The sequence below is a fragment of the Cheilinus undulatus genome, linkage group 21, assembly GCF_018320785.1.
Source record: "Cheilinus undulatus linkage group 21, ASM1832078v1, whole genome shotgun sequence".
Classification (NCBI taxonomy): Eukaryota; Metazoa; Chordata; class Actinopteri; order Labriformes; family Labridae; genus Cheilinus; species Cheilinus undulatus.
The window spans coordinates 2,378,747-2,500,642 of NC_054885.1; the positions used below are offsets into that span (position 1 = coordinate 2,378,747).

Here is a 121,896-nt window from a genome sequence, read left to right on the forward strand (position 1 = left end):
TCCTCTGTTAATCTGCTTGTCATGGTAATGATGTTTAAAAGGTGGGATAATTCAGAGGATGGGGGAGCAGAGGGTTTTAGTAGCTGTTTAGTGCTGGTTTTACCAACAAAGCTGAAACTCATGCACTTTTACATTTCTCTTTTATTTACAGCAGAGCTCATCAAGTACATCTGCACAAGAGCCAGATTCAGTCTTGACAGAAACTCTGAGGGCCGGACTTTCTCATAAACAAAAATTAAGTAAATATTTTGGTCTGATTTAAATGTTATTGCTGAAGTATTTGGATCAGGACATTTTTAGTCTTTACCAGTGAGATCTATGCCGATTATGTATAATGCAGCAAGCCTGACAACAGAACTGGCTGGGCCCTCCCCAAATGTGATTTAGCACCAATATTAACTCTTTTTTTACACTGTTAACCCCTTTTTGATACTTTTTACCCCTTTAACCAATTTGTTGCCATTCTTTAACCCTTTTTAACCACTTTTCCTGCATGTTTAACCCCCTTTGTGTCACCCTTTTTTCATTTTTTTCCACTTTTCTTCTATTATTGCCACTTTTTAAACCCATTTCATTACTTTTTTTGCAGCACTGTTGCCAATTTTCACCCATTTTACCACTCTTCCACCCCTTTTTGCGTCATTCCTGTCAGTTATTGCCCCTTTGTGCCACTCTTTAACACCTTTTCACTTCTTATTTTAGCTATATTTTTTGCCATCTTTAACCAATTTTTGATACTTTTTCCTACTTTTGCTCTTTGTTAACCCCTTTTAAACCACTTTTCCTGTACGTTTTGTCCCTTTTGTGGCATGCTTTAATGAATTCTTGCAACTTTTTGACCACTTTTTATGACTTTTTGCATAGTTTTTGATATTTTTGTTTTGCTCTTTGCCCTTTTTTCCTCTTTTACCAATTTTTGGCACATTCCTGCACATTTTCCTGCAAATTTCAGTCTGTTTATGTCACTACACAACCCATTTTGCCACTTAGAACCCATTTTTGATACTGTCCAACCCCTTTTCTGTAGTGATTTGTATAATCGGTGGTTGTATGAGGACCCAGGAGCAGAGCCGGAGGCAATTGAAGCAGTTTTAAAAGGTTTATTGAAGGAAACATGGGAGTGAGGGAGGGGGAAATCCTGGTCCAGGGAGTGAGCGAGGTTTCCAGGGAGACGTGGGGCTTGAGGAGTGAGGTGAGCGAGTGAGTCTTGTGATTGAGATCGGTGCGAGAGTGTGGCAGCATGGCAGAGGCTGGGTGAAGCATTGAGGGCACGTGGAGGCACTGGAAAAGGCGAGGAGAAGGCAAATTAGTCAAAGCACAATCACACATGAAAAAACTGGCAAAGATAAATCTTTGATGTCGTGTGAGAGTCTTGAGAAGGCCTTGATACCACTAGAGAGTGGGAATCATCTGGCGCCTGAGTCTTCTCTGTGAGGAGCTTAAGAGAGTGTGGTGATTGCGGTGATGACGTGCAGGTGCGGAGGTGCCAGTGCTAATCAGTGCAGGTGTGCGCCCAACCTCTGCAAAAAGAACAAAAAGAACTCGCTCACAGGAACTTTTCAAAACAAAACATGAGAAATGTGCAATCATCACACTTTTCATCATTTAATCTGGCCATTTTGGCAACATTTCTGCAAAACTTAATCCCCCTTTTTTAATATTTACTAAAAATGGCTTTAATATTTACCATAAAAACAAATCAGATATTAAGTCAGTCCAAAACTGTTTCAATATTAGTCATTTTTGAATGGATTTAACAGCTGCAGACATTAAACACCAAAGGATACTCTTAAACCCACAACATCTTCTTTTCCTCCTTTTCTAAATTTATTGATCTTTTGGGGGCCAGACAGGAAGCTTTGGGGGGCCTGATATGGCCCCCGGGCCACCAGTTGATGATCAGTGATTAATAGTTTAATAGTATTATAGTGTTTGGAGCCAATGCAAACTGGAAAGTTCATTGAATGTGCAGCTATGGAGTATTTTTTGAATGACCATAAACTTCCTGACCATGTTTGCAGGGTCAGGAAGGGATTTCTGCAGAGAGGCATGATCAAAGTGCCAGATTTTGCTGTACGGCTGTGGCAACGGCATGAGAGTGATTGGCCAGCTGGCTACCAGCTGATGAGGGCTTCATTAGATCAGCTGACCGGGGCAAAGCTCGACTCCTTGGCCTCTCTGTACTTTTGCTACATTTTAATTGCTGACAAAGCTAATAGACGATAATTTCCAGGTTTTGGGGGGTGCTAATCAGACTTCAGGGGGTCCTATCTGGCTGCACCCCTGGAATGTTATTGGTTCTTCTATTTGCTGCTGAAACCCATCAGGGAGTTAGGAAACCGGGCCTAAACTGGCCTGCAGTCCACACCTGTCCTCAGCTGGAAGGATTTCCATTCCCAGTACTTCAGTTATTAATCTTCAGCCTCCAGACCCTTAGAGAGTTTTGTTTGAAGAAAAGCTGACAGAACCCAGTGGGAAATATGCTCCTGTCCCAACTTTTTTGAAACATATTGCATGAATTAAATTCAGAGTGTGTCCATACTTCCAGATTTTGATCTGGTTCCATTCACATTTTTATCCATACCGTCCCAACTTTTCTGGTATTGTGGTAATTGTTTGTTCCCTGCTAACACTCCTTAAATAAAGCTTCCCATCATGGATGCAATCACCTGGAGTGGCGGATCTAAATCCATCTGCTGGTCCCCTGGTCGACCCCGACCCCCTCCTCACTCTCAGCCGCCGCCACAGAAATGAATAAAAAATAAAAATGAGCTGCAGTTTGCAGTGAGAATAACCCGAGAATCAATTCCACGCTCAGCAGATTCCTCCTGGTTGTGTTTTTCCAATTAAGAGTCTGGATTCTGCTGAAGAGGGTGGGGTGTATCGGGGGGGTCTAAGGGGGGCTAAGTTGTTTATTTTGGACGGTAAATAACATTTATGCAAATTCCCCCAGGATGGCGTGCTGACGGAGGTGTGTGGCGAGTTAAATGCAGACGTTTTTACAATCAGATTAGCGCTATGGATGGTGTTATGGCTCTGGGATTAAGTGGAGTCTGAGTCTTTAACCTCCTGACCCTTAGGAGCTGAACGGACCGCCGAGGAGAGCTGGGAGTTTTTAAATCAGCCCGAGACGTTTAGAAGGAGCCAAGCACCTGCAGGTTCAATAATGGACAGCCACGATGACGTAAGCAGGTAGACTGTTGAACGCTGCTTTAACGCCTCGAGACTGGCGTTTCTGCTGCCGCCATCTTGGAGGTGATTCCTCTGGGTAATTTAAAAATGGTGATTCCTCCAGAATAGAATTTCAAAAATGGGGTTTAAGATGCAAAAAGTCAAAGAGGGTGAAAGCTGGCAATGCTAGTTAAACGTGGCAAAAGAACAAAAATGGGCAGTAAGAAGCAAAAATGGGTAAAAGTGGCAAAGAGAAGTGGCAAGAATGGGTTAAAAATAAGTTGAAGGTGGCAAAAAAAGACAATGAGCAGCAAAAACTTGGTTAAAATAACAGAAAAATGGTTCAAATGGGTGGCAAATGCATGCAAAAACATTGGTTACAAGTGGTGAAAGCTAGCTAAACATGGTGAAAAGAAGTGGCAAAAAATGAGTGAGAAGTAACAAAATTAGTGAAAAGTGGTGAAAAATTGGTTGAAAATGCCAAATAAAGGTTCAAAAGCTGCAAAGAACAGGAAAAAAGTGGAATAATAAAGGGTGAAATGTGGGAAAATTGGTTACAAGTGACAAATGATGTGGCAAAAATGTGGTAATGAATGACAGACAAATACAAAAGGTGAAAGGTGGCAAAATGGGAGGAAAAAAGGATTGAAAATAGCAACAAAACAGGGTTTAAAGTGAAAAAACTGGTAACAATTGGCAAATACTAAAGGAATGTGGCAAAAAGAACTGGCAAAAATGGGTAAAAGTGGCAAAAATGTGAAAAATGAAGTTTCAAAAATGGGTAAAAGTGGCAAAAACGTGAAAAATGAAGGGTGAAAAGTTGGAAAAATAGGTTTAAAATGGCAAAAGAGGCTAAAAAGCTGCAAAGATAGGATAAAATGGGCAGAAATGGGAAAATGGGTTTCAAGTGGCAAAAAATGGGTTGAAGGAGGCAAAAAAAAAGACAACAAGCAGCAGAAATGGGTTAAAATGGCACAGAGAAATGGTACAAATGGGTTAAAAATGGAAACACTGGTTACAAGTGGTAAAGGCTCGCTAAACATGGCAAAGAGAACTGGCAAAAAACGAGTGACAAGAAGCAAAATGAGTTAAAATTGGTGAAAATTGGGCTGAAAATGCCAAATAAAGGTTCAAATTTATAAAGAGAGGGAAAAGATTGGCATAAAAAAAGGGTGAAATGTGGGAAAATCGGTTACAAGTGGCTGAAAAATAAAAATGGTTTGAAAGTAGCAAAAAAAAGGGTGAAAGGTTAAAAAATGGGTACAAGTGGCAAATACTAGATAAATGTGGAAAAAAAGGTCGTTAAAATTGCAGTAAGTAGGGAAGTTGGGTAAAACTGACAAAGAGAAGCGGCACAAATGGATTAAAAGTGCTGAGAAGCATCCCCACAGCATGATGCTGCTGAGAAGCATCCCCACAGCATGATGCTGCTGAGAAGCATCCCTACAGCATGATGCTGCTGAGAAGCATCCCCACAGCATGATGCTGCTGAGAAGCATCCCTACAGCATGATGCTGCTGAGAAGCATCCCTACAGCATGATGCTGCTGAGAAGCATCCCCACAGCATGATGCTGCCACCACCATGCTCCACAGAGGGGACGGTGTGTTTGTGGCGATGTCAGTGATGGTGTTTGGTTTGGAGTAGTCATGGGTGTCTTGTGGCCTCTCTCACTGATCTAGGCAGATTTACATGTGTCATGTTCCTTCATGTCTTGGTGGTTTAACTGAACTCTGGGGGATGCTCAGAGCCTTAGAAATACTGCTATAGTATAAAGAACTGAACCGGACCAGTTGGTGGAAATGCAGCCAAGGTTGTGTAAAAGCATCGTCTATAGACTCAGCTCGTTCCTCTGCCATCTAGCGACAGCAGAAACTGTTGATGCAGCTCTAAGCTTTCAGACACATGTGGGAAGTTTTTTCTAGATAGTGAACCTGAATGTTTTTAAAACAGAACAGGATTTAAAGAGAAACAGAGCGGTGGCAGTCAGTGGGCTTGTTAATCCTCTCTGTGACCAGCCACTGACTTCAATAAGCTGCAGAGGAGCTGTGTGCATGCATGAATATCAGTCCATCTGCGTGTCTGTGAGCCACACTAGAACGGCTCCTCGTGCGTCTGTGCGAGTGTGCAGCCAACACCCTGGCTCATCCCCTTTTTCCCTGATTTCCCCTCGGTAAAGAACTGTGGCTGTGTGCTGACCTGCAGCTCATTATACCCTCTGCTGAAGCTCGTCTTCATGCTCCTGTCTCCTAATCTAACGGGACTTTCTCTCTCTGTATCTGTCTCCAGCAGCCAGCCCTATCACCGTTCCACCAGAATGACTTCCTGAAGGCCAGCGCCAGTATTTCCATTATCTCACACCATTATCTTCCACTGGTTTTATGCCAAATGTTCCCCTTAAATTACAAATATGTTTCCCTGAGAATATTTATTTCTGTTCCAGGTGGAGAAGGCCTCTGAATCTGGGTTTAAATATTTTCATATTTATCTGTTTAACTCGGGGGCTTGGGCATGGATATTTAGGGCAGGGGGAGGGAGCTAAATGGAACCAGTTTGACATAAACAAACATTAAGAATCAGAATAAACACTGACCGCTGTGGGTCTGTGATAAACATTCAAAAACAGACGGATAGATGGGAATGTTTGACTGAAGTAGCTAAAAGTCTGAGCTGATAAAGTTTAATTTAGGTCTAATTCATCTTTGTCTCTGTCGAGGACCAATCAGAGAGCTTTCAGCTCTTTTACATGGGAAAGAGCCGCTGACAGGAGATTTTTGTTGTGCACATGCCTAGAACCTAATAACACGTGTGATCAAAGAGTCTGTTTTTCAGATGCATGTCTCAGATCTATCATTTGGTTAAAATCTTCATGCATCTGTTGCGTTTTCTATCCAGAATGAAAATTAGCAGACAAAACCGTTTAAAGGTGCAAAGAAAGAACAGTAGAGATGATTTTGTGGCTTTTTTACTCCATTAAAAAGAAAAATAAGAACACTGGGTCCATCCAGAGATCTCCATTCATCTTGGTGATTTGCAAAGCTTGTGCACACCAGCGCCAAGGCTGCCCACAGAGATCACAAAAATCATGGTTCATGTTAAGTTAGGCTTTTGTCTGCCTGAATAATAACCTCTCTTATCAAGCAGCATTCCTTTATGCTGCAGTGTATAGCCTTCTAAAAATGTAAACCACTTAAACAGAATTAAAACTGGTTTAACAAGGCAAAAATGGACACATACAGAAAAACTGCCATTAAATCAGCATACATCGATATTTTTTTCTACTTTTTTTTTCATAAATCTCTTTAACAACTTAAGACCTGGTCAAAACTAGCAAACATTCAATAATTTTCAAGATTTTAACCCTTTAAATGCCTGTTTGATTATTTGAAATATTTCGTTTTTTACTCAAAAACACAAAAAGTGAATTATTTTCCATGTAATAAATAGTAGAAAGATGGGGCTTTGGTGCTAATAAGAGTCTTGGATGGGTCAAAGATCAGCAACAAAACTGATTTGATTGCATTAATATTTTTTACGTAATGTCAGAAATACTTCTGATGACAGCACCGCCTCTACAAACATCGTCTGATCCATGTGTTTGTAGTTCGATTTTAAACCCAAAAAAGCATGTACTTGTGGGCCCAAAATGGGCTATATGTGGGCTATAATATGGGTCCTGTGTGGGTTTGTCCATGGTGGTCCCACCTGTGAACTGCAAGTGTGGATCAGCCCATATGAGTCCCATGTAGGCCCCATTTATAGAGAGCTGAGATAGAGCATACTTGTAGTAAACAAGGGCAGTTGCAGGGATCTCTAGATGGGGCCTCTATGGGCCTCTTATGGGCTGATCCACACTTGCAGTTCACATGGGGCAACCACAGGTGGGGCCACCATGGACAAACCCACATAGGACCATATGGTAGCCCAAATTTAGGTCTCATTTGGAGCTACACGACACCCACTTTTATTCATTTATGTATTTAAGATCCTTGGAGTCCAGTTTGTATTGTTTTTCTTGGGTTTTTTTTGCATTTGATTGTAATTGCTGCCGTTTGTGTCTTCTGTGTTTGCACACAGCCCTGCAGTCTCATGCCCTTATATGGGGTTAAGAAGGCCGCACAAATAAAGAGATGTTGGTGAATGTGAGCCGTTATCAGTTGTTGCTTTTTGGGTTAACAATCATTCCTCTGACTTTTTAGATTCTTATCTTCTGTGGCCAGCAGGGGGAGGCATACCATTGATAGATTATTAAGCATCTTTTAGATTTTTCTTCCTCTTCTTGGGCGTTGTTGACGTCGTGGTTAGCCCCGAACCTCTCAGCAGGATAAGTGTGTAACCAAACAGATCAGATCACTTTTTCTAGACGATGCTATCTCTGTTAAAAAACACGATCGGTTCTGAATTTCTGCCGCCAGCCGTGCCACGTCAAGTCTCTCGCTTTAACCTGTCACATAGTCAGATGATTGTGTAGTGATGAAACCGCCGCGCTGTCTGTGCAACTCCAGCAATCAATCCGACCACGCAGACTCCCCCCTCGCAGAGCCGAGCGGCACGACAGGCCCGCGCTTGTACTCCACTCCACCAAAGTCATAATTTCATTTCACACCTGCTCCTGCTTTCATGGGATACAGATGAGCTTTCTCCCAGGTGGAACGGGGACTTCAACGGCTCCAACACCTGCTGCTCCGTCTCGTCTCGACTCGCTCAGACGCGACTCATCTATTCAGCCCCACAATGAGGTCTCTGAAGGAGCGCTGCGGCTCAGGATGGACAGAAAGCTTTAAAAAAGCTTCAGTATGAGTCTGTTTTAAATAACAGCAACAGGTTTCTTCATGCTTGGATTAGATATTTACATTCACTGAACTTTTATCAACCAGCTCACTGAAATTTCTCCCCCTTCTTCCATGCAAACGTGCACAACATGAAATATCAACATGAAGGTTTCGGATCTGTTTAAATCTGGGTGATACAGGCCGAGTCCAGAGCTCGGACATCAAGGCTGAAGTTGTACATCTGCAGTCTCCACTCGAAGCACACGGGTCGGCCATTACAGTGGAGTCAGCGGTGATTGATGGCTGCAGCTGCAGGGAGGAAAAGAGACAGACGAGGGAGCGACAGCAGGAAGTAAAGGAGGCAGAAAGATCGTCCTTCTGCTGTCTGCGCTCCCAGAGAGAGCGCTGCAGAGGAAGACGCTCAACCAGACGCTCTCACCTTCATCAGCGACGTCAGGGTTTGTCAAACTAGTGATTTTGCAGCAGAAACTTCAGTGAAATGGTTAAATTGTTCTGTAGATTGTTTGCTCTTGTCTGAATCATGGATCAACTTGTTCCTTAGCTGCATAATTACCTCAGACTTGGTCTGCAGACCAAAACCTGTGATGCAAACAAACCGCATTAGTATGCAAAAAGAGGTCTGAACCTGTCGGTTTGACTTAAAGCTTTCACACCTGCACAAATAAGCAGCATCAGAACATTTCTACATCATAGCCAAAGGATGTTCTGATAACTGCAGCGTGCAGTGGTGTCCAATCTTTTTCCTCTGAGGGCCACAACCAGAATTCGTTTCTGTGTGGACGGGACCTTGATGACTAAAGTGGCCCCGACATCCTTGTATATTTCTGGACGTGGCCCTCAGAGGAAAAAGATTGGACCCTCCCGATGTACAGTGCTATCTAAAAATGCATCCATAAATTCTTGTTGTCAAAATGTTTGTTTACAGCAGGGGTTCTCAACGTTGGGGTCGGGACCCCATTTGGGGTTGTGAGACACTGAGAGGGGGTCTCCAGATGGCTTAAAAAAACTAAGAACATTTTTAAATTACACTGTTGCCACTTACACCAATTTTGCTAAATTTTAACCCGTTTCATCACTTTTACCCACCAATTTTATAAATTTTAACACATTGTTGCAACTTAAAACCCATTTTTTGCCCTTTTTAAATCTTTTCCACCACTATTTTTCTGCCTGTTTTTGCCACTTTGAACCCAAATCTCTCCACTCTCTGCCTATCGTTGGCTCTGTTGACACATTATTGCCACTATTAACCCCTTTTACCACTTTTTAAGCCACATTTCACAATTTGATATGCCCATTTTTGCCAGTTTCTGACTTTTTCTGCATTAGCTAACCCTTTTTTGCCAGTTTATATCCTTTTTCATCCCATTTTACCAAATTTCCACCGTTTCTTGCTATTATTAGCCCATTTTAGCTATTTTCATGCATTTTAATTCTGTTTTCGACAAAAGGATTTACATTTTAAAAAGAGGGCTACTTACTACACAAATGAATTCATGTGTTTTTTTTGATAAGAGTGGTCATTATTCAGGTTAAATACAAAATACCGAAGCCTAACTTTACAGTGGACCATGATTTTGCTGACCCCAAGTTTGGCTGGGCCCCAGAAATCTCTCCCATTTCCCCACTAATTCTTGAGTGTGCATGGCTGTTCGACCACCTTCAGGTCCAGTGGGGGTCCCTGGTCTCTGGCACCTTTATTTTTGGGGGTCCCGGGCTGAAAAGGTTGAGAACCCCTGGTTTACAGAACCAGCATGGTAGCAGTGTCTTCTGCTGAAACTATGAAGTACCGTCAGGCTCCATGTTCAAATGTGGGTCATCCTTCGTTTCATTTCTAGAATTTGCGGCGGGTCAAACCCTGACGCGACCTCGAGCTTTAACAGACCAACTTTACTACATCATCACTGCTTCATAACTGCTGTTCTTCACTTCCTGCATGCACCATGTGACTGCAAACCCTGCACTCCAACAAACCTCTAACCCTAAAAAGGTCCATGCTCTTCATCTCCTTGTAACATAAAACCTCTTCTTCCTCTTGGACTGACATTTTTTTACAGAATCAAAACTTTCCTCACAAAGTTTCAAACTTTGAAAGAGGTTCACAATGCCTCTTTTTCTTGTAGTTTTCAGCCTTCAGTCAAACAGAATAGAGGTCTGTAAAGCTGGTTTCACTCCGCTCAGGAGTTTCTAAAGTCTGCACCTTTACATGCCAGATAACACAATTGTACTTTCCTCCTAAAACTCTGCTTTCTCATGTTAATACTCCAGCCTGATTCCAAAAGTCTCTTTCCTCTAAAACGTCTCCTAATGCTCTCCCTCAGATTGTGAATTCAGTGTATTTGGGCTGAATTGTGTCCTTTTTAAAGTGTTTGAAGCTCCAGCGGAGCCCTGGAGGATTCTCAGAGTCTCTGCAGCACCATGAAAACCTCTCTAAAAAAGTCCCAGCTCATTCCTAATCCTTTGAGCTTTGATTGAAATTCTCAGGGACCATTAACGCCCGGGGGTCAGGTCCAATTCAAGACCAAACGGCCCCCGTCGGGGACCCCGGCATGACGCCGGAGCCATCCTTCTTTTCTGAGAGCCCCTCCGTCATGTGTCAGGATTAGTCAGGCGTCCAGGTGGACCTTGTTATTGAAAAGCTCACCTGTCTCGCTCGCCTCGCTCCTTCCTGCAGACGGAAATGTCCAATTTCAGTGATATTTTACTTTGTAATGAAAGTGTCAAAGGGATGTGGAGAAGGAGGAGATGCTCCATAAATCCCCTCCCTGGGAAAACAGCGTCTGATCCGGTCCGACTGCTCGCTGAGTCCATGTTTTATTCAGTCTGTCTGCGTTCAGCGCTCGGCTGTTTGACGTAGACGAGGGCGCTCCTTCAGCTGACACGCCATCACTCTTTCTCCCTTCTTTGGCTTCAGTTTCTGATCAGAGAGGGATTCGAAACCCTCTCAGCTCAAATATGAGGAGGAACCACGATGAAACGATCATTAGTGGTTTTAAAGAAAAGACTTGGTGTTATTTCTTAGTTTGTCAGATTTATTTACACATTTCTTTCTTCTAAAGTGCAGCAGGGGACAAATGTCATTCTCTTTCATGCAGTTAGGTCGCATCCCCTATACTTGATCTGCCCAAGGTTCGAATCCGGCCTGTAGCTCCAGCTCTGCATACTGGGAACCCAGGATCCAGCAAGCTGGACCAGCACTGGAGGCAGCCGCAGGAGTCAGCTGGGAGGATACCTGGAGACATGGGCGCGGGCCTGATCAGGCCTGGAGGAAGACCATCAGGAGGCCAGAGCAGAGCAGGACCATGGTGTAGGTACCGGATCTCTCCAGGCTGATGGAGCTGTCCCGGGGCGGTCCCCTTCTGGTGACGTCTTTATGAAAAAAGTTTAAAATCCCTGCCCTGACAGTAAAGAAGTAATAAGGATTAAAAAATTATCAACATTCAAATGTCTGTCTTTAACTGAACGATTAAAATATCTACCAGCTTGGCTGCAGTGTGGTTTGTCCATGTGGGGTTGCCGTAGTCCAAGTTTGTGACTTCAAACTCCAGAAGCTGGAGATCTGGTACCTGCACCAGCATGTGCTCCCGTAATCTGATGTACTGGAATGAAAATCTCACCAGATAATCCCTCAAGCTTTTCCAAAGAACACTGTTGATGAGAATCTCCCAGACCTGGGTTCTGATGTTTGAATTATTTATCAGGGCCACTTTTTAACACATTTTCATCACAGTTTCCACCATTTTTGCAGTATTTATTTGCACATTAAACCCAACTTTTGCTTTTTTACTTACTTTTTCTTCTTTTGAACCTCTTCTCATGACTGTAGCGGGCCATTTTTGCTCCTTTTAGCCTCTTCTAGCCCATTTTTGACTCTTTTTGACCGCTTTGCACCACCTTTAACAGCCAATTTTACCACTTTTGCCTTTCTTAAACCATATCTCCTGCACTACTCCATTTTTGTTTCTTTAAACCCCATTCTTGCCACTCTTTAACCACGTTTATTCCAATTTTACACCAGTTTTAGTCACTTTGAAATCTTTTTTCCACTTTTTGACCCATTTTTAACACTGTAACACCACTTTTCATGCAACTTTACACCAGTTTTTGCCATTTTTTTAAAACCGCTTCTCACATCTTTTTACAGATAATTTTAAATCTATTTCTTTTCTTAACCCATATTTGCTTTTCTATCTAATTTTTGCTTCTTTAAATGCATCTTCTGCCACTCTTTAGCCACTTTTCAATCCAAAATTACACCAATAGACCACATTTTGCCACTTTAACAGCTTTTCACCACTTTTTACATCCAGTTTTGCCATTTTTCTTCTATTTTAATCCAATTCTTGCCACTCTTTAATTCCAATTTTACACGTTTTTTCCACTTTTGAACCCATATTTGCAACTTTAAACCCATTTTTGACACTGTAGCACCAATTTTCATGCAATTTTACATCAGTTTTCACCATTTTTATTCTGCTTTTCAAGACTTTTTACAGATAATTTTACGTCTATTTCTTCCTATTCATAGTTGCTGCTCTATTGAATTTTTGCCACTTTTAACCCATTTTCTGCCACTCTTTAGCCACTTTTCATCTACTATTACACCAATAGACCAAATTTTGCCACTTTTTAACACTTTCTTGCCACTTTAACCGCTTTTCACCACTTTTTACATCCAATTTTGCTTCTATTTCTGTTCTTGGTCCATGTTTGCTGCTCTGTTCCATTTTTGTTTCTCTATTTTCATCCAATTTTACACCAGTTTTCACCACTTTTTTACCTTTTTTTGCCACTTTTTTATCTACTGTTCATCATTTTTACAGCAAATTTAAACCCATTATTGCCACTCTCTAATCCCCCACCCCCCAATTTCCACCCATTTTCCGCCACTTTTAACCCATTTTGGCCAATTTTGCTGTTTTTGTTATAATTTAATAATTGTCCCTTCAGTTATTACTGCTCCTTCTACTTTATTCTCTGGTATTCTCACATTTGTATAAATCGTGGCTTTGCTCTGGAGTCTGATGTTACTTTCCAAATGTTTTAGTCAATATGCCAATACACATTATTACATTATCAAAAACAGGAACTTCTGTTTTAAGAAAAAAGGTTTACATTTTAAAAATGTTCCACTGTACAATAGCATGAACAAATAAAACAGACTTTTTGTTGCTTTGATAGGAGCGGTTATTATGGCTGGTTAGTATGGCTGTTACAGATCAGCTTTACAGTAGATCAGGGTTTTATATTATGAATATTCAAAAGCGTGACTGAGGTAATGTCTCCTACAGCTGGTGTTTGGATGGATGATGGTGGTATGGAGAGTGTCTCCTAAACTTTGGATGCTCACTGTGTCCTCTGTCTCCTCTGGCTGTAACAAAGACATTTTAAACTGTTTTCATCAAACTCTAGTCCAAAAACAACATCTGACGGTCCGTGTCCATGTCTTTGAAAGTTATATTTGAGTCAAACACAAACCAAGAACATTACAAAGACAGGAACAACACCAAACCTCCTTACTTCCTCCCTCCTGTGTGTGAACACTTGAGTTTCCATCAGCAGCAGGTCTCTGCTCTATAATCACACTGTCTGAGCTGTTTTGCCGTGTTTTAACCAGGCATTCGGCCCATTGGTCAATTTCAATTACAGCCTTTTCCTATCAGCCTTCAGGGATCTCTGCTGCTGATTGGATGGACGTGGATTCATTAGCTGGAGGGCCTCTCTTTCTACCGTCTTTATCTACGTTTTCTGCTCTCTAGCCTCGACGTGTCGGCGTGAAACGAGGCCGAAAACACGGAAAAGAGTGAGTGAAAGGAAACACGTTTTTGCATGAGGGATCAATATCTAATCCTGAGTTTAATCTGAAGTCTCCGGTTCCCTCCTGTCTGTTTACTCCACCCTCATGAAGACAAAAACATGTTTGTGTTGGTCTAAAAGCTCGGCGGTTTAAGGGCTGATGGATCCAGCAGGAGAGAGTAAAGCACAGACGGACGGCTGAAATCAGAGAATTAAACATAAAACCATGAAGAGCTGACACGGAGAGAGAGGAGAAATCATCCTTAATCTGGTTAAAACAACAACATGCCGTTTCCACCTTAAACTAGACGTCCTGTGAGATCATTGCAAATTACCAGAAGGTTCTGAGGTGATACTCGTACAGTAGTGGAACCATTTCCTGCCATCATCAGGAGTTCTTCGCCATGACGTAGAGCAGAGGTGTCCAAACTATGTCCCACATTTGAGCTTGAAGCTTTTGCTACCGTGCTAATTCTGTAAACAAACATTTTGACAAGAAGAATTTATTGACTTTAAACTGAGACAGGGTAAAAGTATTGGCATTCAAAACAATAATATCTTGTTTCTAACTCCCTGATGAGTTTCAGCAGCAAATGGCAGAACCAATAATATTCCAGGGGCGGAGCCAGTGGCAGTTAGGGCCCCCTGAAATCTGATTGGCATCCCAAAAAACCTGGAAATGATTGTTTATTTCCCTCGATTGTCTCCCCCTATCAGCTGATCTCATGAAGCCCTTTACCAGCTGACGGCCATCTGATTCGCTCTAAGCACACTATTGGCCAATTACGCTCTGCTACCCTCTCTGCAAGCTGCTCTTGCAACCCTCCTCCACCCCAGCTCCTCCTCTATCCTGCTTCTGACTTAAACAATGTCATATATTCATATTGTGGATATTAAAGTGGCCCAGACATCCTTAGATATGTCTGCATGTGGCTCTGAGGAAAAAGATTGGACACCCCTGACGCAGAGTCTTTCAGCAGGCGAATGGCATCGATCCCATTTCCACAGAGAGCCAGCCACCTGCTTTTGGCACTGTGCAACTTTACAATAAATCTGTATTTAGGTTTGATCTATGACAGGTCAGTGTGTTTTGAACCCCCAGGTCAAATATCAGTGAAATCAAACATCTTTAAGTTTATAAAGGAAGCTTTAAAATCATGAAATGAGGCAGTAAAATCTGCTCCAGGATGGTGTGGGCGTGTCTGTTGATTGAGCTGAAGCCACGCCCACTCAAAAGAAGCCAGTTAGCTTGTCTCAGCACTGATGGACGGGGATGGCGACTAAAGCTACGAAAAAAAAAAAAAAAGAGGAGTCTGACAGCAGAGAGCATCCCTGCAGATCTAATAACTGATGGTGACGTAACATTTAACTTTGTCTGCAGAATTTCTGCACTTCTGCCTCGACTCACAGATTTTGCATCTTGTTTTGTCTTGAGAACTTTCAGGAATCTAAGAATGTCTGTGTTCGGATGAATTTATCTACCTTCTCCCTCATCTCTGGAGGACTCCAGAGTCCCTCCAACATTAAACCAGTCCATCTCTGTCTGCGTCTGAAGAAGTCCTCCTCTCCCCGGCCGCCTCTCTAATCGATGCTTTGACTGATATTACCGCGGGCCGGTGGCTGAGTTATGCCCGGGCTGGAGATGGGCTGAAGGAGGCTGATGGAGGAGGGGGATGAGTCCGGGCAGTGGAGCGCCGACTCTGGATTGGATCTCAGCGGACTGAGGGAAAACATGAGAGGATCCGTGTTTATATTCTGAAAAGCCTCTAGGTTTCTGCAGCTCATTCCTCTGTTTCCCAGTTTTCTGCTGAGTTAAAATCAAGAATATTTAAAGTTGCTCCAGTGTTTGTCAGGTTTTGCTGCATTTGTGGTGCGTAGGAGTCAGTAGCTGGGTTTCCATTACAGTTTTTCGCAAAATAAAAGCGATATTTCTTAAATTTCGATCAAGTACAATTGCGCTTTGAATGCGTTTCCATAGGCCTTGTAATTCTCGTGAAATCTCATCCTGTGTGAGAAGGGAAGCTTGATGTTCAAAACCTGTTGCGTGTTGGTACGGTTTTGGTTACATCTGCGGCGGCTGCCTTGATAATTTTGAACAAAAGACGAAGGCGACGGATGATAGTTCAGAGGTAAAGTCTGTTTTTATGGCAAAAGCCATATATAAGAAAAGTCTCATCTCCTCTTCAGTCCACACGCACCGCGCCATGTTGTCTTGGAGTGACTGGTCATGTGACCGTGTGTCACGTACTGTGACTTGTACAAAGTGTTTCCATTACACTTTTGCGATTATTTCTATATCAAAACACCTGAAAAACCTCCTTAGGGGAGCGTTAAAACTTTTCTGCGATATTTTAGAGGTTATTTGAAATTCAGGTGTTTCCATTACCATTTTTAATTGCGTTACTTAGATTTTGCGCATTTCTAAGGGTAATGGTCACCCAGCTGGTGTCTCGTTGCAGAGAAAACTGTTGAGCTCTGGTCAGATCTCAGCCATGCTAACATCTCTGTCTTACCCTAAAACCCGTTCTACTTACTCTTAAAACATTTCTAACCTGATTGATCGAGTTCATCATGACCACACGGCTCCTGATTGAAAGTCAACGTCTGCTGCATGAAACCTCTCTGGATGTCAGCGTGAGAACAGATCAACGGAGGCCGCCGTTCTTCTCCGTCCTTCACGTTCCTTCATCTCAGCCGGCGAGGGTCAAAATGATCAGAGTGACACGCCACATTAGGAGGCCGGTTGATTGTGTTCAGCTGACGGTCATCTTTCATAGCGTCCTTCAGAAAAACAGAGTTTCCCTCCACCTCCGTTCTCCTCGTTTGGGTTCGACCTTCAGGGCAGCAAATTTAATCAAATTAGGGCTGAGATGTCCGACAGACCGCCGACCTCCAACACAGATGTAAACGGCGTACGCATAAACACACGGTGTGTTTTCTCAGCTCCGCTGTCAACATGAGCTCAGATGATGAAGAGCGAGCTGCTCTCAGTTTCTCTCTGCAGGTTCATACAAGGACGTTACATTTCCTACAGCACAGTCATTATTTCTACGGTTAGAATTTACTTTAAAAATGTCCAGAAACTCCACTGACATTTCAGTAATTTCCCTCAAATTTTCAGGAATTTTCAATGGTATTTTGGGGAATTTACTTAATTTTTTTGTCTGTTTTATCATGAAAATTTATGGGTTAGGATTGTGTATTCTGGAGAGAATGTGTATTGGGATTGCTTTGTTATTTTAGGGAATTTCCATTAGTATTTTGGAAATTTAGATGTTTTGGAGGACTTTTTTTTTGTCTTTTACATTTTTAGGCATTAAATGTTAATTTGGGATATCTTTTTGTAATTTTAAGGAATTTGATTTGAATTTTCTAATAAATTTGGTCCCAGATTTTAAGCAAACTTTCACTGAAATTTTCTGAAATTTACTGTTAAATATTTGAGACTATGCTTGGGAATTTTGGGCAGGGGTTTTCTTTGAAATTTTCAGTCATTTTCATGAAAATTTCAGGTGATTTGTTTGGATGTTTGAGACTGATCAACTTCATTTCATATAATTTGATTAATTTTTTTGTAAAGTTTTTGTAAATTGAGAAAAAGTTTAGGGGGGAATTTGCTATAGAATCTTGAGGAATTTTCATGGAGATTTGGGAAATTATTTTGGTATTTTTCAGGCATTTTCATGATAATTTAGGTCATGTATTTGTGATTTTATTTTTCTGACAGAACTTGCTTTGAAATTTTTTGGTGTTTTCACAGAAATTTGGGAAATTGTCTTGTAAATTTTTGATTGATTGAGATTTTGGTACATTTTTAATAACAGTGGTTAATATCTAAACATGATGACAGAGATATTCTGTTTCATAAAGAAGTGATTTCACTTTTTGTTGCAGTTGAAATAAAAACATAATTCACTCGTATTTATCCAGACTGACTCTCACCTGAACACAGAGATTGTTGAGTGTCAGGACCAGACTGATGGACCGTCTGCAGGGACTGGAGCTGCAGGTGATGGACTCTTCGTCTTCACCCACCCTGAGGTGTAGGGGCCCAGCGGGGGGTCCCAGCAGGAGCAGGTCTAGCCCCTTCCTCCAACTGTTAGCTGACTGACGTGAATCAGAGCCTGGGTGATGATGAGGGATTCCCTCTCACAGCACGACACAAAAACAACACCAACATCCAGACACGCTTAAACCAACAGACTAGGAAATGAAACAGTGGGGGGCTTTATTTCCATAAGAACAAAGGTCACAGACACTCAGATCATGTTAGCGCCTGGAGGAAAGCATCAGAAGAAGCAGACGGTTTAACATTTAAAAGGTCAAACGCTCAGGACTGTGTCTAGAAGGGAACTGATTTAAAAAGAGATTTACTAAACATGTCGGGTTTACGTCACATTTTGCTCTTGTAGGGTTGAAATTTGTGCTTCCAGGGCAACAAAAAACAGCGAGAAAAGCTGAGGTCAGCTTTTTAGAGCGACATTTATTCAACACTTTTTATCAATCCTTTTCATATCCTTCCAGACAGATAGGGTTGAGCCTTGCGGACATTTTCGTCTGAAGTCTAGCGCCTCTATTTCTGAGACCTTTTGATCTGACCTCTGATGCCTTTTTTTTTCTTAACAACTTTTTGGCTAAAGCCTTTTTTCTCCAGAACTTCGTCTGAAGTCTGATGCCTATTTCCCTGAAACTTTTTTGGCTGAAATCTGATGCCTTTTTTCCTGAAGCTTTTTTTGGGTGAGATCTGTATGGCTAAAATACAATGCCTTTTTTCCTGAGTCCTTTTTTCCTGAGACATTTTGGCAGAAGTCTGATACCTTTTTCCTGAGTCCTTTTTTCCTGAGACTTTTTGGCTGAAGTCTGATGCCTTTTTCCTGAAGCTTTTTTTGGGTGAGACCTGTATGGCTAAAATACAATGCCTTTTTTCCTGAGTCCTTTTTTCCTGAGACTTTTTGGCTGAAGTCTGATGCCTTTTTCCTGAGACCTTTTTTTGGCTGAAGTCTGATGCCTTTTTCCTGAGACCTTTTTTTGGCTGAAGTCTGATGCCTTTTTCCTGAGACCTTTTTTTGGCTGAAGTCTGATGCTATTAAATTTCAGACCTGAAACCTAATTCTAAGCCCTGAGGCTCCTGAAACTGTCACCATAACTGAGGCCTCTTGTTTGCATTTCCAGAGGCTTTGCTGAAGCCAGTGTCTCTGAACTCTGTGGACATCTCCATGTTCAGTTTCCAGATACTTCCACGTTTCCACTTTTACTTTAATTAGTAATGTTAGGACTGTTTGGACTATGAATCTGCCAGCTGATGGCCCAATAAAAACTACCGGATGGTGACCCTAAGTTTAGGAAAGACTGCTGTATAGTAAGGTGCTTATGTCACTGTCAGAGGCAACCAATCAGATATTAGATGAGGGGGGATGAAGAAAATCATTCCTCATTCCTAGAGTTCCAGTGTTAAAACAAAAACAAAAGGAAAAGTATAATGATATTATCCCGGCCCTAATGCTCACCATACCTGACGTCTAAGCGTGTTCAGTGATTATTTGTACTTGTGTATTAAAAGCACGACTGTTGTTGGCTTCTCCTGCAGAGACAGCAGCAGGCCACCTAGAGGAGGACGGTTATTTTTAATCTGTGGCTCTGTTCACCTCTCACTGAAGATTTAATTGTTGTTTTTTCCACTCTGACGGTGATCCAGTGATATTGTGTTCACCTTCCTTCATGTTTTCCAGCCCAGTGTGTTATTTGATCCGATCATCATGGAGCCATGAAATCTTTCCACATTAATGAATCACCTCCTACTGTCCCACACCTGTACGCCTCGTAGAGACCATGATAAAGGGAGAGGATCTGTGACACAGACTCAGAGAGGCTCCTGCAGCAGGAAGCATCTGGTCTCAGCGATGGCACAGGTGGTGGAGTGTGACTCGGACCACCTGGCCCTCTTTAAGGATCCTTTTATAGATGAAGTGAGTGGCATTACTGCCGACCGTGTGCTCTCATCAAAGCCTTCTCCCTGTGGAGGCTCTTTATTAAAACACCTGGTGGGTTTCCTGTCTAAGATCTCACCTGTCCATCATCAACCACAACGAGCGCAGCTGCAGGCGATGACACATTTTCACCGAGGGTGGTGAGAGGGTTTCTTCACACTTTGGTCTAGTCCACCAAAAGAGACTGGAAACAGGTTTTCCTCCTCTGTTTACAAAATAATCCCATCAACACACGCTATGAAAATAAATCAGTGCAGTTTAAACACATACTCATCCTCTCTTCCTGTGAAGCCAAGCTGTTGGGTAGAATTTTTTTGTTTTAAAGGGGCATTAAATGAAAAAAAGCAAAAAGAAGCAAAAATGGGTAAAAATGGGAAAAAAGAAGGAGCAAAATGGCTAAAAATTGTTGAAAGGGTTCAAAAGTAGCTTTCTTCCCTGGGTTCTTCAGGGGCCAGTCTCTGGGTTTATCAGGGTCCATTCTCTGGGTTTATCAGGGTCCATTCTCTGGGTTTATCAGGGCCCATTCTCTGGGTTTATCAGGGGCCATTCTCTGGGTTTATCAGGGTCCATTCTCTGGGTTTATCAGGGTCCATTCTCTGGGTTTATCAGGGGCCATTCTCTGGGTTTATCAGGGTCCATTCTCTGGGTTTATCAGGGTCCATTCTCTGGGTTTATCAGGGGCCATTCTCTGGGTTTATCAGGGTCCATTCTCTGGGTTTATCAGGGTCCATTCTCTGGGTTTATCAGGGTCCATTCTCTGGGTTTATCAGGGGCCATTCTCTGGGTTTATCAGGGTCCATTCTCTGGGTTTATCAGGGGCCATTCTCTGGGTTTATCAGGGGCCATTCTCTGGGTTTATCAGGGTCCATTCTCTGGGTTTATCAGGGTCCATTCTCTGGGTTTATCAGGGTCCATTCTCTGGGTTTATCAGGGTCCATTCTCTGGGTTTATCAGGGTCCATTCTCTGGGATTATCAGGGGCCATTCTCTGGGATTATCAGGGCCCATTCTCTGGGTTTATCAGGGCCCATTCTCTGGGTTTATCAGGGGCCATTCTCTGGGATTATCAGGGGCCATTCTCTGGGTTTATCAGGGGCCATTCTCTGGGTTTATCAGGGTCCAGTCTCTGGGTTTATCAGGGTCCATTCTCTGGGTTTATCAGGGGCCATTCTCTGGGTTTATCAGGGGCCATTCTCTGGGTTTATCAGGGGCCATTCTCTGGGTTTATCAGGGGCCATTCTCTGGGTTTATTAGGGGTCATTGTCTTGGATTATCAGGGGTCCAGTAGATTCTTTTTGCAGGCCTATGTGTACTATTTACTTTTTCCAGCCATGTGTTGTTCCATCCCTACTTTTTTGAGACATGTTGCTGCCATCAAAGTTAAAATGAGCTAATATTTTTCATGAAAAGTATTTCGGGTTCTAGAGCTGATATGTTGTTTAGGTTTTTGAGATTTGACATCATTGACTTTTGTTTTTATTTACATCTTATACGGCGCCCCAACTTTTTTGGAATTGCTGTTGTTTTTGTGCATCCCTGGTATAAAGCTGTGATATTTATACTCCTGTGATGTGTCTCCTATGATCGTTGCAGGGTAACGTGATTCCTCTGAGCAGAGAGAGACTTTAAAACCAATCGCGGCCTTTCAAAATCAAAGTTTTACATTTTCTTTATTTCAGGAACAGGAGCCGCTTCTACCCTCATCTGATGACACTCAGCATTTTAACCACATGCTCCTAAAAGGAGAAGCTCTTCATCAGCATATCACAGAGTTTTAGAGACACCCGCGGGTGCTGGTCTTCAGCAGGATAAATGGATTATAGTTTGGAGAGCTGGAGCGTCCAGATTGAGCCTGAACTGCAGAGAGAAGCCACACAGTTTAAGTTTAATTATGAAAAAGATGGACCAAAGACAAACACCTGCTCCAGTAGACCTCCAAACCCAAAAGTGAACAAATTAAAGCGCAGGGAGGCAGAGAGAGGATGAATTTATGGTAACAAAGGGGATAAATCAGAGTCAGAGTCTCATATTAAAGAGGAAAAACCTCCAGATCTGACTGAGTCTGGAGCAGGACCATGGAACTCATTTACAAGAATTTACACACCCTGACATCCAGACAGGCCTTTGTACGGGCTCCTGTCCCACAGTCTGTGAGGCCCCACATGGCTCCACGTCCGGGGCCAACACTCTCACACTCACATACGGATAACCACTGGGTCCAGCCTCCACCGTCTGCTCTGCCTCCGTGACCGGCCTAACAATGAGAACGTTTACATCAACTCCAGGATCCTGGTTAGGAGCTTAGCCTGGTTTGGTCCCAGTCTGGATGGGCTGTTTGCATGCACACAGAAATAATCAATATAATAGTTTATCATTAATGCATCTTCATGTGCAGGTGCCAGTGATGTTCATTTTTTACAAACTGCAGGATTTCAAATCCACCATTTCCTCCTGCTCAGCCAAGGTCAGGTCATGGTTGAAGCAGGCTGACCCAGACATTCCTCTCCTCAGTAACACTTTCAGACTCCTCCTAGAGAAACCTGAGGCCACAAGTAATATATGGCTGTTCCAGGAGGTTCTGCTGCATACAGTCTTTAAACTGTAGCGACATGAGACCTTATTTTTTTGCTCTGATGGTTGGCCAAAAGGAACTCAGCTCATCCTGCAGTACCTGTTTGGAAACTGACATCCTGCCGCCCCCCATACATCATGTTCGTCCTTCTGATACTTCACTAGACTAAAGCTGCACCTGCCCAGGTAGCTGGTAAAACAGGTGAGCTGTACACCTGACACAGAATACTTAGAGCTTCTTGGTGTTTTCCAGGGGGAAAAATCCACTCCATCCAATAATCCATTATCTATTAAAGCTTCTCCAACCGGGGTTCAGAAGGGGGCGGAGCTAATCTTGTTACAAGTTAAGCCCGGGTATACAAATGAAGACAGGATCTGCTAGCTCTAACATTAAAAAAAAGATGATCAGTTGAAGGACAGGACCGGTTTTAATGGCAGGAGAAAAATGGGTCAGCTTACCTGGTTCACTCTAGAAGGCGCTGTGGTTCGCTCGAGCTTTGTTGTAGTTCAGTTTTTCGGTTTTATAATGACTACTTTCATTCAAGAGGTTATGCATCAGCTGTCGAGTCCAGCAGGAAGTGGTGTCTTCTCACCCTCTCAGTTGCAGCCATCTTCCCCTTCATGCATTGTTTGCATAGTGCATTTAAGATTATCGGACAATCCAACGACATTTCAAATGATCCTAACAAGCCCAGCTGTCACTGGACGAGAGGCGGGGAACATTCTGGACTGGTGTCAGCTGATACAGGTGCTAAACCGATGTATCTGCATCCTTATTTGTTACTGATCCTTGGATTCAGCTGAGAGTAGACTCTGGATGTTGGTGGCTGAATCTGTCAGAGTGTGGTCGCTGCGTTGGTCACACTTAAAAACAAAGCTGTTAAATCTGCCATTATTCGTGTTCACGTGCGGTCGCTCACATTTAAAGGCTGCTGAAGATTTAAAATCTTCTCTGTGTTCCAGGTTTATCAGGTGTGAAGAACAGCTCTGCTCTAGTTAAGGTGTGTGTAGAGGTAGAGGTGGTGGCGTTGGCGTAGTGGGGGAGTGTGTGTGTGTGTGGGGGGGGGGGTTACATCTGTCCCGGTTGGCATCAGATGACAGCAGAGCATCCTCTGTGACCAACTGTTAGGAAACCATGAACTCTGCCTGGTGTTCTCACAAACACCCTGACTTCAAAGAAACTCAGACTTCATTCATAAAATCAGCGCTCTATAAATCTGGAGTTAAAAAGTCCTAAGTGGTTTTTATTCCGGAGAAATTCACCTCATAAAAAAATGTGATAGAGTTCTAGCAGTGTTGATGATTCTACCCGCCATCATTTGCTTTCCCTTCTACTTTAACTGTGTAAATACTCATTTTAGTGGGTTGTTCTGAGCTTCCTGGGACTTTATGGAGCATTTTAAACTGAAGTCAACCAAAGAAACCAACAATGATTGTTGCACCAAACACTTAACTTTATCAACTTGGCTGCAAAGCTAGTAGACTTAAAACTGAGTTATATCCTCTGCGTGCACACACGAGGACACTGTAACATTTTGGCTTTCCTACAACATGGTTATAAATTCTGCTGTAAGATTTGTATAAATAATAGACCAGAATCTTAATTAAAGTTGTAGTCGTTTGATTGGGATGTCTTTCAGGAGTTTCAGGAATTTGATTGGAAATTTGGGAAGGGAATTTCCTTCAAATTTCCTGAATTTTCATGCAATTCTAGAGATTTTGTTTGGATGCTGCGAGGGTTTTGGGGGGAAAATTTTCCACAGATTTAGGATGAAATTTATTTGCATTTTTTGGAGAATTTTATTAGAAATGTTAAGTGATATTTGTTTTGAAATTTAGGGGGATTTTCCTGAAATATTTTTAGGGATTTCATGGAATTTTTGCTGAAAATTTTATATTTAACCCAAGTCTTTTTCCAGAAAGATTACATAAAATGTTTGGGGAATATCTGAGGACATTTGGGGTATTTTACCAGTGGTTTTACAGGGAGCGTATGTTTTTTAAGTTTTGGAACTGATTGGAAACTTGGGAAGGGAACTTCCTTCAAAATGTTCCTGAATTTTCATGGAATTTAAGGGACTTTGTTTGAATGTTTTCTGTTTTTTTCCCAGGAATTTTTTTCATGGAATTCAGGTGCAATGTACGTGTAAATACGGGGGAATTTAGTCAGAAATTTGAAGAGAAATTTGCTGTGAAATTCCGGGTGATTTGCTTAAAACTTTGCAGGAATTTTCCTGAAACATTTTTGGTGAAATTTTCATGGGATTTTTGTAACTTGACATGAATTTCTGGTAATGTCTTGAAAAAATATATCCATGTCATATTTTAGTCAAAACTATGTCCTGTTTAAAGACAGTACTTAGGTTTTTGTTCTTCTTATCAGGTCCTGCTGATCCTAAATAAGGGAGAAAAACCACTCTTGCTTTGCAAAAGAAAGCTCGGGTCTCAGGAGGATATGGGGGTTGACAATTTTGGAGCAAGCCTTAAATGGTCATTTAAGTATCTATAATTTTTTTGCACCTCCTCCTGGTTTTCATCTTTTTCAGCTGCTTGAAAACTGCATGCACAGGAAAAACTTCAGAGGACCTTGAACAGAACCTTGGGGAACACCAGACCTTCTAGCTGCTTATCAGGAGGGATCATTTCCAAATTAAATTATTCTTAAGAGTCAGAATGAAAACTAAAATGATGTTATAGAATACTGTCATTTGATACTGATACCTAAATTATAAATCTTTGCCCTCTCTTCTAAAATATTCCATATTTCTTCGTTATTATTGCTGTTTTTCTTCTCTAATTCACTTTTTTAAAACCATTTTTAAACTGTTATCTCCAGTTATTAGTTAAATCTCCTCTTTGTGCTGAAAAAGAGACAAAAAAGTGATTTTAACACTGAACAGAGGAAGTATGAAGGTGTAGCAGCAATGTTGCATCAGGGGAAATTATCTAAAAGTAGTGAAAGTTAAAAAAACAAAAAAAGGACCAGCATCCTCTGCAATCGTAATATTTCAGATGGTTAAAACACAAGGAGCTTTATTGATTACAAACTGGGATTTATGTTGCTCCCAGTTCAGCCAATTTAACACTTGAAGGACTCGGCGGCTTCTGTTCAGACTTATTGGACTCGGGTAAATCCGGCCTGCTGAGACGCTCCAAACAAAGCGGGGCAGGATCCCGGACAGAAACCTCCCCCAGGAGTCAGGCCTTTAAAATGAACGAAGGTGAGAATCTGCACAGTAAAACCCCAGATCTCTACTTCCTGACATGTTGTTGTTGTTTACACTGTTAGAGGCCATGTTTTCCTCCACAGCGGCGGCATTATTTACTTTCTCCTGTGTATCCCGGCAGAGGAATATCAGGACGGCCTTAAATCAACAACAGTGAATCCCTGGCAGGTCAATTACCGTCCGACCTTGTGAGTTCAAAGTTAAACACGGAGTGAATCACAGGACCAAGTGCTGACAGCTGACACTACACGCTCAATGTCCCAGCTGTGATTTATTCAGCTCCAATAATAACTGATGGCCCCGTCATCTGAAAAGTGCTGCTGCCTCATGAAGGGCTGTCTTTGACCAGAAGTGAAAGCAGATGACTGTAAAGCTCAGACCAGACCTGGAACATGGAGCATGTTTAAAATATGCATATAGAGACAGAAACCTAGACTTACTCACACTCACACACGGCCAATCCAGAGTCACCAGTTAACCTGACGAACATGTTTTTAGTGGTGGGAGGAAGCTGGAGTACTCACAGAGAACCCACGCATGCACGCAGAGAACATGCAAACTGTTCAGACTGGGATCCAAACCAGGAACCGTCATAAGAGGCAGCAGCACTAACCCCTGTGCAGCCCAACCCAACTTTATTTATTTGTATAGCACCTTTCATACATAAGACATGTAACCCAAAGTGCTTAACAAGAAACAGACAGACAGCAAAGATCAATGAAAAACACAAAAAACAAAAGATAGGTGGGAATAGAATAAGACAAATTGAGGAAATAAAATCAATACAGAGCAGTGATACTCAACCCTGCTCAACTAAAGAGCCAAACTGTTGAAAAATACCTTTGCAAGAGCCACAATCTAAGTGGTGAAAAGTGGCAAAAATGGTCAAAAAGCACCAAACACTGGGAGAAAAGTGGAAAAAATGGGTGGGAAGTGACCAAATAATGAGTGAAGAGTGGCAAAAAATTTGCAAAAAATGAGTGAAAATGACTAAAATGGGCAAAAATCGTAAGAAAAAAAGTTGGGAAAAAGGGGCAAAAAGGGGCATTTCATTGCAAAAGCAGGTCAAAAGGTCAAAAAGAGGAAAAAAGTGACAAAAAGAGGTGGCAAAATTGGTTTAAAGTGGCAAAAAAAAGGGCAGAGAGTGGTAAAATGGGTGAAAAGTGGAAAAAAATTAGTAACAGGTGGCTAAATTGATCCAAAAGTGGCAAAAATGTGGAGAAAAATGAGTAAAAACTGACTCAAATGGGCAAAAATCAGAAAAAAGGTGGGAAAAATGGGCAAAAAGTGGCATTTCATTGCAAAAGGAAGCTTAAATGGGCAAGGAGTGGCAAAAAGGGTCTGAAAGCAGCAAACACTGGGAGAAAAGTGATATAGAAAATATAGAAAATAATGAGTTACAAGTGGCAAAAAACAAGGCAACAAATGAGTGAAAAGTGACTCAAATGGGCAAAAATCTGCTCTCCTTGGGCTGGTCTGGTCATGGTGGACTGGCGTGTTTTGGAAGTGGACTCTGCTAAAAAAGGACTTTAGCGGATCAGAGCAGATTGCCCATTCACGCATGTACTTGAGACGGACTGGAGCGTGCGCTGTGGATTGACTAGAACGGGAGTGATTTGCATAGAGATTACTGCATTGATGGAGTATGTGGAATTTGAGGGTAACATGCAAACATACATTTTGTCCAGTTTAAGTCAGACTTCGACAATAGCTCAACTTTTTCTAGCTGCATGGAGAGGGACTTTTTGGAGCCTGTAAGAAGAAGAAGGCAGGGAGTGAAATAACAGAGAGCCAGAAAATTGAAGTAACACTCAGGTGTCTGAAAACCTAAGTGAAGTGAAAAAAGCGCCAAATATGATACTTCCTGTTGCTTTTTTTTGTGCTGTTCAGCCTCCAGGTCTGGATATGTCTGAGTGTTATTTCCCCTCATTTCTGCACTCTCCTCTTCCTCTCTTTATTGGTTTTTGAATGGGTGGGTATTGAATTGAGCTCTCAGCAGCACTGAAATCTTTGTTGTATGAAAGTCATAATTGTTGTGATTTTCTGAAGCTTCTCCTGGAGTGGCGGCTCTGCTTTTTAAACCCTGAGGTACGAGACGAGCCAGCCTTCAGAGGACACTCAGGAGAAATGTCAGCTGACAGAGGTGAGGCTGAGCACACGGAGGAGGCAGACACCTGAAAATGTTAGCTTAAAGAAAAAAAACACAACCATCATCTGGTGTTTCTCATCAGGAGCGGCCTCTGACGGCTCCGCTGACATTTACAGCGGCTCCGCCGCCGTCGTCGGGGCACGAGCTGTCTCTCATCAGGACGACTTTTCTGTCACAGGAGATCCGGAGGACGCCAGGGAGCAGGATGTCGGGACTCTTAAGAAGCCAAATAGTGGCGACAGCGTGGTTAGCGTGATTAGGAGTCAAAGATGATGGCGGCGGCGTTTTTCTGCTGGAGGCTCTTTGATTACAGACACTTTGATAAACAAGGAGGTGACACCTGGAGCGGAAAATTTCCCTTGTCAATTTGATTCTCTCGTCTCTGCCCCCTCCTCACACGACGCTCACACCTTCACAAACGCACACAGGCGGTCTAATAATGCCTTAACTGTGGCTCTGATAGAAAGCACTGGACCGTGGCCGACCTATAATAACCTCAGACACCTTTACCTGCAGGAGCCGGCCTGATCTCAGTCAGAGAAATCCCAGCTCTTATCAGGACTAGACGTTTAAAGAAGCGCTTCTGTGCAGATAAAACAAACATTTTGATGTTTATTAGGATATGGGAGATTATTTTTTTAATTTGATGCCTGAAAATTCAACCTAGAGAGACAAACGTTTGTCCTTTTGACTTCTCACTAAGCCCCACACTCCACACCACGAGCCAATCACGTTTCTTACAGCCCCCACCCCACACACACACACACACACACACACACGCACCCAGTCCACCGTCCGGAAAATACAATTTTATTTTCATGCACTTTTGTTAAAATTAATCCTCTAATGTTTTATAAAAGAGGTCAAACAGTAAGGATACAGACTAAAGTTATGCAGCAGGCCATTGTGTCCAGATGGAAAACATGCTAACTACAGAATTAAACCCCAATTCCAAAAAAGTTAGGTCGCTGGTTAGGTTTAGGAAGGGATACCAAATCGTTTTTTTTTTTTTCCATGGTGATGTCTTATTTTCAGAGAATGTGTAGAAAAATGTTAATGTTGTTCAACCCCAATTCCAAACTAGAATGGGCGTCTGAGGCGGCAGACGCACGCCTAGGCAGCGCCACTGAGGAACTCACGCTCCCATTGATTACTATGGTGTTCAAAATTCGTAGTCTGAGAAAAACTGAAAGGGTGCGTCGATCATCACCAAAATCTAATTGATTCTTCCCTGTCACTATCCCAATATTCCCTGAAAGTTCGGTGAAGATCCAACTTTCCGTTCTCGAGTTATCTTGTACACATGCAAACAAACAAACAAAGATACGGAACCCTTTATATAACCCCCCGTCGATTTCATCAGCGTGGGTAAAAATGCTGTCGGAAATGTAAATACAAACCGAAGTCCATCCATCCATTTTCTATACCGCTTATTCCGTTGCGGGTCACGGGGGGCTGGAGCCTATCCCAGCTGTCATTGGGCGAGAGGCGGGGTACACCCTGGACTGGTCACCATGCTTCACAGGGCTGACATAGAGAAACAGACAACCAGGCACACTCCCATTCACACCTACGGGCAATTTAGAGTCACCAATTAACCTAACGAGTATCCGGAGAGAACCCACGCATGCACAGGGAGAACATGCAAACTCCGCACAGAAAGGGCCTGGCCCTGACCGGGAAGCGAACCAGCAACCTTCTTACTGTGAGGAAACAGCGCTAACCCCTGCACCGCCGAGGCATCCCCGAACTGAATTCAATGACAAACAAACCCATACAAAAGGAACATACACAAAATATCAGATGTTGAAATTGAGAAATTTTACCATTTCAGGAAAAATATGAGTTCATTTTAAATGCATCTCAAAAAAGTAGGGACAGTGCCACCATTGTGTAGCACAGGGGTTTTCAAAGTGTGTGAGAGTGAGCCTCCCCTAAGAAGAAATTATCCATTTGGTGGACCCCCACCCACAAAAAGGATTGAAACTGAAAAAAACAACAACTTTAACAAACATTTATGTCTAGTCTTTAAACATTTTTAACATTAGAATATTTTGGTTTGCAAATGTCCTTAAACATCTGCCTTTCCCTCTTATTCGGTTATAATGCCATTAAAAAAATAACCCCTTTCATATATTTCTTGGCCATTTTACAACTTCTTTTTCCCACTTTTATCCCATTTTTGCCCAAGTCAGCTACTTTTCATCATTAAATATCCTTTTTTCCTCAATTTTTTGTTCATTTTTGCGACATCTTTTCGCCACTTTTTCCCAGTTTTTGCCACTTTTATCTTATTTTTTGCCTTTTTTTTTTTTACCATATTTTCCAACTTTTTGTCCATTTAAGCTACCTTTTGTCATTAAATACCACTTGTTTCCTTTTATCCCAATTTTTGCCTCTTCTTTTTGCCATTTTTTCCCATTTTTGCCCTTTTTCACATTTTTATTGCCACTTTTCACCCATTGAAACTACCCTTTGCCATTACATACCACTTGCTTCCTCTTTTTTTTGCATATTTTCGTCACTTTCCACTCATTTTTTGTCACTTCTTACCCATTTCTGCTACTTTCTGAACATTTTTCCACTTTTTCTCCCCATTTTCACCCATTTTTTGCTGCTTTTTGACTATTTTTGCCACCTTTAACCTATTTTTATTGCTACTTCAAGCTGTTTTTGCCTCTTTTCACCTCTTAGATTGTGGCTTTTGCAAAGGTATTTTTCAACAATTTGGCTCTTTGGTTGAGTAACACTGCTCTATAGCATAGTCCCTATAGTAACTATAAGTCTATCCATTTAGCTCCATGCACAGCAGAGGTTAGAAAAGCAAATCACCTTTTTTTTAGCTTTATGGTTCCGCGCCTCCCCTGGAGCTCTGTGGCGCCCCCAAGGGGAGGTCCGCCTCACACTTTCAAAACCACTGATCTATTGTGAATAGAATTGTAGATTTGACAACCATTGCATTCTGTTATTACACACAATTGTTTGGGAATCAGGGTTTTAATCGTTGGTTTACTTCCCCTTTCCTCTGCATATTTTGTAACTCTTCATCATCCTCCACCATAAACTCCTCTGTACTCCTGTCATGACTCTGCTGTTGTGCATCCTGCAGCATCTCCATGATTTCTCTGCTCTCACCGCAGCGAGAGCCAGCTCGTTTACCCATCCAACACCAAAGTAGCAATTAGCCGCTGCAGCTCCTTCTGCTGTTCGTGACTCTCATCCAAAAAGTCTGCAGAGTCTCCAAACAAATTAACAAGACACTCAGAGATTCCAGCTGTTTCCTGCTTTGTTTCCAAACAAAATCCCTCCGTTTGTGTGTGCCGAGCTGCGGCCGCACCAACTCAAACCCTCGCCGGCGTGCACGCACGCACACACAGAGCTGGCCGAGGAGCCCGGAGCATCTGGGACTTGGATTAGAAGCCATGACAGGGAGATGGAGGAGGGATTACTCTGCCTGCCTCGGTTTGTTTGCATGAGTGAGAAGAGAGGAGAGAAAACATGCAGAGGGACAGAATGTGTTGGCCTTGACGTCTGCTTCATTATTGGAAAAGAAGAAGAGAGAAAAAACAAACTAAAGCTCAGAAACTCAACGATAAAACTGTTGGAATAAAAATGATTGTAGATGATCAGTCAGGAAAACACTGACAACTTTCTGCTGATCTGAAGCCATAAAAGAGGAAAGTGGTTTTCAGGGAGTGTTGACATCAATGCAGACTATATTTACAGAATGATTCTTACAGTTCTGATCATTTAAAGTTACAGTTTTCAGAGTGATGGTTATATCAACTGAAAAATTATTATTATTGATTACTTCCAATATGCCAAATTCTTCCAACAGGATTCAAATCAAGAGAAATTCTTAACTTTTATGGCTGTGATGTTGGATATAAAATACACACAGAATGTGCTCTGTACTGCTGCATAAAGAAGCATGATCTGAAACAGGAAGTTCTGATGCTGTACCTCATCCATATTTGGTGCTGATAAATTGTGATGTCACACGATTATTCTGGCATTGCATTTAACCGCCTAAACTCACCCTCGTAATCTGGAACTTCACCCCGCTCCCCCATGTCGTTGTGGCCAGACAAGGCATTTCCAGGTCGAGAAGAGACAGGATGCATTACTAAGCTCTGCCCAGTCAGAATTCTGCCTTTAATCTCAGAATTCAGACTTTTTTTGTGGGTGTTTTCTGAGTTTGCGGGTGTTTTCTGAGTTTGGGGTGTTTTCTGAGTTTGGGGTGTTTTCTGAGTTTGCAGGTGTTTTCTGAGTTTGGGGTGTTTTCTGAGTTTGCAGGTGTTTTCTGAGTTTGCAGGTGTTTTCTGAGTTTGGGGTGTTTTCTTAGTTTGCAGGTGTTTTCTGAGTGTGCGGGTGTTTTCTGAGTGTGTGGGTGTTTTCTGAGTGTGCAGGTATTTTCTGAGTTTGGGGTGTTTTCTTAGTTTGCAGGTGTTTTCTGAGTGTGCGGGTGTTTTCTGAGTGTGCGGGTGTTTTCTGAGTTTGCATGTGTTTTCTGAATATGCAAGTGTTGTGGCATTTGCATGTGTCGTGACCCTTCTCGGCCACCGTAAAAAAAGTCAGATTTGGCAGATGTAGGATGACAGTTCTTTTGTTTTGTTGAGTTTGAGTGTTAAAATGATCCTTAATCAGTAAAACCTCTATCAACCATACTCATAAATCTCATCAGGTTTCCTGCTCTGCTAGCTTTAATAAAGTCTGTTCTGACTCTGAATGTGTTAAACGGAGCAGCAGAAATCCTCATGGCTGACAGAAATGCTAATATTTGTAGATCTGTATAATTCAGAGCCTCTCCTCCTGTTGGAGCGCCCTACATGAACTCAGCTCCTTCAGGAAGAGTGAACATGATGGCGATGATGAGAACTGCTAACGTTTAATTACTTTCCACTCCTGCAGATAAATATTTAGCCAAGTCTCCGTTGTCTTCAGGGTGTGAGGATGTCTGGGGTTTTATCGTTGGGATCTGAAGAGTTGTAACTCGACGTTCGAGCGCTCAGTATGCAGCAGATGCCAAAACAAACTGGAGGAGGAGCTTAAGGGCGCTCCTTTTTCCTGATTAAAGTGAACGCAGTGCGAACAGAGAAATCAGTGTACCCAAACACTGACACTCTCAAAGGAAATAAACGGCTCAATGAGGCAAGCTTGAGAACGCTTTAATCCTCCAATATTAACCCAGGAGATTAACTCTTCCTCTGGACTGTCCATCGGCATTTTCATCTAAAATTTTCACTCACATTTCAGCTTCACAGAGCCTCATGTGTCTGAAACACGAGGGCGGGTCGGATTTTTATTCAGTTTTTTATCATAGCATCAAAAATCCTCAGATTTGTCTTTAGGAACATTAGTTCAGACAGTTTCCCTCCTTAACATCTGGTGTCTCTTCAACTAACACAGATGAATTCAGCTCAAAGGCACCAGTTAGCACGGGCACGCTTTAAATCGTAACACCATAGCACTGACTCTACCCTTACAATAGTGTGGAGAGAAATAATATTGGTTTGTGTAGCACTTATAAAACCAACATATTAAAGCAGGAATGTTGTTAGTGGTTATCACTGAAACCTTTCGCCATGATGGCCCATTAACCCTTTAAAACCTACCATTGTGCAAATTCACCAGGATATTCTTACATTTTTACATACTGTGGTGCAATTTTTGGGAATATTTTTATTTGTTTTACATCAATATAACCCTTACATCCCAAGTTTTAATAATATGTGTTAACTTATGTCTTAGCTACTACAATAAATTGCTTAAAAGTGGAATAAACAAAAAAAAGAAAATCGTTTTTTTTTTTTTTTTCACATATATTTCAAAATACAGAAATTGCACAGCTGTATCCCTCAAATTTGTAAACGTAAAAAAGCTGCACAATATCCCTTAGAACCACAGGAAATTTATTTGGAGTCTGTGCATATCTTGCTTTTTGAAATATAGTCAATTTTGTAACCTGTAAAAAAAAAAAAAAAAAAAACAGGCCAGATGAGTAGTTGGACTCTTCATCTGACTCTGTAATTAGTTCGAAGGCTTCACACCAGCTGTAAAACTGTTTGGCACGACCAGGTTTTTGCTAATCCATACCTAAATATGTGTGGAAGTGTAAAAGGTGTGTGTGATGGATGTCTGGTGTGTGTGTGGGTTGTGTGTCTGAGGGTTTCTGTATAAAAGCAGGGGGTGAAATGAGAGCGAGGGCAAGTATGTGTGCAGGCTAAGTTTGTCAGTGCATTCCACAGAAAAACTACAACTCCCAAGACAATACGCCACTTCTTCTTGTTGACGGGGGGGGGGGGGGCTATCAGGTAGGGACATGTAAGGATCATGTGACAGGTAATGCCCACAACGTGACGTTTATTTCAATGTAGGAAGTGCTGCAAATACCCGTGGTCTCGTTTATAAAGATTTTTGTTACGTGCATTTTATTGTGTATTTTTACAAATCCATCACTGCAACGAAAAAGCGCTCTGAAACATGGAGAATGTGTGAAATGTTAGTGTAACTCCCCAGGTTTTATACGCAAAAAGAATTATCCAGTTTCAAATCCACCGCCAATCAAAAATGAATATGCTAATCGCAGTGCCGGTCCTATGCTGGGTTCTATAGGGTTAATATCATGGTAAACAGTTGGATCAAATCCTGAGACCTGTGCAGAAGTACAGCTCTAGCTGTCCCATGTTGGAGATAAATTGATAATATATTGTACCTACATCCCATTCAGGACCACAGCTGTCGGCGCCACAGGCTGAAAGAGAGGCTGTCATCAAACCTGCACCTCCGTCCCTCCGACCTCATCACTGAAACAACCATAAAACTTCTCACCATCCACTCTCCTCATTGGTATTCTGCCGGTTCTCCTCTCTAACTTTTTCTAATCAGACTCGTTCCACTGAATGTCAGAGTTTTTTCCCTCTTCTTCTTCTCTGATGTCATTTACTGCAACTTAAGGAGCAGCAGCTGTACGCCATCAAAGACAGGAGGATTCGGCTTCATTTGCATTCACCGCGGTCCGCAAGGGTCCCAGCGAGGCGGCGCCAAGGCAGCGAGTGGATGAAGAGCACCTCACTGTTTCCACAGGTTGCTTCCTCTCATCAGACTGTTGTTTTAGTCTGCAGCAAGGTTTCAGTCACAGAGAAACTCATCACTTATGCAGATTCATAAGGAAAACACGTCAATGATGATTAGGAGGCTACGCAAACTTTTCTGCAGCATTCTCAAGTTTGGGAAAGGCTGCTTTGAGCAACTACTGGCAGGTTTGGTGCTTGTTACACCTGAAAACATAATAACTGCACACATGATCTGCAGCTTTTTATGGCGTAATCCCACAAACTTTTAACATGTCCCTCAAAAGTTATGGCAGCTGCTTATTGCAAACATAGGAACTTTAACTCATGCAGGGATTTCTTAAGTTTGTTGGAAGGCAAAAATCGCTGTTTCTCAAAATTGTAGGAACCTCCCACAAATCTAATGTTAATGTTAAAAAATTAAAGTTGTGGTCGTTGTTTGTTGTAGCATTTAGCTTAAGTCAGCTTCAGCTCAAATCACATAAAAAAAAAATCAGTCATGGCGATTTTTTTTGTTTGCAGCGCGGTAAATACCCTGAAAACCGCCTCCCTGCCAGAGGAGTTCCCCGAGATGCAGATCATTTTTTAAAGCGGCAGCTGCCGCCGCGGTACGAGGCAGCAATGACGATTTTAATGATTTTCCCCTAGAAAATACATTTCAATGGTTGGTTCCACAGTTTTTTCTTTTGGTTGTCCTTGTACGATGGTAGAGCCGTGTTGTAGAGCTCAGGATATATTGCGACACCAACATTATGAGCTCTTCCATTGTTTGCTTTGACCCACGGAGCCTGCTATTTCTGGGTTCTCTCCCTCCTTCGATGTGATTGGCTGCTGCCAGGCGGCTGCCGCCAGAAAGTTCAACACGCTGAACTCCGAGCGGCAGGGCAAATTCTGTGCGCGTTCACATGGGCGGCAACCGCTTCTGGGTTCTACCGCCGTGGTTAAAACTGCTTCCCATCTGCCGCCCGTCCCCCATTAAAATGACTGGAGGCAGTGAGTTGCCACGTGGCAGTGTGAAAAGGGCTTAAGGCTCTGCTGGCTCTTCAATTAAGGCAAGTTGCTCTGTCTTAAGCATGAAGGGTGTAAACCTCCTGTGACTAAAATCAAATAGGCAATGTGTGTGTTATACTTTTCTCAGAGTGCTGTTTTTACAGATTTTAATCCACTTTGCAAAGGTTCATGGCTCTACCAGTGTTTGAAGACTCTGAGAAAACTACTTCCTGTTTCATGGCTTTTACGTTGTTTTACAGCTGTCAGTGGGTTTCAGTCAGCTTTAGCACATCACACCAAAAGACGATGATACCATAGATTTTTTGGGTTCAACATGAAACAGGGAGGTTTTTTCAAGAGTCTTAAAACTCCTGTAGAATCATGAATCTTGGTAAAACAGTTATGAAAAAAAAGTCAAGTCACTCTGCAAACGTTCGTGTGTCTACCAGTGTTTGAAGACTGTGAAAATCTACTTCTTGTTTCATGGCTGGCAAAAATGTCCATGACTAATTTTTCTATATTACCTGAGCTTACAGTGACTTCAACCCACTGGCAGTTGTAAAAAAAAAAAAAATAGGCTACAAACATTTATCCTCATCTCTTTTTTATATTTGAGGGAAATTAGCACATTTTTTTAATAGTGGGAAATTTTTACCTTCCTGCAAACATGATGAATACCTGCAAATGTTAAAGTTAAAACATTTTTGTTTGTTTGTAGTTGGCAACTGCTATTAATTTTTTTTAACAACTGTCAGTGGGTTTAAGTCAGCTTTGGCACAAGTTACACCAAAAAAATGTTGTTTTGGTGATTTTTTTTGTTCACCGTGAAACAGGAAGGTGTTTCTCAAGAGTCTTAAAACTCCTGTTGAATCATGAATCTCGGTAAAACAGTTATGAAAAAAAAATTAATTCACTCTGCAAAGGTTCATGGCTCTAACAGTGTTTGAAGACTCTGAAAAACTACTTCCTGTTTCATGGCGAACAAAAATTTGACATGACTACATTTTTCTTTGTGACCTGAGCTTAAGCTGACTTCTACCCACTGGCAGTTGCAAAAAGGCTACAAACGTTTATTCTCATGTTCATGCAGTATTACATTTCAGGGAAATTAGCACAGTTTTTTCAAAGTCAGAAATTCTTACCTTCCTGCAAACCCGATGAATCCCTGCAAATGTCAAAATTAAAACACATTTGTTATTATGTATGTATTATGTAATTGCATTTTTTCTTACATTTGTGGGCATTTATTAGATTTTCAGGGGCAATAGTGCTCAAATGTGTTCATGGATTTTTGTGGGCATGATGCAAGTTGTCTCCTAACACCAGGTCCATTCTTACCTGTCCAGCACTGCAAACAAAGATAAGGAGAGGAACATTTTGTCCAGCTGCACTGGAAACAGCTTCAGTTTAAAACATGAAGCTCATGCAAAAACATAAACACTCATGACTTGATCATTATTATTCCAGAAAGGTGCCTCCATCAAGCACTCAACAAGAAGCAGGCACACGGTGTTAACACACAGACTCCAGGGAGGGCCTCTGTCAACATGTCCTCATTAGTTTGAGGTCATGGTTTGTTGCTTGTTGGCTCTTAGAAACGTAGCTGCAGGTCTGAAAACCTTGTTGGTGGTCTGCCAGCCTCCGATGCTTACCGAACTAACATTACAGCCCTGATCTCTGCAGAAACTCTTAGAACTGCACACAGACTGCTGCTGCTGCCAGGACTTCTGTCATCTTCTGTTCTGTTGTTTTTCTTCTCTTCATTCGTTGAGGGAATCTGAAAGTCTTTTTGTCAATAACTCAAATGTCTTGGATGCAGCGAGGTGCAGCAATGATTTGATTTAAGCTGAAAACAAAGAACATGTTTGCAGGTTTTGTTGTGCATACTGAGGAACAGGAAGCATTAGGTACGTCATATTTTCCTGTTTCATGGATGAGCAGACTCTGGATGAAAGCAGCATCCAGGAAAGCTCTTCTATCCCTGTACTCATCCTCTTTTTGTTACTTTTAGCAGCGATGCCACTTTCAGTCAGCGTGGGGGATTGTAGGACAGTTGCTCTGTGAACAGTTTGTAAAGCATCTTCCAACTCAAACAGATTAAAATCTTAAAATTACGGGGGATGGAGGACGGCTCTCTACATCCGTCCCTAAGGACTGCAGATTTAGCCTCTGATTTAAACACCAGCCAAGAGCTGCAGCTTCCTCTCTCTCACTGACTGTCTGACTCTCTGAGTCTCATGATGAGACGGAGACGAACAGGATGACAGAGAAGTTAGAGAGCTGTATGAATGACAGAGCATGAGACAAAGGGCATGTTTGAATAGTTCTCTTAGGGTAGGGAGGACTCAGACCACTGCACTCAGACACCTGCTTCTGCAGACCACTGCTCTCAGACACCTGCTTCTGCAGACCAGTGCTCACAGACACTTGCTTCTGCAGACTAGCGCCGTCAGACACCTGCTTCTGCAGACCAGCGCTGTCAGACACCTGCTTCTGCAGACCTGCGCTGTCAGACACCTGCTTCTGCAGACCAGCGCTGTCAGACACCTGCTTCTGCAGACTGCTGGCAGGATGAAAACAAATGAAAAAGTCATAAAATAAACCAGATGACATTTCTGAGGGCTTCTTTTAGTCTCATTCTTTAATCCTGATACAGAACCTCACAAAGTACATGTGGCTTTCAACATTCTGCCGGTGTTACGGCTAATGTTGTGACCATGTTAGCTGGTGTCTTTGTTAGCGGTCCTTTCAGTTAAAGATGCGTCTGATGAAGTTTGATTTTGAGGAAAAGGGAACAGGAAAAAACTTCAGGGGAACATTTCTGCCCTTGCTTTAAGAGCTGCCTTCATTTTATTCATGTGATATTTTTCTCAAAGCACAGAAGTCAAAGACGTCCGCAGTGACTCCTCTGTCCTGAACACAGACGACCACGGTGCCTGCAGCTGACGAATCGAGCTCTGAGGCAATATTCTCAGAGAGTTAAGAGAGTTCACCGCCATCCTTCACCTGCTGTTTTTTTAAAGTCATACCACAATCTGTTGAGAAATTCTCACCTTAGAGCGATATCTATTAGTCCTGTTGACTTTCCCGCTAACAGATCTGTTCTCCAGTCCTGGAAATGCAAACGGCTCCATGAGGGCCCGTCTGAGGGAAAAATGATGCAATCTCACCGTTTCCTGCAGACAGGTAAGACTGAGAGCACGGCCGGTTTAATAGCTGCATGTACAAATGCTTTATACATCATACGCTCACCTTTGGACGACCATTTTCTGCTCCTGGAGACGTATGAAGACTGTAGACAAATAAAACTAAACTCTCATCAGGTTCAGGCTTGACAGCGTGTGAAGGATAAGTCTGGATGAATTCAGGATTGGTCTTCATGTCAATAAACTCATAAAAACAACAAGAAAAGCATCTTTTAACACGTGCTGTGTGCCTGATAAATCTTTCTTTTCTGTCCTCCAGAGCTCCATCATTGCACAAACGCTCAAACCTGCAGTTTCTACAGGTTCACTTCTGCAGGATTCAATTAAAACAAGCTTTTTTGCTTCATCCTCGGATCATCATGATCATGCAGACAAAAGCCTGGTTTATGCTCCTACTGTAGTGAGTACCGTTAGTGCTTTTTGTTGTTTCCATTGCTCTTCAATACTCCACTTAGTTTTTCTGCCAGTTCCTGGTCCTACTGTCACAGAGAGAGACAAGGAGGAGGAAATGCTCATCTCATATGTTCAGATGTCGGTCAGTAGATTTGTATTATTGTCATTTATCTCACAGTAGAGCTCACACAGCACACCTGTAGGCATCACTGATGTGCTGTTCATGAGCGAGGCGGGTCAAAGATCCAGACCTTCTATGTGAACGATGAGATCCAAATCCCATCTGGGAGCTTTTTTTTTACTGTACGACACAACAGAGATGGTCTTTACTCCACATCACTCTAAGGACGAGTGCTTCAAGCATTAATGTTTTATTTAAGTTGAGTCATCCGGCCCTGCCAGGTTTCGTCCTGCCTAAAAGAGGTTCTGTGTGGTTCAGAGCAATGCGGACCAACGTGACGTTAATAATAATAAAAGCAAAAGTAAATAAAGGATCCATTTTATTTTTCAAGTTAAAAAAAAACCCTTTGGAATTATAAAATTGTAAATTTGCAGCTGTATGATTTAGTTATTTCTCATCAATTTTCAACTGTCTTTTAGATGAAAAATTTCAGTCTTTGTCATAATAAATTTTAATAAATTTACAACTTTATCAAACATAGCATTTTTTTTCTTGTAAATTTACAACTTTATAATCGTAAACTTTTGTTACATTTAATCATCAACTTTTTAAAATCAAAATATTCTAAGGTTTATTTTTAATCCTTTTTTTTTTCAAAATTCAAGATTTTTAAGTTTGTTTTTGTTAACTGAGGATTTTAAAACCTGAAATTTTCAATTTGAATTTTTGTTATAAATTAACAACTTAAAGTAAAAAAATCTGAGTTTGTTTTTTTCCACATTAACGACTTTACATCACCACACTTAACGCTAAATGTATAACTTTTTAACTTGAAAAATTAAATTCAGTCTCATACATCTTTCAACATTATGTTAACTAAAATGTTTTATTGTAAATTTCCAGATAAATATTTTGATTTTTTAAATTTATTAATGTTAATTTAATATTTTGAATTTTTAAAAATATTTTGATTTTTCTCAAAAAACTTTTTTTTTTTTCAAAATCAGGATTTCCAAAATAAAATTCTGTAGACCTATGATTTTATTATCCTACATTTTTAATAATTTTTTTCTCATTAATTTACACCTTTATAAATAGAAATGTTAAAGCTTTGCACTCATAAAGACACACATTTATGATTTAATTATTTTTCTCATAAATGTAGTTCTACTTAAAGTAAAAAGCATCTGAGTTTGGTTTCTTGTACATTAATAATTTTATAATCCCCAGAATTTTGAATAATTTTCCAGTAAATTTACAACTTTATAGAACAAAAACATTCTTGTACATTTTTACTTCATTATTTGAACTTTTTCTCATGAATGAAAGACTTAAAGTCAACAGCTCTGAGTCTAGTTTATCATAAATCTTTCCCTTACAGATCTGCTTTACCTCCTCTTTTTTTAAAGGTGGCCCTGATTATTTTATGTAGATGTATTCAACCAGGATTAAACCTCACTGAGATTAAGAATCTCATTGACAGGAGTGTCCTGGCTGAGACAGGCAGCAGCCATGGCATAGTCTCAACATAGAGGCATAAATCAGGCTTCAGGCTGGCTTTTCCACTTTGCTCCTTGTGTTCATGTTAAACTAAACACCTCTGCTCTGGATGCACAGGTAAACCTCATTAATCCACTCACCTTAGAGGAGTTAAGACACTTGAACGTCTCCTTATTCATCCTTTCGGAGCCATTATTTAGCTCGGTCTGAAAAGTCTGAATCTTTTATCTGGAGCATCTTTCACCTGATTGAAGCTGAACCCCTCTGAGTCCAGACTGGAGGCCGCGGCTGAATGAAGGAGGTCAGATCTGCAGATGGAGCTGGACCTCCCGTTGACCTCCAAAACTACAGGTCTGAGTGATGAATGGTAAAATCGATAGGAGCATCTGATTGGAGCAGACCTGTGACAAACTCTGACACACGGCCGTCTTTCAGCTGAAGGTCTGAGGTCAGATGTTTTAAAATCATTACAAAGAGAGAGGAGACAGAGGAGTTTAATCAGAAAATCATCTCAGCTGGATCATCCCTGAAACCAGACATGAAAGTTTCAAACAGCTGAGCCGTTCCCCGTCCCTCATAATGCCACCAGAGCAGCGTGTCAGCGACGGCAGAGAGCATGAAATGTGTTATTGATCCGAGCCCACGTCGACTCCGAAATGTAGGGACGGTGGAGGAGAGGCGGTCAGAGAATCCACTCATGAACTGGTGGAGTGAAGCGAACCAATACGAGGGTCTGACCATGAATTATGGTCTGAAAGAGAGTCCAGGCTTTTCTCTGACCGCCTGCCTCCATGTTAAATATGACACACGGTTTAGAGCAGTGAACCGGGAGGAAGAGGGCTGCAGGGGTGAGTTTAGGAGCCGTCACATCAACATTAATGAAAACATCAACATTTAGCTCAGAGCTACCAAATACTAAAAATACTGGTCTGCATTTATTATTCACACAGTTAGACTGCCTTACAGACCATGCAGTTATCACGTTTTCATACAGTCAAGATACCGATCCTTCTCTGGACCAAACCTCATTTAAAATGGGTGGAGGTAACATGGAAAACTGTTCTGTGGTCAGATAAAACCACAGACGCTGTGTCCTGTGGACTAAAGAGGATTTGGAGCATCCAGCTCGTTCTCCTGGCTCAGTTCTATCACCTGCATCTCTGATGGTATGGGGTTACACTGGTGCAGGCATGTCCAAACCACTGAGGGCCACATCCAGAAATATAAGGATATAAGGTATATATGTATACGGTATATATATATATATAAGGTATATAATAGGTACACGATACACGGTACACAAGGTATATAATATAAGGATGTTGGGCAACTTTAAAATCCACGAGGCAGTAAGTCAGGAGCAGAATAAAGGAGGAGCTGGGGTGGAGGAGGGCTGCAGAGAGAGTGGTAGAGTGTGGTGAGAACGGTTTAAATAAGAGAATTAGAGCAATAAGCCAGCAGCATGCTTAGAGTGAATCAGCTGACCATCAGCTGATGAGGGCTAGCATTAGATCAGCTGATAGGGGCAGAGCTCGACTCCACAGTCCTCCTAAACTAACGCTAAACGCTGCATATAACGGCTGACAAGGCAGATAGACAATCATTTCTAGATTTTGGGGGTTCTGATCAGATTCCAGGGGGTTCTGTTTGGACCTAGCTGCCACTGGCTCCGCCCCTGGAATATTATTGGTTCTGCTTTTTGCTGCTGAGACTCATTATTAGTGGGGATGCTGAGCATCCACACTATTGATATTCACGTGGGCCATTTTTTTATTATTATTCTTCCACGCCGACTATCTCCTCCTTCATACTTTGTCGTATAGACACTGTTTAAACTTTAAAAAATCCAGTTTCTTTGTCATTCGACTGCCATGACTTTTCTCATTTCTGACTTTTATCATTTTTAAAATACAGTTATTTTCATGCTATTTTCAGTTATTCCTATGCTTTTTCAGCCATTGAATGCAATTTTCAGCTATTTTTATGCTATTTTAAGGTGACTTTCAGCTATTTTTATCCTTTTTTGAACTACTGAATGCCATTTTCAGCTACTTTGATGTCATTTTATGCTATTTTTGTGCTATTTTCGGCTATTTTTTCTATTTTCGGCTATTTTAACGTTACTCTTAGCTATTTTTATTCGTTTTTGAGCTATTGAATGCCATTTTCAGCTACTTTTATGCCATTTTATGCTATTTTTATGCTATTTTCAGCTATTTTTGTGCTTTTGTCTATTCTCAGCAGTTCTTCCACAATTTAGCTCTCAGCATCCCCACGCAATTTCAGCTGAAGTTGCAATTTTGATCTAGTTTATATTATTTATATCATTATTTTGATTGCCAATATTTCTACCATGTTTATTGTTGTCTCAGTTTAGTAATAAAAATGCATAAATAAATGATTTTTGTTGAGATGTTTGTTTACAAAATTAGCGTGGTAGCACCGTATTGTGCTGAAACTATGAAGTACAGTCAAGCACAAGCTCCATGTTCAAATGTGGGGCATATTTCATTTTATTTCTAGAATTTGCTGCAGGCCCATCAAAATTGGACCGTGGGCCGCATTTGGCCCCTGGGCCATAGTTTGGACACCCTTGCATTAGTGCCTATGGTGTGGGCAACTCTAACATCTGGAAAGGAACTATCAATGCTGAAAAGTAGAGAGAGGTTTTAGAGCAACATATGCTCAGGACGATGCTAAACCACATACCACATCCATCACAACAGCATGGCTTCACAGGAGAAGAGTCCGGGTCCTGAACTTGTCCACCTGTAGTCCAGACGTTTCACCAACAGAAGACCCAAGACTGTTGAACAGCAAGAGTACTACATCAGACAAGAATGGGACAACATTCCTCCCCATCAACTGGATGCACAATGGTAAACATGGCCCTGTCCCAACTTTTTTGAGATGTGTTATTGCCATCAAATTCAAAATGAGGTAATGTTTTCATGAAATGGTAAAATTTCTCAATTTTCTTTTACATCGTGTTCCAACATTTTTTGAATTGGAGTTGTAACTCTTCTTCCTGGCTGATCATCTTCCTCCTGATGATTTCAGTGAAGCTCGCCGTGCTCCCTCTCTCTGTCCCACATCCTTTCTACAGCGTCAGGATTGAGAGCAGTCACAGATTACACAGATTGTTACAGTATAGTGGATTACTGATATTCTCTCAGTGGCTCTTATGTAACACTAATTGGGTCAAAGCTCAGCGACCCACATACCGAAGAGTTTGACTTTCTTTTTTGGCACTTTGTTGGGATTTGATGTCTCTGACAGATTACGATTCGTGCCCTCGCTGATCTTTGACCTGAACCATTTATAGGACAGGATTTCACAGTTTATTTACTTGACTGTGATTTCTTTTTTTTTTTTTAGATTTAGGGTCATAAAGGTTCTTTTATAACATTTAACATCAGGAAAACTCTTCTGCAGCATCTTCAGAGGTTCTTCAGACTCTTCATCTTCCTCAGGTTCTTCTTTTCTTCATTGTTTTCGATCTTGTTGAGATTTAAGGCCCATTTATACTCCCTTTACGCACAAAAATGTATACTTCCTTTTCAAACTATGTTATCGTCACTGCTCACCTACTTCCATGCGTCCTTTACGTTGGCATGGATGTTAACCAATACATCCCCCGGGGGGCAGCCGAGTCAAGTTTATGACAACAACAAACTCAAAAAAAAACATGGCGACTGTAGAGGAGGTATTGATAATGTACCTCATGCGTAAAAGACAATAACGGAGGCAGCATTTCTAACCAACTTGCACAACTTTTCCTCCAAAAGTTCTGCCATTGTTATTTCTTCTTAGTGTCTCACTAGAGCTACGTATCTGGTAGTGACAGCAACACTGCCCCCACGGTTTCCGGTGGCACTGCTCCATTTGGCCCGTATCCGTAAGCTTTATGGAAATGTGCAGAAATACGGACGAAATGAACATGGAGCACGGACAGAAGGCTCCGTCTGTGTCCGGATTCGTATTTAACGTTGAGTATAAATGGGCCTTTATGGAAACGTGCAGAAATACGGACGAAATGAACGCTGAGCATGGACAGAAGGCTGTGTCCGTATCCGGATTCGTATTAAACGTTCAGCATAAATGGGCCTTTATTTGTGCATCCAGCGGTCCAAACATGAGCAATACAGCAGCAGAACAGCAGCTTCCTGCAGACATTCATGCTTCATTAGCCGTCTTTGACGTAGCGTCCTTTGTTTTCACAGCAATGAGAGGAATATTGTGTCTCATCGTGGCTTAGAGACTGTTGGAAATATCTGAGGTAATATCAGTGAAACTAAAAATTAAGTGTAAGTCACGCTTTAAATAAATTTACACATTTCAGGATAAAAATTCAGCATTAAATACTCAGAGATGTTCATCCATCTCAATAACTAAAATAATGATTGTGAATGCAATCAGAGAGTTTATTAGGAACTCTTATAAGGCAGCAGTAAACCCAAACCAAACAGCATTTTATATAAAAAGCATCAGAACAGAAAGACAGAAAGGTTTCTGATCAGCTCAGCTGGACAGAAATAAAAAAGAGAAATCAGAAAATCTGACAGATTAAACATCTGCTGCACCAGCGATGTGTAAATATGGGCTTAAATTCTGGTGTTTAGTCCGAACCCAGCTGTTACCTGAGCTGTTAGAGATGTAAGACTCATCCTAACTCAGAGTAAATGTCCTTCAGTTTTATCTGGCAGTCTGATCCATTCAGTGTTAATCCAACACTGGAGAGTCAATTGATCTAAGCTCCGCCCACTGCCATTTCCAATCTGGGGGCCAGTTTTCCCATCATGCCTGTGTGCAGAGTGTTTAGATGTATACAGATGTGTTTAGCTGTTTTTTAGATTTTGTACAGTGATCATTTTTTGTTACACACTTCTGCACCATGAGTGAAGCTGTCTGCTGAGTTGGTCACTTCCTGACTGTAGGGATGGTTGAATTATCGTATCATCTTTTTTCTGCCTATTTTTGCCACTTCTAAAACGATCCTTGACACTTAAGCTTAATGTTGACCCATTATTGCCACTATTAACCCTTTTTTAAACCCAATTTTTCCCATTTTAACCACACTCCACCATTTGACATGCCCAATTTTTGGTAGTTTAACCAATTTCTGCCAATATGTGCCTATTTTTTCTTTCTCAGTTGACCTTTTCTTGCCAGTTTATATCAATTTTTCATCCCATACCACCAAGTTTCCATCCCATTTGCTAATTTAAAGCCATTACAGCCATATTTTAACTCCCTTTTACCACTATTAATGCCCATTTTTGCCACTTCTAACCCATTTTTTTAATTTATTTTTAAGAGGGCTTTTTACTACACAAATGATTAAGAAAAAATATTTGTTTCCTTGATTAGAGTGGTCATTTTTTTAGGTTAAATATGAAATACAGATATCACAGCTTAACTTTAAAATGGACCATGGTTTTGCTGACCTCCATGGGCCCCCAGTTTGGCTGGGCACCACAAAGCTCTCCCATTTATCCCCCTTTTTGGACAGCCTTGTCTCCACACGACTATTCTTAAATGTGCATGCCGTTGTTCAACCACCTTCAGGGACAGTAGGGGCCCCTGGTCTCTAAAACCTTTATTTTTGGAATCACAGGCTGAAAAGGTTGAGAACCAAGGCAGCTGTCTAGGGCCTCATAGTGGAAGGGGGCTCACAGAGACGGCTGACAGCAGTAAATATCAACGACAACATGGAATCCCCTTTAAACACTGCAACAACACATTGCGAATGCCCCCAATGGGGCCCCCTAGTGGCAATAATTGGTGATGACAGAAAACAAGCTAGACGGTGGTAAGTGAAAACGTGTTGCATTAAAAACCCTCTGAGACCAACAAAAAGACACAGGCTATTTAGATGAAATCATTTTTAAACCATAAATCATATCCACTTAACTTTTCCCCCACTAGAAGCCTTCCGTTGTGCCTTTCTAATGACGCTACACCTGCCGTTGTAAATCTTATGGTGGCTTGTAGCTAGCCTGGATCTTGGGTGACTTTCTGGGGGGTCTTTAAATATGAAATTCACAGCAGTATTTCCAAAACTGAACGTCTTTTTATCCGTTTCCAAATCCTTTTTTTTTTTTTATTGATAGCTTTAGCATTAGCACCATAATGTATGTGGAGGCTTCAGTCTGGGGTTTCCAGAGCATCCAGAGCAGGGGTGTCAAGCTCAATCACAGCAGGGGCCGGATTCTGAATTTGGGTCTAACCTGAGGGCCTAGCAGGGTTAATATTAAACCACTGACTGTCAACCTAAATAATTTTGTGATTAAAAGGTCAACATGATAAGTTAAAAATTCAAAGCTTTAAAGGTAAAAGCATGACATTTAAAGTCAAAATAATGTTTTCAAAAGGCAAAATATGAGACAGAATACTGAAACCATGATTTTTAAGTCAAAATATGTAGTCAAAGTCAAAAGTCAAAACCATAAGTTTTAGTCATAACTGTGAGATACAAAATTTAAAATATAAAGAAAACACAAATTTCTCCTACGTTCCTGACTTTTTATCAAATTATTTTTACTATTTACTTTTTATCATTGATGTTATAAATCATCCAGGTTAAGTTTACATTTTTATACTGGAGGAAATGTGCAGACCTCATACTGGTGGGCCAGTTCTTATAAAAATATCATATGATCTGGTGGGCCGGGTATAACTGCACCACAGGCCGAATTTGGCCCCCAGGCCTTGAGTTTGACACCTGTGAGCTAGAGAAACACCCCTGGTCCATGCTTTGTGATTAGGTGATATCTAAAGCCTACAGCTTTGACATAAGAAGAGGATCATGGGATGGCATGAATGATCCCAACTTATGGAAGACTGAAGTCTGAATCCAAAGAAAGTTCTGGGTTAGGTTGTAATCGATCATGGAGGCCACACTGCTGACACCAGCTAACATCCTCTGCTCGTTCTCTGAGTTTTCCCTGAGGATTTTAACCTACTAGATTCTCTGTGTAAAACTGAAGTTATTACTGAAGCAAGCATTAAAACACCTGAAATGTTAGCAGAGCCTGAACGCCATTAAATTTACAAACTAGGCAGCGTTCGAACTTACACAAAGCCGGTGCAGAGAAGTCCTTACCATACTAACGTCATTGTGCATGACAATAAAACAAGTCTTGTTGGAGAAATACAGACGAAAAAGAGCTTTAAAAAGAGGCATGAACCAGGAAAGGGAGAGCTTGTGATTGGCTGATTAGGCAGCCGGGGCCTTCTTCTTTATCACCCTCCTCCCGGGCTGTCTGGGGACGGCGGCCAGAGCAGGGTTAGCAGCAGGACTGGCGTTGGCGTTGTTAGCCCCTCCTGCTTTCATCTCATCGATGAAGGTCTCGATGGCGGCGAACTTCTCAGTCAGGTCGCCCAGGTGAGATTTGAGGGCGTTGAACTCCTTGTAGAGGTCGTCTAGAGCCTCAGAGAGCGGCTGGATCCTGAAACAGAGCAGTCAGGGTTGGTTCTGATGGTTGTTTGGGTTTAATCATTTCTTTAACAGTAAGGTTTAGCTGCAGAAAACATCAAGTAAAGCCTCACTTTACTGCTCCAACAATTATAAAACTGATCCAGAACACCTCTTAAAGGGACATTAGGGAGAGTCAAACCAGATAAATAAAATCTTTTAAGTGCTTTTTCAGCTTTTATATCACATTTGAGGAAGACGTGATGAATAAAGAGGCGTTATGTAAGGAGGAGTAAAATGAAAAGGAGGCTTTAGTTTCCTCCTGTGTGTTCTAAATGTCCAGAATCTTTCTCATGAGTGGAATAAAACCGTCTGGGTGGTCAGCTTCTCCACAGGAATTTGGCTTCTCCTCCTCCAGACTTAAATAAAGTCTGGATTTGTTGGGAACGTTGACCATAAGAAAGTGCTTCTGCTGAAACTGCAATTTAGCAGTCAAAATAGAAGGAGAGACGGTGGAGCTTTTCCACTGGGAAGTCTGGAGTTTCCTGCTCCTCGCCACAGTTTAGAGTAGCTGGCGTCACTACAGTCCAGCGTTACGGGGTTATTATAGGAGGAGGCTGTTAAAGGGAGTATTCTCCAGACGTCACTGTGTTAATCTTTCATGCAGCAACGTGCAGAAACTTGAATCACGTCAAACTGAATATAGACGTTATTGAAGCTTCTGGAAATCAGAGTTCCTGTTTGCAGTCGTCCTGAGAGGTTAAATGAGCACACTTCTTTAGTTTTTGCTCAGGCTGCAAGTTTGGCTGTCAGACTTTATCAGAGTTGAAGTTTAAGCTGGAGAAAGATGTGAATTTTTCATGCTTCCCTACACAAAAGCTATAATCCCCTCTCTCTGATATCAAACAGACGTTTTCAAAGGTTCTGCAGTGTTGTGAGATTTTCATCCATATCTCTGCAGATTTCTGGAAGCAGAAGATCCACAAGCTGAGACCAGACCCCTTACAGCGAGGACCACATCCTCTGACCGTGGGGTACGTGGACATCACCACTGCTGAATGCCAGCACTCCTGACACTGGTTAATATTAGAGGTTAAATCTACAGTAAACAAGATGCTACGTAGCAAAGTTTCCTAAAGGGATATTTCAGTATTTTTTAGGCTGTGAGGTACCGAGCAGCAGAAGTGGCGTTAGCCTCCAGGGATTTCAGTGAGAAGGACTGGGTTAAAATTTCAAGGTCTTATTATATCCCCAGAAAGTCTGTGTGTTTGTGCCTCTACTTTTCAATGCAAGAGCATGTAACCAGTAGCCAAAGCCACTATTTTTGTTCTTTTTTGGCACTTTTCTCAAATTTTAACATTTTTTCCACTTTTAACTCATTTTTGCCACTTTTTAACCCCTTTTTTCTACATTATAAGGCCAATTCTGAGACTTTTGGACACTTTTAACCCCCCAAAAATTGGCCAATCTTTGCCAATTTTAGCTTCTGTTAAACAACATTTTTGCCACTTTTTTACCATTTTTCACCATTTTCCATGTTTTGTTTTTTTTTGTTACTCATTTTTGCCATGCTTTGACCCCTTTTTTCTACTTGATCACTTTTTCCCCCTGTTTTTCTACTTTGTCTGGATATTTTTGCTACGTTGTTTTGTATTTTTACTCATATTTTCTCTTTCTTGTTCAGTTTTGCCATTTTAACTAATTTTTTCCCACTTGTCAGCAGTTTCTTTGCCACTTCTTAACCTCTAATTCTTATTTTTGTAACCCATTTTTACCATAAATTTGGCATTTTTAGCAAATTTATCGTCCCTTTTTTTTTTTTACCAAATTATTCTCTTTTTTGCAGATTTTCCCTAGTTCAGCGCATTTTCCACTGGTAAACATTTTATTTGCCTCTTTTTAACCGCTTTTCATCGTTTGCCACCCATATTACATTTCCTTATCTGTTTATTTCCACTTTAAACCCCTTTTTTTCTCCTGAATCTGGCCCTTTTTGCAAATTTGTTGGGGTTTTTTTTTTAACCATTTTCCCCTTTTTTGCCCATTTTTGCCAGTTCAGCCCATTTGCCTCTGGTAAACATTTTTTGTCACTTTTATCATCCTTTCATTACTTTTTTTTTTTTTTTTTTGCCTATTTTTGCCACTTTTAACTCCATTATTGCCAAATCTTCACAATTATTTCACCATTTCTCCCTGAAAGTTGTCTCAGTTTCTTCTTGATTTTCTGGCATCCTGATATTTTGCCCTTCATGGCTCAGCTATGAATCAGCTATGAATCTGGTATTATTGTCCTAATATTTTTAGTTTAGTGTTGATAGCATTACAAATAAAAGGATTAAAAAATAGAGGGGTTACATTTTTGAAAAAGGTTATATTGTACTACAGAATAAATAAATATGTTTATTTGTTAAGGGCAGTTATTAGTCAAATTAAAAATGAAATATGGTTATCACAGCTTAACTTAACAATGGACCAGGATTTTGCTGACCTCCATGACCCCCCACATAGCTGGGCCCCAAAAATCTCTCTCCTTTATCCCCTCTTCTGGGCGGCCTTGTCTCCGTGTTCTGTCTCCTGTTAGTGAATCTGAATGTGAATGAACTCTTTAGAAGTGTTTTTAGGTTAAAACTTCTCCTTCAGAGAAAGTGAACCTTTATGAGCAGAGAGAGAAAACGTCCAAACCCAGAATTAAATCTGTGAGCAGCAGCTATCAGACGCTTTAGTCTCAGTCTGAGGATGAAATAGAAAAGAGAGCAGTAATTCAGCAACAACTGAGGAGAGTGTACGTGTTTATGATGATTAAATGATCTGATTAAAAGCTTGAGAGAGGATTCTTCATGGATCTTCCTGTATTTCACCAACTGCTGTTTCCATGTTCTAGTGTAGAGATTCTCCACAGAGATGTAGAGTCCATGTTATCATCCATATCTGTGATTGTCTAAGCTTTAAAGAGGACCACATCAGAGTTTATATTACAGTGACCCTGCTTTATTTGCCTGTCCTTTCACTTATATCAATAGAATTATTCATCTCTGTCATGGTTCACACGTTTTTGGCCTCTCTCTCTCTCCGTACCTGGCGTAGTCGGGCAGCAGGGACTGGTGGTCGTTCTGCAGGAGTCCTCTCATCTGGCTCAGGATGTCGAACCTCCAGTTGTCCAGGACCTGAGTCAGGTTGGCCACGTTCCGCATGTTCACCCTCTCCGCTGTTGACAGAGACGGGACATATATCAGTGATGCTAAAGGCTAAAGCTATATCAATGATGCTAAAGGCTAAAGCAATATCAGTGATGCTAAAGGCTAAAGCTATATCAATGATGCTAAAGGCTAAAGCTATATCAGTGATGCTAAAGGCTAAAGCTATATCAGTGATGCTAAAGGCTAAAGCTATATCAATGATGCTAAAGGCTAAAGCTATATCAATGATGCTAAAGGCTATAGCTATATCAGTGATGCTAAAGGCTAAAGCAATATCAATGATGCTAAAGGCTAAAGCTATATCAGTGATGCTAAAGGCTAAAGCTATATCAATGATGCTAAAGGCTAAAGCTATATCAGTGATGCTAAAGGCTAAAGCTATATCAGTGATGCTAAAGGTTATAGCTATATCAATGATGCTAAAGGCTATAGCTATATCAATGATGCTAAAGGCTAAAGCTATATCAATGATGCTAAAGGCTAAAGCAATATCAGTGATGCTAAAGGCTAAAGCTATATCAATGATGCTAAAGGCTAAAGCTATATCAGTGATGCTAAAGGCTAAAGCTATATCAGTGATGCTAAAGGCTAAAGCTATATCAATGATGCTAAAGGCTAAAGCTATATCAATGATGCTAAAGGCTATAGCTATATCAGTGATGCTAAAGGCTAAAGCAATATCAATGATGCTAAAGGCTAAAGCTATATCAGTGATGCTAAAGGCTAAAGCTATATCAATGATGCTAAAGGCTAAAGCTATATCAGTGATGCTAAAGGCTAAAGCTATATCAGTGATGCTAAAGGTTATAGCTATATCAATGATGCTAAAGGCTATAGCTATATCAATGATGCTAAAGGCTAAAGCTATATCAATGATGCTAAAGGCTAAAGCTATATCAATGATGCTGAAGGCTAAACGCCACAGTATAGAAGGATGTGGTTAAATATGGCACCATATTTAAAAATGCACTACTGTATGGTAGTCCTCAGTAGGACATAGAGCAGTATCTTATTGCACAATAGGCTATGTTACAGTACAACGCAGCACAGCACTTCACAGTGCAGTAGGATACAATACGGCGTGTTAGAGTATGAAGACTCTGCTTTGGAACGTCTCTGACAGAAACTACGGCACGTCTAAAATCAGTGTTAAAGTTTTACATCCTGCTGCCTTCTCCTAAACCTCCCCACTGTCTTTAAAGCTTCAAACAATAATAAAGAGGTGTGTTTTAGAGGTTTTCTCGGGGCAGCGGCGTGATCTTTCACCTCCAGCTCTGACATCATCATGACGGGCCCTGAACTTGACCTTTGACCCAGATAAAACAGAGAGTAATCTGGGTGCTCACAGCCATCCCTGTAGTTCCACTCGTCTGTGGTTGTAGACGTGGACGTAGAAGTCGATGTCGGGCGCCGCCTCTGGGCCAGCACTGTTACCGTGGTAACGCACAGAAACAGCAGCAACACACTGAGTTTGGAGGCCATGATGAGACCAGCACCTGTGGAGAGGACAGACAGGGTCAGTTCTTCCCAGCATGCTTCACCTGCTCTCTCTGACCTGTTTATTGGATAAAATATGAAAAAATAAAATATACAAAAATACAATATAAAAATATAAAATATATCAGGTTTATCAGGGGCCATTCTCTGGGTTTATCAGGGGCCATTCTCTGGGTTTATCAGGGTCCATTCTCTGGGTTTTTAGGGTCCATTCTCTGGGTTTATCAGGGGCCATTCTCTGGGTTTATCAGGGGCCATTCTCTGGGTTTATCAGGGGCCATTCTCTGGGTTTATCAGGGGTCATTTTCTGGGTTTTTAGGGTCCATTCTCTGGGTTTATCAGGGGCCATTCTCTTGGTTAATCAGGGGCCATTCTCTGGGTTTATCAGGGGCCATTCTCTGGGTTTTTAGGGTCCATTCTCTGGGTTTATCAGGGGCCATTCTCTTGGTTAATCAGGGGCCATTCTCTGGGTTTATCAGGGGCCATTCTCTGGGTTTATCAGGGGCCATTCTCTGGGTTTTTAGGGTCATTCTCTGGGTTTATCAGGGGCCATTCTCTTGGTTAATCAGGGGCCATTCTCTGGGTTTATCAGGGGACATTCTCTGGGTTTATCAGGGGACATTCTCTGGGTTTATCAGGGGCCATTCTCTGGGTTTATCAGGGTCCATTCTCTGGGTTTATCAGGGGCCATTCTCTGGGTTTATCAGGGGCCATTCTCTGGGTTTATCAGGGTCCATTCTCTGGGTTTATCAGGGTCCATTCTCTTGGTTTATCAGGGGCCATTCTCTGGGTTTATCAGGGGCCATTCTCTGGGTTTTTAGGGTCCATTCTCTGGGTTTATCAGGGGCCTTTCTCTGGGTTTAACAGGGGCCATTCTCTGGGTTTATCAGGGTCCATGCTCTGGGTTTATCAGGGTCCATTCTCTGGGTTTATCAGGGGCCATTCTCTGGGTTTATCAGGGGCCATTCTCTGGGTTTATCAGGGGCCATTCTCTGGGTTTATCAGGGGCCATTCTCTGGGTTTATCAGGGGCCATTCTCTGGGTTTATCAGGGGCCATTCTCTGGGTTTATCAGGGGCCATTCTCTGGGTTTTTAGGGTCCATTCTCTGGGTTTATCAGGGGCCATTCTCTTGGTTAATCAGGGGCCATTCTCTGGGTTTATCAGGGGCCATTCTCTGGGTTTTTAGGGTCCATTCTCTGGGTTTTTAGGGTCCATTCTCTTGGTTAATCAGGGGCCATTCTCTGGGTTTATCAGGGGCCATTCTCTGGGTTTATCAGGGGCCATTCTCTGGGTTTTTAGGGTCCATTCTCTGGGTTTATCAGGGGCCATTCTCTTGGTTAATCAGGGGCCATTCTCTGGGTTTATCAGGGGACATTCTCTGGGTTTATCAGGGGACATTCTCTGGGTTTATCAGGGGCCATTCTCTGGGTTTATCAGGGTCCATTCTCTGGGTTTATCAGGGGCCATTCTCTGGGTTTATCAGGGGCCATTCTCTGGGTTCATCAGGGTCCATTCTCTGGGTTTATCAGGGTCCATTCTCTTGGTTTATCAGGGGCCATTCTCTGGGTTTATCAGGGGCCATTCTCTGGGTTTTTAGGGTCCATTCTCTGGGTTTATCAGGGGCCTTTCTCTGGGTTTAACAGGGGCCATTCTCTGGGTTTATCAGGGTCCATTCTCTGGGTTTATCAGGGTCCATTCTCTGGGTTTATCAGGGGCCATTCTCTGGGTTTATCAGGGGCCATTTTCTGGGTTGCAGCTTATTAATTTTTGCATTTTTTCCTACTTTTTTAAAATCGACCTCTAAACCCCTCACATTGTGTTCAGATTTTTCAGCACCATGAAGAAGACAAGATTTCAGCACCTTAAGAGCTAAATCTGTTCCTATGTGATATTAATGTGACCAAATCTGTCCGCTGGGTTTTTTCTGTTGGGGTTTTGTTGATGCTGTCTCTGCTGCCTTGTTCCTCTCTTTGCTTCTGCATGTAAAAGCACCTTCAAACTCTTTTTAAGTGTTACAATGAAAGCTGTTGTTATTCTAGTCATATTAAGAGAAAAAAGCAGTTAAGATGGCATTTCTGGTTGAGCCTGTAAGCTAGTCACACAGCATTCTGGGAAATCCTCCAGTAGCAATGAGGACGGCCAGACTCCAAGTGTTTTCTTTAAATTCACCTACTTTGACTTTCTGTCATGCTTTATCTCAGCTTTAACACTTTAGTTTTTTTTTCAAACATTAAGATTGTTCCATCTTGTTTTACCTCCTTTATATCAGGCTGTGTTTCATTTTCATCCTGATTTTTAACCTTCACATGCGTCTTTGATAAACTGCCCTGAAACGAGAATGTGCTTTGAAATAAACAAAAACTCCAGTCTCTATAAGGCTTACCCTGACTTTTTGTTCTGCCCTTTGTTTTTCATCAGCTATAAAGTCTTACATGCAGAAATTATCTTTTAATGTTGCATTTATTCAAGCTGTTTTTCTCATACTTTGCAAACACTCACTCAAACAACTGCAATAAAGGGCAGAGTGTAATCGCTGTTAGGACGGTGTCAGGTCAAGAAGAGGGTCTGGACCTGGGTCGACATTTGCACAACGTTTGACGGAAATTTCTGCAAAGCATTCCTGAGACGTCACGTTGAAAAGCAAGGGATGATGGTGATGGCCAGTGACCTCTGACCTCTAGAATCTAACTAGTTCATCCTTTAGTCAGAGAGGATGTTTGTGCAAAGTTTGAAGTGTTTTGGAGATATCCATTCGAAGAAATGTAGACGGACAACGTGGAAACATGCTTCCTCCAGCCCTGGCTGTCACCACCATGGAAGCGTTAAAATCAACATCATCAATGTGAAATTTAAGCTCACAGGTAGGAATCATACAGCATGCAAACTGCAGAAGTTTCACTATGTTTTGCATCTTTAACAGGTCAAATCAAGCAGCAGCAGGGTTACAATACATGGGAATTTATCTGCTCTCCATGCATTTTGTTGAATTGTGTGTCCAACCCCCTGTTCTGTCCTAATTAAAGAGGGCTTAAAGGAGACTTTCTGGATTGCATGCTATCCTCTGAGCTCAGTATGCCGGCCTCCTCTCCTGTCTCTTGTTCTGCACAGCCCGAGTCGGCCTGCATGCTGTGGGGATTAAACTGCTCCTCAGGTAGCTGTTAAAGCTTGTACGGCTTTGCTGCGGCGGTGGCTATCACTCCTAATAAAGCAGAGGAAAAGGAAATCTAACTTTTCAGAGGTAAACTTCGGAGTCTTCCAGGCGTGTCGAAGGGTGGAACAGGAGAAGAAGCCCCGAGGCTAAAGTCGGCTCACATTAAGGAACGAGTCCGAGCGGCAGTCAGAGAGAGGATACTTTAAAGGAACTGACAGAGAGAGACGTGGAAAACTGTACCCGGCATGTCTCTGCAGATCTCCACCCAAACTACCTCAGATACTTCACATTTGTTCCAGAGACTCACTCAGAACCACAATAACACAGAGAGGCGGTGGTAGACTACACATTCAGCGTCTTTGACGCGTCTGTTTGGATACATCTGACAGATTTAAGACACAGAGCTTGGACTCGTGTTTATGAGACATTTAAATTTAAGATTTCAGAGATCAGAACAGCCTCATTCACCAATATCCATGTGAAAGTTTCCTGAATTTGTTCCTAATAAAGTTTCTAAAGCTGCCTGATTTTGGCCCAGATATCTGATGATCGTAGGGGTTATCCAAGCCAAGGTTTGTTAAAAATGATTCTTCGTCCCAACAGTCCTCAGGTGTGTGGTTGTGCTGCTCACTGCCATGTCAGAGCCTAGAATCATGAATATCAAATACTATATTTATTTATGATTCTAATACATACTAGCAGAAGAAGCTGAGGATTTCAGTCATCCTCCATGTTTGTTTCTCGTCTTTGTGTTTGATCCTGGTAGCTTCTATGAGATTGCATGTCTGTGGAATCTCCACTGTGAAATCGTGACTACAAACAGCAGGTTTATGGTGTCAAAGTCTGGTTAAATCACGTAGAGTGTGCATTCAGAGGATTGTGGGACAAAACTGCTTGAAACGGTCCTCCTGTCTGCTGTTTTTCTTTGTTTTTAAAACCATTTAAGATCTGAAAACGATCTAGATTGTAGGTAACCAAAGAAAAACCATTGCCAGATCCATGGCGTGTTCTTAACGTGAATGTACACTTTAGAACATATTTGTTCTCTCCTGAGTTCTTAAGTTGATTAAAACTCTGGGTGCTTTCACATTAGGCCCAGTTGTTTCGTACTACACTGCAGCGCCATTCCTCCCCTTCCCCCCTGGCTTGCTTTCACTCTTGCAACATCGGACTGTACCGGGGCCCACTTGTGCAATTACTCGGTCTGAAACAGCAGGTGGCGGTATGCACGTAGCTGGTTTACAACCCCGCAAAAGAGGAGTAAAGAAGAAGCTACCATGGCAACCACTGGGGTCATGAGAGAAGATCATTTTTGTTTTAACCCAGCAAACAGTCCATCCTGCAGCCACGGATGATTAAAATCACTTTTAAGATGCCAGCAACTTTGCTCTTCGTCTCTGCATATCTACTACAGTTTAGAGGGTTAAATGGGCTCGTGCAGCGCAGATACAGCGGTTTTTGAGGTGACAGGAGACTTTTATTGCCTTTGCACCTCCTCTCACTGACTCCAACTAGTGTTCATCTGTAAGGTGAGTCACAACAGACCGTTTATTGACTGGATTCTGATGATTTCCGTCCTTTATTGAGGAAAAATACGAACAAAGTGCCGTGCTGTGGAAAGAAGTTTAGCTTTTACGATGATGTCATAAAGCTGATACGACCCTCTGTCCCGTATCCGAGCATTCACATCTCATCCGAACCGAGCCAGAGTCCACTTGAATTGCGCCCGAGACCACCTCCCAAAGTGGGCCCGGTACTTGGGCATGGTTCGTTTGCGTTCACACTACCAAAACAAACCAGACTTTGGGCTCAAGTGCACTCGGATCCAGGATCGGGCCCCTAGTGTGAAAGCCACCTATGCCCCCCTTCCACGCCCATATATGGACATGAGACTGCAGGGCTGTGAGCAAACACAGTCAACATACGGGGTGAGACAGGAAGTAGATACTAGTAAAAAAAAAAAACAACAACAACAACAAATGCACAAGGCTCCAAGTATAATGAATACAACCCCAATTCCAAAAAAGTTGGGACATTGTATAAAATGTAAATAAAACCAGAAGTCAATGACTGTCAAATCTCATAAACCCATGTTTTATTCACTATAGAGCCTAAACAACATATCAGATGTTAAACTAAGACACTTAACCATTTCAGGAAAAGTGTTAGCTCATTTTGAATTTGATGGCAGCAGCACATCTCATCAACTCATCAGACATATCATTCACTAAAACTGAAAGAAATGCCAGAGACTCCAGTTAGCATGGTCGCAGCATTAACCATAACACCAGCCACATGTGCTCTGTTAGATTCTGTATTGTGGTTTATGACTCAGCAACAGCTAAAGGTATCCCTCCTAGACCTGCTTTCTCTTAATGCACACAGTTAATGTGCATGTAGGTTTTTAAGTGCAACCCCATTCCAAAAAAGTTGGGTCGCTGTGTAAAATGTAAATAAAAATGATTTTCAAATCTCATATTTTATTCTCAGTAGAACATAAGCAACATAGCAGATGTTGAATCTGAGACATTATGGAAGCAACACATCTCGAAAAAGTAGGGACAGCACAACAAAAGGCTGGAAAAGTAAGAGGTACTAATTAAAAACAGCTGGAGGAGCATTTTGCAACTAATTAGGCTCAGTAACTGGGTATAAGAGGAGCATTTTAGAGAGACAGAGTCTCTCAGAAGTAAAGATGGGTGGAGGTTCACCAATCTGTGAAAAACTTTTGCAGAAATTCTGGATAAATTTCAAAATATTGTTTCTCAGTGTAAAATTTTTAGGGCTTTGAATCTCCCACCATCTACAGTTCATAATATCATCAGAGACTCTAGGGATCTTGGGGTCTGGTTTGATCAAGTCTGGAGCTCTGATAGATGAAGTTCTTTGTAGACATTTCAGTTTGAAAATCTACCTATTGTACAACTCCATTTCCGAAAAAGGCGGGGCGCGATGTAAAATTTAAATAAAAACATAAGTCAATGATTGTCAAATCTCATAAACCCATATTTGATTCACAATAGAACAGAAACAACAAATCAGATGTTGAACTGAGAAATTTTAACATTTCAGGAAAAATATGAAGTCATTCTGAATTTGATGGCAGCAACACATCTCAAAAACGTAGGATGGGGTTACAAAAGGCTAGAAAAGTAAGGGATATTAATGAAGAACAGCTGTAGAAGCATTTAGTAACTAATCAGGTTAATTATTAACAGGTCAGTAGCATGACTGGGTATAAAGGAGCATTTTAGAGAGGCAGAGTCTCTCAGAAATAAAGATGGGCAGAGGTTCAATGACCAGGATCAAAAAATGGTCTAAAAATTGTGGAACAATTTCAGAAAAATGTTCCTCAGTGTAAAGTTGTGAAGACTTTGACTCTCTCTCCATCTACAGTCCATAATATTATCTACATCATCTGGAGAAATCTCTGCAAGGGACCAGGCTGAAGGGGCCCTCAGGAGCCACTGCATTAAAAACAGGCATGATTCTGTACTGAAATCACTGCATGCTCAGGAAGATTCCAGAAATCATCGTCTGTCTACACAGTTGGCCATGCCATCCACCAATGACAGTTAAAACCGGATCATGGAGAGAAGAAGCCATATGTGAACAGGATCCAGAAACACCGCCATCTTCTCTGGACCAAAGCTCATTTAACATGGACTGAGGAAACATGGAAAACTGTTCTGTGGTCAGAGGAGACATGGAAAACTGTTCTGTGGTCAGAGGAGACATGGAAAACTGTTCTGTGGTCAGAGGAGACATGGAAAACTGTTCTGTGGTCAGAGGAAACATGGAAAACTGTTCTGTGGTCAGAGGAAACAAAATTTCAAATTCTTTTAGGAAAACATGGACGCCATTCCCTGCAGACTTTATTAAAGAGGGATTCTCCAGCTTGTTCTCCTGGCACTGGTGTTGATTTAAGAGGGCTGCAAGTCATTGCCTTCTGTTTTTGTTTACATTTTACACAGCAAACCAGCTTTTTTGGAACTGGGGTTGGACTTCAATGGCTCTAAAGCAGTGATACTCAACATGTGGTTCTTGTATGTCTTAATTTGAAATTCCCCAGAAAACCTTAAAAGTGGAAACTTTGACCTCAGAAATTATCCATTGAAAGTCACATTAATCAGTTTGTTCCCCACACTTATTCAGTAGGTTTGAATGGTCAAACTTTATTTTCCCCTGTATATTTCCAATGCCCTTATTTGTAATTTTGTCCCTTTTTATTTTGTACATTTTTTGGGTACTTTTAATCAAATTCTGCTACTTTTAGTCAATTCTTACCATTTCTTTTAGCCACTTTTTGCCAGTTTTATTCCAGTTTTGCCCTTTTCCAACAGTTTTGGCCACTTTTATCCAGCTTTTTTTTGGCAGTTTTCACACATTTAAGCTTCCCTTTTGCCATTAAATGCCACTTTTCCCCCCTTTTTCCCATGTTTTTACAGCATTTTTGCCCATTTTATTCACATGTGTACCTCAATTTTTTTGTAACTTGGCACCCATTTTCGTCACTTTTCACCCAGTTTTGTCAATTGTATGTCTGATTTGCTCCTTTTTCGCCCATTTTCACCACTTTTTTTACCTCTTTTTGCCACTTCTATCCTGTTTTCATCGGTTTTAGCCACTTTTTTCATCATGCTTTTTTTTTTCATTTTCCCCCTTTTTGCCACTTTTGCCCAATTAAGCCATTTAATTTTGCCATTAAATGTCACTTTTCCCAATTTTTACACCTTTTTTACACCTTATTGTCCATTTTAGTCACTTTTCACTCATTTTTGCCTCATTTTTGACCACCTATATTCAATTTTATGTGACTTTGCACCAATTTTTGCCACTTCTCACCCAGTTTTTACCAAATTTTTACCACTTTTTGACCATGTTGGCCACGTTTTAGTTTTTTGGGTTTTTTTTTTGCCAATTTTCACCTCTTAGACTGTGGCTCTTGCAAAGGCATTTTTCAACAGTTTGGCTCTTTGGTTGAGTAACACTGCTCTAAAGTGATCCTCTCTGATAATTGTCACGGCAGCACCAAATGTAAATCCATGCACTGCTTAAAACAGTCCTAATGAAATACACGATTTGTTTTGAATATCATTTTTTTATTAAAATAATAAACTAAGGTCTTTGTGAACTTTCTTCAGGAAACAGAGCTGACGCAGTCATATCAATAACAGCACTGATGAAACCAAACAAGCACATAACCATCGTCATTCCTGCAGGGCATGCTCACACAAAAACAAGCAGAGCTCGCCTGCACGTGTCCTCCTCCTCTGCAGGTTCTCTCTGATAGATCTGCAGCTCTTTATTCATCATAAAATGTCATCATCTGTTACTGCACACAGTCGAACACCATGAAATAAGTTTGGCTCTGCAGTAAAGAGACGGCACATGGATGAAATTACCCCGGCTCATTCAATATTTAAAAGGCAGATGCCTGATTCACATTCATGCCCAACATTAATAAAACCCCATTCAGATTCATCTGAACAGTTAGATTACTCATGCTTTTGTGCAACATTAGTACAAACTTTTCTTTAAAGCTGCAACAGAAGAAAATGTTTTACTCCAGCTGTAACATATTTTAACTTATAAACTCTCTTAAGCAGATTTAAAAACACAAAAGAGCTTAAAAACAAAGATAAAGTAGAATTAAGTTAATAAAACCATGCTCTCTGCACATACCTTTATGAAAATAGTGTTTTCTGGTTGTTTTGTAGCTCCTCTACCTCACTGCTTCCTACACGAAGCGTTGACAGCTCTGAAAGAGAAGAGAGAGAAAATACACACCCCTGCTGCACACAAGCATGCATCCACATGTATACACACATACTCTCAGTCTCCCATCAGCTTCGTTTCCCCGTCATTACGGAGGCCCGGTGGTCAGCTCTCTGTGGTTTAGGTTTGAGGCGAAGCTCCAACACCTTGGCTGGGTTTGACCATGGTTTATGTGCAAGGGCGGGTTCGTTCTCTTCTGTGACCCCTGGATGAAGTCACAGTTGGATCTGATGAATATGAGCTCACTGCAAACGCTGCTTCTGTTGAGGAGAGAGAAGAAAGACCAACGAGAATCGAATTATTACTATTGCATGAACACAGAAGTGGGAAATGCCTGTGAAAGGTACAGGACTGCTGTAGAGAGAATGGTGGGTCAAGGACATGTCCTGGGTCAGTGATCCCAAACTTTTCCCTCTGGGCCCCTTTGGCAGAAGAAAATATAGAAGTGCCCCAGCCCAAACCGTCATGGCTCATTATTTTTACTTGTCTTTTGCCCCGTCCACATGGAGACGAATTCAGGAGTATACGCAGAAGTTTTTTTGTCGTGTTGGCATTTCATCCACACGGAAACAGCGTTTCGGGTGACTGTAAACGATACTTTTTAAAAAACGGGTCCCAGAGTGCAAAAATCTGTAAACGACTACTGTTTCATCTCCGTGTAGACGGCTATACGCATCTTTCTTGAAACTATTACGTCTCTAACAGCATAGCTCCCTTAAGGCGTCTGCACGGGTCCGACCAAAACAATAATAGCGGAGTACATGATTGTGTTCGTGCTGCAGAAGCTACTGAGCTTGTTATGGCTTTACAGAAAAATCTGATGCTCCTTTACCACCACCACGAAACGCACACACCATATGTTCTTAAATCCAACGCGGAGAACAACCAGAGAGCAACTAGAAGAAAGTTTGTGTCAGTTTTGTGTGATCTTCTTCTTCTCTTTTGGTGCATTTCCATGGCAGCAACACAGCACCACGTACAGGCTTGGCCTATGCACTACAGTGTTTTGAATGGTTCCATTGGTTTCATGCTTACACGGATATTTCCTGGAACAATCCCGTCTTTACAGAAAACTTTCTCAAAATGAAACGGCAATATATCGTTTTTGTCTCCATGAGGACAGGGCCTTTGTTTAAGTCATCTAGATTGATTATGAGTCTGACATTTGCCTGGAAATCCTCCACAAAATTTGTAGTACTTTGCTAGCACCGTTTTTATTTAGGCCCCGTCCACACAGAGACGAAAATGATTTATTGCTGTTTCATTTTGAAAAAGTTTTCCGTAAAGACGGGATCATTTCAGGAAATATCTGCGTAAGCACTGAAAACGCTGTCGTGCATATGCCAAGCCTGTAACACTGCCATGGACATCTGCCAAATGAGAGAAGATGACAGAAAACTGACACAAACTTTCTTCTAGTTGCCCTTCTGGTTGTTCTCCACATTGGATTTAAGAAGACATGGTGTATGCATTTCCCGGTGGTGGTAAAGGCTTCTCTCTTTTAATGCATTTCTGTGGCAGCGTTACAGCGCCACGTACAGGCTTGGCATATGCATTACAGCGTTTCCAGTCGTTTTCAATGGTTCTGTGGTTATGCGGGTATTTCCTGAAATGATCCCATCTTTACAGAACAATTTCTAAATGAAACGGCAATATATCGTTTTCGTCTCCATGTGGACAGAGCCTTAGAGAGGGTGAGGGGTTCAGATATCTGGAGGGAGCTAGGAGTAGACCCCCTGCTCCTTCGCTTCAAAGGGAGCCAGTTGAGGTGACGTGAGCATCTGATCAGGATGCGGCCTGGACGCCTCCCTTTGGAGGGTTTCCGGGCATGCCCAAAGGGAGTATATGTTTGTCTCCTCTGGACTGACTTGCTCAACTTGCTACCGCCATGACCCAGCCCTGGATAAGCAGCAGGTTGAATGGATGGATGTCCTAGGTGGTTTCTGTGGTAATATGATTCATAGAAATCATAAGGGAGGAGGGTCATTGACCTTGACCTTTGACCTCCAAATTCTAATCAGTGCATTACTAAGTCAGAGTAGATATACGTGAAAAGTTTTAATAAAATCCCTGAGATCATACAGCCCTCCTTAGACACAGCTGAATGTCATGGATTGTTTACAAACCAGCCGACTAAACCCTGCATTTAGTTAGAGGCAGTTACCTCAACATTACTGCAAATACGGAATGGAGTACCACAAGGCTCAGCCTTCGGACCACTGTTATTTCATACAGGGCAATCAGAAAGGACTCAGTCCTGGTTGGTCCAAACTTCTTCCATGTGAGAATCCTGGAGGCCAATGTTTTTGTAGCCTTCCTCAGATCTGTGCCTGTCAGCAATCCTGTCTCTGCAGCTCCTCTGACCTCATGGCTTGGTTTCTGCTCTGATATCATCGTCACCTGTGAGGCCTTCAATAGAGAGAGGTGTGCCTTTAAAATCAAGTCCAATCAGTTTAATTTACCACAGGTGGACTCCAGTCAAGGTGTAGAAACTTCTCAGCAAAGATCAGAGAAATGGGAGGAACCTGAGCTACATTTACAGTGTTGTTTGGGTTTTTACCACCATATAGTACCAGGCTGCAAGATAAGAAAAATGGGGAAAAAATTGTGAAGGAGGTTTGAATACTCTCTGAAGGACCTGTATGTAATGAAGGCCCCCTGCATTTTTATGGCTGTTTTTTATATATTTTTTTATTGTTACACACTTTAATGCCATTCTTATTTTACAGCAGTCTTACATAGGTTTTTTTTTTTGTAGTGTTTTTTTTTGTGTGCGTGTGTTTTACTTTTTCTGCAGCACTTTAGTTAACGTCACTATGCTGGCGTATGTACAAATAAGATTTGTACAAGAAGATTTGGCACATATTTCATGGACACAACCCACATACTCAGCTCTGCTGCTCATCCCACAAATGCATGATCCTTACAAATGTGGCATCATTTAAAAGGCTAATGAACATGCTTTCCAACGGTATAAGATTTATTGCCAAGAAGCGTCGTTACAACAAAGAAATAATGTACCAAACACAAATTGCCTTACTTTTTGTTTTAAGTTTAATATGGATTGGATTCGTGACATTTTAGTCTTTGTTCATCTTCCCAGTCCTTTTAAATTATGTTTTATTTATTATAGTGAAGAGTTATCTTGTTTTTATCCATGTAATTTAGACAACCACCAGTTTTATTACTATCAGTAATTCTGACATAAGCTTATCTGATTTTAAGTAGCCTACTTTAGAAATGTTAATATTTCTATTGCTTACCATATTTATATTTTTTTTATCAAAAAATATGCGTAGAAAATATTAAAATAATTGAACAGAAATTATCAAAGAAAGAAAGAAAGACGTTGTTTATCCTGTTACACTGAGGTTTGGGAGCGGAGACGTATCCTTTAAACTGATTGGCTGATTCGCACGTCAGTCAAACCGTTCATTTCCGGTAAGCTCTGTTGCTAAGTAACCGCTCCTATGCGTTCCATCCGTCCAGTTAACAGACGCTAGCTCGATGCTAAATTTAGGAGTTTGGTGATGTAAAACATGAAAAGAGTTCTTCTCTTTAAATGAACAGAGTAGTAAGACGCCATGACAGCGATAAAAGACGGAGAATACACGGCTACGATCTACAAACTGGTAAGAAAACATTCTTATTTTAGTAGAGAAGGTTAGCATCTTAGCCTAGCATCGCTACACCTGTGTGGTCAGATATCAGTCAGTTTTAGGTTTTCTGCGTGTTTATACAAACAAACATATAACATTGGAGATATCCGCGTTAATAAGGGTCTGTTGGTCTATTCGACATTAAAATGTTTAACAGAAATCTCAGTTAGTGTTAGAGAGAGCTTTCCTCTGGCTTCAGGCTCCGTATAAACAGTCGGTTAGTTTTCCTCTTCAGTGGGATGGTATTAATAAGGGCTAATAATAAAACAGTAATAATAATAATAAGACTTAGTAAACTACAACTACTACTGTACCGTCCTTTAACGTTAAAAAGCCGTTTAACTCATTCCTACTTTATTTAATCAACTTGTTAAACAGGGAAACTACGGTGTTATCACTGCTGCATTGTTTAAAATGTTTTTTATACTGTGTAGTTTGAGTTTATCCACCATAAACTAATTCTAACATCTATGTTTAGATTAAAGATGGGCAGTATGTGGAAGCTATTCACATCCTGAACGGCCAGCTTCAGAAACACACCAAGGTAAGTGTGAAGTTAACGTATAAAATCATAGAAATATGTGGAGTATCAGTGGTTCTCAGCTGAACATGCTTCAAAACAGGCAAATATGATAGTAAAAGTAGAATATAGGCGATGTTAACAAAAAAAAAACAAATAAAATTAAAACAGTTCAAAGAAGACAGAAATCAAAAAAGAAAATACATTAATGGATCAGTGCAAAAGTAGACACATGAAAACAGAGAGACAAAGTACAGGTAGAAATGTTAAACAAGGCTGTAAAATTACCCCGGGTTAAATAAATGTGTCTTCAGTTTGCTCTAGCAAGAGAGCTCCTGTATTTACAACCCCAGTTCCAAGAAAGTTGGGTTGCTGTGTAGGGCTGGGCGATTAAACGCAAATTAGATTAAATCGCAATATGACATGCCGCGGTGCAATCAGACAGTGCAATATTTCTTTAACCTTGAACGTGTCAAAATATCACTTGGATACAATCTTTTTGTTTTTTCTTTTTTAAAGCTTTATACCACTGTTCCTCAACCAAAGAGCCAAATTAATGAAAATACCTTTGCAAGAGCCTCAATCTAAGAGGTGAAAAGTGGCAGAAACAGCTTAAGGTAGCAATAAAAATAGGTTGAAGGTGGCAAAAATGGTCAAAAAGCAACAAAATGGCTGAAAAGGGGCAAAATGGGGAGGAAAAGGTGAAAAATGGTCAGAGAGTAGCAAAAATGGGTGAGAAGTGACAAAAAAATTGAGTTACAGTTGGCATAAAATGGTCCAAAAGTGGCAAAACCGTGAAAAAAAAAATTAGTGGAAAGTGACTAAAATGTGCAAAAAGCAGTCAAGATTGGCTAAAATGGGCAAAAACTGGGGGAAAAAAGTGGTATTTAATGACAATAAGTAGCTTAAATGAGTGAAAATGCAGAGAAAAAAGGGGAACAAATGGGATAAAAATGGCAGAAAAATGGGTAAAAAGTTGTAAAAAAAAGTGTCAAAATGGGCAAAAAAAGTAGGGAAAAAGTGGTATTCAATGGCAAAAGGTAGCTGAAATGGGTGAAAAAGTGCAAAAAGTTTCCCTTGTTTAAGGTTTTCTGGGGGAATAATATTTAAATTAAGACATAACAGAGCCACATGTGGCTCTAGAGCTACACGTTGAGTATCACTGCTTTATACATTATTAAAACCTTAAAGTATCTTTTTTATTTCATTTTATTTTTTACAAAAAATTACTTTTCTTGCTCATGCATTCGTTTTTCTTCATCAAAATGAGAAGAACATGAGAAATGATCATCTCCTTCAATAAAGCAACTGATATCAAATTTGCTTTAGTAGCCAAAATCACAGAAAGATATTTTTTGTCTATATTTAGCCCTAGTTTAACTTATCTAATATTGTACTTGTTATAATATACAATGATTTCTTGCTTATGTTTGTTAAACAGATAAACCTAAATAATCGCATTACAAATCGTAATCGCAATATCGCAGGAAAAAAATTGCAATTAGATTATTTTTGCAAATCGTTCAGCCCTATCACCGTGTGAAATGTAAGAACAGAAGTCAGTGACAGTCAAACCTCATAAACACAGATTTTATTTAGAACATAAACATGTCAGATGTTAAACTGAGACATTTTAATATTTCAGGGAAAATATCAGCTCATTTTGAATTTAATGGCAGCAACACATCTCAAAACAGTAGCGACAGAGCCACCATCGTGTAGCATCCCTTCTTCTTTTCATAACAGTCTGTAAACATCTGGAAGTGTGGGAGATGAATGTTGTCCCATTCTTGTCTGATGTAGGATTCTAGCTACTCAACAGTCCTGGGTCTTCTTTGCTGGGTTTTTCCTTCTCTGATGCTCCAGATGTTTTCTACTGGTGAAAGGTCTGGACTGCAGGTAGACCAGTTCAAGACCTGGACTCTTCTCCTGTGAAGCCATGCTGTTGTGATGGATGTGGTATGTGGTTTAGCATTGTCCTGACAGAGACGTTGTCTGGATGGCAGCATATGTAGCTCTAAAAGCTCTCTCTACTTCTCTGCATTGATAGTTCCTTTCCAGATGTTAGAGCTGCCCACGCCATAGGCACTGATGCAACCCCATACCATCAGAGATGCAGGCTTTAGACCTGAGCCAGGAGAACAAGCTGGATGCTCCCTCTCCTCTTTAGTCCACAGGACACGGCGTCTGTGGTTTCCTCTGACCACAGAACAGTTTTCCATGTCTCCTCAGTCCATGTTAAATGAGCTTTGGTCCAGAGAAGATGGCGGTGTTTCTGGATCCTGTTCACATATGGCTTCTTCTCTCCATGATCCAGCTTTAACTGTCATTGGTGGATGGCACGGCCAACTGTGTTGACAGACGAGGATTTCTGGAATGTTCCTGAGCCCATGCAGTGATTTCAGTACAGAGTCTTGCCTGTTTTTAATGCAGTGGCCTCTGAGGGCCCTTTCACCCTTGTCCCTTGCAGAGATTTTTCCAGATTCTCTGAATCTGTTGATGATATTATAGACTGTAGATAGTGGGATATGCAAAGTCTTCACAATATAAAGTCGAGAACCATTTTTAGATACACTTTTTCCCAGATTGGTGAACCTCCGCCCATCTTTACTTCTGAGAATCTCTGCCTCTCTAAAATGCTTCCTTTATACCCAGTCATGTTACTGACCTGCTGCCAATTAACCTAATTAGTGTCAAAATACTCTTCCAGCTATTTTACAATAGTAACATTTACTTTTCCAGCCTTTTGTTGCCCTGTCACTACTGTTTTGAGATGTGTTGCTGCCATCAAATTCAAAATGAGCTGGTGAAATGGTGAAATGCCTCAGTTTTAATATCTGATACGTTTTTTATGCGCTACTGTGAATAAAATATGGGTTTATGAGGTTTAAACATCATTGACTTTTGTTTTTAATTTTTACGTTTTACAGAGGGTCCAAACTTTTTTGGAGTTGGGGTTGTTGAAGAAGCCTTGTTTCTCAAATGGTTGGTCAGGACCTAGATGTGGGTCATGGATGTGGGCCCAGGAGAATTTTTAGGAAAAGTCTCTGATTTTCTTTTATTTATGACGACAAATCAGATTAGAACCACTGATCTGGACTGAACTGTTGAGATTTACTGGACTAAATCATATGATTAAACTGTGATATAACTACAGTAACTGTATCAAACTAAAATTGTTTTCTGCTTTATTTATAGACATTGATTTAAAGCTTTAATGTAGTTTTTTAGGGAAATCTTGTGTCCTGATTATTTTATTTCTGTGTCCCTATTCCTTTAGGAAGAGTTTAAATTTGTCTTTTTTGTTTGTTTACAGCAGGTTCCTCTGTTCCAAACATTTAATGAGTCCTAAAGATTACTGCCCGTTTAACTCTCTGTCTTTCATTGTGTTCCAGTCCAGGGCAGCATTATCTCTGCTCGGCTTCTGCTACTACCACATCCAGGATTTCGCCAATGCTGCAGAGTGCTACGAGCAGCTCACACAGCTGCACCCGGAGGTGGAGGAGTACAAGGTGTACCATGCTCAGTCTCTGTATAAAGCTGGTGCTTATGCTGAAGCCACCAAGGCTTCCTTCATCCTGGATAAACCCAGCAGTCAAACCAAGGTGCAGCACAAACTCATACACACCACGCTCTTCCAGAAACTTTCCTCCAGAAACTCTCAGAGATTTTTTTTTTTATGGGGAAAATAAAGCGTTGGGTTCCAGGTGTTCTATAAGTGCCTCTAATTTGCAATTTGAAAACAACTCAGACTTATATTCAATGATTTTATTCACTCTGTTCCCTCCATCTGTTTCTCACTTTTATCACTTGGAGCTGTTGTTCAACAGAAGTTCTCTAACAAATACATATGGGCTGTAAATATACAACACATTTTAACAGCTCAACAACAGAGAACAGAAAGTTAGAGAAACGCCGAAGTTTGTTTCTCTAAAAAGATTCAAAATAGAAAAAAATGTGCTTTTACAAGCATGTCTGACATTTACTATTATAAAAATCATTTTTACACACAGGTCATTCAGAAAGTATTCAGACCCCTTCACTTTATTCAACTTTGTCATGTTGCAGCCTGATGCTACAGTCAAAAAATTCATTTTTATTCTCTTTAATCTACACTCAGGACCCCGTCATGATAACCTGAAAATTGAATTTTAAAAATGTACGCAATTTATTGAAGATTAAAAACTGAAATATCGCATTGACATCAGTATTCAGACCCTTTACAACTGTAAATGCTGTAAATGTCCAGAATTCTCAAACTGTAGCGGTTTGGTACAACCAGGACTTCGGGGAGAATGGTCTTAGCAAGAGAGGAGACCAAGAACCTGATGGTGACCCTGACTGAGCTCCAGAGATCCTGTGTGGAGATGGGACAAAGTTCCAGAAGAACAACCATCTCTGCAGCCCTCCACTGATCTGGACTTTATGGCAGAGTGGCTGGATGGAAGACTCTCCTCAGGGAAAACATGAAAACACACTTGGAGTTTGCAACAAAGCTCCTGGAGGACTCTCAGACTGTGAGAAACAAGTAATGAAACCAAGAATGAATTTTTTGGCCTCGATTCTAAACATTATGTTTGGAGGAAACCAGGCACCACTCATCACCTGCCCAATACCATCCCAACAGTGAAGCATGGTGGTGGCAGCATCATGTCGTGGGGTGTTTCTCAGCACCAGGGACTGGGAGACTGGTCAGGGTTGAGGTAGGTTGTTTCCACCGAGTGGTTTGGAGGTATCCTCATTGAAAACCAGTGCCACAGGACCTCAGACTGGGCTGAAGGTCCACCTTCCAACATGACAATGACCCTAAGACCACAGCCAAGACAACACAGGAGTGGTTGAGGGATGACTCTGTGAATGTCCTAGAGGGGTCTAGCCAGAGCCCTGGCCTGAACCCTGTCCAGCATGTCCGGAGAGACCTGAAACTGTCTGTCCACCAAAAGACCCCAACCAACCTGGCCGAGCCTGAGAGGATTTGCAAAGAAGAATGGCAGAAAATCCCCCAATCCAGGCAAAGCTTGGTTCATATTGATAAAGACTCAAGGCTGTGATTACTGCCAAAGGTGCTTCAACTAAGGACTGAATAAAGGGTTTGAATACTTTTGTCCATGTGACATTTCAGTCATTTATTTCTACTAAATTTACAAACATTTCCTTAAATTCTGTTCCCCTTTGTCATGATGACGGAGTGTAGACTAGTGAGAATGAAAATGAATGTAAAAGACTGTAGCATCAAGCTGAACCATAACTAACCTGAAAGAGCGAAAGGGTCTGAGTACTTTCTGAATGATCTGTATCATTATCATCATCATCAACCTTTATTTTGATCTTGAGGATCATTGGGGTTTAACCAGTAAAGGCTAAAAAACTGAATGACTTGCTATCGTGGGTTGTTTTAGCCCAGTGGTTCCTGAATTTCTTCCTTTGGAGCCCCCCCTACTTGTATTAAATAAAATCTGAGCTACCCCAGTGACATCCATGATACTTAACAGTCAAAAATCAATAAAAAATTTTAATGTTTTATTTATTAAACCCAAAGGAAATAGGCTTGCATACCCTACCCTTACCAAAAGACCTTTATAGAAACTTTTAAATCTGTTATTAGTTAAATTATAACCAGTGAGACTTTAATATCTAGGCCTCAATAACCCTGATTTCATCCATCTCTCTACTACAGATGATCAAACTTCAAGCCTGTATCAAATACTGTGAGGAAGATTATTCTGCTGCAAAGGTAACAAGCTGTTCTGTTAGTTTGGTGTAATTTTATTTTCTTCTGAGTCTCACCGTGTCGCTGTGCTAACATGTTTGCGTCCGTGTGCAGTCACTACTGGAGCGGCTTCCTCAGGACGACCCCGACTACATCCACAATCTGGGCTGTTTGCTCTACCAGGACGGCAAACATGAGGAGGCCTGCAAGAAGTTCACGTCTGCCATGCAAGTGCTGGGATACGTTCCAGGTAAACACAGTGGGTTTATTATACTGGTTTACTTTGGACTGGTTTACTGGTTCTGTACAGCATTTTAGAAACCATTTGGCTCTGTCAGCTTCAGAGCTTAAACATCTTTTAAATCTGTGTATTAATGATTCTGCTACTGTTGAAATTCATCATGATTCCTCTGCCCTGTCTGCCTCTCTATCAGCGCTGTCCTACAATATCGCCCTGTGCTACTACAGCCTGAAGAACTACGCTCAGGCCCTCAAATACATCGGAGAGATCATCGAACGAGGCATCAGGGAGCACCCAGGTAAAACCACACCTGAAGCTCTTGTCACATGTGCAACCCTGAAAATTTCAGGGAACCTTCCCAGAACATTTCCTGACTTGCTTGTTTACACTTGTCCCTCGTAGCGAGAGGTTTTCCATCCAGGGAGGGAGGGTTTACCTGTCGGTCAGTGGAGTAAAGGGGAGAGTGAAATGTTGGGGGGCTAGCAGGGAAATTTCATGATATACAGTAGTCAGATCAGAAAACCTCTGCTGTATGTATTTACTGGACTGTCAACAAACTTTTATCTCTAGCTTTACTGGCATTATGTTAATAATGCATCTTACAATCTTTTTTAGAGCTGAGCGTGGGGTTGACCACTGAGGGGATTGAGGTCCACAGCGTGGGGAACACTCTGGTTCTTCACGAGACAGCCCTGATCGAAGCCTTCAACCTCAAAGCTGCCATCGAATACCAGCTGAAGAACCGTAAGAAACTCACTCACTGTCTCACAGCCCTCTCTGAAACTTAAAACAAGTGAACAAGGAAGAATGGAGAGGAAAAAGACAGGACATGTTTACCAGGAAGCAACCTTCACAAACCTTTTTTTTAAGAGTATTTAATGATTGGCTGATGAAGTCAGAGTCTCTCCAGCAGAGTCCCTACCTAAAGGATCTGTAGCACACATACTTGAGCATCACAGCAGAGCAAAGGGTGATTTCCTCTATTAGACATTCAGCAACAACATCAGACTGGCTTAGAGAAATATATTTGCTCCATAAACTTATAAAAGTTTGAATATAAATAAACCAAGCAACGGAAAAACAACAATGGCTTATACAATATGATACAAGAAGAGACGATAAGAGACAAGTCTAAACTAGACGATACTAGACCAGATGAGACAAGAAATTAAGAGACAAGACTATACTAGACTAGACGAGATGAGACAAGACAATAAGAGACAAGACTAGACTAGACGATACTGGACTAGACTAGACTAGACAAGATGAGACAAGATAATAAGAGACAAGACTAGACTAGACGATATTAGACGAGATGAGACAAGACAATAACAGACGATACAAGACAAGACAATACTAGACCAAATGAGACAAGACAATAAAAGACAATACATTACTAGACTAGACTAGACAAGATGAGACAAGACAATAACAGACGATGCAAGACTCAACGATATAACACTAGACAAGATAGACAAGACAATAAGAGACAAGACTAGACTAGGCAATACTAGACAAGACGAGACAAGACAATAACAGATGATACAAGACTTAACGGTACGATACTAGACGAGATAGACAAAACAATAAGAGACAAGATGAGACTAGACTAGAAGAGATGAGACTATACAATACGATCTGATAAGATACAATACATTACTGTACAGTGCAATACAGGACGAGACGAGGTGGTAAAATATGTTAAGGTACGGCACAGTATGGTACTAGACAATACCAGATGAGACGGTATTGAAGAAGAACAGACTAAATAAGACAGGAGTAGGTGATTGGAGACAATACGATGAAAGACAAGACAGTACGACAATATGAGACAAGACATAAGAGATGAGATGATACGTTAAGTTATTTAACAAGCCAAGACGGTGCAATATGATAAGATGGGGTAGAGTATGGTGTGGTTCGGTACGGTACAGTCTGATATAGTGGGTGTAAGACAAGACAGTACTGTACGGTAAGATATGGGACGAGACGATCCAATACAGTATTTTACAGTACTGTTTGATAAGATATAATACTAGATGAGACAAGAGGATACGGTGTGATACAATAGGATACGTACAAGACAAGACGATTCTAGACTAGACAGTATGGTCCAGTCTATTGCTGCACAATTAATCTAATTGCAATCGCGATGTCAGGCTGTGCAATTACACAATTGCATAAAAGGCTGCAATTATTTTTGTATTAAGCAGTTAACTTAAAGGCTTTTCTGCAGGTACTTTTGCTGTTCTTTTAAGTTTACAAAGATGCCATTGCCTTTAAACTTTGTAGAGGTAACTTTATTTCCACAAAGGGAAAACATTTGTTTTTTAAATATTAAGTTATTTTGAAGGCAGAAGTGTAAAAAATTCAGATTTTGTATTTTTTTAATGCGACTTAAAATTTGTATATTCTGTTCTGATTAGGGAATACATACTCTAAAAGTGATTCTGTGCATTTTCTTTAAAGCCAAGTAAATAGAACTTTTTTATATCATATCTTTGTCACATTTGCTAATTGCAATATTGCCCACTGTAATTGCAATTCACATTTTTACCAAATTGTGCAGCACTAGTGCGGTACTGTATGATACAGACCAATATGATACCAGAAGAGACAAGAGGATACGGTACGATATGAGACGAGATACTAGCCAAGATGAGACTACACTAGAAGAGATGAGACGATGCAATATGAGACAACAGGATACCATAATATTTGGTACGAGACGATGGGATATGATACAGTAGACATAATATGATAAAGGATGAGATGATGTGGTAAGATACATTATGAGATGAATTGAAACAATGCACTAGATATGGTACGTTACACTTTATTCTCTCCTTGGGGAAATTTGTCTTGGTCTCCCAAGTGCTGCACACAAGTATCAGAAAATAACAAAAGCAGAAACAATCCACATGCATTCAGAGAAGGACACACAAATAAACACGCACTAATGCATAACACAACCAATATGTACTAACATGCACCCATATTACACAAGATTTTCACAGCAACAGTAAATTTCTGTTTGATAAGCCTCCACATCCACAGGTTATAAGATTCTGTCTGTATCACTTCCACTGAGCTGAATTCCTCCAGCTTTTAAATGCAGTCAGAGAAAAGAGAGAAAGAGATGAAAATCTCCTGGAACAAAACTGGCAGAGCCTTTTTATCTTCAAACGCAAGGTTTTCCTCTCTCCTTTTCCCCAACTCTCTCACTGATCAAACCCAGGCAGTTCACATGGAGAGCTTAAAATGAGTTTAAAGGAGCATCCTGATACCCTCGTGGTCATGGGAATTAACCATTAAGCCTTTGTGTCCCCAAGTTGTCCCTTTAAATTGCTCCGTTTCTCTCCCCCTTTACTGGATATTCTGCTTGTATCTCCACCATCGTTGGTCTGTTAGAGGCGCCAAAGAAAAGTAAAACAGGAGGAGTAGACATTGTTTTAAATGCAGTGATAGCAAAGATTCACCACATAAAGACAAGAGCATATATTTCTCTATTTTAGCATCTCCAGAACTATGAAAGCCTCTGTGTCAATGAAGGGGCATTAATTATCCTCCAGCCAGGGTTCATGTTGGAGTTTTTGACCACTGCTGGCCCTTTAGAGAAACATTTACACATGCATTTTATGCACAAGAATCTGAAATATTCATAAAATCTGCTTAGTTTTATTCACATGCAACATGTTTGTTAGCTTGCATGGATATTAAGAGGTTTATTCCCATAACATCACCACAGAACCCTAAATTGTTGATCATGTTTCTCCAGAGTTTGTCATCCTGCCAACACGATAAAGTTTCAGACTAACCGCTGTCTCTTTGTTTTCCTGCAGTGAAAGGCGCTCAGGAAGCTCTGACAGACATGCCCCCCAGATCTGAGGAGGTAACCATCATCACCTTTCCTCCACCGCTCTGCTGCGTGTGTCCGTGTGCAGCTGGGCTCTGAGCCCCTCCCCCCGGCTATGTGTGATAATTCTGCTGTAATGAGAATGAGGGCTGTCTGGACCTGCCCCTCTAACAGCCTGCAGATAACACAGATTAATAGAATATTAGAGCGGAGACGGAGTTGTGAAGGCTTACACCGACCTAATGATGATAGTTTTATCGTCTTCATTAAAATTAATGTGCAGATGGGGCCAGGGCACCGTCCTTGGTCCGGTCTCTAATTACAACCCTGTGGGTTAGTGTGGTCGCTTTAACCGGAGAGAAGAGATGGGAGTGTGCTACTACTGCCCTCTAGTGGTGCTTAATACTGACTGCACCCTGAAAGAACCCCTGAAGTTCCTTCTCTTGAAATATTTGCTTTAAAATGTAAGCTAATTTCTCATTTTTATAGGTTTTGTAGAGGACAGTGTAAGAATTGGAACTTGAATAGCATTATGAAAATATTTATTTGGGGCTTTTGCATTTATGTCAGTGGGATAGGACAGAGGATAGTGTAGGAAATCAGAGAGAGCGTAGGGAATGACATACAGTAAAGAGCCAAGGTCAGACTTTAAATTTCTGATTTATAATTCTTCAGTGCTTCCAAGATGTTATGCCTCTGATTTTTGCAGAACAGCCTCCATTATTGTAAACAAAATGTACATAAACTTCCATTCACAGCAGTAAAACATCCAACCTTAGTGAAAATTATTTAATAATAATCAAGAATGGGTCTACAATAGTGCCTTTAACTTACTGCGGTGCCTCCTTTTCTCAATTTTTACCCTTTTCATACTGTCAGATTTGTCAATCATTCTGTTTTTAAAGGGCTTTTTGTGTTTTTTATTTATTTGCAATTGATTTAAATTGTTGTGCCTTTTCACAAAGCAGTCAAGAGCTACAATATGTAGAATTTTGGCACTCACAGGTCTATATTGACCCTTCAGAGATCCCTGGGACACTTTGTGCCATTCAGTTTTTTAAGCCATTTTACCTGTGTTGAATTGATATAACTCACATTTACCAGAGGATATTCATTTGAAAAGTTTTTAGAATTGTGGTTTCAGTTCTTTAAATTAGCCTAAAATGGCTAAGCTACACAAAAACTGACACATTTGCTCCTAAGGGCCAAAAAAGTCCCATTGAAAACCATGGAAAATGACATATTTGATCCCACATTTATCTAAACATAAACTAATCCACTCCTCTGTTTTAGGACTTCAGTTTGTACTACTAGCTTTCAATTTTAAATTTTCATATTTGTTCACCAGGTGGCGCTACTTTTCGCCATTCAAAGCATGCTGCAAAGTTTCGCACTTTGTACTGATTACTGCAAGGGTGCCTCCCTACTGAAATGATAAGTGTGTGTTGCAAAAAAATTGTGTGTGTGGGAGTGTGTGTATTTTATTTATTTTTGAGATTTTTTTTTATTTAAAAGAGTCAAGTTATGTAAGTATACTGGCCTTTAAAGGGTTAAAACCCGCAAAATATAATTACCTTTTTTTTGCGGTTTGGCCGAGTGTGGGTTTTTTTTACCTGACACTGCAGAAAAAAAAAAAACAGTCACTGACCATCTCAGGGCCTGATAATAACAATAATAATAATAGTAATAATAATATTAATAAAGATTCTCCCCAAAATGTAATTTATGGAAATCATTTTAGCTTTTTGTAGAAAAAACAGAGATGTAAACATGCTAGCCTTTAAAGGGTTAAAATCCCAAAAAATCTATTCAATATTTGATACATAGATTTTAGGCTAAAGTTGTTTTACAAGACTGACTTGTTTAAAGTCGCATAAATATTAATATGTATTATTTTTACATCAGTTTGTGGAAGGTGGACATTATTGTCTTCAGGGAAAAATCTGTTAGGATATAAAAGACGTCTAAAGTGTTAAAAAAAATACTACTGCTCCTATTTTATGTTTATTTTGGTTCTTAAATCACCTCAGAAATGTAACAGTTTCTAAAGCCAGAGAAATCCTTTATTTTTGTCATTTTAATGCCATGTCTTGTTGCCCTGTTGGTCATGATGGCGCCACCATGAAAGACAGAACTCTTTTACCATATCACGGAAACGATGGATGTTGCATTTAAAGGTCACATATTATGCAAAAGAAAGTTTTTCAGGCTTTCCTAGCAAAAATATGTGGCCCTGCCTGTTCACAATCCCCCTAAGAATCAGAAAAATCTGTAAACTGTTTGTTTAACCCAGGATGACGGGATGGTTTTCCTGTGATAATGTGTTAATTTTTAAGATTTTGGTAGAACTACCAGCATTAACTTGCAGCTGTGTAAGGCCCTATGAGCATGAAACAGAAACATGTGTTTGTCTCTGTTTTGCAGGAGCTTGACCCTGTGACCCTGCACAACCAGGCTCTGGTGAACATGGACACCAAGCCGTCCGAGGGTTTTGAGAAGCTGGCTTTCCTCCTGCAGCAGCCTTCCTTCCCACCGGTCACCTTCGGGAACCTGCTGCTGCTCTACTGCAAACACGAGGTACAAACATGGCCGTACACATGGAAGAGCCTGTCTGGGACGTGGAGAGTCCTGATAATAATATAACCGTGTTTTTACATCACATTTATGAATGAGAGCTTACAGGGCGCTGGCGGCCAAGTGGTTAACTGTCTGGGCTCCAACAACCTTCAAAAACTGCCATGAATAACGTGTTTATTCCAGGCTGGTTGGTTTTGAATATTAGCCTGATGAGGAGGTCCAACATCCCGGAGCTTTCTTTATTATACAGAGAATTATCCCCACAGTGGGTTAATTTAATCATGACACCCCTGTGTTTCTGTTGGGAAGATGCTGTGTCAGCAATTTCCACCATATGGTAAAACTCTGAGGGTCCAAATGAGGAGAGCCATTGTTTTCAGAGGGATTAGAGTCCCGTGGAGTGGGACGTGAGGCTGTTTCATTAAAACGGCATTAACAACACTGCTGGACTCTCTCTCTCTCTCAGTACTTTGACCTGGCGGCTGACGTCCTGGCTGAAAACGCTCATCTCACCTACAAGTTCCTCTCCCCGGTAACTAAATCTGTGTTCATTTATAGTAACTTTAATAAACATGTATTTCTTACATTAATATTCTTGCTTACAGGCACTAGTAATGGAAAGTTTCCTGTGTTATCCTTCATAAATGTCTGTCTCTGTTGTTTGCAGTACTTGTACGAGTTTATTGATGCCTTGTTGACCTGCCAGACGGCGCCAGAGGAGGTACTGTAAAAAAAACAAAAACTTCAAGTTTAACTTTTGTAGTTTGCTAAGTGTAGTGGCATCCTGTCTTTGAGCTCAGTGTGTTGTAAGGTTTTTTTGTCTTCTTTGAATAAAATGAGCTCTGCAGCTCCACATAGTGGCCAACGTTAGCTGCCACTGTCCCAAGCTCTTTTTGCCCTCCAGACCAGAGATTCTCAACGTTGGGGTCGGGACCCCACTGGGGGTCGTGAGACACTGAGAGAGGGTCTCCAGATGCCTTAAAAAAAGAACATTTTTTTAATTATACATTTGCCTATTCATGCCAATTTTGCCAATTTTAACTTTTTTTTGCCACTTAAAATTTGTTTATGTTGATTTCAATCAGTTTTTTACCCGTTTTAACCATGTTTCATTGTTTTTTTTATGCCCATTTTTGCCTGTTTCACCGGCTTTTCTTCCCATTTCACTGAATTTTCCACCCATCTTTGCCACTTTAAACCCATTTGGCTACTTTTTAATCCACTTTTACCACTTTTTTCGCCATTATTTGCTTATTTTGTGGCATTTTTATCTAATTTTTTGTCATTTCTGCTTCTTTCAAAATTCACTTACACCAGCTTTTTTTCACCAATGTTTGCCATTTTTAACCCATTTTAATTCTGTTTTAAAGAAAAGGGGTTTACATTTTTAAGAAGAATGTCAGAGGAAGACTTATCAGGAGACACCTGAGGGAGAAACCAGGATATGTTAGCATGTAGAAGATATAATTTATTTTGATTTAGACCTTGTTTTAAGAGCTCATTTAACTTGGTTTATTTGTGATCTCAGGCAACATCACTACATTACCCACAATTACTGTAAAGTCTCTGATTGGCTGATCCCACCCTAGCTCACCAGTCTTCCACGTTCTGTTCAGTTCTGCAGCTACAAACAAATTTAACAGTAATTTTTCAACAACAAATAGTTTGAATGGGAGAATTAAAATTCATGATCATGATGAAAACAGAAGCAAGTCGGTTATCCTCTTTGTTTTACATTACCCACAGTCCTAGACTAACACAGTGACGTCTCTGATTGGTCAAGCTGTGAATTTTGGCTGTCAGCTGCTGTGAGTGAAGTAAACAGATGGAGAAAAAGTGGGTGGGGGCTTGAGCTCTGTAATGACAACAGATGGCGCGGGATCAGCCAGGAGAATGTTTTTGAAATAATTCAGCCTGCAGGGGGCAGTCATGATCCGCAGCTTTAAATACAAACTGTAGAATTTAAAGACTTTGTGCTTAAATGTCAAGATTTGGACTCTAACTGATCAACAGTAATACTAAATGCCCATGTGCATCAGTCCTCATCTGAATAAAGGGTTCTGAGGGGTCAGCTATTCTCTAAGGAAGAGCTGTTTCTAAGGTGTGAGCACAGAGCTGAGATCAACAAACCCAGGAGTTTGAATTCACTCTCATTTTAGAAAGTCATTACAGTTCAGTAAATTTTAGTGTATCTACAGTGGGTAAAATTTAATGTTTGATTTGTTATCATTCAGAGTGTTGGGTATTCAGCCTTCAGTGCTTCTTTCCCACCCGTGTATCTTAACTTATATCCAGATTTCTGAAGTGTCTGATGAGTATTTTTACACTAAAGTCTGTCACAGCATTGACTTCGTTTATTACTAGCACTGACACAGCAGACGTAACACTTCAGTCTTGTTCTTCCTCTATAAACAAAGTCCACATTCCCTCTTTTACTTCCTGTTTGTTTCTCTCTGGTTTCAGGCTTTTAGAAATTTTGATGAGATGAACGGCAAACTGACGGAGCAGCTACGAAAACTGGCCAAGCAGGTAGATAAAGGCAGATATTTCTATTCTCCTGGTTTCTTTTTTTTTGTTTGTTTGTTTTATACTGTATGTTTTTCCTGTCTTCATGATCTGGCTTTTATTTTGAAACATAAACTATCAGAAAAATGTAGTTCTGTTAAACCCTAGAGCTAGTCCTCCCAGAAAACTTAGAAAATGGAAGTTCAGGAAGCTTCATGCAAGTGTGAAAAAAGGACGGTTTTCACTTTACAACTGGCATAAACATCCCCGGATATTTTTTAACTCTTATTCCAGATTAAAAATAAGATTAGTCAGTAATGAATGCTGCTTTTTGAAGGTGCAGGAGGCTCGGCTGGCTCGAGACGATGAGGTGCAGAAGAAAGCTTTGCAGGAGTACGACCTGATGCAGGAGAAGTAAGAACACCACCTAGGGAAGCATGATGCTGGATCTTTACTGATATCTGACATGCTGGATGGTTAAAACACTTTAAAACTGAAGGAGTGGAGATAAACAAAGAAGACTTGAGCAGACGTTCTTCTGTTGGACCTGACTATAACTCCACCATCTCTGGAGATACATCGGTTTCCTCTTTCATTTCCATACGTTCCTCTGTTTGTTCTCCAGGTACATCGTGGTCCTCATGGCTCAGGCCAAAATCTACTGGAACAGGGAGAACTTCCAGATGGTGGAGAAGATTTTCCGTAAGTCGGTGGAGGTTTGTAACGAAGACGACACCTGGAAGCTGAACGTGGCCCACGTCCTCTTCATGCAGAACAAATACAAGGAGGCCATTGGCTTCTACGAGCCCATCGTGAAGAAACACTACGATAACGTGAGTACTCCAGGACAGACTGAAGTCTCAGCATTGGCCCAGCAGAGAGGACCAGGTCAGACCTAAACAGTTTACCTTTGTGTGCAGGTGGAGCAGTGTAACATTCAGGAGTGTCCCTGCAAGTGCAAACCCTCGGTAAAATCTAGAACTGATCCGTGTTTGTTCCTCTGCAGTGTCACATCTGTGCATGACAGCCATGACTCTCTGTTTGGCTTTTATACTGGATCCTTGTTTGCAGTGGAGTTTCTTTACTGGTATCTGTGGGGGTTTTTTCAGCTTTTGATGGTTTTCTTAAAATTTCATCTTGATAAATTTAGGTGAGTGTACTGAAGTGTGCCTCTTACACACTGCTAATGTTTTTGTTCAGCAGAATACCTTTATATGAATTATCTTCAAACGTTGAGAATTTCTTTACTGTCTGGCAGATTCTGATATAGAGCTGCACGGTGGTGCAGGGGTTAGCCTCACAGAAAGCAGGTTCCTGATTCGCCTCCCAGTCAGGGCCTTTCTGTGTGGAGTTTGCATGTTGTACCCCGCATGCGTGGGTTCTTACTCCAGCTACTCCAGCTTTCTGCCACCACCAAAGACATGCTATTTTGGCTAACTGGGGACTCTAAATTGTCCGTAGGTGTGAGTGTGAGCGCCCCTGGTTGTCTGTCTCCATGTGGCTGCTGACCAGTCCAGGGCCTCTGGCTCAATGACAGCTGGGATAGGCTCACCCCCGTGACCCCCAGCCGGATAAGCGGTATAGAAAGCGGATGGATTCTAATATGTCGTTTTACATCTTAGTTTGAAACTTAAAAACTTGACTGACTTATTTTTTCTGCTGTGGAGGGAAGAACACCAGCTTAGCCATCATTTCATAAATACATTTGATTAAGAAGATTTCATTATTTTCTCCTTTAAAGCATATTTTAAAGGATTCTCGCATGTAAAACCTTGGCTGTATTTTTGTAGTTTTGGGGTAAAATTGTACAAAAACAAACAAATTGGGGCATCAGGATGTCATGACAAAGTTTTCGCTAATAATTTTTAATTTTTTCTGTAACACAAAACACAGATATCATACTTACATGATCTTTTGCTGCTAAAATAAGATGGTACCTCATATTTTTTCAAACGTTTCCTTGCAAATATGAAATACAGATCTCATTTATGATTTTTTTTTCATTAAAATGAGATATGATCTTATAATACCAGATCTTTTGTCCATATACTAGATAAAAATATCACAATTAAAAGTTATTTTGTCATAAATACAAGATAGAGATGTCAAAAATATGAATCTTTCATCTAAAAACCAGATAAAAATCTTATAAGATCTGTTTTCAGAATTATGAGATACTTTCCTTGCAATTATGACCTACTGATCAGATCCTTTGTCATTATTACAAGATATAGATCTCATTATTATGCCCTTCTTAGAAAACATTTTCACTTAGTTTGATTGTGTTTCCAGGGGTATGTAGTGCATGTGATAATCTATCTGTCCATCCACTGTAGTAATCTTTTACCTTTTCCATCTTTGCCCATCTATTGAGGTGTTTTGCAGAGGTCTCAGTTATAGGAACGAGGGCTGTTCCGATTCCGATACTGGTATCAGAAATATGTCTGATAATGCTTAAAATGCAGGTACTGGTATTGTTGAGTACACAAGTTTATGCACCGATCTGATACCGTTTGGTTTATCTTTATATTTTGCTTCGTTTAGCCATGCTAACTGTTAGCGCTATAAACGGAAATCAATTCTTCTTCGCTGACAGAAAGCACTGCACGCCAAGGCTGAACGATTTGCAAACATAATCTAATTGCAATTTTTTTCCCAAATATTGTGATTTAATATGCGATTATTCTACTTATTTCAGAATTATTTCAGAGGCAATTCATCCATAGTAGCATAAATCTGAATATGGGGGTGCAACAAGCTTTAAGCTATAAAGGAGGCAGCTGGTGTGGAGGAGGTGAGGCTGGCTACCAGCTGGGGTATGGCTTTCATGAAGTAATGCTAGGCTTCATCAGTTTTATTGAGAATGAGCTAACTATTTTTGCTCATATTGCAAATGTGATGTCATTTGCTTTGTTTAAGGGAATTATTATTTTTATGTCACTCATTTTGATTAAGAAAAACATACATAAAACACAAAAAGGATTTTTGTAAACCATTTTTAAAAAATGAAACTTGAATGTTTGCATAATGTGCATAAAATCTCTGCCGCTGCAAAAATTTGATTTATTAAAGTGCTATTTTGACACATTTCAAGTTAAACAAATATTGCAACTTGTGTGATTTGAAAATAGCAGCAGGCCATATTGCGATTTTATCTAGTTTACGATTAATTGCCCAGCCCTACTGCAAGCACAGGCGACCATTTTTAGAGCAGTGAAGAAGAAGCAAAGGAACTACTGCAGCAGCAAAAAATGGAGGCTGTGGGACAGTTTTTCTCTGGATGCGATCGTTAAAACACCTTCCAGACCGGCGCTGTCATACATGACTAGAAGTGACACACTTTTTTCAAAAGTTAAATAACTTTAGAACCATAAATTGTTGCCTCTTATTTGTTTTTCCTCTTGAAGCTAGCCATTGTTTCTTCCCATCGAGGAACTGATAAAGTTGGTAATATTTCTGCACTTAAATGCCCAGTCAAGCAACTTTCCTTCTTTTAAGAGCCACCAGACTAAAAAAAAAGCCTCACATGGCGCTGGATTAACAATTGAACAGACTTAAAATTAACAGTATAACCAAACTAACCTGTTTGTTTAAGCTAGTGTACAAAGGGCAGATTTTCATCAGAAACCCTGTGAGCTGTGAGTCCAGTCAGGTCGAATTTATTGTTATTTAGCTGCTTATGAAGTATTCAGATGAATGGGGTGACATTTCTCACCACCCAGGCTCTAAGAGAGGAGAGGAAACATTCAGCAGCAAATAAACATAAACAAGGCAGCATGGTCCCTTTGTCCAGTAGGAAACAACAATGAAAGTTTGTAATGGGCTTAAACAAGTCTAAGATCAGCGAACTAAGGGTTTATTTTTCTGTGATTTTATTTCTAGGTGTCTGAACATCTATCATAACCCCAAAAACAAAGTTCAATCTAAAAAAGAGAAGGAGAGAGGAGTGTTAGAATGAGATGAGGCCAGATCACGATCATTATAAAGTGATAGTAGATGAGTGTGTGTGTTTTCTTTTGTAGATCCTGAATGTGAGCGCTGTCGTCCTGGCCAACCTGTGCGTGTCCTACATCATGACGAGTCAGAATGAAGAGGTAGAAACAGCTGTGCTGAAGTTCAGATTCACGTTTATCAGGGAAACATGCAGCAGAATGAGCAGTGAGTGTGCCATGCATAACTACACGTTTGACTCCCGTCTCTCCGGTCCGTCAGGCCGAGGAGCTGATGAGAAAGATTGAGAAGGAGGAGGAGCAGATCTCCTACGATGACCCTGAAAAGAAAGTCTTCCATCTCTGCATCGTCAACCTGGTGATCGGGTGAGTTCCAGACGCTGCTGTCGGCTCTCTAATCCTGCTGGAAAAACTGACCCAGAGCCAAAACAATCAGACGGCATTTTTAGCAGCAGAGGATTGTGGCAGAAGCTTTTTATAGCCTGCTGCTGAATTCTTTTACCCCCCTTATTCCTGCACATGGAGCCTCATGGATTTAAAAATACATCAGAGTTAGCTGGAGGGGGAAAGTTCAGATTCAACGAGTCCCTTTACCTTCGATCAGACCTCTGGACTTTAGATTATTGGGACAGCTAGAAATTCTGATGAACAAAGGTTAGTCTGGAGCTCTGATAGATGTAGTTCTTTTTAGACATTTCAGGGTGAAAATCTACCTATTATACAACTCCATGTCCAAAAAAGTTGGGGTAGTATGTAATGTAAATGTAAATAAAAACATAAGTCAATGTTTGCCAAATCTCATAAACCCATATCTGATACACAATAGAACATGAACAACATATCAGATGTTGAACTGAGACATTTTACAATTTCAGGAAAAATATGAGCTCATTCTGAATTTGATGGCTGCAACACATCTCAGAAACGTAGGATGGGGGTACAAAAGGCTGGAAAAGTAAGGGATATTAATGAATAACAGCTGTAGAAGCATTTAGTAACTAATCAGGTTAATTATTAACAGGTCAGTAGCATGACTGGGTATAAAGGGAGCATTTTAGAGAGGCAGAGTCTCTCAGAAATAAAGATGGGCAGAGGTTCAACGACCAGGATCAAAAAATGGTCTAAAAATTGTGGAACAATTTCAGAAAAATGTTCCTCAGTGTAAAGTTGTGAAGACTTTGAATCTCTCTCCATCTACAGTCCATAATATCATCAACAGATTCAAAAAATATGGAGAAATTTCTGCAAGGGACCAGGCTGAAGGGGCCCTCAGAGGCCACTGCATTAAAAACAGGCATGATTCTGTACTGAAATCACTGCACGGGCTCAGGAACATTCCAGAAATCATCGTCTGTCAACACAGTTGGCCGTGCCATCTACAAATGACAGTTAAAGCTGGATCACGGAGGGAAGAAGCCATATGTGAACAGGATCCAGAAACACTGCTGTCTTCTCTGACCCAAAGCTCATTCAACATGGACTGAGGAAACATGGAAAACTGTTCTGTGGTCAGAGGAAACATGGAAAACTGTTCTGTGGTCAGAGGAAACCACAGACGCCGTGTCCTGTGGACTAAAGAGGAGAGGGAGCATCCATCTTGTTCTCCTGGCTCAGGTCTAAAGCCTGCATCTCTGATGGTATGGGGTTGCATTAGTGCCTATGGCGTGGGCAGCTCTAACATCTGGAAAGGAACTATCAATGCTGAAAAGTAGAGAGAGCTTTTAGAGCTACATATGCTCCCATCCAGACAACGTCTCTGTCAGGACAATACTAAACCACATACCACATCCATCACAACAGCATGGCTTCACAGAGGAAGAGTCTGGGTCTGTTGTTACTTTTTTGAAATGTGTTGCTGCCATCAAATTTAAAATTATCTAATAATTTCAAGAAATGGTAAAATGCCTCAGTTTAACATCTGACTTGTTGTTTCTGTTCTATTGTGAATAAAATCTGGGTTTATGAGATTTGACAATCACTGACTTCTTTTTTATTTACATTTTACTCAGCGACCCAGCATTTTTGGAGTTTGGGTTGTAGAAGGTTGATAATTTGCTCATTATATTAAAAAAGCATACAGGTGTTTGATGCTGGCTTTAAAGCCGTGAACAATAAAATCTGAAACATGTTTTTATTGTTTTTTTTTATTATTTCAGGACGCTGTACTGTGCGAAGGGGAACTACGACTTTGGGATCACTCGCGTCATCAAAAGCCTGGAGCCGTACAACAAGAAGGTCAGACACTCACAAACTTTCTAGAACCTCTAACACATCTTAATTTCTATGGACTTTGTTTTCCATAAAGAACCACTGATTGATCATAAACCATTCAAAGAAACTCATTTTGTTGAAAGTATTTGGATTTAAAAACATGACAAACAAGTGTCACATGCCGAACCAAAAATCCTGGTCCAGGCCCTTCAGGAGTCTCCCGCTGAGGTTTCTCCTCTGAGGCTTTTTTGGAACCTTTTGATCCGATCCAGTCTCAACAGTGAGCCCGGCTGCAGCTGAGTCCACTAAACTCCAGCTGAGAACACAAGCCGTCATTCCTGAAAGTTTCCCCCTCTCGTGCTCACAACAATCGGCAGAGCCACATTCTCAGAGAACGCAGAGAAGAGATCAGGAATGTGAAGACTGGGGATCCACAGAGTCATGCAAACGTCTCTGAACCATACCAAAAATGTCTGAACGCCCACACACAGGAGGAAGGAAACCTGTGCTAAAACATCCTCGTATCAGGATAATTAACTTTAATATATTACACCTTTAATGCATGCGAAAATGCTTTAGAAGGAAAAGCATCTCAGTGCATTTTAGGAGTCGTCTTTAATGCCTCTGTACAGGCCCAGGCTGGAGCTAGGATAGAGTCAGGGATACTGAATATTTACCTATATCTGATGTGCTGATACTTACAACAAACAATTTACAGTCCTTAAAACACACTTTAAAGTTTGGGAAATGAGGTAAATCCGCTCTAAATACTGTGTGTTTGTGTGTGTGTACTTCTTTGTGTAGTTGGGGACAGACACATGGTTCTACGCCAAGCGCTGTTTCCTGTCTCTGCTGGAGAACATGTCCAAACACATGGTCGTGCTGAGGGATGCCGTGGTCCAGGAGTGTATTCAGTTCCTGGAGCACTGCGAGGGTGAGCCGCCATTACACTCAAAAACACAGAAACAGATCTCAGACAGGCCGGATATCTCACACTGAAACTTTCAGTCATTCTCTCAGCCACAAGAGTTTACTAGAACAGAAAAATATCGCTCTGTTTTTTTTTTTAATTTCCTCCAAAATGAAGTGAACGTTGAAGAGAAGCACAGAAAAAGCAGAAAAAACTCACTTTTGAGAATCTGCTGCAGTAATTATTTCTTTCTTAAGCATGTAAATTTAGATTTTTTGATCCATGAAGGTATTAAAACTTTCTGAGTTTCTGAGTTTTATAGATCGTTTGCTCTGGTCTGAATTGTGGACCGGTTTGTTGCATAATTCTGTTGAATCTGGTCTGTCATCACAAAGGGACTTTTACAAATGGGTGAGGAAACGCTACAGTGGTGAGAAATCCACTTTACTGACAGAAAAATCTGTCAATGCGCAGTATTTAATGTCTTGTAGAGTCTGATATATTGCAAGTGAAGAAATAAATCGTCTTAGACTGGGTGACTGTTGGAGCCAGATGGACTGTTTCATATCTCTGTTGCATGGATTTATCTCACAGTCATCTGGGAAAGCTCCAGTAGAAAGTGTTTGGGAAGGGCAGGACTTTACAAACAACCCTTGGAAGGTGATTGGACGAACTTTCTGTCTGCCACATTCATGACTGGCCAATCAGAGCAATGAGACAAAACGAGGAAGTCGGCATGCACAGGTCTGGTACTAACCTGAGCTCGACAAACAGATGCTTCTGTAGTTTATGAACAATGGAGCTTGTTGGTGGATAAAACTCATGATAATGGCGGTCCAGAGACGTGCAGAAACATCGTCTCTACTTCTTGCTTTTTATTCGACACAGAAATGTCGTCCAGTCCTGGTGTAGCTGTTGCTATAGCTACATCCGAGCTAAATGCTGCACCAACAGCAGCCGTTATGAACAGCCTCCAAAGCCCAAAACTAGGGCTGAGAAATGAATTGCAATTAGATTTAATTGCAAAATGGCCTGCTCCTATTTACAAATTGCAAAAGTTGCAATATTTCTTACCTTGAAACATGTCAGTATACTAGTTTAATACTTTCTTGCAGTGGACTAAAAAAATCCTGCTGTACTAATGTTTATGTTTTTCTGATTTAAAATGAGGTTGACATAAAAATTATTATCCCCCTTCAATAAAGCACCTGCTATCAAACCTGCAGTATGAGCCAAAATAATGGGAATTAGATATTTGTTTTGAATTGTGTTTCCATTGTATATTATATTTAATATTGTGTATATTATAATATAGAATGATTTACTGCTTGTATTTATTGAAAAATATATAAGATGAGGAACCTAAAAACAATTGCATATTAAATCGCAGTTGCAATATTAGGGGGAAAAAAATCACAATTAGATTATTTTTGCAAATCAGTTCAGCCCACATGGTCTTATCGCGTCATATGATGTGCCTTATTGCACTTCTGGACCCGGTTCTTGATACCGCCTTGGGCTCGCCCTCCCTACTTAGGGGTTGTTTTCACCAGCAGCTGAAGTCTCCCACTTATTCTACACTTCAAACAAAACATGGTGCTAAATTTCTGTTTCTATGCTCTCAAGCAGAGCTGCTTTTACAGCTGCAGAGGTGCAGCCTACGAAACAGCTGTTCAATCAGGAAACACTCCGTTAGCTGTGGCCTAAAGTGCCATGGCATTGGGTTGCATGCCTGGCGCATCCCTGCGTGTCTGGGGCCACCCATGTGGGTCTGTTCATAGAAAATAATGAGAGGGGTCCTGTTGTTGTGCGCAGGACGGTACCGGTGTGTTCTGGGCTTTAATCCCACCCGTAGCTACGGCCTTGTTCTCCTCAATGACATTGGTTGGTCAGATCTGGTCTAAGACCCGGTACAGTCGTTGTACATCGGAGCTTTGCGAGATGAATCTGCCTGATGACAGACATGGAATCTGGACAATCCATCTGGTTTGCAAGGTTAGGAGTCATTGGTATTGAATCATCTCTTCTGGTTGCAGCGGTGCAAACTTACAGACTTTCAGAACACAGCAGAGCGGCCCGTCACAATCAGCCGCCGGTTTCAACCCGTCTCATCGAGAATCTTTGTCTGAGCTGGACTTCAGAGTTATTTTTCCTTTTATATCTCAACATAAAAGCTAAACCCTCAGGAGTCCTGATGTGGGATCACGTTTACCTGTCAGCCTCTAGGAGGCGCTGCTGGTCATTTTCACCTTCACTCTGCGGTAATTAAAGTCGTTTTTTTTTTTTTTTTTTTTTGTCTCACCTTCAGCGTACGGTAAGGAGGTTCCCGCCATTATCGAGCAGCCTCTGGAGGAAGTCCGAGTCCACATTGGTAAGAACACGGTCACCTACGAGGCCCGCCTGCTGAAGGCTCTGTTCTACAAGGTCATTGGCTGGAACAAGTGACATCATTCTGTGGTCACATGGGTGTCAGAGAGATTGGAACGCCACCAACATGGAACACCTTATAACAGCCAGGACAGACGGACTCACTGGTGTGTTTTAGAGCTCTAAATTCCTGGAGTCAAAACAGCGTCCAGTTCCTGACTTCATCTGTGCAGATTCTGGACCCATGTCCCAGAGGAGGCTTTTATTTTGAAGGCCAGCTGGTGGGTTTGGCTGAGCGATAGCTCAGACAGATTCTCTTTAATCACTCTCTTCTCTCTGCTTTAACTGGAGCTCCTCTCCATCGTCTCTTTATAAAGACAGGGTGTGTATTAATTATTCTAATATCTAAATGTTATTGAAGACAAACAGGTTGAAAATAAACCACACTCTTTGTTTGGTATTTTGTTTATTCTGCTAACATAAAATACATCATGTATTTTCTATGAATGTCTATTTACATGCATCCAAAGCTCATGCGTTTGTCCTCTCGGTAGATCACGTTTGTGAAAAGCAATAAGTTAAAGACAATAAAGAGCGTTATTTTTGGAGGAAAATATGGAGGTGTTTTTCTTTAAAGCTACAGTTAGTATGTACGATAGGGATGCTCCAATCAGGATCCTCGCCTGCTCTTTCAGCTGGAGAAAACCGTACCAGAGATTAAAAGGAACATTAAAAAATATCAGATTAACCCTTTATAAAGTTTTACACACAGAGTAACTGAATGCTGGTCTAAGTTTTGGAGCATTAAAAACTTTAAAAAGCAGCTTTTTTTTAATAAAATCTTCAGCTGGAGGTCAGATTAACAATCTCAGATTAAAAAAGAAAACAGATGAAGAAGAGAAGTCTTCTTAGAGTCACACAGCCTCATCCCAGAGTTTACTCAACATTTTTATCATGTTTTCATGGAGTAACATTTACTGTCAGAGTCTCCGCCATGAAGAGCGCCTCTACATGATGATCTACAGAGTTTTTATGGGGGGCAGACCCGTGATGAGGGGGAGGTTGTGGGGGCGTTCAGGTGAGCGGCCTCTTCGTGATGTCCTGTTCTGTCAGGTAATAGTTCAGGTAACCTCCCAGAGTGCCGACGGCTACAGCGGTCATGTGACTGGAGCAGCCATCTGTGTGAAAAGAGGGAAAAAATAAAACAAGTCACTAAACTGTCTGAACACTACAAAAAATCTCATTTCACTAAAAATCAGTTTGATGAAAATTAAGTAGACACAGGGACAATAAAACTAAAGAACAGAACTTAAAAAAAAGTTAAGCAGAGCTGAAACATCCACAATGTCAAACTGGATTAAAAACATTAATTTTCATTTTTCCTTTTAAAGGGCCCTTAATGTTCTCCTGCTAATCAGATATCAGGATATGAAGCCTGGCCTTGGTTCATGCAGGACTCAGTAGTCATAAGCCCAGCCGTGATCAGCTGACGGCCAGCTGATCTCAGTTATCGCCTCCTAGCTCCCACAGCCAATCACAGCTCTTTCTCTAAAAACAGTGGTGTATTTAAAACGATAGCTCTCACTAGATCCTGCTTGCATTAATGCTGATGCACCACGCTGCTGCTGCTGGCACAGCTTAACCTCCCCCACCTCCTAATTTTGGCAGCTATTTTTAATTTTAGTCTTTCTTTTAGTATTTAAATGAAATCTATTTTAGTTTTAGTCACATTTTAGTCATTTCTATCCTTTGTAGTTCTAGTCTAGTTTTAGTCCATAAAAAGTCTTCACATTTTGGTCTTTACTTTTTGTCCAAGCATTTATTTTCTTGCCTAAATCTGGTAACAAATCCTGGTAGTGTGTTCTCTGCACCCTGCCAAACCTGGGGTCCCTGCTTTCTACAGCTGAGGGGCAGAATAGATACAGATGTATTGTTTTTTTTGACAAATTTACCCACAGTGGAGAAATGTCACAGATTTAAATGTCCAATGAAAACTAAATTACATTTTTATCTAGTTTTAGTCATCTTGATGAAAACTAAACTTAGTTTTTGTCAGTTTTAGTCATCACAGATCTATTTTTGTCGTATGTGACTTTAAGTCATAGTTTTAGTCAACGAAATTAACACTCCTCCACCCCAGCCTCCTTTATAGCTTAATCCTTAGAGCTCACATCCTTTTATAAATCACTTGGTAACATTTAAACTGTAAGTCATAGGCACTTACTTGTTTTTTTCCTATGAAAGCTCTCCATTGTGTCTTTCTAATCATATACTCCATGCGTTCATAGCTCTTACAGAACATTTTCTAGTGAGCCCGCAACTGGGCTGACTTTCCGGAGTTTCTGAGGACAGCGTTGTCCAATAACAATACGTGACACAGTCAATATAAATGTTTATAACTTTTGAACCATAGGTCATAGAAACGTACTCTTTTCCTCTGAAAGCTGACCATTTTGTCGTTCGTTTGCTACCATTGATGTTTCTGTAGCCCTAAAGGACGCCGTTGTAGCGAGCCCAGAACTTTGGTGACTAAATCCACAGCGATACATCCAATAATAAGCATCTTTTTATCCATTTTTAATCCATTTTCGATCATTTACTTTGGCTTTCTTCAGTGGGCAGTGCCATTTTTGTTGACATGCAATGCATTGTGGGAGTTGTAGTTGACCAGTGCGTCTCTACTGCTGTGAGAAACAGCACAAATGAATCTAACTACAAAAACACGCTTGGTCTTTTTCTTTGTATATATCTAGATATTTTGAAAACCGTTTGTCACAGAGTGTTTTTTTTTCACCGCTTTGTCCCAAAGAGATGGAGAACAAGTCTGTGCAAAGAAAAGGCTTAGTCACTGTTGGTTGCTGTGTGTTATCAATAAGAATTTGTGAGTTTCCAATTCCAATTTGTTTTTTTCTTTTGTCTTTAGAGTCCTACAACTGTTTTAAAATTCAAGTAGCATTACTGTAGTAGATTCTTAAAGCCCAGTTTGTCCTGGACAAAAAAGCATGTATGGAGCTTAACTGTGCACCACAGGGTTGATGTTTTACAAGCTTTTTAAGACAAGAAGTCCAGACGAGACATGATGGTGAAAAAAATAGCTGTGAGCTCTAAGGGTTAAATCTTGCTGCACCCTCATGCAGATCCAAGCTACTGTGGATTAACTGCTTCTGAACTAATCTGATCTTATTCAGTACACATTGTCGTAAATTTTACTATCCATATGGAGATTTCTAGCCATGCACTCCCTGGAAAGTCAAACCCAGGCAGAATCTTTAGAGCAGAGCCTCCTCCACCATATAAAACTGTAGATCCATTTGGCAATAACATGGTTAAATGTATGATGAGAGTGTTCCTGTATGAATGTCTTGGAAAATGCATACATTTTTGCAGAATCTCTATCATGATGTTATTGCTATCATGGATCATGGATCTAATTTTTTTTGCATTTTAACATATCATAGTATAATGTAAGCTGACCTGGTAGTATCTTCTCCCTCCTCTTCACCCTCCGGTGAGGCTGCAGCTGCTCCAGCAGTTCGTCTCCAATGATCTGAGAGATGATGCTCTCTGAGAAGAAACACAACAGATTTATCCTCACTAACTTTCCTTTTTGATGGCTAATCAGTCGAGACCAAATATCCTGATTCTTCACTAAGAACCTGCAAACGGACGTAATTAAAACAAGGTGTAGGCTTTCAAATTTGACCCTAACAGACTGAAAACTCTTTAACAGCTCGGCAAAATTCAGAAGAGTAAACAAAGTATGGAAGAAGATATTTAAGATAAAAATCAACACAAAATATCAAACCTTCACATTTAACACTTAAAATCTGACTCTTGTTCAGATGCATTTAACTGATGCTCATTACTGATCATATCTCTAATATTTTGCATTTTTCCGTCACTTACTATCTCTCCCAAAGCAGCCCACTTCCTCGTCCTGCAGCCGGAGGATGTGCTGCAGCCAATCAGGTTTGTAGAAGTCAGAGAAACCGGCCAATCCACAGATGAGAACTGTAAATAAAGAAAAGTTTATTAACAAAGTCAAAGAAGTTTACAGACCTCCTCCATCCCTACACACCGTCCTGCAACCTCCGATCCTTTGGTGCCATTAATCTCATCAACCTGTGGACTTCCAGGAGGAGGAGCCAGACTGGCAGCCTCCACCCTCAAGGGCGCACTCACACTAGGCCATCCGTACCGTGCCTGGGCCCATTTCAGCTCAAAGTCTGGTATGTTTGGCCTGTGTGAGTGCAATCGTTCTGTGCTTCATGGCCCCGGCACAGAAGGACGAGGTGGGTCCAGGCACGGCACAGATGCACTAGACCTCTAAAAATCCAGGACTGGGGCCACAGGCCAGACTCAAACCTTGGCCACCTCTGAAGACAGCAGCCTCTGCACACTGGTGTGCAACACAACCGTGGGACATCAAAACCCTGCAAGTCAGAACTTCAAGGAAAAATTCACTTGAGCTACCCAGACAGTCAATAGGTCCTCAACTGGTCAGGCATCAGGACCCACCTGGACCTCCTTGTGAGGAATCAGGACCCAAAATACTCAACTGCTGAAATGTATTTGATTTTTTTTTTTTTTTAGTTTGACCCTAAAAATAAAATGGAACAAAACCTGTTTGCAAGAAGCACTGTTCCAAAATAAAATGCATGCATTTATTTTTATTCTACTCCATTTTCCTGCATGGAAATTTGGTTATTTCTTGACCAATTCTCTAATTATCTTGGGAAAACCAGCTTTGCTATCCAGGAAAAGGAGATAAATAAGTTGAAATGAAGAGAAAACGACTGAAACTTAATTTCCATCACAAGAAAACCTTAAACATAATCTATGAGTGTACTGTATGTCCTCTTAAGGCTTCCATACATCACTGGAAACCACTGAACTAGATTATTAGGAAATGTTGATTTTCAGGCAAGATGCGTTGATAAATATCTGTTTGCCATTGTGATTTCTGCCTTTAAATAAAAAATCAAAGTGCTGATTATGGAGCCATTTCAGCTCCAGTTTTTTTCAGTCCTTCACAATGCTCAGACTCCTGAGATTATCAGATCCATGCCGAAAGCATCCTCCATCCTCTGTCTTCAGCTTCCACAGCAGGCTAAGCAAGTCAGTCCTCTGCCCTGCGATGTTTCCAGCGTCTCCTGTGGGGAAACCTCGGTTGTCCCAGGCTAGAAGGGATATACAATCCTTCCAGTGCGACCCTGACATCTCCCACCTGTTGCATGTGCCCAGAAGACCTCCACAGGGAGGCAACCACAAGGCATCCTCCTGAGGAACTTAATTCAAACACTTGTATCTATGCTCTCAGTCTTTCTGTAATCACCCAAATCTCGTGACCATAGTTGAAGGTTGGAAAATAAACTGTCCAGCAAGTCAAAGCCCTGCCTGCCAGCTCAGCTCCCTCTTCTCCACCAACACTCCAGCAAAAAGTCTGCACTCCTGCTGATGCTGCACTGATCAGTCAGTCTCACAGTCCTTTCTACACAACCTCCTTCACTGGGAGCAAAGACTCACTCCCCACCCAGACGGAGCAATCCACTGATGCCAACAGAACCACATCATGTACAAAAAGCAGACGTGAAATCCTGAGCTCCCCGATCCAGAAACAGCCCCTTCTCTGGATGAAATCCATGCAGAACAGATGAAGTTTAACTAACTATAAAAGAGACTCGTTATAACGCACAAACTATAAAAAAGTGATATGCATTTAAGGATGAGCAGACACTGACTGTTTTCGATGAAGATGTCGACCGTCTGCTCAGTCAGGCCGTCTCTGATGATGTCCTCGTTGGTCTTCATCATGTTGGAGCAGAAGATCCTCTCATAGCTGCGCTCAGTCATGTTGATCCTGGATGGTCGAGTGTCGCCTTTCAGCAGGTTGGTGCAGCCTCTCTGGGCGGGAAAACACACAAGGAGCCTCTCAGAACGTCAGATTACCCCCCAGGTTTAAACAGCTAGGATTCTTAATCCTGATAAATAATAAACTGGTTTTTATTCTAGCTCCTGCTGAGACTTCAGGCATTTATTTAATGAAGATACAAGTATAATAACATTTAAAGTCGCACCATTTTCCCAATCATGAAGTAGAGCAGCTGGTGGGACAGAGAGTAATGAGGACAACCAAAACGGGTCATGGTGTCTCGACAGGGTTTGGTGACGATGCAGGGCGTCCCGTTCATCTTCCTGAACAGAAACAGAAACATTTAGATGAGACAGAACCATCAGAACAAAACTACAAGTACCATTTTAGTCATAAATATAGGAAATTAGTACATGAGACCAATATATCTGATACGCACGTCCTGCACGCTGAGACTCGAGAGAAGGCTCGACTATTTTATCCACAAATGTGGCAAAAATAGACAGGAAAATAATAAATAAAGTGCCATATTTATCTCATTTTTACAGATACGTCACAGGCGACATAAACACAGATTTTCAAAGTAAAAGCCTGGTTTACAGACTGCTTTTATTCTGAACTTCTCATTGCTCAGTTATACAATGAATCAAGTCTCTTGCAGGAAGATTTGTTGATTTAAACTCATGAAGAAAAGCAGATCTGTGATGGCAGGGAATGCAACATGCAGCACATGCACGCCTGGTATGAAAGCTATGCTGCAGCTGTCACGCAGCAAACGTGCACCCAGTCTAAAATGGGTTTTTACCGTTTATTACTGAAACTTTCATTTTCAGGAATGCATGCTTGAGATCCCCAAAAGCAGCAGATTTTGGCAGCTGGGCAGAGAAAGGACTCTGTCTAAGGAGACTTGAACGAGTGAATTAAAGCTTGGACACTAAATAAGGTTTAAAAATTGGATTAATCATTTTCTTCTCTTTTTTTGGTTTCCAGTCCGATTGAGATTAAAAGACGATCATGGTTGAGGATGCAGACTTAAACTTGGACCCCAGTAAACCTCAGCCTGTCTCTGCTAAAGTGTTTGTCTCTGTCAGAGTCTTAGTACCAGGTTCCCAGCAGCAGGGTCAGACATTTGTCACTGAGCTGCTCATCGTAGCACTCGGTGGTCATGGTGGACGAGTAGACCAGACTGGGGTCTGTGGAGCTCCAGCCCTGAGGAATCAACCAGAAACTCCATGTCAGCAGTGGTTCGAACTCTGCAGAGAACATGGAGGAGAAAGAGGAACAGACAATGGACATTTAGCATGTTAGCTTAGCTAGAGACGTGTACCTGAGACGAGGCATCACAAGGAAAAACTGTTGGTGTTAGAGGGTTTAAAGCCAAAAAGCCTACTGTTTCTCCTCTTATAACAATCAAAAACTAAGATTTCTTTACATTATCTACAAACCAAAATTAATTATTTTTTAATGAATAAACTTCAACCACAGTTTTCTTAAATAAATTCCTCTTTTTTCAAATTTTGCCCTATTAGTTACACATTTTGACTTGGAGATAAAGACAGTTTTGTACTTGTTTTAGTAGATTGATTGTACTGCTGCTTTTAAAAAAAGGTTTTTATTTCTGCAGTGTGCTCCTTTTAGCAACCATGTTCGGCCAAAGTAAATCCAATAAAAGAGTTTTTATCTGGCAATGAAACAGACTAAAGATAAAATCCATACCAGTTTATGACCAACGAAGCTAACAAGACCATCAGTGTCGATTTTATATTTTCTGTTCCTGTTCTGTTCATTTTCTTAGTTTCAACTCTCTAATGATCATCTCTTTTTAAAGAAATGTGACTATTATGTTCCTTATATCAGGACATTTTTACAAACAATTCAACAGATCTGTTAATCCATCAACTCTTTTCCTAATCCCTTTTCCCTAGACTCTTACCCTAATCCCTCTCTCCTTTTACTCTAACGCTAAGCCCTTTATCCTTAGACTACTAAACTTATCCCTTTAGCTCTAAACTCCTATCCTAATCTCTTTATCCCTCAAATCCAACCACTAATTCTTTATTCCTAGACTCTTGTTAAAACTCTTCATCCCTACAACTGTTCCCCAAACTCTTTATCCCTAGACTCTGACCTCCAACTCTGTATCCCTAGACTATTACTCCAAACTCTTTATCCCTAGATTCTGACCTCCAATTCTTTATCCCTAGACTATTACTCCAAACTCTTCATCCCTAGACTCTTACCTCCAATGCTTTATCCCTAAATTCTTACCCCAAACTCTTCAACTCCCAGCCTTGTAAGTCTATCTCTAAATCTTCCTATTATACTGTCATTAATCCATACCTTAAACTCACCCCAATCCGTTCATTCCTTGATTGCTCCCTTACACCTTTACCTTAATCCCTTTCACCCCCACATCCCTCACTTGTCCCTCAATCCCACCATCCTTTTTCCGCCCCTGCCCTTCTCTCTTTATGTCTCCATCCCTCTACCTGTATCTATTTATCCAGTTCTCTCTTTAGCAGTAAATAATTCCATGTTCATGCCTTCACTGTCTTTGATAGTAAATAGTCAGGTGTTTCAGATAATCAGGTCTGTGTAATTTTTCATGCCCTTAGACCACAGCAGACGTTTCTCTCACCTCTGTAGTATTTGGGGTCATTCTGCTGCAGGGCAGCGACTGCCTTCTCAAAGCTCTGGTCGAGACGTTTGACCAGGGCGACAGCGGTGGTTCTCTGAGCCCAGCTGACCGGGTCGGTGTGAGGCCACGTCCGGACTGCTTCCTTCAATTCAGCTGAGAAAAAAAAGAAAACAAGATTTTAGAGATAAAACATAGTCGTCATAGTGCATTCAAGCAAAACTCTGTCTCTTTATGCTCTGAGGCATTTATACTAACTCCATGATATTACAGCTCCCTGTCTGTTAAATATGGTGGCAGTTGCTCACACAGCTGGAAGGGTTCAGCTCCCTCCCCTCAGGAATCTCGGGGTGTGGGGTTTGCTCTTCCACACCCTTAAACTACATCACATGTAAACACCTACGAATGAAAGATCTGCATCTGGAGGAGCGCTCCTGATGCTTCAGCTTTTAGCTGCATGTCACATGAAGGCATCAGGCAAAGACCTCTGGACTGTCACTGACGGATAAGGAGGAGCCTGGGCAGCAAACGTATATCAGGTATGTTGAACGTCGCTGGCTGTGCTGAGGTGTCAACCAGTTCTCAGATGCCTTGGATGCCGCTATCGAATCTGTGTCCATGCATGGACGGTGAGAGCGTGGAAGCTGTGGAGCAGTTCACCTACCGTGGCGGTGCCTATAAAAGTATTCACTCCCTTTGATGTTTGACCCTTTCATTGATTTTTATGAATCAATCAGTCAATATAAAACTTTGTCAAGTCAGTATTTAGTAGAGTCACTCATTCATTTTACCCTCTATAAGGGTAAGCCTTCCAGGGCCAGCTGCTGAGAAGCATCCCCACAGCATGATGCTGCCACCACTGTGCTCCACAGTGGGGATGGTGTGTTTGTGGTGATGTCATCTTGTCTGATGGTCTCAAAGCTCCGTTCTGGTCTCATCAGACCAAAGAACTTTCTTCCTCTTGACCATGGAGTCTCCCACATGTCTTTTGGTGAACTCTAGTCCAGATTGACTCTGAGTTTTCTTCAACAGTGTCTTTCTCTTTCCCACTCTCCCATAAAGCTCTGACTGGTGAAGAACCCAGCCAACAGTTGTCTGCAGAGTCTCTCCATCTCAGCTGCTGAAGCTTGGAGCTCCTTCAGAGTAGTCATAGGTGTCTTGGTGTCCTCTCTCACTAGTCTCTTTCTTGCACGCTCGCTCAGTTTGTGAGGCCGGTCTGATCTAGGCAGATTTACACATATGACATATTTCTTCATGATGGATTTAACTGAACTCTGGGGAATGTTCAGAGACTTGGAAATGTTTTGGTATCCATCCCCTGACTTACATTTTCAAGAGGGACCCAACTGCAGTCAAGATGGCCAACATGGGCGTCGCTGTACATCCAATCCATCCCAGAAGTCCCAAGCGGAAGTTTCTTCTTCGTGTTGGACTCAGCTGCCAGTGTTTGTCAGTCCTTTTCATGCCTAAGCCTAAGCCTAACCCTTGGTGTTGGATCTCAAATATATCACCTTCCTCACTGCCTTGCCCTGAACCTAACCACTCAGGTTTTAATGCCTAAGCCTAACCTTAGACGTACGGACTTCTGGTCAAGAATTCCGGTATGGATTTGATGTATGTCTGCCATCTTGTCTGCATCAAGGTACTCTTGACATTTTCCAGTAACATTTTCTCTGAGGTGCTTGAAGTGTTCTTTTGTCTTCATGGTGTAACGGTATCCAGGAATACTGATTAATCAAATGATTTTCTTTGTCAGAAAAGCTGTATTAAATTGACTGTGATTGATTTTTACAATCAATAAAAGGGTAAAACATCCAATACTCTTTGGCACCATAAGCTGTAGGCTTAGTATTATAACAGGAACTGTGAATGTTATTTATAAACTGCGTTTTGAGGTCTGGGCCTCCATAGGGTCTGGATAGGAGTCAAATTACACCACTAACTTTATGAATAATGAAGGTTGATTGTACTGGTTTTGCAGAGAGTAAACATGTGAGAAGATCAGTAAACCTAAACAATCTAAAACAAGGTAAAAGTTGGTTTAGTTTAGTTTGAGAGTCAGTGATTTTAATGCATTCCTCTCCAGTTTCTCCAGGATAAACAGGACTCTCTACCTGCACAGAATCATGCTTATTGAGTAGTTTCATGAAAGCAGATGGCCCAATGTGGCTGCACCTGACCAGGACTAAAAAAAGGCGCCGTTTCCCCACGTGCCCTCTGCAGCCCAGTTTGTTTGTTTGTTTGTTTGTTTACGTACCCTGCAGCATGAGGAAGCCCACCACCCCGTCCAGGTTGATGTGCTCGTGCTGTCTCTCCAGGAAGGATGCTCCTCTGTTCAGGCTGCTCAGGATGTCATCGATCACCTCCGCCTCAGAGCGAACGCACACTGCGGCAAACAGAGCCAGCAATGCGGCCAGGGAGTGCGCCGCTGCCCGCTGCATCTTCGAGCACCGATAATCCCCCTCCTGGAGACGGATCCGGGACGGATTTCCTCCAAAAGACTGAGACCAAATAGAGAGGAGAGGAGCAGAGAGGATGGGGCTGTGCCTGCTCCAACACGAGGGGGGAGTCAAAGGGGGGGACGTGACGTCAGAGAGGATCCATTACGAAATCAAAAGTCAGACTGTTTTTAAGGGTCAGAGAAAGTTTGGATGTTAAACGAATCTCCGGTGGCCTCAAGAGGAAACTGCAAAAACATTTGATGACTGCAAAAATCATCTCAGTTATTTGCTTTCAGTGGCGTGCACAGACTTTATCAAGGGCAGGGGCAAAAAGAAAAAAAGGGCACATACAGCCGTATGAAGGGGGGCACTAAGTTTGGTGTGTTTTCGAGGGCACTTTAGACATGTTTATATGTTCTACAAATGGCACATTATATAGCCTTTAAACAGACTAACTAGACAGACTACTCAAGTTAGTTTGTAGTTAGGATCAGCTTCCACAAGAACTGTGGAGATTCAACATTGGACTGTGAAGAACACACAGAAATAAAGAAATGAACCACTAGGGGGTCTGGGGGTCTTCCCCCAGAACATATTCAATGAAGTAGATGCCATTTCCTGTATTCTAGTGCATTTTAACACCATATTAGCACCAGATAATCCAAACTGGTTCTGTCAGATATAGTTCTGGGTCAATATAGATCAAGAAGGGTCCAACATAAAAGTCATTGCAACAGTAACGTTTCATAGTATTTCTTGGTCCTAATGGTCTTCTGGAGTTTAGTGTGTTTTGCCAACCAGGAGGGCACTTTAGCGTGTGTTTTGGCTCCAAAGAGGGCACTTTAGCACGAGATTTGGCTCCAAAGAGGGCACTTTAGCACGCATTTTGGCTCTCAAGGGCACTTTAGCACGTGTTTTGTTCCCAAGAAGACACTTTAGTGGTGTTTTGGCCCTTGAGGGCACTTTAGTGTGCATTTTGGCTCTCGAGGGCACTTTAGCATGCATTTTGGCTCTCGAGGGCACTTTAGCATGCATTTTGGCTCTCGAGGGCACTTTAGCATGCATTTTGGCTCTCGAGGGCACTTTAGCATGCATTTTGCCTCCCAAGAGGGCACTCTAGTGTGTGTTTTTCAGCCATAGCCCCCCCTTGTGGCCCCTTTGGTGTGGCCCACAAGTATATTTTGAATATCCCTTATAATACCTCTATAATAAAGTCAGCTACACAGAAAAACTGACTGCGGTGCCTAAATTTATATGAGTTAAATTTAACACTTTAAAGGTTTTTATATTGGTCCACAATACTAAAGTTAGACTGCACTTTTAAAGTTTTAGATATTCAACAGAATGACAGAGCTGCGCTAACTTTAGAAAATCTGTGGTAAAGTGGATCTCCACTGGAAGAAGGCAGAGTAAACCTCAGAGCAAGGCAACGCACACTTAAGTCATAGGTGGGATAACTCAGTGGATAACTTCACTCATGGTGCAAATGTGTCTCACATCAAAAACAACAATAATCCACCAAAACATGAGCAAAAGAACCTCAGCAGGGATCACTGAACAACAGCAACGCTCTGCCCAAGGGCATGATGGGAAACTCTGCCAACACATACACCTATAGAGAACTTAGATTAAACCACTCTGCTGGATCAACAGTGTCAAATAACTCAAACTAAATTACACTGTAAAAGTAGAAGTAGCGTTACCCCTGTTAAAGTACCAATTTTAGAATTTACTTAGAAAAGTACAATAGAACAGAATAAAATAAAGGTTTACTGCCATTTGCACAGGTACAGGACAGTACAGGTACACTGGAATTTTTGTGTGTTGTTTCTTGAGTCAGCTCTACAAAAGACTAAAAAGAATAAAAATATGAAATATAACAACATAAACAAGAAGACTTGTGACATAAATAAATATGTATTACCAAAATACACAAGGAATGTACACTCCACACCAAAACACCCTTATGAATATGATAAATAAAATAATAATAATAATAATAATAAAAGGGATAAAATAAAATAGGGTGAAATAAAATAAGATAAAATAAAATTAAATAGAATTTAAAAAAATAAAATAAGATAAAATAAAATAAGTACAATTAAGTTAAATTATTTTTTTCTTTCTTTATCATTTACTATCATTTTTTTATTTGTTTCTCCTCTACTTTTACTATTCCACAAACATATATATTCTACATCCATATATACCACTTTTAAAAATTATTTTTTTCTTTTTTAAATTTCTTTTTTATTTTTTTATTTTCCCTTTCTCTCTTCTTGTCTTGAATGTATACATACAACTGAAGGCCCCGGGAAAGACCTCTTTCCATCAGGGTCTCAGTCCATCTTCATATCAAGCTAATGGTGGTCAGACAGAACTCCATAGACATAAACATAAATTAGTGTATTACTACCAGGGGAAACACCATGCAATAATCAAAATTACATGATGTAAAATATGAGCAGATATTTCTCTGATAGTCAGCATTTAGTTTGATTTTCATAAGCTCCACCATTCCATTTCATGCACTTTAACACAACACTTTATGTTGTTTTCTATTTCCTAGATTATTTCTAGTTCTCTTATTTCTTTTTCTTATTATTTTCCCTTTAGTAACATGGAATTGCAATGCTCGGCCCCTCTTGATAACAAGTTATCACTTCACATCTTGAGAAAAGGACTTTAAAAAACTTACTATTATGAATTAGAATCGTGTCCTTTCAGGGCTACCGTAAGCCTGGTTAAAGTAATTGTATCAAAGGAAATCAAAAGAAGAGGATATGGATTAAAATTACTCGATACAGACAAACATTTTCACTAAAAAATAGTTGGATACTAAAATATGTTAATATGTCTTGTAAATAAGAAATAAAAAAGAGGATTTTGAAAGATTTTCCTGTTCGTATTGTGTATCTGTTGGACGCTAACGCATCCTTAAGTGTACGGTCCCTTTAAATCTGGAGCTCCTCCCCCATCACTGAGCCACGTCATCACAAACTACAAACAAACATGGCGGCGCTCGGCAGCTTCACAGTTATATTAACTGTTTTTTTACTTATTCTGGCCCTTTTATTGCCGTTTTTCTCCCCGGGTTCGGACCTACCGTGGCCGGCTGCGTCTCTAGCGGTAGTAGCGGTCCTGTTGTCCCTCCTGTTGTGGAGGTTTCGGCGGAGGGACTCAGAGACTGACCGGAGGGTCTGTGTGATGGTTTTAGGGGATCTCGGTCGGAGTCCTCGGATGCAGTATCACTCTCTGTCCCTCAGCAAACACGGATTTACAGTCACTTTTGTCGGATTTTTAGGTAAGACAACGGCATATATGAAGTAAAATATAACATATAACAGAACTACATGCTGTTGCTCGCAGTTCTTATCTGATTCTCATCATATAAGAGTCTATTTAACCCAAAAACTACTCTATTAAAGGCACTGGTTGGTTTTAAACAGACAGTTCAGAATTAATGTATCAAAACTAATCTACACAATGATACTGTCAGGGATACTTGCCTTTTTATCATATATGAACCCACATTTAGCCAGTAAGTCTTGTTTTACGTGCAGCAGTTTGTAGTCTACTCTACTTTTGTCAGACCAAAATCCATATTTAGATGTCTTTTATTTAAATGCCCATACACAATAAATATTGCTCTCTATATATCCAGTACTGTGCAGAACGTTTAGGAATGTTTAGGCAGAAAACTGAGGCTGAAGTAAGGCATAGCTGTGGCGAGTGAGCTGCATAAGAGCTGAGGCAGGAAGGAGGATTGGCACAACCCCAGCCATGCTCTGGATGTCCTTGCATTTCCAGGGGTGTGGGAAATCATCAGTTTTAAAAATAACAAAGCCCACACCTTTAGGGTGGAGTGAGCAAGCACGGCTTAGGGTGCCACATGTGTCCTAAAGGCCTGAAAAACACGTGTTAAGCTTGACTCATTTCCTCCTTCCAGATTCCAAGCCTCATCAGGACGTCCTGAAGCAGGAGAAAATAAAGATCCACCCCATAACAGAGGTGAAAGGTCTTCGAGGTAACCAAGAATCACTCTGTTAAATATCAAGCACCAGTTTTCTGCATTAGATCCGTGTCTGAGACCGAAAACTGAAGAGGTTTCTTCTTTCAGGCGGGCCTAAACTGCTCACATACGTCACAAAGGTGATCCTTCAGGTGGTTCAGCTTCTTTATGTGCTGCTGAGGATGGAAACACAGGCTCATATCCTCATGCAGGTACCAAAGATTGAACATACATTGAAAGTATGGTTTATTTGTAACAGCCTCTTCAGTGCAAATATGTTTTTATAACAGGGATTTTAAAGAATACCTCACCATCAGCCTGCTTACTCACACTGGCACATTCACATACTCAGACTGTTGTTGATCTACTTTTAAATGGAAAAACAGTCGTGTAGCTGTTTTCCTCTTGGTCAGTTTCTGACCTTGGAGATTTTGAATATTCCCTCCTAACTTTTGTTGTGATAGCATGTTTATCAACACATTTTCTTTGTCCTACCCTTTAATGGGAAATGTCTTTTTCCCAGAATCCTCCAGGGCTGCCCAGTATAGCCGTAGCGTGGTTTGTTAGCGTCCTACGAGGCAGCAGGTTCATCATCGACTGGCACAACTACGGCTACACCATCATGGCTCTGAGCCATGGAGAGCGACACCCACTGGTCCGGATCGCCAAGTGGTCGGTTTACTGAACGATTTATCACAGATTTATCTCTGGTTACTATAAGAGCCAACATTTCCTCTGGTTTTAATCTGTTCTACTCCAAAGTATTTTTTAGATAACTGTTGAGTTTGTGGTTTAACTCAGTAAACATTAAATGAACTTCCAGCTATATGTTACTTAAATCTGGAGTCTCGAATGTTTAAATAGAGTCATAAAAACCCCTTTAATCTTCTGTCAGTGATCCTCAGATTTGTTGTTTTTGTGTTCTTTCAGGTATGAGCATTTCTTCGGCCCTTTAGCCCATCACAACCTTTGTGTTACAAACGCGATGAAGGACGACCTGCAGAAAAACTGGGGCATAAGGTACGATTTTTATTTAGCCCTTTTCACTTTAAATAAGAAAATATGACCAGTAGAGATGCATCTCAGCTCTGATCACCTCTGCAACTTCTTGATTTGAATTGAGGACTGTTTTCCACAGTAGTTAAAAAACTATTCCCATTTTGGGAACCAAAAAGTGAGTTGCTTAAAATCATGTATTGAATGTGCCCCAGTAAAACTTCCTGGTTAAACAAAATTTTTCTCATGTTTACCACTTTTTGACAACTTGAACCCTTCTGCTGCTTTTTTTTTTTAACAGTTTTTCCACTTCTTTTTACTACTTTTGACCTACTTTTGCCACTTTTTTTGGAACTTCTGGACACATTTAACCCATTTTTTCTACCCTTTTGCCCATTTTTGCTGTTATTTGGCAATTTTTTCCCCTTTACAATACCTTATAAAAACCTTTTAACCACTTTATTGCAACTTTTACTCATTTTTGCCACCATTTGGACACTTTCAACCCATTTTGCCACCTTTTTTGCCAATATTCGCTCACTTTAGCCTCTAATTGGCCACTGTTTTGCCCAATTTTGCCCCTTTTATCCCTTTTAACCCATTTTTACTACCTTTTTACAACATGTAACCCTGAAGGCAACTCGTTACCCATTTTTGAAACCTGTTGTCACTTAAAACATGTTTTTGCCATTTGTAACCTAATTTTTGGTGACTTTTTGACAATTTCTGCCCATTTTTTACTCTGTTTTGCCACTAATTGCCCAATTTTGCCATGTTTGTTCATCCCTTTAACTCATTTATGCCACCTCTCAGGCACCTTTTGCCAACTCCATGATTCCCCAGTTGGCTGGGCCTCAGAAAGCCCTACCCTTTATCCCCCTTATGGGCCGCCTTGACTGTAACATTATTCAAAAAGTCTATTTTGTATGGATATGAATATGGTGTGCCTTGATCTTAGGTGTGCCTTGGGTGAAAAAAGTTTGAAAACCACTGCTCTACAGCACTGGTTCTCAACTGGTCTGGCATCAGGACCCACCACCATATCCTTATAGGAAAAACGTGACCCACAGTTCCTAGATTTTGCAATCCTATTTCAATGCTTTTACTGGGAAAATGGTGCGGTATGGACGAGAAATGGAACAAAAGATTTAATGAAACAAAGTAGCTGAGACATACCCTTTAAAATAACAACACATCACAGATTTTTTGACTACTTTTTTTTTGCAGGCACATTTTGGCGACCTACTGAAAATAACTTTGCGACCCACCTTTGGGTTCCATCCCACAAGTTGAGAGTCAGTGCTCTAAAGCACATATTAGCCGTCCTGGTTAGTGCCGAGCACAACTCTTGAATTGGCCTCTGGATTAATAAAGTATTGATTTTTCAGCAATCAATTGATTCATGAAGGACCCTGGGATTGGACACAGCACAAACCCAGGACACTTTGAACAGCTTTTGTCCCTCATTATGAGAAATTCATCCATGAGACCAAGATATTGGGTTATTGTTTAGTAAATGCAGTTCATAGTGGGCATTTTTTTTAATGAATGGAGCCCTCAGCTTAACAGGAAGTAAGCCGCAAATATGATCGGAGGTGAGCAGCACAAGTTTGGCCTCAATGATACTGATAAACTAAAAACGTCTTTGTTTTGCTGTATTTATAAGATCCCAGCTTCAACAAGTCTCTGTGGCCCTATCCCTAATGTTAGCATGACAGGAAGTGACCGCCTGCTTTTAAAGTTTTGACGTTTTTTTCATCTTTGCAGGGCGACGACGCTGTACGACAGACCGGCCTCCATCTTCAGAGAAACTCCTCTGAAGCTGCAGCACGAGCTCTTCATGAAACTGGCCGACACCTACCCTCAGTTCAGGAGTGACTGGTGAGAAAAACAACAAATGTCTGTTTGCCAGAGTGCTGTAGAGCAATCCATCCCAAATAAAATGAAGCTTTATGTCTAAAATATTCATCCACATCTCAAAGTTTTCAAACATAGAAAGATACTCTGATGTCCTCTTATAGAGAAGAATACCTCTAATGAATGCTGAATCAATTAAAGGTTTAAATCCCAAAGATTCACACTTACTATAAAACCAAACAAAATAATTAAACTTCTCCCTAATCCTGCGTCTAAGTTTCCCCATCCTTCTCTATCTGCCCTGCTGTGTTTCAGGTCGGAGGAGTCGGCGGTTCAGGTGGAGAGGACGGTTTTCTCCGTCCGTGATCTCTCTGACGACACGGTGACTTTGAGAGCAGAGCGACCAGCGCTGCTGATCAGCAGCACGAGCTGGACAGGTGAGAGGAAGAGACCGTGGAGGCATACTGATATGGATGTGATATTTATATCTGCCAAAGATGGGGTGAAGAAGAGTATCTCAAGGCTGGTTTAAGAGGTTTCAGGATTTCAGAGGTGAAGGTCATTTAACTCTCATGGTCATCCTTAGCTTATAGGATGTCTTTGAATTCAGCCTAGTCCTTCCTCTTGGCCCTCCTCTGTTCCCTTCTCTGTCTGCGAACTGTAAACCTCAAAACCACCAGGAGGAAGTTCTAGTTTTTCATGTGAATACAGCGCACTTCTGTTCAATCCAGCCTAAATTTCTAAGTAAGAGCTGAGTCTAAACAACATTTTACATCAGGATGAAGTGGTCCTACATCAGACTTGTTCTTTGTTTCTGCAGAGGATGAAGATTTCTCCATCCTACTGAAGGCTCTTGAAGGTGAGAGGGTGTTTATTATCTCCTCGTTTACTCAGAAACATGTTGAAGGTCGTTTTTCTTGTGTTTAAACTCCTGGTTTGTTTCCAACAGAGTATGAAAGTTTCATTAAAGGAGGAGCTTCTCTGCCATCTCTGGTCTGTGTGATCACAGGTAAACATCAGCTCTCTCTGTCTGTAAAAATGTCTGATTTAAAACTGTTTTTACTGAGGGTGTGGGGTTTCTCCTCCTTGTTTTAACCAGGTAAAGGTCCTCAGAAGGATCACTACATGAAGCTGATCGACTCTCTGAGTTTAGAGCATGTGAAGATCTGTACTCCCTGGCTGGAGGCTGAAGATTATCCACTTTTATTAGGTAAGAAAGGGTTGACCACGCTGTCTCTGAACCCTGACCCTCCATCCTCTCTGAGATCTGTTACTCTGTCTCTGAACCCTGACCCTCCATCCTCTCTGAGTTCTGTTACTCTGTCTCTGAACCCTGACCCTCCATCCTCTCTGAGTTCTGTTACTCTGTCTCTGAATCCTGACCCTCCATCCTCTGAGATCTCTCACTCATCTCTGAACCCTGACCCTCCATCCTCTCTGAGACCTGCTTTCTTGTTTCCAGGCTCAGCAGACCTGGGCGTCTGTCTCCACATGTCGTCCAGCGGTCTGGATCTGCCCATGAAGGTGGTGGACATGTTTGGCTGCTGTCTGCCCGTCTGCGCCATCGGCTTCAACTGGTGAGCATCAACAGGAAGTGGGCTTATTAACATTTAAACGGTTCATTTCAGCATAATCGTCCTTCTCTCAGGCAGATAGGCAGCATAGTTTGTCCTTCAAAATCTCTTCAATGAAGATTATAAATGTTTTGTGTTAGAGGAAGTAAAAACTTAACTTTAATTCTGTTTTTTCTCAGTTTACATGAGCTGGTGAAGCACGAGGAGAACGGACTGATCTTCAAAGACTCTAAGGAGCTCTCAGAGCAGCTAAAGGTGAGAGGAACACCTAAAACACCCACAAAGACACATAAAGGAAGGTCTGATGGATGGGTTATTTTCCTAATTTATAGTCAGGAACATCTGATAGCAACTAATATAAATCTGATTCAACCAAAAAGTCAAGAAAAGCATGTTTTTATCAATACTGTGGGTTAAAAATGGGCCAAAATGGCCTCTAACAACATGCATCTGTTAACTTTTTAGTTTAATTTCATGAAAACATCAAGTATATTTTACATGCTGCCATTTTCAGTCATTAAAAGTATTCTGAACCTTTACTTTTTACTTGAAATATTCTAAGAGTGCCAAGCTCAGGCTGTTTGCGAGGCAGAAGCAAAAATAATAAAGCCCCTGTTGCACGGATGAAGTCGTTTTATATTTATAGTGAAAGACCTAAAACCCAGGTTAGAATCGTAAGTTTTATTATTATCCTTTCTACACCCCTGTAATAAAATTATTTAACTATTTATTCACAAACATACACGAGTGAGGATGTCGGAGATTACCAGTCATACAATAAGAAGCATCTCCACTGTGGGACATGTGCCCACTAGAGGGCACTGTGACCCTTTTTGTCAACTACAACGGCACTAAAGAAGGCATTTGTCACATTTTGTCCACAAAGACGGCACACTAAAGGACACTTTGCTATATTCAGCCACTTTAAGAGGTCATTAAAAGTATTCTGAACCTTTACTTTTTACTTGAAATATTCTAAGAGTGCCAAGCTCAGGCTGTTTGCGAGGCAGAGGGTGCAGAGGACAGAACTTTGTCAAATAAATTCCTACTTTTAAGGCACAAGAGCAGGCATTTTAGTACATTTCAGTCAATTTAGGAAGCACCAAAGAGGGCACTTTGTCAAATTTGTCTACTAAGAAGGGTCCTTTATCAAGTTCTGTCTGCTTTGAGGGCCCTAAATATGGCCCGCTGTCATGTTTTGTCCACTTACAGAACTCAAAAGAGGGAATTTAGTCAATTTTTGGCAAATTAAAGTAGGCCGAAGAGGGCTTTTTAAATTTGGTCCACTGAATGTGCACAAAAGATAGCCAAGTTAAAATTTGTGAACTCAAGAGGGCATTTTTATGTCTTGTGCATGAAAAAAGCTCTAAAGACTCAACTCAAGTTAATTTTATTTGTTTGTACAGCACCTTTCGTACATAAGACATGTAGCCCAAAGTGCTTTACAAGGAACAGACAGACAGTAAGGAACAATAAAAACCAAACAAGACAAAAGATAGAGGGGAATAGAATAAGAGAAATAGAAGAAACAGAGACAAGAAAAACTAGAGTCATTAAACTACAAAACCATAGATTAAAAAAAATAATAATAAAATAAAAATTAAATTACTGCATGTTAAAAGCCAAATTAAAATGATGTGTCTTCAGTTTTCTTTTAAAAAAGAAGAGCAGGGCACTTTAAAGAGAGCAGTTTGTCAAATTTTGTCAATGTTGAGAAAAACAAGAGCATTTTTGCATGTTTTTTGCCATTTGGAGGATACCAAAGATGGTAATTTAACACACTTATTCCAGCTAGAGAGGAGTGAAGAGGGCCCTTTGCCAAACTCTGTCCACTTAAAGGGAACATTATCATGTTTATCTACTAGGAGGGCACTTTTGCAGCCACCTGGAACACAACTGCTTCTGATGTAAGATTTTATAGTTTACCTCTGAGGTGAACGTGGCTGATATTTAGCGTAACGAGATCATCTGGAGTAGAAACTAGGTAAATAGATTTTATCACTGTGACTGGAAACAAGTGTTGTGACTCAGTTTTTAAAGCTCATTCTGCCCACAAGGACCAAGCTTTTATTAAAACATTAAACTACATTCTGGTAGCTCTGTCAGGATGTTTAAAAGCATCCATAATCCGTGTATTTGTTGCTTTACTCCCTTTTTATTTTTCTGTTTCAGTCTCTCCTGTCAGAATTTCCCAATTCAGACGGCAGACTGGGTGAGTTTAGGAGGAACCTCCGAGCCAGCAGGGGGCAGCGCTGGGACGACAACTGGGATCAGAACGTCCTGCCTCTGTTTGCAGCCTCCTGATGGACGACATTCACAGACAGTTCCACATTTTCACACCAAAAGGACCAGAGAGGTTGATATTTTTACTATCAATGGCTGCCTACAGAGGAGTAGGACATCCAGATTAATGTCTGGTAGTGTGAAGGTCAAAGGTCGCCTCTGTGTGGATCTCTGATGGTAGATAATCGACCTTCAGGGCAGTCAGGATGAAAACTTGATCAAACTAAAAAGCAGCAAAAAGAGAAGCGCTGCATGAAGCACTTGAATGTATAAAAGTATGTTTTGTTACTGCACATTTGTAAATAAAGTTTTATTATCCTCCCGCTGTCATGTGACCAGTTCAACCAGTTCAATCTTAGAGTCTCTGTTGTAAGGAAACACGGGACTGACGGCTTCTGTGAGAACACGGTGGCTGATTCCTGCAGATTCTGTCAAAACAACAAACAGACAGTTAGCTTCATCCAGATTAATAATCTATCAGATTTCTCACTTTTTTATAAACGCGGTTATTTCCACACGTGTGTACTTCCTGTGCTGTGCAGGCACTAAAAAGCCCACTGGAGAGATTAAACATGTTTATTTTGTCCTGCCTCTCATCCAAACTTTCAGATATTTGGGCTGAAGGTGGTGGTCCTGATGCCTGAACCACTGGTCTAGATCTAGTTTAGCCTCATCTCTTTGCCCTGCAGCATCTTCTGGTTAAAAATGCGACAGAAGATCTGAAGTGACATAAAGCCTTGGTGCTTTGCGATTTTGTAAATACTGCAGGTTAAATCATGCGGTATCATAAATAGGACCTATTCATAGATCCTTACTAAGAGCCAAACCGTGTCTCTCACCGAGCTGCTGCTTGAAGCCGCTGTACGTCTCCTGGTTTCTGATGGTGGAGCAGATGAGGACCTGGGGGTGGACTGCATGGGATGAACACCTCAGGATCTTTGACAGCAGCTTCACCAGAACCTCAACAATGTCGGGGTCATAGACCACATCTGCAACACCGGGGAGAAACCAGAGAGGGAACGTCACCAGAGCATTAACTCGCATGTTTTTCACTGTGATTCACACCTGCTGTCAGAATGCAACTACTTCAACAAAGACTGATGTCACTATCCTTCATCCAGGCTTCTGATGCATGAGTTTCCCCTGCTTTTCTTTCAAATTATTCGATTTTCTTGACCGTTACTTAGAGCAGGGGTTCTCAAACTTTTCAGCCCGCGACCTCAAAAATGGAGGTGCCGGAGACCGGGGACCCCCACTGGACCTGAAGGTGGTCGAACACAGCCATGAACATTCAAGAATAGTCGTGTGGAGACAAGGCCGTCCATAAAGGAGAACAAAGGGGAGAATTTTCTGGGGCCCAGCCAAACTGGGGGACCATGGAAATCAGCAAAACTAAAGTTTCTATTGTAAAGTTAAGCTGTGATAACCATACTTTATATTTAACCTGAATAATAACCACTCTTATAAAATAAAATATCTCTTGTATTCATTTATGTGATAAACAACCTTCTTAAAAATGCAAAGCCCTTTTTGTTAAAAACAGAATTAAATGGGTTGAAAAAAATAGATTAAACTGGAAAGAAATAAGCAAAAAAAATGACAAAAGGGTTAAAATGGCACAAATATGCATAAATAGTGGCAAACTGGAATTAAAAAGTGGCTAAAGTAGGTGAAAATGGATGAAAAGTTGATATAAATTGGCAAAAAAGAGTTAACTGAGACAGAAAAATAGGCAGAAATTGGTTAAACTGGCATAAATGGGCATAAATAGTGGCAACCTAGGATTATAAAGTAATTGAAATGGCTATAAAGTGGCAAAACTGGGTGGAACTTGGGGGAAATTGGATGAAAAATTGATATAAACTGGCAAAAAAGGGTTAAATGAGACAGAAAAAAAGGCAGAAATTACTTAAAAGTGGCAAAATCGGCATAAAATAGTGAAATATGGTGAAATTGGGCAAAAATGGGTGGAAATTTGTTGAAATTGAATAAAAAAATTAATCTAAATTGGCAAAAAAGGGTTAACTGAGACAGAAAATTAGGCAGAAACTGGCACAAATGGGTGAAACTGGCACAAATGGGCATAAATAGTGGCAACCTAGGATTATAAAGTAATTGAAATGGCTATAAAGTGGCAAAACTGGGTGGAACTTGGGGGAAATTGGATGAAAAATTAATATAAACTGGCAAAAAAGGGTTAAACGAGACAGAAAAAAAGGCAGAAATTACTTAAAAGTGGCAAAATCGGCATAAAATAGTGAAATATGGTGAAATTGGGCAAAAATGGGTGGAAATTTGTTGAAATTGAATAAAAAAATTAATCTAAATTGGCAAAAAAGGGTTAACTGAGACAGAAAATTAGGCAGAAACTGGCACAAATGGGTGAAACTGGCACAAATGGGCATAAATAGTGGCAACCTAGGATTATAAAGTAATTGAAATGGCTATAAAGTGGCAAAACTGGGTGGAACTTGGGGGAAATTGGATGAAAAATTAATATAAACTGGCAAAAAAGGGTTAAATGAGACAGAAAAAAAGGCAGAAATTACTTAAAAGTGGCAAAATCGGCATAAAATAGTGAAATATGGTGAAATTGGGCAAAAATGGGTGGAAATTTGTTGAATAAAAATTAATATAAACTGGCAAAAAAGGGTTAACTGAGACAGAAAATTAGGCAGAAACTGGCACAAATGGGTGAAACTGGCACAAATGGGCATAAATAGTGGCAACCTAGGATTATAAAGTAATTGAAATGGCTATAAAGTGGCAAAACTGGGTGGAACTTGGGGGAAATTGGATGAAAAATTAATATAAACTGGCAAAAAAGGGTTAACTGAGACAGAAAATTAGGCAGAAACTGGCACAAATGGGTGAAACTGGCACAAATGGGCATAAATAGTGGCAAACTAGAATTAGAAAGTGATTGAATTGTCTATACAGTGGCAAAAATGGTTGGAAATTTTGAGAAATTGGATGAAAAATGGATAAAAACCGTCAAAAAAAGGGTTCACTGAGACAGAAAAATAGGCAGAAACTGGCAGAAATGGGTTTAACTGGCAAAAATGGCATTTCAAATAGAGAAATTTGGTTAAAATGGGCAAAATGGGTGTAAAAAGTGGTGTATAGTGGCAATAATGGGTCAACAGTGGGCTGAATTGGTTTAAAAGTGGCTAAAAGGCAGAAAAATGTTGGAAAGGTTTTAAAATTGACAAAGATTGTTTTTTTTTAGAGGCAAAAATGTGTAAAAATTGGTGGGAAAAGTGATGAAAATTGGTTTAAATTTGGCAAAACTCATGTAAAGGTGAACATTTCAATTTAAAAAAAATACTCTTTTTTGGGGGGGGGCATCCGGAGACCCCATCTCAGTCAGTGTCTCATGACCCCTAAGAGGGTCCAGACCCCAACGTTGAGAACCACTGATTTAGAGGGTTAAAATCCAAATGATGCAAAACAAATACTGAGAAGTTATTCCCTTTGGATTCTGGGTCTGTGGCTGCATTTCTCTCTCATTCTGCACAAACCAAACAATCATCTCACAGTCTTTAGTTTATCTCAGGGTTGGTTTACAGTTTAAAACCAATTATTCTCTTTCCTTTGTGAATTTGCCCTGTATTGTTGCTGCATTTTGTCTTCAAACAAATCAGCTGAAGTCTGTGTAATCAGGAGAAATCTGCACAAACGGGTCAACATTGAAGCACAAATCCCCACTGACTAATGCCAACCCTTTCATATGACAATTCAGAGGTCTGGACTTGATCAGACCTTTCCAGCCTCTGTGATGGTCCATGATTAGTCAGATGTCCATGTGTAGTCATGTTAAACACCCGGTCCCACTGTGTGTTGGTGTAAAACTGTATCTTCAGTGTAGTCTGACCTGCAGCGATGACCGTGTCGGCCCCGATCTGCTCTATCGTCTCCTCCGTCGCCGCCGTCCAGTCCAGCTCCTCCACGCTGACAGCAGACTCCTCCTCCGTCAGACCGTTGAGCTCCACGTTGTTCCTCAGTTTCTCCAGCACGCTGTGGTGACAGTCGCTAAAAACAAACCTTTTCGGGCTGCAGGAGCGGCAGATGGTGATTCCAGTCAACCCCACGCCGCTGCCCAGCTCCAGAACCGTCCTGAAAACGCAGAAGAGGAAGGGAAGAGACTCGGACACCTAGTAGACTTCACCAAGGAAGAAATAGAGTTAGAGGAACTGTACCTCCCAGTGAAGGCCTGATGGTGATCCAGAGCCCACTCTGCCAGATAGAGAGCCGCCTCCCAGGTCACCAGGCCGGTGGTTCCCTTTGAGATCAGAGCTACGTTCTCTAGAAGACTGACAGCGTCGCCGCTCGGCTGGAAAAAAAACACGGAAATGTTACGGCCAGGTCAGACCGACTAAACAACACCTGTAGCTACCACCTCCTTCCCCTCAAATCACGCTGATTGGGCAGCTCCATCTCCAACCACGAACAAACGTATCAACTTGAAGCTTTAAAGCAGGAATTCAGACTTGAAATCTGGAAATCTGAAGGTTAATAACCAACTTTAGCTGTCTTCATTCAAATCTTACAGGCTGGCGCAGACTCACATTTTAATGTTTATTTAAAAAGCTAAAAGAAGAGCTGTCTCCACACTAGAGGATCCCGGTGGTAGACAGAGAGGTGTGTGTTTGGTACCAGTAAGTAGCTCTTGTAGCACTCGCTGGTCTCCTCCGTTCCCACCACCTCAGCCAGAGCGTCGTACAGCTCGTCCAGAGGATCGCAGCCTGCTGCCTCCTGCTGCAGAGAGACCACAGAAACTTTACTCAGAAAGGTCAGCATTAAATCTATCTGAGACATGAGATAAACACTGGCTGCTGATATCTAATCAATACGGTTTGATTAAAATAGTTTCAAAGTCTGAAAGTCTAGTAGGGTGACCACCCTGAACTGGAGGTTATACGACAAAAACTACCGACCCGTTTGATGAGCTCTGAGAGGAACAACCTCCTGAATCTGACTGACGGAGGAAACTTCTGACACAGAGGGTGAAGACAAGTCTGTCAGAAACAGAAAAGATGATTTACACTGCTGGATTATCAAGAACCAGAACCATTTAATGAGTGTAGAGAAAGAAAATGTACCTGTGCAGCAGCTCACCTGTCTGAGGATGTCTAAAACGAGGTCTGACGATTGGTTTCTTTCAAGGTCTTTTTCTATAAACTGAAAAAAAAAAAATAAAAAATATCAGCCACCAAATAATTCAGAGATGCAGGTACGGCTCCAAATCATACCTCTTTATTTTACAACCCAGACACTGAATTTTGATCAAATGTTCTGCAAAGAAATAACGATAAATAATGACATGATGCTGGTGAAACCAAACCACTGTCAAAGTCAAAGACAGGAAACAGAGGGCCTTTTTTAACAGCAGATAAACTCTTGCACTCTTGTACAGAGACAATCTTCCATATATATATATATATATGTATATATATATATATATATATATATATATAAATATATAATTATTATTATATTATTATATATTATCATATGATTTGAATGATCTGATATTATAATGATGATTCCCTTTTATCTTTTCCAGTTCCTCCTTCCCATTATTTAAATGCTGCCAACATCATTGTCCAATTTAGGCGCCATTCAGGAGTTTGCCTACAATTTGTGATAATTAAAATAATGATTAAGCCGTTGTGTGAGAGTCGAGGACAGGGGTGTCACACTCAAGGCCCGGGGGCCAAACCCAGCCAACAAGACCATCAGATATTATCATTCTAACTGGCCCACCAGTACGAGGTCTGCAGATTTCCTCCAGTATAAAAATGTAAACTTTACCTTGTTTAGAATATCTTTTTAATTCATAGAAATTTATTTAGAATTTATTCTTTCTTCATTTTATATTTTCTATTGTAATATCACAGTTACGACTTAAACTTTACAAACATGATTTTGAATTCAATCTCATATCTTGACTTTTTTTACTCATTATTTTGAATTAAATCTCATTATGACCCTTTAAAAAAATCACGACTTTAACTTTAATCTCATATTTTAATCTTTCACAATCTTTATTTCCAGTTTAACTTTATATTCTCACCTTTTATACTCACGATTTTGAATCTAATCTCATATTTTGACCATTTAAAAACCATGATTTTGACTTTAATCTCACATTTTGACCCTTTTAAAGACATAATTTTGAATGTTATGTCTTTTTTTGTCCGTAACACTAGTTATTTCAATTTTATTCTAACATTTTGATATTTTATACTCGTGATTTTGACTTTTATAACTCATGATTTTGAATTTAATCTCATATCTTGACCATTTAAAAATCATGATTTTGTCTTTAATCTCATACTTTAACCCTTTTTACTCATCATTTTGAATTAAATCTCATATTTTGACAGTTAAAAAAAATGATGTTGTCTTTAATCTCATATTTTAACCTTTAAAAATCATTGTTTACAATTCAACTTTATATTCTCACCCTTTATACTCATGATTTTGAATCTAATCTCATATTTTGACCCGATAAAATCAGGATTTTGACTTTAATCTCGCATTTTGACCCTTTTAAAGAACCCATATTTTGGCCTTTTAAACTCATGTTTTGAATTTAATCTCACATTTTGTCCTCTTTAACACCTTACTTTAATTGTTAAGCCCATATTTTGACTTTTCAGACTAACAGTGTAAAATTTTAACCCATATTTTGGCCTTGTTGACTTGCGATTTTAACTTTCATTTCGAATATCTGCCTTTTAAAAACATAATATTGACTTTAAATTTCGTTTTGACCTTTAGAACTAATAAGCTGGATTATGTATCTCAGATTTTTAGGCTTTTAAGTTAACATTTTGACTTCATTAAGTCATAAAAACATGTATCGTTATTGCCTTTTCCCCCCTGATCCACTGCTGTTGAGAATGAGGTTGATATATCAGGGTTAAATGTTGACCCTGTTTGGCTCTCAGGTTAGACCTAAATTCTAAACCCGGCCCCCTGCAGAGTCTGACACCCCTGGTCTGGGACTTCTGCTACCTGTTGTCACACAGGTATAAATAATTTGACCTGATTTTTACTACTGATAGAAATTCTCCTTAATAAATATAATAATTGTCCAGTTGGACTGAGTATTTACCTGAGCATTAGATCTGACATCTTTATTTAAACCAACACCAGCTGAACCCGGTTAGTCACATAAATCTATTTATCTAAAAACTCCTTAAATTACTAAAATCTGAGCCTCCAGACTGTCCCTCTCATTCTGGCTGTAACCGCTGTTTCTGCTGGAGACCATGAACTCTGATAGACGTTTAGTCCAGTTTGGTTTAGACAGCCTGACTGGATCGAACCAGTTCAAACTGGTCAAACTCACAGTCCAGGGGAAGGAAACCAGCCGACACATGGCGAAGAAAGACACCCGGAAGGTTCCTAAAACACCCAACTTATTCTCTAAACTCTGCCGTGGATCCTCCATCTCCCGCGTGCTACTGTTGACTGCACCTTTACCCAGAATGCAATGCGAAGCTTCCTCGCCGAGCCTGCTGGGTAGTGTAGTTTTGTTTAAACCAGAAACACGAGGAGCATTACCCAACTGCTGTGTTTCTTTAGGTTTAATTTGTACCGTCAGTGTGAGGTTGAAGAAAGCTTGAACATTTATGTTTTTCATGTCCTATAACTCAAATATTCTGGGCTAAAATTAAAAACTGGTTAAAACTTTAAATAAATTATTTGACACACGTAACTTTCTTCTGTGTATGGATAACTTCTTTTTCTGACTTACTTATGGGTGAATATATTCAATATAGGAAATGGAGAAGTGGTAAGTCGTGCTCTAACATAAATTAATTAAAGTTTTATTTTCTATAATATTTTTTCTTTTTTTTAAGAGCAAACTCACCCGACAAATATCAGTAGTGCTCTCACGCCCTCAGTGCTCAGGCTTAAACAACATATTATGATATGAAAATGAGTCACATTTACTCTTTTTTACATAATGGATATTTTATCTGGTGTATTTTCCATTTATTGGCTTTACACAATTATATCTTGGACTCTTTTTTTCCAGCCGTGGTGTCGTTAAAAGCCTGCGTGATTCAGCATAAGGAAGAGACAGACAGATGAACTCTGACCTAGGAAGGCCTCCTCAGCTGAATATAGCACACCTGTCAGGTAAAGGCCACGCCCACTTCCATCAGCAGACTCAGACTGAGTGGATAACATCATTCATGGTGCATAAGTGTCTAATATGTGGAGAACACTGTAAAACCAAACCTGTTAAAAATACTCGAAACTGATAACGTTGACAATTTCAGGTTTTGGAAATACTTTTTTTTTTAAGGTATAATTACTTGTATATTTATGTTAAAAATTTGAATTAAATCAACCCAAAAACAACATCTCCAAGTATTTTTTTAAAACTAAGCTTCCTTCGTCTAATGCACTGTTATATTTCATATCTATTTCGTACTCTAATCTTGAACATTTATGCCGCTCTATGTGGTCAAACTTAAGTGAACCAGGAAGTCCCATCATGTTTAGTATATCATCCTGAGTATATTCTAGTCGTCCCCCACTGGTGGGACTTCTCAGCGACTTCATTCATGGTGCAGCAGAGGCTTATGTCCAAAGGCATTCTGGGAAAAATTCTGCCAAAGCTGAGCCTGTACATGATAGCATGAATCTGATTATAAGGGCGCAACAAGCTTTATGTATGGAAGTAAATCAGTGCCATCTGAGTTTGAATTTGAATTTCTAAAACTCAATTTTTTAAGCATCAAAATTGGATTTTTTTTTTTTTTTTTTGCCAATGAATTTTTATCCAATGTGAAAATAAATTCAATGTAAAAAAAATCCAATGTCTCAAAAAATTCAGTTTTTAAAAATTCAACATCGAAAAAAAATCAGTGTTAAAAAAAATTCAATCTCAAAAAAACATTCAGTGTAAAAAAATTCAACATCTTCACTGATTTTTTTTTTAAAATCAGAATTCATTTTTTAACTTTGTGAGTGAAATCACAGAATTGTGACTTTTTATCTGAAAATTCTAACTTTGGTCTTAGAATTCTGAATATTTTGACAGAATTTTTCCAAATTCTGAGAAAAGTCCAAATTCTGAGGTTAAAGTCAGAATTTTGACTTTTTTCTTTTGATTTTTTAATCTATATAATTAAAAAATAGAAGGAAAAAGTCAGAATTTTACTTAAGTATATATTTTTATTATTATTTTATTATTTATTATGGGCTTTTATAACTCATGAATTTGACTTTAATGTCATATTTTGACCGATTAAAAATCATTGTTTCCAATTAAACTTTATATTCTCACCCTTTATACTCATGATTTTGAATCTAATCTCATTTTTTGACCATTTAAAAATCAGGATTTTGACTTTAATTTCACATTTTGACCCTTTTAAAGACATCATTTTGAATTTTATGTCATATTTTGATGTTACACTAATTATTTCAATTTTATTCTTATATTTTGAACTTTTATTCTCATGACTTTGATTTGGATGTCATATCCAGACTTTTATAACTCAAGATTTTGAATTTTATCTCATACTGTGACCTTTTAAACTCCTAACTTTCAATTTTAAGACCATGTATTGACTTTTCAGACTAACAGTTTAAAATTTTAACCCATATTGAAAATGTCAGAATATTCTTTTTAATGTCAGAATTCAGACTTTTTACCAGAATTATGGTAGGGTTAG

General features: G+C 40.6%; 5 protein-coding genes across 8 annotated transcripts; 2 read left to right on the forward strand and 3 right to left on the reverse strand.

The window, feature by feature from the left end:
- Nucleotides 1-47,765: 47,765 nt before the first annotated feature.
- On the reverse strand, nt 47,766-62,130 carry si:ch211-76l23.4. 2 transcript variants are annotated; one of them, XM_041778649.1, is made up of 5 exons: nt 62,072-62,130; nt 61,924-61,999; nt 52,936-53,085; nt 51,468-51,597; nt 47,766-48,426 (listed from the first exon to the last, which is right to left on the reverse strand). In XM_041778649.1, the coding sequence occupies exons 3-5, from the start codon at nt 53,069-53,071 to the stop codon at nt 48,195-48,197; spliced, it is 498 nt and encodes a 165-aa protein (XP_041634583.1). In that variant the 5' UTR covers nt 53,072-53,085; nt 61,924-61,999; nt 62,072-62,130; the 3' UTR covers nt 47,766-48,194. The 2 variants fall into 2 exon arrangements, with proteins under 2 accessions (XP_041634583.1, XP_041634584.1); XM_041778650.1 differs by lacking the exon at nt 62,072-62,130 and having other exon boundaries at nt 61,924-62,020.
- A 3,342-nt stretch (nt 62,131-65,472) lies between these two features.
- flr (fleer) lies at nt 65,473-90,609 on the forward strand. 2 transcript variants are annotated; one of them, XM_041778520.1, is made up of 19 exons: nt 65,473-65,648; nt 66,154-66,219; nt 69,591-69,800; nt 71,873-71,929; nt 72,020-72,155; nt 72,340-72,444; nt 72,762-72,890; nt 75,989-76,038; nt 78,427-78,579; nt 79,046-79,111; nt 79,247-79,300; nt 81,043-81,108; nt 81,422-81,498; nt 81,710-81,917; nt 85,107-85,178; nt 85,297-85,400; nt 87,191-87,269; nt 88,050-88,179; nt 90,464-90,609. In XM_041778520.1, the coding sequence occupies exons 1-19, from the start codon at nt 65,601-65,603 to the stop codon at nt 90,598-90,600; spliced, it is 1,947 nt and encodes a 648-aa protein (XP_041634454.1). In that variant the 5' UTR covers nt 65,473-65,600; the 3' UTR covers nt 90,601-90,609. The 2 variants fall into 2 exon arrangements, with proteins under 2 accessions (XP_041634454.1, XP_041634455.1); XM_041778521.1 differs by having other exon boundaries at nt 81,428-81,498.
- A 955-nt stretch (nt 90,610-91,564) lies between these two features.
- Nucleotides 91,565-101,574, reverse strand: c21h16orf89 (chromosome 21 C16orf89 homolog). Its single transcript, XM_041778522.1, has 8 exons — nt 101,287-101,574; nt 99,033-99,185; nt 97,497-97,647; nt 96,600-96,717; nt 96,264-96,426; nt 94,429-94,533; nt 93,997-94,086; nt 91,565-91,700 (listed from the first exon to the last, which is right to left on the reverse strand). Exons 1-8 carry the CDS (start codon nt 101,468-101,470, stop codon nt 91,597-91,599), a joined length of 1,068 nt encoding a protein of 355 aa, XP_041634456.1. The 5' UTR covers nt 101,471-101,574; the 3' UTR covers nt 91,565-91,596.
- A 2,890-nt stretch (nt 101,575-104,464) lies between these two features.
- On the forward strand, nt 104,465-112,344 carry alg1 (ALG1 chitobiosyldiphosphodolichol beta-mannosyltransferase). Its single transcript, XM_041778552.1, has 13 exons — nt 104,465-104,774; nt 105,420-105,497; nt 105,591-105,694; nt 106,006-106,154; nt 106,413-106,502; nt 108,246-108,359; nt 108,651-108,772; nt 109,156-109,194; nt 109,285-109,344; nt 109,435-109,545; nt 109,798-109,912; nt 110,089-110,164; nt 112,082-112,344. Exons 1-13 carry the CDS (start codon nt 104,483-104,485, stop codon nt 112,211-112,213), a joined length of 1,482 nt encoding a protein of 493 aa, XP_041634486.1. The 5' UTR covers nt 104,465-104,482; the 3' UTR covers nt 112,214-112,344.
- Nucleotides 112,345-112,485: 141 nt separating this feature from the next.
- eef2kmt (eukaryotic elongation factor 2 lysine methyltransferase) lies at nt 112,486-119,684 on the reverse strand. 2 transcript variants are annotated; one of them, XM_041778553.1, is made up of 8 exons: nt 119,553-119,684; nt 117,311-117,373; nt 117,130-117,210; nt 116,849-116,950; nt 116,392-116,525; nt 116,067-116,308; nt 113,032-113,181; nt 112,486-112,620 (listed from the first exon to the last, which is right to left on the reverse strand). In XM_041778553.1, exons 1-8 carry the CDS (start codon nt 119,652-119,654, stop codon nt 112,520-112,522), a joined length of 975 nt encoding a protein of 324 aa, XP_041634487.1. In that variant the 5' UTR covers nt 119,655-119,684; the 3' UTR covers nt 112,486-112,519. The 2 variants fall into 2 exon arrangements, with proteins under 2 accessions (XP_041634487.1, XP_041634488.1); XM_041778554.1 differs by having other exon boundaries at nt 116,849-116,947; nt 119,553-119,680.
- Between the last annotated feature and the right edge of the window lie 2,212 nt (nt 119,685-121,896).

What these genes read in the sequence shown, in the direction of transcription:
- alg1 (XM_041778552.1), top strand. Translation starts at nt 104,483, where the DNA reads ATGGCGGCGCTCGGCAGCTTCACAGTTATATTAACTGTTTTTTTACTT. An exon ending in CAGCAGCACGAGCTGGACAG is followed by an intron (nt 108,773 to 109,155) that starts GTGAGAGGAAGA and finishes TTGTTTCTGCAG; the next exon opens with AGGATGAAGATTTCTCCATC. An exon ending in TCTGGTCTGTGTGATCACAG is followed by an intron (nt 109,345 to 109,434) that starts GTAAACATCAGC and finishes TGTTTTAACCAG; the next exon opens with GTAAAGGTCCTCAGAAGGAT.
- si:ch211-76l23.4 (XM_041778649.1), bottom strand. Translation starts at nt 53,071, where the DNA reads ATGGCCTCCAAACTCAGTGTGTTGCTGCTGTTTCTGTGCGTTACCACG. An exon ending in GTGGAACTACAGGGATGGCT is followed by an intron (nt 51,598 to 52,935) that starts GTGAGCACCCAG and finishes CTCTGTCAACAG; the next exon opens with CGGAGAGGGTGAACATGCGG. An exon ending in CTGCTGCCCGACTACGCCAG is followed by an intron (nt 48,427 to 51,467) that starts GTACGGAGAGAG and finishes GCTCTGTTTCAG; the next exon opens with GATCCAGCCGCTCTCTGAGG.
- c21h16orf89 (XM_041778522.1), bottom strand. Translation starts at nt 101,470, where the DNA reads ATGCAGCGGGCAGCGGCGCACTCCCTGGCCGCATTGCTGGCTCTGTTT. An exon ending in ACCCTGCTGCTGGGAACCTG is followed by an intron (nt 96,718 to 97,496) that starts GTACTAAGACTC and finishes GTTTCTGTTCAG; the next exon opens with GAAGATGAACGGGACGCCCT. An exon ending in ACTTCATGATTGGGAAAATG is followed by an intron (nt 96,427 to 96,599) that starts GTGCGACTTTAA and finishes TTTCCCGCCCAG; the next exon opens with AGAGGCTGCACCAACCTGCT.
- flr (XM_041778520.1), top strand. Translation starts at nt 65,601, where the DNA reads ATGACAGCGATAAAAGACGGAGAATACACGGCTACGATCTACAAACTG. An exon ending in AGGCATCAGGGAGCACCCAG is followed by an intron (nt 72,445 to 72,761) that starts GTAAAACCACAC and finishes AATCTTTTTTAG; the next exon opens with AGCTGAGCGTGGGGTTGACC. An exon ending in GTTCCTGGAGCACTGCGAGG is followed by an intron (nt 88,180 to 90,463) that starts GTGAGCCGCCAT and finishes TCTCACCTTCAG; the next exon opens with CGTACGGTAAGGAGGTTCCC.
- eef2kmt (XM_041778553.1), bottom strand. Translation starts at nt 119,654, where the DNA reads ATGGAGGATCCACGGCAGAGTTTAGAGAATAAGTTGGGTGTTTTAGGA. An exon ending in TCTCAGAGCTCATCAAACGG is followed by an intron (nt 116,951 to 117,129) that starts GTCGGTAGTTTT and finishes GTCTCTCTGCAG; the next exon opens with CAGGAGGCAGCAGGCTGCGA. An exon ending in GCTACAAGAGCTACTTACTG is followed by an intron (nt 116,526 to 116,848) that starts GTACCAAACACA and finishes TTTTTTTTCCAG; the next exon opens with CCGAGCGGCGACGCTGTCAG.